The sequence below is a fragment of the Schistocerca americana genome, chromosome 2, assembly GCF_021461395.2.
Source record: "Schistocerca americana isolate TAMUIC-IGC-003095 chromosome 2, iqSchAmer2.1, whole genome shotgun sequence".
Classification (NCBI taxonomy): Eukaryota; Metazoa; Arthropoda; class Insecta; order Orthoptera; family Acrididae; genus Schistocerca; species Schistocerca americana.
The window spans coordinates 1,106,232,286-1,106,376,464 of record NC_060120.1 but is presented as its reverse complement, the minus strand read 5'-3'; positions in this window follow the sequence as shown (position 1 = coordinate 1,106,376,464).

The window sequence follows — 144,179 nt, the reverse complement described above, 5'->3', positions numbered from 1 at the left end:
CGTGACCACTTCTTGTCGTGACGTTACAGCCCATCCCCAAACTTAGAACCTCTCCTCTCGGGTCAGCGAACCCTGTATACATATCGGCATGCAAAGACCTTCTGTGGACCCAATCCACAGATACCAACTCTTCCTCATATATATTGGCAATGACACCGCAAGAGGGATAGTCAATACTACACCTGAGCCATGGCGCCAGACAGGTCTACTAATTCAATGGCGACACATCTCAGGTTATACGTGATCAAAGAATAAACACATACATGTAAGTTGCAGTAGTTGTTCGGAGATAACGAAGCCTGCACGGGATAGTTTAACGTGGAGAACTACAACAAACCAGTCTTCAGACAGAAGACCACAACACCAACACAACGCAGGTTTCATGGGTACTGGTAGAGAGTCTGGGGTAACCTGGACTCCGAGGTGGGCAGATGACACAAAACTGAATCTTTGATTCTGACTTGCAGTACGAATGCTTCAGCTACGCTGCCTCTACGTGGGCACTGGTTGGCGGTTAACAGGGCTGTGCAGTGGGCTAAAGGTGCTCTTCTCCGGAGGCTGAGATACTTTAAGAAGATGATTTTTCCGTGCTAGTTTCCGACGCGATAGGTGGCTCTGACGATGGGTTAGTGAATACGTTACCACTGACAAGCTGTTTGACCTTCGACAGAGAGAAGACCGTTTTTGACTACAGCCTGTTTAGCTTCCTAGGCACAGCCAACAACAAATCAAAGACCTCTGAAAATGAGAATAACAGCATTGTTCTTATATTTTTGCCATCGATAGATGGAGACGCGTTACAGGCAGCCAGCATGGAAATCGTAGATATCGGGGTTTCACCGCAAGCGGCGGCAACTACGACATGTGATCGCCGGTCACTGAGGCACTGCGGAAAAGCCGACATAACCGGCCGTGGAGCAAGTGGACGTGAGTTCTCTTCGGGCAGCCACTGCAGGTCTTCCCAAGTTACGCCAAGCCACCGTCTTCTCACCGCCATTGTCGCTGCACTCTGAAAGCGGTATTTCCCCCCTCAGATATGCTCAGCCGAGTGCGTTATCTCTGTATGCCGTGTTTCGGTTACAGCACTGCTCGACTTCAGTAGATAGATAGAACATGAATCTGTTTGAGTACACCTGTGCTACCGTGACTTATCTCATACGGAAAACTCTGAACTTGCTCGAGCTGTTATCAAGTGTCAGCAATTGCATACTGTGATATTTTCGAAATTTATGAAACTTCAACTAGAAATTCCTTTTACTTCGGTAATTTACCTACACTTTAAATTTTCCTCCTTATAAGGATCCGGCGATCTAAGGTGTACTGAAATTTCAGGGCCAGGAACAGTAAAGGGGTTTATTTATCTGCTGTTGCTTACAGCAATTTTGAGCCCAGTTGTGAAACCTGTCTCGTATGTCATTGTAGACTATTAATACTAGGTGTCATCGAAATACTGTTTTTACATAAGTGATAATTTTAGGTTACAAGTGAGCATTAAACACGTAGCAGAAATTAGATTCACCAATTAAGGTACACGTCTTCTATTATTAATTTACCCGCACTGAACGTGAATTCGCTGTTATTTAAGATCCTACCATATGCTGCGCTGTCTAGATATGAATCATGTGGCCTGTCATTCGAACAGTACCGTATGAGCCCTCGTTCCGCACCGAAGTAACCTGCACGAATCACTTCGATCGGCCGGCCGCAGTGGCCGAGCGCTTCTAGGCGCTTCAGTCCGGATCGCGCTGCTGCTACGATCGCAGGTTCGAATCCTGCATCGGGCTTGAATGTGTGTGATGTCCTTAGGTTACTTAGGTTTAAGTAGTTCTGAGTCTAGGGGACTGATAACCTCAGATGTTAAGTCCCATAGTGCTTAGAGACATTTGAATCACTTCCATCGGAGCGCATTTGTGCCGGGAGACGGAAGATGCATGAAGTGCTTCGTCTGAATATAGTTACTCCAATTTTCCTGAAAATTGTAACAAAAAGTACTTCAGAAATAAGCTTACTATCGAGAGGCTGTCTAGGATGACGGACAACAATATATGACCTGTAATTTATAAAATATCAGTAAATGAAAATTGAAGATATGTCTTGCTGGCTCTTGTGCTGGCAGCCAGTCAGATATTCGATTATCGAAATGATAAAATTTCTAGCGCAATTGGTACTCACTCTACCATCTGTTGACTGCCTCTTACTCCATTTCTTGCGTCAAACATCGGCAAATGCAATCTAAGCTAAACGATGAAGTAAAGATTGTGGTAAAATATGACGGTTCCAAACTCAGAATGACTACTAAATACTAAAAACAAAATCTTTGAGTAATAATAATAACAACAATAACAATAATTATCTCACAGCTGAAAGATGCATTTCGTCTTATATGTCTTAACACTCTGCGAAGTGAGACGGAGTATTACCCCCTGGCTGTGTCTCTTTCAGATGTCATGAAAGTGTTAAGGATTAAACAATCGTAGAGAGATTCTTAAAAAAAAACTACGCTCCAAAAGCACTCACGATGCAGTGAAAAACCATGTAAGACGCGTCTATCTCCTAAATATTCTTGCAGAAAGTTCAAGATCAGAATTATGAATTTCTTATGAATTATCTGGATTATCGTTTATTTAGCGTATGTCGTACATGGACTGGTATACTACATAAACATAACATGTATAAAAAAAAGTGATAAAATTTCGCAGTGTAGTCACGAAAATAAAGTAGGGCGTAGTAACGGTGTACACATAAATTTAAAGCTGAGACCATCAATCCGGTCCAGTGCAGAGTTTTACTTGGTCGACGCGCGTCCTGTGTCGTAAAATGTTCACCTGACGGCGGAATCACCTTTGCATTTTATGCTGCTACTAGGGTCCATACCTGTTCGTGTCCCAATACATTTTCAGTATTGTAACACCCACACAAGCCAAAAACTGAAAAGGCATTGCGATTTACGATGAAAACTGATCTACCAGCAAAACCTTCCTCTCATTTTTTCACTCTGATAATCAATCTAATAACAAATTTGTCAAGGAAGAAGTTCGTCACGGTACAAACTTAAATGAATACATTTAATAACAGTACCGCTCTAAAACATTGCCACTGTTTATCAGATCTAAAACGAAATCCACGTGATGTTAAACGCTTTTCTTCTGGGTTTTCCTACGGTTGCTCGAGAATTTAGCAAACAGTATTCACATTTGTATTCGATAGTACGCCATTTGTATTCAAATACCTTGGTAACGCACGTCATCGATCTGTCTCCTTTAAGTCTACGTTCACTCGTCCTCCGTCAGTTTTTATTAAGCGGAATTCCCCCATTCTTTAATATTTAGAACCACCTGTCCGCTGGTGATTTCCTGTGATCCGTATAGGAATTATCGGATGAAAAGCAACAGCTCGTCAGCAGAATTCTAAAATTATTCACTCAGCCAAGATTCTCTTCGCAAAAGATGAAAAAGCGTTTGTAATAATTAGTCAATAAGGTTAAGTTTCGTTAATGTTGCATCTTGTGTGTTTGTTGTGCAATGCTTTAAGATTGAAGTACAGTATTGGTGCAGATATGAAGTAATACAGACAAGTGAAGAAGTCATTGAGTCACACGAGATGGCTCTACGTTGGCGACACACTCATCCTGCACTTCCTCGTATCAGTCAGGATATATGGAGAATATGGAGAACACCAAAAGAAGAGCGACAACAGGTTCTGTTACTCGTTCATTTAGTATGCTCGAAAGCGTCACGGAGGTGCTCAGTCACGTCCAGCGGCAGACGCTGCTAGAGAGGCGTTCTGCATCACGGTGTGCTTTACCGTTGACGTTCCGAAAGAGTACGTTTCTGGAGGATCCAACTAATGTATTCCTTTCTTTTCGGTGTATCTCTCTAAAATACCATGGTGGTAAAATTAGAGAGATTCGAGGCCACACGGAGGCTTATCAGCAATCGTTCTTCTCGTAAACGATTCGTGACTGGAACAGGAAAAGGGTGAAGAGACAGTGGTACAGCAAAAAGGGGAAGTGACTGTGGCACCATCCACTACACACCGTAAGGAAACTTGCGGAGTGCAGTTGTAGATTTTCGTACCTCTTATAGTTCCTGAACACGGCCGTGTAAAAACTAGTACATTTCTTTCATTAATTGTCTTTTTTAAACACTATCTCGACTTCCCGTAATGCTAATAAATTCAGTTACGAACATGCGTTCTGGAATATCACCGCATGTCACATTGAAAAACAAAAAGTTTAAAAGGACGTTGGAACGTAAAATAAACTTTGATACTGGATTTAGAAAAAGTGTTCCTTTTGATATCATCGCGTAATGTTACCGACGGAACGCTCTAACACGTCTACAAAATTTCAGCTCGGAATCATTAGAAGAACAATTACCATAGTATTTCCATCTTTATACGTAAATTGGAGAGGAGAAGAAAGGAAAGAAAAGGGAGGGGATCACGGCTTTCAGCTGCATTGGGACACTTAGCGGAATCAGCAGTGACGTGTGAAAATGTGTACCTCACTGTGACTCGAACCAGGGACCTCTTACTAGGCAGTGAGTTAACCCCTGCGCCATACGGGACACAGTTTTACTGCAAATGCACGGACTATCTCGACACTCATCACGGCCGATCCATATTCCTATTGAGCGCCAACTATCCACATTCCCTGCCCATTTCCTCCATATTCGCGGGTCCATTGCCCACCTGGGTACATCAAATTATATGAATGCGTGGTGTCTGTTCTTTCGGCATGTCTAAGCTTCATTTGATAGAAGAAAGGTTTTAGTTTCCGACAGTGGTCGAAAGAGGTATTTGAGACTACGCGGGCTGTGTTCAGTGCCAAAGAGAAAGATGCGAACATTTATTCGTATGCCACACCTTAAAGAATATCCTCTGAAGTCACGAAATAACTTCATAAATTTGGCATTAGTCGAGGAGATAATTTTTTTCCTCTAGGCACATGCTGAACGAAAGAGAAGTGTTCCTGTTGTCTGATGCTACGGTATTTGTGAATAAGGTGGGAAGAAAATACTAAGAAGAAAATGATGATGTTATTATGAAATAATGGATCCATTAAACGTGCACTTGTCACGCGCGTAGCCCTCACTGCAGGCCGCTGATCATCACGTTCCGCCGGTCTCTGTCACGCTACGAGTCGCGCTGCTGGAGAGCGGCCGTGCTCCAGACACGAGTTGCTCGCTGTCCAGCTCCCTAGCAGCTGCAGAGGTCACGAGTATTTTTTTATTTATTTCTTTATTTTGGCTTTGGGTTACAAGGTCTACTCAGTCAACAACGATTATAAAGTACCAAAGAAACACAATCGCAAAAAAGCACAAAAGTGCGAAGTTGGCACACAAACACACTGTTAAAGTAAAACAAAAGCGCAATTAGACAAACACCAGACAGTCGGCGGCAGTGATGACAATGACGTTGGAACAGAAGTGCGAAGCCGGTCGGAGTGGCCGAGCGGTTCTAGGGGCTGCAGTCTGGAACCGCGCATCCGCTACGGTCGCAGGTTCGAATCCTGCCTGGGGCATGGATGTGTGTGATGTCCGTAGGTTAGTTAGGTTTACGTAGTTCTAAGTTCTAAGGGACTGATGACCTCAGCAGTTAAGTCCCATAGCGCTCAGAGCCATTTGAACCATTTGAAAGAACTGCGAACAGTACTATGCAGCAACATCATGACAAACATGTGTAGGACCCTGCCCACTCGTGTAATACAGGGTGCCTAGGTAGCTATTTCCTCGGATAGCTACAAAACTTACAAGCAAATGATATTAATGGAGCTTACTGACAATACTTAAATTTGCCTTTTTCCCAATGAAGAAATCGGCGATATGCAAATAATCAATGCCCTTTGATATATACCATTTCCATGCAAGCAATTGATGTAGATCACAAGTCTCAGCTAAACAGTTAGGATGACGGCTTATCTTGTAGTTAGTGCCTTTCTTCTACGGCCCGTCTACAAGTGCGGCCGCGGCTAGCGCGGAGCGGCGCTTATATTCTCTTCGGATAGAGGCCGCTGCTCCTGTCGTGGTGTGACCCTTGTCAGCGTACTTTTTGCTGATGTCGTCTCACAGCCTTCTCTGCTGTTACGTTCCATGAGGACGTGCCGGCGCTTGATGGTAGGTCGAAACAACATACACATGCTCTTTTAGTAAAAGACAAAACATGAAAGGGCAAACATTGTACGTCATATAATAGGTACAACAACACGCGAAGAACAAAATTGCAAATAACATCATACAACAAAGTGAGAAGTGTAGCACACAGACAGACGTGCTTAAAATAAAAGAAAACCCAAAATGACAAACACCAACGGCATGTAGAAAAGTAACATAAAACGCACAAGACAGCAATAATGAAATTCTTATATACACCCGGGTTCCCGGGTTCGATTCCCGGCGGGGTCAGGGATTTTCTCTGCCTCGTGATGGCTGGGTGTTGTGTGGTGTCCTTAGGTTAGTTAGGTTTAAGTAGTTCTAAGTTCTAGGGGACTGATGACCTAAGATGTTAAGTCCCATAGTGCTCAGAGCCATTTGAACCATTTCTTATATACAAATAGAGGTCTGTACGCAAATTAAAATACAAAACTGCACACCCAGTTACCAACCGGACCGATGCCATGTGAAAATCGAGACGTCGGCAAGCCATAAATTACATTTTCATGCCGGTAGCTTTCGAATAGCATGTGAGCAAGTAATATTTATCAAAACGGTGGAGTAAAATAGGGACATTGGTTGCGAGGGGGCAACCTCTCGCAACCAGTTTCTTATATAAGTATGATTGTGCACTTGTGTACTTGCAACAAGCCAGTACGATGTGATTAAGTTCCACTATTGCCGTTGTGTACTCACCGAAGTATCCAGACATGATAATCATCAAACGATACGGGTGAGCAGGGCAACACCGTGTCCCAGCCTCATGCGAATGACAGCAGTCACATGACATCTACGAAGCTGCACCACGGCGAACCATGGTCGACAGGAGATGTTCGGATGTATGGCCGCTAGGTGGCTGAGACACATGCCATTCATAGGTCCAAGCGTTCACAGTGATATGCAGCCTTCCGTGTCGTCGATGTGAGATGCGTTTAAGGGGCGTAACTGACCTCCTTGTAGAGTCGTAATTAGTGCGTGATCGCCCATTTGTCTATTAAAAGCTTTACTTCAGAATGTATGTGGGCTGCAATGTAAGTCGGTAGAGTATTATACGGTCAGTAACGGACGAGTTGTGTCCTGTAGACAGACGTCACGACCATCTGTTGCAGCTGCGCGTGTGAAAGCAGTGGAGTAGCGCTGGCAGGCCACTTACATTATACGAAACTAAAAATATTAATAACTAATAAAGGAATAACCTGAGGAACGTCATATTTGATGAGCATCCTTCCGTTGTATTTTGGAAGTTGGTAAGATTCCAAAAAAAAACGTAATTTTCCGACAGTCAAGAATGTAAATAAACACAGTGATGTAATAGTTCATCTTCAGTGACTATATACGATGCTCTGATAACACTTTTAGTGTTCATATGTAAATTTGGAAAGTTTTTGGTTTCACAAAACCTCTGTGACTATAATAATAATTTCAAGAATTCTAAGCAAATATGTGTATTGTGTGTTAGGGTGCGTGTGAATGAGAATGCGTGCGTGAGAGTATGTGGGACGTTCGGCAATATTAAAAATCATTGATGTGATTCTCTAATGGAACTGGCAAGTGTTCCAACTCTGTAACGTGGGAACGAATCCACTAGTGGTTCCCCTACTAGTGAATGTCGGATGTCCAAGTATGTATGCTTATGTATAAGACAGCCAGAGCATTCGTGACTACATAATAAATTTCCAGATATAGGTTAAGGGGCTCCGGAAAGGCTCAAAATCATGAAAAGTTCAATTTTTACTTTTTTGTGTTTTCTGAATCTGCAGACTATTACCTTTTAATAGATATATAATTTATTCAATTCCGAAGACTACAACTATTTTTAAATTTTTTTTGAAATGTGTTCTACATGGGCGTGACCCACTGTGGCGCTGTTAAACTGCGGTCAAATGGTGTTATTATTAACGTCCGTGTTCATCAGGTACATTTTAGTGATGTGAGATAAAGTATGTGTTGTGGCTAACCTGTGATGGTTCAATTTATATCACTGGTGTGATTGTCGATTGTTTCATGTTTATTTACTCTGTCGTTATCTCGAAAATATTCGTAATTAATTCTGTTTCTTGAGTCTCTGTTTTGTTGAATAATGAGTAAAAGTAAAGTTATTAGAAATCCTCTGAAGGCTTTTAAGAAAAGGAGAAATGTTGGAAAGCCAAAGGTATGTGTTATTACTGTAAACAATAAAGACGATAACCAAGTGAGTGAACCTAACCTCTCAAGTACACTTGCCCATAGCAGTCAAAGTGGGAAAGAAAATACTTCACAGAAGAAGCTTGGTTCAATCAGTGAAAACTATGAATGTTTTATGGGCGAATCGGATGTGAATGAAATATTTGATATGTCGGTTCTCAAAGGAATTTTTTCAAACTGTGTAAGATGTATTCATTGTAGTGAAGTTGGTCTGGAACTCTCCATAATAAAGCACGTAGGACTTGCTAGTGAAATACAACTGAAATGTGATAAGTGTTCATACATGACCACCTTTTGGAACAGTGTTGCAGTAACTGCAACTGAAGAAAATGGTAGCAAAATCTACGAAAACAACATTAGATTTGTTTATTCCTTGCGTTCAGTTGGTAAGGGTACTACTGCAGGTGCAATTTTCTGTGGCATCATGAATCTTCCAAATCCCCCAACCAAGTTTACGACCTATAATAAATTAATAGGGTCTAAAGTAGAAGATGTCTGTATAGAATCTATGAAGAACGCTGTAGAAGAGGCAGTAATGGAAAATAATGGTAACAGAGATTTGACTGCAGCGTTCGATGGTACCTGGCATAAACGGGGACACACATCTCTTCATGGTGTAGTATCTGCCACCAGTATGTATACAGGGAAAGTTTTAGATGTAGCAGTAATATCAAAGTATTGTAGATGTCCGCAAAAATATAAAGGTACACATGAAAATAATTGCAAAGCTAACTATAGTGGCAGTAGTGGAGGAATGGAAGTGGCTGGTGTTGCCAGTATATTCCAGCGTTCTGAGGCGTTTGATAAAGTGCGATATGTTAATTACCTTGGTGACGGTGATTCTAAAAGTTTCAAACATGTTCAAGGACTGAAGCCCTATGGTGATGATGTTGTAGTGCAGAAATTTGAGTGTATTGGACACGTACAGAAGCGAATGGGAACAAGACTTCGGCGACTGAAAGCTTCGTACAAAAAACAAAAACTCAGTGATGGTAAAGGGTTAGATGGGAAGGGAAGGTTAACTGACAGTGTAATTGACAAAATACAGGACTATTATGGAATGGCTATTAGGCAAAATACACAAAGTGTCGACGAAATGAAGAAGGCTGTTTGGGCTCTTTTTTTTCATACTTCTTCAACCGATGAAAATCCCCAACATAGCTTGTGTCCCAAAGAAGAAAACAGTTGGTGTAAATATAACAAAGGATTGCTAACTGGTGAAGTGTACACTCATAAGCATAGTCTGCCTCATGCAGTAATGGAGGTGATAAAACCTGTTTTCAGAGACTTAGCAGCACCTGAACTTTTGAAAAAGTGTATTCACGGAAAAACTCAAAACCCCAATGAAAGTGTAAATAGTGTTATATGGTCGAGAATCCCCAAGACTGTATTTGTTGGAATAGAAACACTTCACTTTGGTGTGTATGATGCTGTTGCGACTTTCAATGATGGCAACATTGTAAGGTGCAAGGTATTTAGAAATATGGGAAAGAAGATAGGTTCTAACATGGTACGAGCGATGCTTGCTTTAGACAAGGAACGCCTTCGGGCTGCAGACAGGGCTGTTAAGAGTCTAGAAATACAAGCAAGAGTAAACAGGAGGAGGAACAAGAGGAAGCTGGAGGAGGAGTTTGCAGAGGATTGAGATAATCCATCCTATGGACCTGGAATGCACTACAAAGTTAATCCAATCTTTGTCGCTCGATTCCCAAAACTTTTATTTTCTCGTACTAATTACATGTTTTCTAAGGATCTTCCAAACATATTTGTTTCAAACTTTCAGTAAATGTTACACAGTACCTTCTGCATAATTTAACACAGCCTTTTTCCAAAAAACTGTATATTTTTGAATATATAAATAAAAAATTGCAAAAAGTGTTGTGAATTTTCATTACAATTGAAAAAAAATCATCTTTAATAACTGAAGTAAAATTTTTTAAAATCCCTGTGTTATGTTGTAGCCCATATTCCAATAAATAATCCGTAAAAAGTTCAACTTCCTACCTCAAATACTTTGTGAGGAAAGATGTAATTTATAAGCGTTATTTTAACATTGCAAGTATAGGGCGTTCCGGAGTCCCTAGCTTATAGTTAATTTTGTTTTGTTTATTTAATTAGAGAGTTTTGTGTTACTTAATTTGATGACGTCAATGATCCTAGAGAAGTGGTTGGTGCTTGCTAGATTTTGGCGCGAGCCGCGCCCTAGAAGAGAGTTCTCATTGGCCGTAAGTGCTGACAGCCAATGAGAAGCGAGACGGTTGGCCGCCTAGAGAGGAGATATAGTTTTGAGTGTGGGAGAGTGAGAGGGGAGTCGCGAGCTAGCTTTGATTGGAGGCGGTTACGCTGGATGTGACTTTTCGCATTATATGTAAGATGAAGTCGTGGGATGACTTCCGCGTTATGGTCCAGTGTTAATGGTATCTGGTAGTGACCAGAAACTGTTTATGAAAACTTTAGAGTGTTGTGATAATTCGTTCCGACGAAAATCGCGATTGAACTTCGAATTATATAGCGAGGCGGTACTGAGTATATTCTTACTGAGTATTTTATGGCGAGTATAAACTTTAACTAAAGACAACCACTGAGTATCGTGTGCAGAAGTAATTGGCCGATCATTGACTGTGTTACAAGTAATTGGTTTCTCTCTGAAGATGGCTGAAAGATATACAGCCGAAATATTAGAAGAAGAAGCAGAATTTATGCGGCTGCATTCCCGAAATTTAATGGAGCAATTGGTTTCGGAATTTGGGAAGGTAAAAGTTCTGGCTGTTTTAGGTTTGATGATAACTGTGAGCAGAAACTTTAGTAATTTTCGTAAATGTGGGCTGATGATCTTGCTTAACGGCAACAAAGAACTATTGAAGGTTTAAATTTGAACTTTATGTTTAAAGTATGAGTGACATCCCCTTTCCGAATCATTTCTTTAAAGCACATAGAAAATTTTCAGCAAATTTTACTTATAGCGGCCTCCGGCGTATAGCTATCAGGTTACAGTTTCCTCAACACTGCTTTTCTGTGATCTCGCAAGTAGCTGCAGTCACGAGTTTTATGTGTGAACATCCACCGCTGTAAAGAGGTAGCGGAACAAAAATTACAAAAGAAATTGCATTGCAGCAGCAACGCATAATTCGTCGCAATTGGTGCATCGCACGCATGCACTTAAAAATCCGTCGCATCCTGTATTACTCCCTTTGGCAAGGCGGTCAACAGTTTCATTATGAAGGATGCCACGGTCTCCTTTAATCGAGAGTAATCGAGAAGTAATGCCGCCAAGACGTTCAAAACATACCATCTGGTCTGTTTATCAAACGCGGGATGTTGCAGTTCCTGCAGCACACTTTGAAAGTCCGTAAGTATCAGTACGAATTTGTATGACTGGTTACCATAACGAATAGCTTCCCTGATGGCCGATAGCTCCGGTTTGTAGACAGAAGATCCAGGTGAAGTGCCAACACTTGAGGGGCACCACTACAAGGGCAAAAGAAGGCGTATCTCACACCCACCTCAGATTCAGAACCGCCCGTACGGATATGAGTGTACTGCTGCCTTGTATGCTGCGCTGAGAAACTGCTCTAAGTCGAGGTCACGTGTCAGTAGCAAGCTTCATGCACCTGCTGATCGCATCTACAACACATGCTCAATTAGATCCGTTGCGACTCTGTGGGCAATAGAGATAGTAATTGCATCTGATAACATCTACGAACATTATTACACATAAAACGCACATGAAATAATTAAATGAGAAACTGTTAGTCTCTGAATTGTTTACACGAAGGGAAAACCGACACACAAGCGCAATAATCAAGAGATAAAACGTCGCAACGTGTTTCGTTTGCAACGTTCGCTGTCTAATCCGCATCTATATTAACGGACGTGGATTGTGTCCAATGTTCGGGTTTATGACGGTTGAACTTCGCTGCGTGCATTTTCAGTAAGGTCTCTGAACGTTTATGGCGGAGAGGCAGCCCATCCTCAAGATCCAAAACGAGAGGAGGTAGTGAGGGTGGACACTGGGATCTGGTGCTGAATCGACGTCCTGACTCATTCCGAGGGGGTTCCGTAGAAGCAGGTCGGCACTCAAGGCAAGCCAGTCCATTTCTGCAAAGTTTTAGCTTTATTAATTAATTTAATTATTTAACCTTATCTAATTTGGCTCTCTCTTGCATGAGACCAGGGTTTCACACATACAGGACCTTTTTCCCACCATAGTCACCCGAAAAAAGAAAAAAACAATTTTGATATGATAGTATTATATATACTAAAATGGTATCTGTTCTATCGGACATTACAAATGATTGAAGCGATTTCATAAATTCACTGTAGCTCCATTCATTGACATATGGTCACGACACACTGCAGATACGTAGAAAAACTCATAAAGTTTTGTTCGGCTGAAGCCGCACTTCAGGTTTCTGCCGCCAGAGCGCTCGAGAGCGCACTGAGACAAAATGGCGACAGGAGCCGAGAAAGCGTATGTCGTGCTTGAAATGCACTCACATCAGTCAGTCATAACAGTGCAACGACACTTCAGGACGAAGTTCAACATAGATCCACCAACTGCTAACTCCATTCGGCGATGGTATGCGCAGTTTAAAGCTTCTGGATGCCTCTGTAAGGGGAAATCAACGGGTCGGCCTCCAGTGAGCGAAGAAACGGTTGAACGCGTGCGGGCAAGTTTCACGCGTAGCCCGCGGAAGTCGACGAATAAAGCAAGCAGGGAGCTAAACGTACTACAGCCGACGGTTTGGAAAATCTTACGGAAAAGGCTAAAGCAGAAGCCTTACCGTTTACAATTGCTACAAGCCCTGACACCCGATGACAAAGTCAAACGCTTTGAATTTTCGGCGCGGTTGCAACAGCTCATGGAAGAGGATGCGTTCAGTGCGAAACTTGTTTTCAGTGATGAAGCAACATTTTTTCTTAATGAAGAAGTGAGCAGACAAAATGTGCGAATCTGGGCAGTAGAGAATCCTCACGCATTCGTGCAGCAAATTCCCAATTCACTAAAAGTTAACGTGTTTTGTGCAATCTCACGGTTTAAAGTTTACGGCCCCTTTTTCTTCTGCGAAGAAAACTTTACAGGACACGTGTATCTGGACATGCTGGAAAATTGGCTCATGCCACAACTGGAGACCGACAGCGCCGACTTCATCTTTCAACAGGATGGTGCTCCACCGCACTTCCATCATGATGTTCGGCATTTCTTAAACAGGAGATTGGAAAACCGATGGATCGGTCGTGGTGGAGATCATGATCAGCAATTCATGTCATGGCCTCCACGCTCTCCCGCCTTAACCCCATGCGATTTCTTTCTGTGGGGTTATGTGAAAGATTCAGTGTTTAAACCTCCTCTACCAAGAAACGTGCCAGAACTGCGAGCTCGCATCAACGATGCTTTCGAACTCATTGATGGGGACATGCTGCGCCGAGTGTGGGAGGAACTTGATTACCGGCTTGATGTCTGCCGAATCACTAAAGGGGCACATATCGAACATTTGTGAACGCCTAAAAAAACTTTTTGAGTTTTTGTATGTGTGTGCAAAGCATTGTGAAAATATCTCATATAATAAAGTTATTGTAGAGCTGTGAAATCGCTTCAATCATTTGTAATAACCCTGTATATATATAAGGCTCACCGGCCACTTGACCATCTTCTTCTCTGCGGATGCACAACAAGTGCCCGAACTCTTACGGGAATCGGCAACGCGCCGCGAGTAATGAGTATAATGGGCGGGGGCACTACGGATGTAGTGCGGGGCAATACGGTGAGAATGTGGGTTTCGCGGGAGGCGTGCCAGAGACAAGTCCCTGCAGTCGCACTATCCTCTGTGTCCTCGGTGGCTCAGATGGATAGAGCGTCTGCCATGTATGCAGGAGATCCCGGGTTCGAGTCCCGGGGCACACATTTTCATCTGTCCCCGTTGACGTAAGTCAACGCCTGTAAGCAGCTAAGGGTTGTCATTTGATTGTAATTAGATAGTATTATAGTGATCTGAGAGTGTATAACGAAAATGTGAGTAAATAATACTAGGATGTTGTACAGTAAAGTTAATTCTGGCAGTAATGGTGATAACAGTAATAATAATATAATCCTAATAACAATGACAACAAGAACAACGATGGCGGCAGAGACAGCAGAATTTATAGGTGTACAAAATAGAGGTTTTCTGATCGGCAAACCATTTCCTCACAAATGCTGCTTTATGACATGGGTGCATTCTCACACCGATACAAACAATGATGGTCTCTGAATTGTTCCTCAACATTACACAGTGTACAACACTGTGAACTGTGTTCATGTACCTCTGCATTTAGCGTTCTTCTAACCGCAATACGGGGACCGCACTCTAACCAAGAAGGAACATGCCCATTCCCTGTCACCGCCTCCCCTGTATTTCACTGTTGGCTCTACACATGATGGCAGGGACGTTCTCCACGGATTCACCAAGCCCAAGCCCTCCGATCGGATTGCCACAGAGATTCATGACTCCAAGCCACTCGTTTCCAACCATCCACTGTCCAGCGGCATCGGTCTCCGCACTACCTCTAACGTCACTAAGCACTGATTTCCGAATTGCGTGGCTTATGAGTAGCTCCTCGACCATTGTAGCCCATTCTTTTTAACTCCCTACGCCTAGTCATTGTGCTACCATCACTACATGTAGCACTTCGGAACGCGCTATAGATTCTTTCCGGTGATTTCATGCGATTTTTACTACAAGTCTCCGATAAGCTCGACGATAACGTCAGTCAGTGCACGACGTCTACCTAGATTCGATTTCCACAATCGCATCACCAACAACCGACCTGAGTAGCCATACAAGGGATTAAATGTCACTCTCAGATCTGTTACTTAGTCAACATCCAGTGACTAGTCCAAGTACGAAGTCACCGACCTCTCTGCGTGATTCATTCAGCTCTTATTGCCTCGCTGCCAGCAACACAACACCCCCTGCCTATTTTTAAACCTTCGTCTTCACCTCTAGTGACGTCTAGTGGTCAATTCAGCATCGCATAGGTGTATGAGCATTGTGTGTGTTTCGACATCTTTGGAATGACACCAACCAACCTGCACAACACTGCAGGAACTCTGCATTAACAATAGCGTACCATTTCTTCCAAGGGGCCGCAGTATATCACCTATAAATCGATACTTTGCATCTTCCTTAGTTTATTCTGCTGAAATTTAGGCAGTTCCACGTCTATTTTGCGAGCTGTGCGCCTGTGGGTAGGAGAGTTCATTTATTATCAGGTCTTCTACAGCAAACAATGCCAAGCTAGCTCCCTCCAGTGATTTTCTACTAGGAGCAAATGTTTAGAGGCCGTTGAACTCCTTTACAGGCTTCTAGCCCTAAGCCTCCCGTGTGGGTTGGTGAAAATAATTTCGAACAATTTCTACGAACTGAGCTCATGTACACTCCTGGAAATGGAAAAAAGAACAGATTGACACCGGTGTGTCAGACCCACCATACTTGCTCTGGACACTGCGAGAGGGCTGTACAAGCAATGATCACACGCACGGCACAGCGGACACACCAGGAACCGCGGTGTTGGCCGTCGAATGGCGCTAGCTGCGCAGCATTTGTGCACCGCCGCCGTCAGTGTCAGCCAGTTTGCCGTGGCATACGGAGCTCCATCGCAGTCTTTAACACTGGTAGCATGCCGCGACAGCGTGGACATGAACCGTATGTGCAGTTGACGGACTTTGAGCGAGGGCGTATAGTGGGCATGCGGGAGGCCGGGTGGACGTACCGCCGAATTGCTCAACACGTGGGGCGTGAGGTCTCCACAGTACATCGATGTTGTCGCCAGTGGTCCGCGGAAGGTGCACGTGCCCGTCGACCTGGGACCGGACCGCAGCGACGCACGGATGCACGCCAAGACCGTAGGATCCTACGCAGTGCCGAAGGGGACCGCACCGCCACTTCCCAGCATATTAGGGACACTGTTGCTCCTGGGGTATCGGCGAGGACCATTCGCAACCGTCTCCATGATGATGGGCTACGGTCCCGCACACCGTTAGGCCGTCTTCCGCTCACGCCCCAACATCGTGCAGCCCGCCTCCAGTGGTGTCGCGACAGGCGTGAATGGAGGGACGAATGGAGACGTGTCGTCTTCAGAGATGAGAGTCGCTTCTGCCTTGGTGCCAATTATGGTCGTATGCGTGTTTGGCGCCGTGCAGGTGAGCGCCACAATCAGGACTGCATACGACCGAGGCACACAGGGCCAACACCCGGCATCATGGTGTGGGGAGCGATCTCCTACACTGGCCGTACACCACTGGTGATCGTCGAGGGGACACTGAATAGTGCACGGTACATCCAAACCGTCATCGAACCCATCGTTCTACCATTCCTAGACCGGCAAGGGAACTTGCTGTTCCAACAGGACAATGCACGTCCGCATGTATCCCGTGCCACCCAATGTGCTCTAGAAGGTGTAAGTCAACTACCCTGGCCAGCAAGATCTCCGGATCTGTCCCCCATTGAGCATGTTTGGGACTGGATGAAGCGTCGTCTCACGCGGTCTGCACGTCCAGCACGAACGCTGGTCCAACTGAGGCGCCAGGTGGAAATGGCATGGCAAGCCGTTCCACAGGACTACATCCAGCATCTCTACGATCGTCTCCATGGGAGAATAGCAGCCTGCATTGCTGCGAAAGGTGGATATACACTGTACTAGTGCCGACATTGTGCATGCTCTGTTGCCTGTGTCTATGTGCCTGTGGTTCTGTCAGTGTGATCATGTGATGTATCTGACCCCAGGAATGTGTCAATAAAGTTTCCCCTTCCTGGGACAATGAATTCACGGTGTTCTTATTTCAATTTCCAGGAGTGTATATACACCGGTGTGCATAAATTAAGGACGAAAATAACTTTCGCATGAATCGTCACTACCAAGTATCACACCGTGACGAAACGTGGGTCACACACAGAAACAACTGTTGCACTATGACACGGAAGGTAAGTGAAGGCTCCGTAACGTGCTCGCACGCTGTCCACAGTGTTGGTACGGAGTTACTGCGCAGGGCGTCCTATTCCACCAGCGTGACTGACAGCCGGTGGGTAGCGGCTGGTGCTTGGGGACGAGCTGCAATACGTCCGTGCAACGCAAGCGATACATACTCGATGGAATTTAATTGGGGGGAGGGGGGGGGGGGGGAGGAGGCCAATCCGTACGCGCAATAGTCTCTCGTTCCAAGAGGTCCCTCCACCCGCGCGGTCGATACGGTCGCGCATTCCCATCCTTAAAAATCAAGTCAGGGCCGAACGCAACTCTGAAAATACTCATGTGAGGTAGGCGTACAGTGCCACGATAATGTTGGACGTACCGCGTTCAAAGATTTGAGGGTCAGTTCGTCCATGCAGCGTTATGTCACCCCATAAGATAACATCTCCTTTACCAAAACGATCATGTTCGACAAGGTTCCTGGGTGCTTTACGTTTTCTCACCTCTCACCAAATGAGAATCCTCCAGAATTATGATTGCTGTTTGACTGTCGTTATTAAATTTGTGTCGATTTGCACATTTCTGCTCAGAGTTTATGATAGGCTACCCCAGTAGGAGTAACTTCAATTGCTTGACTTAATGTGGGTCTTCCGTTATCCAGTCGACGCAAAAGAGAGAAAGCATTCCGTCAGTCATGGGTGAATTTTAGATTTTGCGGAATTTCTTTCCATCCGTTTCCTCATTCTATGTCAGCCACAGCTTCATCTGCTATTACGATGAGTGATATTCTCATGTAACTTTTTTCGGAATTATAATTTTACTTCTTCTAAAAATATTAAATGAGTTACGATCAGTATCCCAATAAAGATGATTTAAAAAAAGAAACGAAATGAGTATGGCTTACAATCAAGAAACCTTGGAATTTATCCAACAAGTACTTGAGAACTTTGGGTGCAAGTGCAAAGGAATTGTAAACAATAGGCTGAGAATGAGATTTACACAGGAGAGGAATTCGTGGGGCCTGCATCAAACCAGTCACATGACCGATGATAAATAGTTAATGACAATTCATAGAAGTCGGGAGTGCGACCAGCAGTATTCGTTCGAAGTAGTAGACGCTCTGCTAGGCAAATTTCTGCATAACACATACGAATGTACAAACGATATGATGCATATTGAAACAGGAAACGTTGGAGGAACGGTAAATTGTTATCGAAAGCCCTTTGGATTCAGGTATATGGTGTTCCAGTAAGACTGTAAAGACGTAGTGCACTCTATGAGGTACATCTCTTCTAGGAAATAAAGATATGCAGATGAGTAGAAAAAACGCCACTGCAATGTTCAGATACAGTATTACTAGAGGACTGGTTAACACAGTCACGTCGATTAAATACATATCAAAGCGATGAAACGAGCAATTAAGGTAGGTAGTACAGAATGCCCGCGATCGACATCGGTTTAATGGGAGAATTCTAAGAAAGTGTAGTTCGCCTATAAAGGAGATTGCGTATAGAACACAAGTTCACGTATTTTTGAAACCGCTCGACTGTTCGGAATCCCCGCCAGGTCGGATTAAAGGAGCACACTGAACCAGTTCAGAGGTTTGCTGCTACACTTGTTACAGGCCGTTTCGATCGACACGCGAGTGTTACGGAAGTGCCACGTGAATTCAAATGGCAATCCCAGGATGGAAGACATCGTACTTTCCGTGAAACATTGTTGAGAAAATTTAGAGAAGTAGCGTTTGTAGTTGTTTGTAGAACGATTCTGCAACCCAAAGAGAACAGAATCTGGGGCTCGTACGAAGACGTGCAGGCATTCGTTTTCTTTTGTTTTTTTTTTCTCGCTCTACAGGAAAGAGAACGACTAGTGTTGGTAGAAGATGTCCGCTGCCATGTACCGTATGGTGCCTTGCTTGTTATGTACGTATTAGGACGTATAATCGTTTTCACTCAATTCGTCCACAGTATGAATGGAAGAGCAACTGATTAATACTGGTACAAAATAAAAAATACCTTCGCTATGTACGAGTACGTTGCAAAGGCTTGAGGCCGGTAGACAGAGAATTTTCTACTAGGTACAGTATACAAAGTACCCTCCTCCACGCACGTTGCAAAGGCTTGAGGCAGTAAGAAATATACGGGTTCTGTTCAGCGGCGCTTTCAATCCCTGGCGTGCTAAAAATCGAGCCGGAAGCGACGTCGGGAGTGCGCTGGGCTGAAATTGGTGGTACGCCAAATATTCGGGGTGCCACAGAGCGCTGCCACTTTACCGTGCACCACACCAGCCAGCGTTATTGCGATGCAAATTCCAATTAATATTGAAAGGCTCAATAAACGTATGAATCCGCGGCCTGGCTTTGTTTTAATCCAGCGGAAGCTTTTCGCCACATATATTAAAAATTTGTAGCAGCTGCGGTGGACTCGTTATTATTAATGTATCGGGTGTTGTCTTTCAAAAATGTAAAAGGTTTTTTTTCCGTCGCAGCAAGTGCATTGGTACGGAGATGCGGCACAGATTGCGGCTCTTTCCTCATCACGGCAGTCAACCGACTGACCCGAAATAGCTCCTCTAATTTGGCGGAAGTGCGACCGTCATTCGTTTAATATTATGTCTGTTCACCGAAGCATCTGAAAAGAATTCCGGTTAGCAATTAACTACTGCATTCAAAGAAATATGACTGACGCCCGAAAACAGGGACTTACATGCATCGAGAATAGAAAATAGTGCATTGAGAATGGCTAGCCACTAGCCGAAATCTGGAAATTGCGTAATAAAATCTAAAAAAGGACGACTGATTGTTGCGCTCCATAATTTATAAATCAAGTTTTGTCTCGCGTAGTTCGCTAGTGCCGTATCAAACTCTGAGGATCGCTAGTGGCAGCTGTGTTTAAGATGGCTGCTTTCACTGAACCCGAGCGTGTCAGCTGTGTGTTTTGGTTTGAAGAATCGAACTCAGCGACAACAGTTCCGCGTGTTTTCCGTACCATGTACGCTAGAGATCCTCCTAGAAGGCTTACAATCTATGAGTGGCATAAATGTTTTGTAGAAACTGGGTGCTCGGTAAGACATGGGAAATCATCAGGTTGTCCGAGCACATCCGACGTCGTCGTTGAGCGAGTGAGACAACGTTTTGTCAACAGCCCTGCGAAATCGGATGTTTGGCGAGTGGGGGGAAACCGTTTGCACTTTAAACAGTACAGATTCACGATCGTGCAAGCAATAAAAACACTGATAATATTGCTCGCAAGAACTTCTGTGCGTATATGTTAAATCGATTACATGAATATTTCTTGAACAAAATCCTCTTTTCTGACAAATCGACTTTTCATTTAAGTGGCAAGATTAATACAAATTCCGGTACACTCGCTATGTGATCAAAAGTATCCGGACACCTCCAAGAGCACACGTGCTGCCACCTGCTGCCAGGTACTCCATATCAGCGACGTCAGTAGTCGTTAGACATCATGAGAGAGCAGAATGGGGCGCTCCGCGGAACTCACGGATTTCGAACGTGGTCAGGTGGTTGGGTGTCAATTATGTCATACGTCTGTACACGAAATTTCCTCACTCCTAAACATCGGTAGGTCCATTGTGATAGTGAAGTGTAAACGTGAAGGAACACGTACAGCACAAAAGCGTAGAGACCGACCTCGTCTGTTGACTGACACTGCAAGTACTATGACAGGCCGGAGGTGAGAAAACTTAAATTTCATGATCGAGCGGCTGCTCATAAACCACACATCACGCCGGTAAATGCCAAACGACCCCTCGCTTGCTGTAAGGAGTGTAAACGTTGGACGATTGAACAGTGGAAAAACGTTGTGTGGAGCGACGAATCACGGTACACAATGTGGCGATCAGATGGTCAGACGGCAGGGTGTGGGTATGGCGAATGCCCGGTGAACGTCATCTGCCAGCGTGTGTAGTGACAACAGTAAAACTCGCAGGCGGTGGTGTTATGGTGTGTTCGTGTTTTTAATGGAGGGGGCTTGCACCCCTTGTTGTTTTACGTGACACAATCACAGCACAGGCCTACATTGATGTTTTAAGCACCTTCTTGCTTCCCGCTGTTGAAGAGCAATTCGCGGATGGCGACTGCATCCTTCAAAACGATCGAGCACCTGTTCATATTGCACGTCCTGTGGCGCAGTTGTTACACTCCAAAAACATCACTGTAATGCACGGACCTGCACAGAGTCCTGACCTGAGTCCTATAGAGCACCTTTTAGAACGCCGACTTCGTACCACGCCTCACCGACCGACATCGATACCTCTTCTCAGTGCGGCACTCAGTGAAGAATGGGCTGCCATTCCCCAAGAAAACTTCCAGCACCTGATTGAACGTATACCTGCGAGGGTGGAAGCTGTCATCAAGGCTAAGCGTGCGCCAACACCATACTAAATTCCAGCACTACCGATGGAGGGCACCACGAACTTGTAAGTCATTTTGAGCCAGGTGTCCGGTTACTTCTGATCACATAGTGTATGCGTAGTATTTGAGGCAGTGAATATCCATATCAAACATTGCAACATCTTCGTGATAGCATTATATACTGAACGTGTGTTCTGCATTGAACAAGAACAAAGTGTACGGCTCCTTTCTTTCCGTGAGAGAACCATCAACGGGATAGTGTACCTGGATATGTTAGAACAATTTTTGATACCACAGATCGATGAGGATGACCGACAACGAAATGTTTACCTCATGTAAGATGGTGCACCGCCCCACTACCTGGCTGGTGTCTGGGATTTTCTCAGTGACCGCTTTCCACGTCAGTGGATTGGCCGTGATGCACCAATTGCACGGCCTCCACGTTCCCCAAACCTGACACCACTAGAATATTTTTTATGGGCGTTCATCAAGGATATAGTGCTTGTATCTCCTGTGCCGGCTTCTCGACCTGAGCTAGGATTTACGCCGCCACTGATCAAGTTACAACTGCAATGCTGCAGTAAGTTTGGGGAGAATTTACTTCAGATGGGATGTGTGCAGGATAACCAACGGAAGCCACATACAATTTCTGTGGTATAAGGTAAAAAAACTTAATGTGTTCCCCTACAAAATATCATAAAACCCAGATCTATATCTTCTTTCAGTAATTTTGTATGATTTTTAAATTTAAAAGTCCTTTTGGAAACACCTGTAAAAATAGCACACGCAAAGGGAAAGCACTGTATTTCTTTAGTGACTAAAGCTTCTACTAAAACAGTGAGTCTGCTCGAATATCGCCTAGATTGATGCCAAAATGGCAGGGGACATGAATACGGATTTTTTCTTTATTTTTTGCGTCTTGAGTGGTCCTTAAGCGTCGTTTTCAAACAGAAATTCGGATTAATGGCTGAGAGTCTAATCCAATGTTGATGTGAGGTGCCCTCCATCTGCTCTCTGTTTTACTAAACTTGGAAGGATGAGCAGTGCTGCTATATTGCAAGATACCTCGTGTGGGAGGGAGAAAGAGATGTGAATTTTATTTAAATTCTATGAAAGAAATGCAAGGAGTGCTGTTCAACATACAAGTGGTTTATTCAGTGAAACGGCATTAAACTGCATAAACAATAATTATTCAAATTTTATCAAATTCATCTAACAATCACTCACAAATTATTCAAATAATGATAAACTAAAAATAAAAAAACTGGGTCTCCAGATACTGTAGAAAGTATAAAAAAAGCAACAAATAGAATTGGATTGGCACCAAGAGCTCACAACAAGTGAATTATATAAGGTGCTTGCCCTGGTATTTGCCTTTTAACATGAGCATTGTATGACTTCATTCTAATTTAACATATAAATACATTACACGAGACGGGTTGAGCAAGAAATAAAAAAATATTGCTGAACATATGACTCTCTTAACGGGCAAACGATGAATACTGTGCCTGGCGTCTTTATGAGCATCTAACATATTGCACAGAAATTGAAGAAAGCGAAATAAGAATGCGCAGCTAGGAAAGCGGGCTTTTTCTGTATTACCACGTTCATAGCGTGGTCGGCGTGGCGGTGGAGTCGGCTGAATGTGTGCGGCTGCATCAAGGATCTGTCGGCGACGTAATTGATAGCGTCTAACATGCCCTACCCTGAAAATAGTGACCGAAACATGCTACTGGAAGTTATCATTACTGGACGACGGTATCTGCAAGTGCAAACCTACGTGAAACTGCATTAAACAAAGCTCAAAACTGTTCTAACAGTACTACCGTCATCGGACATGTATTAAATCAAAATGTGGTCCTGAGTTAAGCTCTTGATAACGCGCACAGTGAGTGAAGCTCGCCTACTTGGATCTAATAACTTTGATCTCTAGGCTGTTTGCGACGAATGCAAAGTGCATTGTCTCATGACAAGCGATAAGAGAATCTTTGATACTTATCGGAAGCAGTCAAGAGTGAACTCCTGCCTCCTCAGGGGCAATATTCGGAAAGCCCAATACCAGTGCTTTTCTCGCTCCTGGAAAGAGAGAGAGCCGCTCCCCACCAGCGTCTTGTCTCTGCCCTTCCGCACATTACGTAGCTCGTACTATTTTTCAAAGCGAACATTAGATTCTTACCAATGAAGAGGTCCCTTTCAAAATTTCCTCCCTCGTTGCCGTCGCATTCCGCGAGGAAAAGAGAGCGATACTCTGTGTGAGACAGAGTATACAAGTAAACCAAGACTTCTCCCTTTGAGTATTGCCGCTACGTTCCCAGGTGTTCTGCTCGCGGGAAACGGCCAAAATTCCCGGGACCACTTGAGATTCTTGGGCACCCAAGTCATGCTGTTGCTATTCAACTCGCCGCTCCGTCCGCGTTACCTAGAATCGTGACGAAGCTGTTTTTGGTTCTAAGTTTGTAGTTTCCGCCGCCTCGGGCAGACGTGCGAACGTCCACGGCTTCCCCATGCAGCGTCTTCGCCTTTCGCTAATCCTCTGGGGGCCTGCCCTCTGTGAAGCGTGCCGACATGGACGCGCGACCGCCGCTCGCCTTTGGGCACTACCTGTGTCCACCTGTTCGCCGGACTTCCCAGCTAGGAACGCATCAGAAGAATTACTTTCACGCACAAAAGTGTACCAAGTTTGCCAAGAGAAGAATCATAGTCCTTTACCGATGCTTCACAATAATTCACCTCCATCAGACCTCATATATTGCAATAAACTAATGACTGATTTTAAAAGCAATTATCTCCTTTAGTTATAAACAAGAAAAGCTTTGACGCTTTTCAATACGTGTTACACTGAGTGTAATGTTTTGTTACCGTCAGGAGACATTACTGAATAACAGCTTGTAATGTGACACTGGATTAGAATAATGACTCAGGCAATACAGGGTTCAGGGAAAATTTGAGTCACATTTCGTGTTAAGTAGTATTCCCTCCTGAGGCAAGTTTTCCGCGAATATTGTAACTGGTCAATGATATCCCGGATACTGGCCGTGGGACTGAGTTGGCGTCTGTGAGCAACACATGTGGTGATTTTACTCTAATTATTTGAGTACCCACCGACGGCGCGTACGTGCACGAAGTTACATTCTCATCCAACCCTGTCTTTGTTTGCTTCACTTCTTTTGTAAGGCAGTGTATACAGTTTTGTTCTGACCATAAAATTCTGCAACTAGAAACTCAACAGTATCTTCCACATAGCCTGAACATATTACACAATACTTAAATCTGTAGAGCTAATCTCCAAATGCTGCACAAAACCTAACTTTGTACTTACAACAACAAAAATAGGACAAAAGGTAGAACATTGTTTATTGCGGTTATAGAGCGCATTTCTTTAGCTAACTCTAAAAGGCGTCATTAGACTAATTGACCTTGCATTCCTAGGCATACTATTCTCATTATACAAGTCCCCCGTGCCCCTCCTTCATACCTTATATATGTGACAAAATGGTTCAAATGGCTCTGAGCACTATGGGACTTAACATCTGAAGTCATCAGTCCCTAGACTTAGAACTACTTAAATCTAACTAACATAAAGACATCACACATATCCGTGCCCGAGGCAGGATTCGAACCTGCGAACGTAGCAGCACCGCGGTTCCGGACTGGAGGGCCTAGAAACGCTCGGACGCTATATATGTGACCACCGTAGTGTTTCCCCACAAGAAAGGGTAAATTTGCAAAGATTCTGCTATATAATAAAGAAGCACTTCAACAAAATTAAGTCAAATAGATAAGGAAAATTACATTTTCAGCTTCGTTCCTAATACAACATTTGTTACGAACTCAGTCACCCAGGTGTACTGCAAAAAGATACTCAGTCACTGTCAGTTAACATATTGTGAAAATTTATGTGTAGTTTTTGTCTCTGATCGGTTAAAATGTCTAGTTTTATTACGAAATACTACGAAAAAAATTTGTCATACTTTCATATTAATACATTTATTTAAATCTATTCTTCTTATAAAATCTTACCAACTTGGTAAGAAGTGTTGTTGTTTACCAATTAATATCAACGATGGCTTTGGAAAAGAGACATAAATTCGTCACGTAATGGGAAAGGGGTTTTATTTGTTTTGATGTACGAGGTATTACAATGATACGTAATTATCGGACAAATTAATATTCGCTAATGCTTAATTACTCCGATAATGACATGAATTGTAGCTCGGACATTTTAAAAATAATTACTACTAAAGCACACGGCAGCTTATATTGAATGAAGCAATTTCCGTAATATTCGTCATATAATCTACTTTAGACCACCCGTCATTCGGGATTGCTTCCGTGTTAGAGGCAATCAGAATGGATTGAGAACGGACGTATCCGAATTTGAAAGTCAATTTTATAAATGCGTTACATATGTGTTCACTGAGTAAAACACAACGCACAGATAAAACATGATACGTACTGCATCCGACGACGGTTTAACAATATGACAACTAAATAAGGACTATGTACATCTGCCAGTACTGATGGTATTCATGACTTCCATCTCACATGTTAATCGTAAAGACGGGATAAAACGGCTCACTATCGCTACGCTAGGATATTTACCCGAAGCTAGATGTCTACTACCTAGGAGCATATATAGATCATATCTCTTGATGCCACAATCTTCAATCAACTATCAAAATTAACTAGTGCTATCATTTTGTTAGTGACGTTAACTTTAGGACAGAAGAAACAGACGCACTACGAATGAGTTGTGCAAACTGGTCGCAGATTAATATTCATAGAGGTATCAACGGAAAATGTAAAATTGTAAATTTTGGTCGTCGATGGGTGATTGTGCGCCGCTGCAAAAAAATTTCATCCCGCATTTGCCAAGGATAATAAGCAAGGGAAATGTTTATACCTGGGCATAAAGTCTTTGCGAATTTCCTTCCATACACGCAGTTGGACAATAACTATGTCTCACAGACAGGCGCGTGAACAATATTTGCAGGTTGCAGCAATTCAGAGAGCCGGCTTAGTAGGAGTGCTGCCGCTACTCGACGATGTGGGCAGGAATGGGTGAACTTTGGCCGACCACAGCGTCAAGAAGGAAGCGGTCGACCTAGAGCAACGACAGACGAGAAATTCTCAGACAGGCACCCAGATCCCCGGGTTCATTATTATCATCGATCCGACGTCCAACTCGTGCTTCGTTAAGAGGCGCTGACAGAAAGCGGGCTGAGCTCACAACGCCCCTTGCGCCTACTACCATTGACCTCCGTACACAAACAAACCCGTTCGCAACGGTGTCGGGCACATTCGACCTCGAGTAGTCCCGCTTCGAACTGAACCCCGATAACCAGTGAAGACGTGACTGGGGACGCCCCTGACAGTGGTGGAGCCACTCCCTGACTGTCGCACGCCATGTGGTCCGACACAAGGAATTGGATGACACTGGTTCTCGTGGCTGGACCCCTTTGGCTATCATTCCCGGCACTCTTACAGCACAGCAGTACGTCGACGATTTTCTACAAAGCATTTTATGGCCCTTCATGGCAAGCCATCCTGAGCGTACATGCCCGCCTACACATGGTGAGAGTTTCTATTGCTTCTCAGACCACAATCTATTCGTTATGAACTGTAAATTAAAACTGAAGAAACTGCAAAAAGGTGGGAATTTAAGGAGATGGGACTTGGATAAACTGAAAGAAACAGAGGTTATACAGAGTTTCAGGGAGAGCATAAGGGAACAATTGACAGGAATGGGGGAAAGAAATACAGTAGAAGAAGAATGGGAAGCTCTGAGGGATGACATAGTGAAGGCAGCAGAGTATCAAATAGGTAAAAAGACGAGGGCTAGTAGAAACCCTTGGGTAACAGAAGAAATATTGAATTTAATTGAAGAAAGGAGAAAATGTAAAAATGCAGTAAATGAAGCAGGCAAAAAGGAATACAAACGTCTCAAAAATGAGATCGACAGGAAGTGCAAAACGGCTAAGCAGGGATGGCTAGAGGACAAATGTAAGGATGTAGAGGTTTATTTCACTAGGAGTAAGATAGATACTGCCTACAGGAAAATTAAAGAGTCCTTTGGAGAAAGGACAACCACTTGCATAAATATCAAGAGCTTTGATGGAAACCCAGTTCTAAGCAAAGAAGGGAAAGCGGAAAGGTGGAAGGAGTATATAGAGGGTCTATACAAGGGCGATGTACTTGAGGACAATATTATGGAATTGGAAGAGGATGTAGTTGAAGATGAAATGGGAGATATGATACTGCGCGAAGAGTTTGACAGACCACTGAAAGACCTGAGTCGAAACAAGGCCCCCATAGTAGACAACATTCCATTAGAACTACTGACAGCCTTGGGAGAGCCAGTCCTGACAAAACTCTGCCATCTGGTGAGCAAGATGTATGAGACAGGTGAAATACCCTCAGACGTCAAGAAGAATATAATAATTCTAATCCCAAAAAATGCAGGTGTTGACAGATGTGAAAATTACCGAACTATCAGTTTAGTAAGTCACAGCTGCCAAATACTAACGCGAATTCTTTACAGACGAATGGAAAAACTGGTAGAAGCCGACCTCGGGGAAGATCATTTTGGATTCCGTAGAAATGTTGGAACACGTGAGGCAATACTGACCCTACGACTTATCTTAGAAGAAAGATTAAGGAAAGGCTAAACTACTTTTCTTGCATTTGTAGACTTACAGAAAACTTTTGACTATGTTGATTGGGATACTCTCTTTCAAATTCTGAAGGTGACAGGGGTAAAACACAGGGAGCGAAATGCTATTTACAATTTGTACAGAAAGCAGATGGAAGTTATAAGAGTCGAGTGGTATGAAAGGGAAGCAGTGGTTGGGAAGGGAGTGAGATAGGGTTGTAGCCTATCCCCGATGTTATTCAATCTGTACATTGAGCAAGCAATAAAGGAAACAAAAGAAATGTTCGGAGTAGGTATTAAAATCCATGGAGAAGAAATAAAGCTTTGAGGTCCGCCGATGACATCGTAATTCTGTCAGAGACAGCAAACGACTTGGAAGAGCAGTTGAACGGAATGGACAGTGTCTTGAAAGGAGGATATAAGATCAACATCAACAAAATCAAAACGAGGATAATGGAATTTAGTCGAATTAAGTCGGGGGATGCTGAGGGAATGTGGTGCTGCAGAAGAATGCTGAAGATTAGATGGGTAGATCACATAACTAATGAGGAGGTATTGAATAGAATTGGGGAGAAGAGGAGCTTGTGGCACAACTTGACTAGAAGAAGGGATCGGTTGATAGGACATGTTCTGAGACATCGAGGGATCACCAATTTAGTATTCGAGGGCAGCGTGGAGGGTAAGAATCGTAGAGGGAGACCAAGAGATGAATACACTCAGCAGATTCAGAAAGATGTAGGCTGCAGTAGGTACTGGGAGATGAAGAAGCGTGCACAGGATAGAGTAGCATGGAGAGCTGCATCAAACCAGTCTTAGGACTGAAGACCACAGCAACACAACAACTCTTCGTGCTTCCCAAACCATACCTTGGGTACCAAATTCGCCGGATCTCTCCCAAATTGAGAACGTTTAGAGAACTATGGGCAGGGGCTTCCTACTATTTTGGCACTTTGACGATCTAACGAGTCGATTGGACTGAGTTTGGTAGGATACGCCTCAGGACGAAACCAACAACTATAGCAATGAATGTGAAGTGAAGTAACTGCTTGCATAGGAGCAAGACGTGAACTAACGCGTTATTGACTTGTTCAATTTATGAAACTCACTTTCGTGAATAAATCATCCAATTTTTCTGAAATCGTAATCATATGCTTGCCTACACGTGGATATCACAGCTACAGCTTTCCGTCTAATTCGGATAATTCCTTCGTGGATCATCGTCTATTTTTGTCTTATGGTGTGCATAGGGATTAATTTCTTTGTGGGATGGGTACAGAAATCTGATGATGGGAAAACAGGTACCAGAGTCCCGGACTCATCATTATCATCTATCCGACGTGCATCTGGTGCATCACTGACTCCAAAGAACACGCATTTTATCCAGGAGAGAGGTAATCAACCTTCTTCCAAACTAAATCGATTTTGTGAAACCAGCAGGAGAACAAATCAAAGATGTTTAAAAATCATCAGTGGAAGGCGCTGCAGGACGTATGTTCCGTATCACAAAAAAGGATTACATTTAAATCTTCTGACAGGGAAGGTTTCTAGACGGGATAATAATTTTGCCTACTCTCAGGCAAATCTCACGTGATAGTTAAGATGGAGAAGTCCGAGAAATTAGCTTTGAACAAACCAACATAATTGCAATATTGGAAATGGTGGAGCGCGTAGGGGGGGGGGGGGGGGCGTATAGACGCTTCACAGCATGTACAATCTGCGTGGTGGCTTCAGGAATACGAACGTAGATATAAGCTGCTTTCAAGGGCTTCTCCACTCTTCAGCATTTTCCGTTTGTTTGTTCCGTCTCGTAAGCACTCACGACCATTTTAGTCTTCTTATTTCAATGATTCCCACGGTCCACGTTATACTCGGCCATTCGCGCTTTCTCCTTCTCCCCGGGGACCATTCCAGGATTTCTTTTGGGCACCATCCTTGCTCCATTTGCCGTACATGGCCATACGACTAAAGAGCTCTTCTCTAGTCCCTGCAAGACTAGTCGTTACAAATCCATTATTCCCTAATTTTCTCATTTCTTCTTCTCTCTTTTCTGGATATCCTGGCTCCCGAACCTGTTTCAGCCGTCCCTACTACTTATATTTCACTGCCGCTACCGCAGGGCCCATCCTTCTGTACTATATAATAGTACACTTTAAGTATTCTTTGCAGAATCCTCTTCTTTGTTTCTTTTTATAGCGACTTGCTCGACAGAACGCCAGCATCTTAACACATCTTGTCTGCTATATCATGCCTTTCATAGCTACTTCACAGCTTCCCGACGTACTGGTAGTCGATCCTAAGTATTTAAACTGCTTTACTACCTCAATAATTTCTTGTGGCTGTACTAGATCCCTACCATATTCTACAGCTACTAGATTGTTTTGTTCCAATTTATTCTAAGCCTCCCCTCTTTCGGATACTTCCATTAAATTCTTTACCGTAAACCCGATATCCTCTCCAGTTTGTGCTATCAATACTTGGTCATCGGCAAATAGTAACGAATATATAGTACCATGGTGGGAAGAACTGATTTCACAGCTCTTTTGCATGCTACTTGTAAGTGTAAACAAGTTCAGCGACATACAGCAGCACATTCTAACTTCCAGCGATGTTTCAAATCAATCATTCAGTTTTCTTCTAGCTTTACTTACTATGTAAGATTGCTTCTATATACTCCGCATAAAGAATATTTGCTGCGATGAAGGATATTTGCTGCTCCTCTGTAACCGTACACCCCATCACTCCCCATAGTGCGTTGATGAGCACAGAGTAATACGCTTTTTCTAAATCCGCGAATGTTCGGTGTAGTTCCTGACCGTTATAATACGCCTACTCACAGTAGGCGACACAAGTCTTGGGATACCTCCTAATACCGTGACGGACTTCCTTTCGCCGAGTGTAGTGCAGCAATTTAGAACAGCACGGATCTCAACAAGTCGTTGGAAGCTCCTACTGAAATATTGACCCATGCTGCCTCTATAACCGTCATTAACAGAAAATGTGCTGATGGTGCAGGATTTTGTACGCAAGCTAATCTCTAGATTATGTCAAATAAAAGTTCATTGGGATTCATATCGGCCGATCTGGGTGGCCGAATCACTCTCCCAAACTGTCCACAAAGTTCTTCAAGCAAATCGCGAACGATTACGGCCAAGTGACATGGCGGATTGTCAACCCATTAATTACTATCGTTGTTTGGGAACATGAAGTCCATGAATAACCATTTCCAACCAGTGATCAGTTAAGCTGAACCAGAGGACCCAGTCCATTGCGTGGAAACACAGCTCGCACCAATATGGAGTCACCACCATCTGGCACAATGCACTATTGAAAACTCGGTTCGATGGCTCCATAGGGTCTGCGCCGTACTTGACCCGTATCATTAGCCCTTACCAACTGAAATCGGGTCTCATCTGAACAAGTCATGGTTCTACAGTCGTATAGGGGCTAAAGACAACCGATATGGTCAAGAGCCCAGGAGATGCGCTGCAGGCGATGTCGTGCTGTCAGCAAAGGCACTCCGTCGGTTGTCTGCTGCCGTAGGCCATTACCGCCAAATTTTGCCTCACTATCCCAACGAATACGATCGTCATCCGTTCTGCACTGCTTTCTGCTCTTATTCCACGCAGTGTTGCTTGTCTCTTGGCACTGTCAACCCTACACAAACTCCTCTGCTCTCGGTCGTTAAGTGAAGTAAGTGGGCCACTGCGTTATGTGTGGTGAGAAGTATTGTATGGAATTTGGTGTTCTCGCACAGTCTTGAAACTATGGAGCTCGGAATATTAAATTCACTAATGATTTCCGAAGTGGAGTGTCCCATGCGTCTAGCCTCGAGTATCATTCCGCGTTCAGTGTCTGTTGGGTTCCCGTTGTGCGACCATAATCACGTCGGCAACTTTTAACATGAATCAGCTGAGTACAAATAGCAGATCCGCCAATGCACTGCCATTTCATGTCTTGTGCACGCGATACTACCGCGCCGGCCGGAGTGGCCGAGCGGTTCTAGGCGCTACAGTCTGTAACCGCGCCACCGCTACGGTCACAGGTTCGAATCCTGCCTCATGCATGGATGTATGTGATGTCCTTAGGTTAGTTAGGTTTAAGTAGTTCTAAGTTGTAGGGGACCGATGACCTCAGCAGTTAAGTCCCATAGTGCTCAGAGCCATTTTAACCATTTTGATACTACCGCCATCTGTATATGTGCATATCGCTATCCCGTGATTTTCGTCAGCTCAGTGTATTTGTTTATTTATTTATTTTCTCTTTATTTATTTATTTTGGATGACACGCATGTTGATACACAACAGCCTCGTGGTATGTCCTCTCCGCGCACCTTCAATCTGATTGAACAAATTAGGTATAAGTTTCGCCATTTGAGTGGGCACATATTTCACAATTCTGTCACAATTCTTTCCAGTCCACTTGACTTTCGTCCTGTCTTCAGTACTTCTTTTATTCCTTCCTCTATTGTAGGCTCTGCGCTATGTAAAGTAATATTTTGCTGTAGGCTTCTATTACCCTGTCACTTCTTTTTTCTACCAAAATTTCTTCCAGTTGCTTTCTCCGCTCTCCAGAAAATAAACACTATGTGGTCAAAAGTATCCGAATACCTGGCTGAAAATCACTTACAAGTTCGTGGCCGCCTCCATCGGTAATGATGGAATTCAGTATGGTGTTGGCCTACCCTTAGCCTTGATGAGAGTTTCCCCTCTCGCTGGCATACGTTCAATCAAGTGCTGGAAGGTTTCTTAGCTAATGGCAGCCCATTCTTCACGCTGTGCTGAACTGAGCAGAGTTATCGATGTCGGTCGGTGACGCCTGGCACGAAGTCGGCGTTCCAAAACACTCCAAAGGTGTTCTATAGGATTCATGTCAAAACTCTGTGCAGGCCAGTCCATTATAGGGATGTTAATGTCGTGTAACCACTCCACCACAGGACGTGCAAGGTGCTCGATCGTGTTCAAGGATGCAGCCGCCATCCCCGAATTGCTCTTGAACAGTGGGAAGCAAGAATATCAATGTAGGCCTGTGCTGTGATAGTGCCACCCAAAACAACAAGGGGTGTAAGCCGCCTCCATGAAAAACACCACACACCATAACACCTCCTCCTACAAATTTTACTGTTGGCACTACACACGTTGGCAGATGACTTTCGCCTGGCATTCGCCATACCCACACCGTGCCATCAGATCGCCACATTGTGTACCGTGATTCGTCACCCCACACAACATTTATCCACGGTTTAATCGTTCAATGTTTACTCTCCTTACACCAAGCGAGGCGTCGTTTGGCATTTACCGGCGTGATGTGTGGTTTATGAGCAGCCGCTCGACCATGAAATCCTAGTTTTCTCACCTCCTGTCTAACTGTCATAGTACTTGTACTGGATTCTGATGCAGTTTGGAATTCCTGTGTGATGGTCTGGATAGATGTCTGCCTATTACCCATTATGACCCTCTACAACTGTTGGCGGTATCTGTCAGCCAACAACCGGCCTGTACGCTTTCGTGTTGTACGTGTCCCTTCACGTTTCCACTTCATTATCACATCGGAAACAGTGGACCTAGCGATGTTAGGAGTTTGGAAATCTCGCGTACAGATGTATTGCACAAGTGACACCCAATCACCTGACCACGTTCGAAGTCCGTGAGCTTCGCAGAGCGCCCCATGCTGCTCTTTCAGGATGTCTAATGACTACTGAGGTCGCTGACATGGAGTACCTGGCAATAGGTGGCAGCACAATCCACCTAATATGAAAATCGTATGTTTCTGGGGGTTTCCGGATAGTTTTGATCACATATACGTTGTATTCTGGGTGGGGAATTGCTTGCCATTTTCGTCTTCCTGATCATCCTCAATGCCACCACTGATCACCCATGTCTAAGTCCGTCCCTGGTAGCTGAGTGGTCAACGCGACGGAATGTTATGCCAAACGCCCCGGTTCTATTCCCGTCTGGGTCGGAGAAGATTTTCTCAGCTCAGGGACTGGGTGTTGTGTTGTCTTTATCATCCTCGTTTCATCCCCATCGACGCGCAAGTCGCCGAAGTGGCGTCAACTACAAAGACTTGCACCAGGCGACCGGTCAACCCGACGGGAGGCCCTCACGGCATTTCCATTACCCATGTCCAAGGGAATTCTCCATTTCACCACAGACTCTTCCCCATGCCTCTTCCTGATACTTTCTTGACAATTTTCTAGCTGTCTTTTTGTATACTTTGTATTCATTCCAGTCTTCTTCACTCGCAGAGCTTAACCATATGTGATAGAGTTCCTTCTTTTTCGCAGCCACATCCAGCGTCTTCGAGATTATTCGTTTAGTTCTTACTATTCCCTCCCTTTCCCTTCTTAAGGCCTCCTTAATCGATTATTTCAGGAAACAGAGTAGTATGTAACTGGTTTGTTTTATTACTGTGTGAGTTTGTTGGTGTGTATGGAAAGTGCTTATTCTGGAAGTTTCGTATATATCTTTGTTGTGAAGTGAACCTAAGCAATTCAAATGGCGTTCTTACTTAAACACTATCTGACAAATTGAGTCTCCAAATCCAGCTGAAATTATGTAACTGTATTATAATTAACTTTTACCTGGAATCATTAGAAAACCTTAAACCGCAAACTGAATAAGGTGTTCTGTGAAACTCTGTATTATGCAGTGCAGTGAAAAGCGCTACAATGCTTGACGCCACAGTCCATGTCTTGCTCTTGCAACACTCAAAACTAATGCAGTAAAATTCCCGCAAAAAATTATAAACTGAACTTCGAAATAATAAGTGGTCAAGATGCTTCTGTAAATTTTACGTATGCGAACTGACGAAGTAAAGTTTCTAACACTATATGACATACACGCAAATATTGAACACTGTACACTGTACTGTAAGAATGAGAATGTCCGACAGAGGAAACAGATCTGGATTGAGCTGTAACTGAACTGACCCTGTCTATAATTTTGAAATGTAATGCATGGTTGTGTATAATCTTAGTTTCCTAACTAACGTTAATCTTACTTTCATAAGTTACCTTGTGTCAACAGAAACTCGGCGTTACTCGAAAGTAGTGAAAATTAAAATGCAGCGCAGCAGCAAACCAGCTAAAAAAAAACCTTCCCAAGTGCGATGAAAGGAGAAAAAAATACGCTGTGCAGACCATGATTTACTTTGAGTGACTGTGTTCCGCTAAGTGCAATGCGGCGACACTTAATTACAAAACACAATTTTCATGAGGTGATAGTGGAAGAAAGTAAACTTACTGGATGACTGAAGAGAGGCTAACGTTCAAAAACTCTATCGTAGCACTCTGATTGCTTAGCAATTACAGTCATCTTCACAAAACGCACTTCTTACAAAAATATCACTCTGACATATAATACGTTACTGACATCGTAAAAGAGTGGTGAATTTGTTGAGTCTGAGTGCCAGCTATATTAGCAGATGACTTTGTTTAATGATGTCTCCATGGTTAAACTAACTGTCCCAAATCAATAAAGAATGGGCTTGTAATCCTTAAGGAGATGGATGTCCTTTCCCATCAATGAAAATGGAATGATCCTAGCTTTCTTCGACTGCCGGGGGTGGAGTTGTATCTGAAGACACTGTTCATGAGGACAATGGTTTCCTTGGGATAAGCTTGAGGTGGCGACTTGTCCTGCAGTTAATTCTACGCATGTCGTGAGCAATGATCAGCTATTCAACTTAGGACCCCTTACATCTTTTATGAACTGGAGCGATTATACTTTTTGGAAGCGTTCGTCGACGAAAACACCGTAGACCGGAAGTACGTTTTGATTTTAATAGGCCCCTGTGAGGATTTATATATTTGAAGAGGGTCCATTATTAGTCCCTGAGCGACAGAAAGTGCTCGTTTTGGCTGATTCGGAGACTAAAATGGTGTAACTAACAGTCAGTACTGTTTATAGTAAATGTTGAAGTCTCCCATTTTATCTTCCCATTCTTCGCGTCTCCATTCTACTTGTCGGGACTAGAATTAAAGAAGCTCCTAACTGCTCTATGTTTGTACTGTTCCTGCTGCACACTGATTCTGTCACGACTGTTCAAGAAAGTGCTACAAAAGTTTGGGGACCTTGTGAATTATTAACATACTTTTCAAGAACTGCGACTAAGTTAACAAGTACGAACGAAATCAATGTCCCCCACGCTGCATAGAATGCACTAATAACACAATTTCGTTATATTATAGCAGACATTTAATTCCTCAGTACACAAAGTGGCCATAAAAACACTTTGCTAATCGAAAATTAACAAAATCACCAAACCTTTCTGATAGATTCGACTTAATGCAGAATGTTTTAAATCTGGACGACTCTATCAATGAAATTATCCGGTGGCTTGCTTTCTCTTTACATCTGACTGATAAGGTCAATGTCGCACATATGTACAGTAATAGCGGCTTTTACAGAACAACGAATCCTATAATCAAATACTAAACAGAAATAAATACACGAATATTGCCATATCTACTGCAGAACTGACTACAATGTAGCTAAATGTTCTCTATCGTAAATGAATATGTAAACAAGTGCTTCAGTTATGTTTTATGTGAATGTTATGCTTTGAGAAACTAAATAGCACTGCTTTGCTGTGTGTTGCAGATCTGTGTAATGAAAGTCGGATCGATGGAAATAATAAAATGTCATTTACTGTGTGGGCTAACAGCATGTAACCATATGATTCGCAACTAGAATTAAATTAATTGTAACACTGACTAGTAGTGGAAATGAGTGAATTTTAATACCGCTCCTGAGTGAGATCGCATTATAATATCAGTTAAATATAGCTTCCTGTTACGTTTCACAATAAACTCTAATTTTAAACTTTTAATCCTGTATCTTCGAGGAAACTAGGGATCGTCTTTAATTTCGTTCCAAACTCTCCCAGAATTATGTTAAAAACTGTTAACGTTATAATTTCTAAATATTTGTCCACGAAGCAGTATTTTTACACAATTCTGATAAAATGTTCGATCTCATATCTATCTGTGAGATATAGAGTGCTGTTGCTCTTCATGCATTTAGTGGTCGTCAGAGTAATGTTCGATGTCACCGTAATGAAAATGCACCCACTGTTCATTTAACCCAGTATACTTTAATGTAATAGAATGGCAGAATTTCAGAGACTTTACTTGTCTCATACAGATATGATTTTATGTATATAGACTGAAGAAGCGAGTGAAAATTTCACTCGCCCCATCGGTGTATATACGTAGAATCATATGTCTATGAGACCATTTAAGTCTCTGAAATTGTGTCATTTGATTTGTATAAGTACCTGCTCCTGGCTTTCAGGCTGGACTCCGCATTTACGTTCGACGCTAAGGTGCTATGGCAGAACATGGAGAGCCTGGGCCATTGTGTTTTGTGCGAGGGGGAAATTAGAGTAAGCTGGGGCGGCAGTGAGAATCTGGATTGAGGAGGGAGGCTAGCCAAGGTAATCCGTGTAGTTGTGTAAACCGCTGTGCCGAGGTCTCTTTGTGGCTAACGCACGTGTCTAATAAGCAGGGGCACCAGGTTCGATTCCCGGTCTTGATACAAATTTTCATCGCCGCTTGCGTCTACACACATAAAATTTAATCTAATCGTCCTTGTTAAGTTCGTTTTATGTATGACACAACATAAAAAATGGCGGCTAATAGTTGACTGCAGAGTCACTGATATTGCCTACCTCGTGATAGAAGTTCTCTGGGACCAGTAGCGCTCTGCAGTTCTCGCTGATCACTGAGATGCTACGAGACTGATATTGCGATCTCATTAAATAGCTAAATTAATGATGAAGTTCAAACAAGAGGCCATAGCTGCTCCAGTGCATCATTTCGTACGAAGAGACACTGCAAATAAAACTTTAAATGTTCTACAAGAGGTGATGGACGCAATTTGTTGGTTAATAAATTCAGCGGGCATTGATTTAGCATGTCCAACAATGACGCCTACTGTTCTGTGTACCTGTATGGCAGATCGCTGGTTCAGTATTTCAGTTAAAATTAATTGCTGTCAGGCTTGGCCTTCACACTTTTAAAACACAGTTTTGAACTAAATAATTCAGAGTTAGGTGCACTCTCAGAAAACTTCCACCCGTAAAACCACAGAATGGTAAAAATGTCACACCCTCTCTGCTGTCAAAATAACACGAAATGTAGTTGAGTTTGTTAATCGAAGATGTCATGATGATTTTGCGTCCTGCTGTTCTGATTAATTCGGGCTGCAGACTGAGGTATTTCAGCTTCATCTTCCCGTTGGCTTCTGCACTGATCTTCTAAAATCGTCTTGCCTGTGACTTCTTCTATCTTCTCTGACGTTTTCAGCAGTTTCAATTCCACTTCAGTAATGATTTTCGAAAAATAAAACGTCCTCCCTGAAGTATAGTAAATTCACCGTCTGTCCTGTTTTACCACTCTTCCCAGCCTACAGTGTCCGACATATGTAATGAGGCGTTCGCCCAACCCCACGAGGTCTCGGTTTCGCTACGTGTTGGAAGACAGTCACCACAGCACTGTTCGGGCATCAAACAAGTCGTGCAGTTTCCGAAATGCTCGTGCCGAGCCTCCGGGACATCACAATCTGCCGCGGTCAAACGTAGATAAATCGCGCGCCTTTTCGATTCTACAAACGGACAGCACGCTCACTGATACTAAATGCACCGTGAAAGCGTCTGACTAGCTGTCGTTCCTGGCCAGGTGATGCTGCTATGGCCTGGACGGGCTTATATCGACAGTAGGTAGGTAACCACGTTCTGCTAGCAAAGAAATCCCCAAGAATGGGACAAGAATTGGAACTCCTCGAGGAAGGCTAAGCCACGGTTACGACATCATTTATCACTTCTCACAATTTGAAATTCCTTTTTTAAGGAGGTAATCACAACTGAAAAATGACTTACTTGCCCCAAATAACTAAACAATTGTAAAAGAGTTAATGTCATTACAAGTTCAATTACTATGCTTCACGATCCTACTTTTTCTCCTTTAAAAAAAAAATGGGTTAGCACCAAAAATTTAAAATTCTTGTGTGAGCTAATGCTGAATGACAATTGAAACATTTACAGAATTGACTTACAAGGTGTCGGAGAAACATTCAATATTGAATAAGTTTTAAATCTAACAAAACCAAAAGGTTAAAAATACTTACAACTGAATTTAAAGCAATATCAAGCTAACAGTGGTCCCCGAAACGATTTCAAAACAACAATCTTTACGAATTGAGAGCTAACTAGCAAGAACACAATTAAATAACAAGTGTTTGAGTGAATGGCAGTAAAATGAAATGAAATGATCGTGTAGCTCCATCCGGGGAAGATCGGCCGCCGGATTGCAAGTTTTATTTCAGGTGACGCCACATTGGGCGACTTGTGCGTCGGTGGCGATGAAATTCTGATGGCAACACAACAGCCAGTCCACGAGTGAGAAAATCTCCAACCCAGCAGGGAATCGAACCCGAGCCCGCTGTATGGTAAGCAAATACATTAGCGCATTTTTTCAAAGGTAAGTAAGTGGATTTTTTGAACATCTCTTTTTTTACATAAATAGTGTAATAATAATAAACATAAACTGCTTCTTCCAGTACAAAACAGTAACGGACCACGTCCCTCTTCGTGGGTGCGTTCCTCGCCGATCTCGTTGTGGCTCAGTTTGGTGCCGGATGTGTCTTCACGTATGGTGGTGGGTCCTCTTCTCCACTTCCTGGTCGTTTCTAGATCAGAACACTTATATGCAATAATTACATTCTCCTACCCGGTCCACCCGAACTGAGTGGTAGATCAAGCAAGGAACTCCCTAACAAATTTGACTATCATGTTCTATATTTTAGATTTTGCATAATCAATTATTAATGTTCTTGTAGTAAGGCCTAAAAGTCTAGCACATTCTTACTGCGCTCTCGGAATAGGTAAAGTTCGGTCAGAGCTCAAATTCAAGTCACTGCGTTGGTCTTCGTTCGGGGAAAGAAATAGTAACCGTGGTTCTATTACTAGAGGCACTTCCCGAAGGAGAAAGGCACTCATTTTTTTGGGACAAACACCACACCGTCTCCGAAGGCCCACATATCAGGCGACGTTCGTGTGTGTCTGTAACATTGCGCTGTGGACACCGTAGCGTATCCGTCACGTGAAGTGTCACATATTTCCCGCTTAGTATCCAACAAAAGCAGGCGGACTCAAAGGCAGTAATACCACGAGACTGCACTGGCACTAACTTTCAAGCAGCTACAGATAAGCACCGAGGGTCCAGCGGTAAAGGTCGCAGAATGAAAGGCAAACTCAACAAAGCGAGCTGACGAAGCGGCGTGAAAGGTGCGGTCAGAGATAAGTGACGGCGTCAATTCCTCGCGCCGCCCGACAAACAGCGTGCCGCAGTCGCGCCGCGCCGAGCAGACGCACGCGACAACACACAGCCTCTCCGCTCACTCGACAAATACGAAGCAACTGCGCAAGCACCGATACTATGCGCAAACACCGATACTGCAGACCAATAACACTACATGCACACCCAATACGTTTCCACGAGAAAGTGAAATACCTCGTTTTTTGGATGGACCGGAAATTACTCTGGGGTGGCCACATTCAACACATGACCAACAGAGCAATCGCGAGTCTCAAACAGCTCTACCCTACGCTCAACAGACGTAGCACACTGAACAGAACGGTGTCGAAGTCCACGTACATGACACTTATTCGACCCCTGATGACATACGCAGCCCATGTCTGGGGATACGCTGCGCCCAAACGCCTGCGCCGTCTGCAGATCATACAAAACAAAGTACTCAAAATCATATGCAATGCTCCACGATACACACGCATCGCGGACCTTCACCAGGAATACCGACTTGAGACTCTCACGGAGGCAATCCTCAAACTCACCACAACACCATACAGAAACTCCAGACATTCGCAGAACCCGTTCATTCTGAATCCGGGGAACTACGACCACAACCATAGATGGAAATATAAAATACCAAAGGACATACTTGCAAGGACCTAACATCTATGGCCAAGTACACGCAAACACAACGGTACAAGTGAACCCCTGTTAATCAGCCACCATTACTGGATATCCAGTTGGAACACACTTCTCGAACAACTGGCACCACGGAGAGAAACCGTACCGTACACTACATGCAGACAAGCTACACCCCCCCCCCCCCCCACACACACACACATACAGTGAGATGAGCTATGGTCGATCTCCCACTAATATACAACGATTCTGATTATGCCAGGAATGCAGCGGCTGCAGCAAACCGGGATACATCACTATCGCCTGCCACGGTAACGATGCATGAAACCTACACTAAGAAACCGAACCATGCATAAACTATGGCAGCTAGTAGGCCACTAGTGCTCTTATTACCTATCCTACTGTCACAGAGGTTTTTTCCCACGGCACAAGCCTTGGAAATTTTTTACCTCTGATCTTCAAATTACTACCCTCATTCGCGTTTCGTCCACTATCTATCACCTGATGGTAGTCTGATGCGTAGTCTTACCCAGACGCATGGATAACACCACAGCCCAGCATCCTGTGATCCACCTATTACATAACTAACATGTTGACGGAAGTGACAGTAGAACTTTTGGTTTCGTCACCACGTTGGTGCGGGCGTGGAGGGACCCCATCTCTATTCCGCTCCCGCTACAGCCACCCCCCGCAGCCAAGGTGAGAAGTGTCGCCACGAAGCAGCGGCTAATGCAGCATAAACCGCCAGGAAAGCGGTGGTCTGATCCACTTTGCCCATGAATGGAATGCATCTTTCTAGGTTCCCCATAGACCAACCTTTCACGTAACGGTTCCCGCGTACCACGCCACACAGTATTTCAACACGGGCACCGCCTTGTGTCACGTCAGCCGTCTCTTCCCCTCTTCCCTTACCCCAGAGTAACCGGTCTTGCACTGTGATTCAAAGATCTCTGTAAAACTCGCAACGGCCCACAGTCCCGCCAACTCGCAACGCGCCGAACGGTGAAGCCACGCCACCAGGCCGCGAAGCAGACATCGATACGAACCAGCATGGCTCAGACACAATGTTCTGGCTGATCAATGTACAATAGCAGTAAGATATCACTCTCCCATCAGAAGTTATCACACATATAGACTAAAATAAACTAAATTTAGAAAAAAGAAAATACCACAGGGTTACAATTAAAGTACAGCTACTCACGGAGGCTCAGCGTGGACAGTAATTATTTTGTGGTAGCGAATGCGTTAATGTGGAACCGATTTACCCTGGAAAAAATTTAGTTCAAATTTTAGCCAGCAGGTGCAAATCTGAAGTTGTACAGAATTTCGCCGTGGTCTCCGGTGATAATATTGAACGAACTGTGCAAGCAATTAACAATAAAATTACTGTTATGCCTTTTTCAATTTGTCTGACCTCTTCTTGCCATGTCCCACTCCTAATCCAAAACATATGGAAACATTGCTGCAAGTCTTTCTTGCATTGACACCGCCATCTTGGCACCAGGTGACCAAAATAACTAACTTTTCCCCAGCATTAATTGGTTCCGTGTTAACTGTATACCAAATGTTTTGGCCATACAATAATTGAAGCCCACACTGAACATCTGTGAGCAGCTGACATTTAATTATATATATCCAGTATATATTTATTCAGTGTTTACAACATATCTCTTCAAAATATTAAGTTGGTGGGAAAGCTTTTACTTGTTCATCAAAGCAACTAAAATATGCCCATAACAGAGTACTCGTTGGGCTTTAGGCATTTGGCTTCGGCCGTGCGGATTCCTGTATGTCACCATTTCCATCCATATCTGCTCTTTGATTTCAAGGTTCCCCCCTCGGTGTGTTGGGAACTATAGTAGTTGTTGCTGTCCAGTGTATTACTTTTTCTATTGTCAAAGCGAAGAATGCTTCCACTGTCACGACTACTTCTTCTGTTTTTAGAGCGGTCGTAGATCGTAACGCGTTCGTTAGAGTCCTTGTCTAGGATTTCCATTCAACTGACTTAGTGGTACTACTGAATGGCAACGTTACGCTATTGGAACTTGGACGCGATCGTATGATAGGTCGTCGATCGTGGTGAGGTCTATGTCGGCCCGTAATTATTTTGTGATAGCGTTATCTAGCGTGTCCGGATGCTGCTGTTAATTGAATGGCAGTTACATGGGTTCCTGGCGTCCGTGAATTCCGATTTGTAGTTCATATACTAACAAGGGGAGGCCGCCAATTGTGAAATTCAGATTCGATTCATACTGTGCATAATAAAAGCTCATGGCCAGAGGTGTAATGTGCCAAAGCACCAAGATGCACTTCTCAGGCATTGTCGAGAAAATCGACAGTTAAAAGAAACCGTTGCGGTGAAATACTCTCTACGATTAATAATTTTCTACAGCGTCTAGGCGCAGCGGTAAGCGCTCGGGTTCGTAACCCGAAGGGCGCCGGATCGAATCTCGCGCCATGAAACTTTTTTTTATTATTAGTTTTTTGTAATTCAAATATATATATTAATGAACTGCTTATGCATGTTGGTGAAGGCGGATCGCTCTCCAATTGTACCGCCTCCATTTTTCCGTTTTTTTTAACAGGGTGTACCAAAGGTCTCCCGTCCGCACTGATTTTCGACGATGTTATAAGTTGCGCTAGGGACCGCATCTACCTTCTTTCGAAGTTAGCAGGGAACTACGCTGTTATGCGGCGACTCGTTTCGGCCCATTCAACATCTGTCCTTCAAGTGTAACGAGCGAGTAACGGAGTTTATATTTCATACCTGCCGCAGCAAATTTGTGTTCGTGGGGTCTCTATTCTAATTCGAACGTTTGACTTACGCTATACGTATTCGTTTCGGAATACCGTTTGTACGTCTTCCGTTAACTATACGTGGTTAACATTATGAAGACAATTAATAACATTTGTGAAATACAACTTTGTTTGCGGAAAACATAATGATGTTCGAAGTCGCCAGTTTTTCCACGACAAACGACTTTCAACAACTTATTATATGCATAATTGTTGCAACTGATTGCCGGGAATTATATATATATATATATATATATATATATATATATATATATGTGTGTGTGTGTGTGTGTGTGTGTGTGTGTGTGTATATATATAAATTACAAAAAACAAATACTAAAAAAAAGGGTTGCGTGGCGCGACATTCGATCCGGCGACGTTCGGATTACGAACCCGAGCGCTTACCGCTGCGCCACGACGCTGTCGGAAATTATTTATCGTAGAGAGAATCGAATCTGAATTTTACAATTGGCGGCCTCCCCTTGTAAGATCTGGAGATGGTTTCCGTTCCTATTGGCTCGGCGTGTGTTCCAGTTCGCGTGCTACGTTTTTAAGTCACCGCCGATAATGGTCCCGTTTGTGACTGCGGCAAGTGCCTCAAACACTCCCCTGAGCAGGTTGTTGAGAGGGCTGTGGTACGCCACGGTGAACGTGATATTACCACCGCCGGACACGGCTGTTTCCGCTATATTGCACCGTTGTACAGGTCTCCCTGTGATGGATAGGGGAATGTGGTAAGAAGCCCGCCATTCTTGTGCTTCTTCTGTTTGGCCCATCTGCCCTATTGGAGAGCATGCTGCGTAATATGAAGGACACATGTACACATTGTGAGCCGTGTTTAATTGCTTTATTTTCTTTTCTTTTATACCGTCAGCATTCGAGTTTGCTGCAGTGATGCATCTGTTACCTTTTGATGGGCTGTTTAATCGGGAGCGGGCATTGTACTTTTGAGAAGACTGGTGCGTGAAGAATTTCATGGTTCACCTTTCGATTATCATCTATGGCGACAAGCTGACGCCGGCCGAAGTGGCCGTGCGGTTAAAGGCGCTGCAGTCTGGAACCGCAGGACCGCTACGGTCGCAGGTTCGAATCCTGCCTCGGGCATGGATGTTTGTGATGTCCTTAGGTTAGTTAGGTTTAACTAGTTCTAAGTTCTAGGGGACTAATGACCTCAGCAGTTGAGTCCCATAGTGCTCAGAGCCATTTGAACCATTTTTGAACAAGCTGACACTTCATACTGTCACACCTGTTGACCACTCGCAAAGCCCCAGAAATGGTGGTCTTTATTGCTTCGTTTAGCTGCGTACGGCAAGGTAAGGCAACAGAGGAGGTGGCCTGTTGGTTCTGGCAATGTTGATGGCAGTAGTCCTTTCATTCTTTGTTGCTGATTTCCTCCCGAGTCACCGTTGGCGTGGCGTTCCTAGCACGTTATCTGCTCCGCTTATATGTATATATTCCGTACCGCGTCACGTTTCCACATCGCAGCCATTGAGCATTCGTTCCCGTGTTAAGCAGTGGTCATAATGTGTTTGCCCATCAGTATAAATCTCAGAGAAGCGCAGTAAAAAAACTGCACAAACCATACTTTCAAGACCAACTATTAAGTTATAAAAAAATGAAAAATGGGAGATCAAGATTACTCGTTCGGCCGACTACGGTGTCATCATATCAGTAAAGGTACATGCTCGGAGAGGCTAAGAATGAATGGGGCCTTTCAAGGAGTCGCTTCAGAGAGCGACGAACGGAAAAATGTAAATCTGATCTCGGCTTGTACGATGAGATTTCGATCACAATCATCCTAAGGCTAGTCCAATGTGTTAATCATTGTGCTTACTGGCTCACCACAAATTAACGCGTATCTGTTAGCTGTCAGTAACCTTAATGCATAAATTAAGTGGGCGGAAGACACGAAAATTTGTAACTCCTTTACCATGTCGTTTTATCCTGCCTAGATGTTGTTGACTGTTGATGGAGAACACAACCAGCCACAAACACTTAGAAAAATATTTTATGTTGTTACCGACTTGAAGCATCATGTCAATCTTGAGGTGACTAATTTTTCCAATTACAACACTCTAATGTAAATATCAGCGGTAAGCCAGCAACTCTCCAATTTCCAGTTTCGTTTTATTTTAGCGCTTTTATCTTTTCAGGACGATGAATAAAGTGTTGCAGTGCAAAGACCATACATATTCGAAATAGACCACGTGGCGAGCAAGCACATTATATCTCTCCCGTGAGACAACGTGTTTGGTTTCACTCACTGCAAAACTTAGCATCTAATGTTATCGCTCAACCTGATTTCAAATCGACGAGTTACTTCATCAATACTCCTGAACGACATTTGGATGAGCCTGAGGAGAATATTGCTGCATATTGAATTTCACACATAGCGGTAAAGACTGAAGCGATGTTACTTATAAAGTCCAGGAGACACACACAACTGAGAGAGAAATTCCAAGGTAAATACCTTGTTTAGGGAAATCGTGACTCGAGGAATAAAATGGCTAAGGCTAATGTGCACATAGCCAGAAACTGGAATGGTAGTTGTGTGAGAACGCATCCGGGAAACTGGAATATATAAAGATAACAACACACAAACTCATAGCTCTTTTTATACGAATTTGGTATCACAAATGGTAGGAGACAAAAGCCTCTGCTGTTTATTCTGCAGCATTGGCGAAAGGTTTACAAGACTGCAAATAGGAGCGTATGGTAACAGTGTTCCACAACAAACACGGCAGATGAACTATTACAAATTCAAATGATTCAGCTGAAGCTGTCCACATATTAACATGGTCTCTTTACAAGCTAGTGAGTTACTATTGAGAGGCAATATGAACAAATTGACAGATAACTATATAGTCCGAAATTTCTGGAATCACACCTATTTTTCGTCCTAAATCTACTTCTACATTAATACTCAGCAAGCCGGCGTGCAATATCATTTCAATTCTTCCTTGTTTCCTTTGTGAGTGACACCTGAGAAGAACGGCTATCGATGTGTACACACTTCATTTGCTTCTCATTTGCCACTTCACAACTCATGAAGTAATAAACTCTAATTCTCCTAATGTTGTATGCGGCTAGTCTTCCTCGTTTTTTTTCCACTACACACATAAATAAATCTGTAGTCAATACAACAGAAATATAATGTGCGTAATTGAAGAATCTAAATCAGATATCAGAAGAGGCATTTTGGAATATGATTAACATCGGCGTACGGTTCTCGCAATGTTAAATGAGACAGGTCTCGAAAGATCAAGGAATAAGTGCTTATTTTTTGTTTTATTGATTTATTTTTCTCATTCATTAGTTTTCTGACTGGTTTGATGCGGCCCGCCACTAATTCCTCTCTTGTGCCAACCTCTTCATCTGAGAATAGCACTTGCGAGCTACGTCCTCAATTATTTTCAGGATTTATTCCACTCTCTGTCTTTCTCTACGCTACAGTATTTATCCCCTACAGCTCCCTCTGGTACCATGGAAGCTATTTGCTGAGCTCTTTAACAGATACCCTGTCATCTTGTCCCTCCTGACTGCAGTGCTTTCCATATATTCCTTCTCTCGCCGATTCTGCGGTGAACCTCCTTATTTCTCACCTTATCAGTCCACCTAATTTTCAACATTCTTCTGTAGCACCACATCTCAAATCCTTCGTTTCTTTTCTGTTTCAGTTTGCCAACGGTCTATGTTTTTCCACCACACAATGCTACGTTCCAGACGTATGTTCTCCGGATTTTCTTCCTTACGTTAAGGCCTATGTCTGATACTAGTAGATTTCTCTTGGCCAGGAAAGCCCTTTTTCCCAGTGCTGCACGACCTTCTTGCTTCGTCCATCGTGGGCTATTCTGCTGCCTACGTTGTAGCGTTCATTCACGTCGTCTACTTCGCGATCCCCTAATCTGTTGCTAATTTCCTCACTGTTCTCATTTCAGTTGCTTATCATTAATTTCGTCTTCCTGCGTGTTACTCTCAATTCATATTCTTTGCTTACTACACTCTTCATTCCTTTCAATGGATTATGTAATTCTTCTTCACTTTCACTGGAGATAGCAATGTCATCGGCGTATGTTATCGTTGACATACTTCGACCTTAAATTTTAAGTTCACTCTTGAACCAGTGTTTCATTTCCATTATTGCTTCTTCGATGTAGGGATTAAACAGCAGAAGCGAAAGACTACATCCTTCTCTAAAACCCATTCTAATACGAGCAATTCGTTCTTGGTCTTTCACTCTCCTTACCCCTCTTGGCTCTTGTACATATTGCATATTAATCGTCTCTCCTCTCTGTTGTCTTGCACTATTTTTTTCCACGACCACAAATCTTATGATTTTTTTTTTATTCCAGTCTTTGATCAGAATATTAATTCCTTAGACGAAGACCGGCTTCAGTCCTTGATGACCATCCTCAGACCTTTTCTGCACCATGTCCTAAGGTGATAAGGCCGTAATGGCATCGTCAAAACATATAAATATAGTCAGCACAGCATCGTCACATAGATCTAAAATAAGATGTAGATCAAGCCACATCGTCCACACAGTCATTATTGCTACTTAATTGAGTGTAGAATAGGCCACATCTTCCACACAATCATTATTGCTACTCAATTGAGTAGCATTAATGACTGTGTGAACAATGTGGCCTATTCCACACCTTATTTTAGATCTATGTGACGATGCTGTGCTGACTATATTTTGCCGGCGGGGTGGCCGAGCAGGTCTAGGCACTACAGTCTGGAACCGCGCTACCGCTATGGTCGCAGGTTCGAATTCGTGCCTCGGGCATGGATGTGTGTGATTTCATTAGGTTAGTTAGGTTTAAGTAGTTCTAAGTTCCAGGGGATTGAAGACCTCAGAAGTTAAGTCCCATAGCGCTCAGAGCCATTTGAACCATTTTTACTATATTTATATGTTTTGACGATGCCATTATGGGCTTATTACTTTAGGACATGGTAAACAAAAGATCTGAGGATGATCGTCATGGACTGAAACAGGTCGTCGTCAAAAGAATTGATATTGTGATCAAAGACTGGAATAAAAAACATTTGACAGTATCGGATCATTGTTCGTATACGCGACTATGTCGCAGCTGATGATATCCTATGAACGTTTCTTGAATTTTCTTTAACCTAGCTTCCATTATCAACCACAACGGCACAACTGCTTGTCTGGTGCCTTTATCTTCCCTTAAACCTTTTTTCTAAAAGAGTAAACCGCCATTTTACTGCTTATTATTATAATTATCTTTTGTATTATCGAGATTTCCGGCTTTTACGCCATTACTGTGATGGTCTAACAACACTTAGCATTGTACTTGAACTGTGCTTCAACGCCATCGAAAACTTTTTATGATCCTCATCTAACAGATCCTCAATTATGTTTTGCATTCTTCTGTACATCATTCTTGTCAGAAATATGGATGCACGAGTTGTTAACTCTCACACTTGTCGGCTCCTGCTCTCTTCGGAATTATGTTGCTGAAGCTTTTCCGCAAGAATGATAATAATATCGCCAGTCCCACTCATTCTAGACACCAATGTGAAGAGTAGTTTTGTTGCCACTCCCCCGAATGATTTTTTAATTGCTAATGGAATTTTATTTACCCCTTTTCATTTTAAGTTATCCAAATACCTTTTAAATTTTGATTCCAATACTGGATTCTCTACATTTTCCAGACCCGCTTCTCCTGTTACATCAGACAAGTCTTCAATCTCATAGAGGCGTTTAGTATTTTCTTTCCACCTGTCTGATCCCTCCACTGCATTTAACAGCGGAATTCCGTTCGCACTCTTAGTGTTACAGATCTCGCTTTTAATTTCAACGAAGGCTATTGTGACTTTTCCGAATGCTAAGTCAGTCTTTGCGACAATACTTCCTTTCTCAATTTCCTCATATTTTTCATGCAGCCATTTCGCCTAAGTATGCTCACCAGTCCAGTACCTGATTCCGAAATCTGCCTGACTATAATGTAATATTACCGCTGTGTTCCTAGTGCTCCCAGCCTTTTCCAAGTATACTTCCTCCTCTCGTGATTCTTGAACAGAGTATTCGCTAGCAGTAGCTGAAATTTATTACGGAACCCAGTTAGGCTTTCTCCTCTCATTCAGTTCCCCAATTTCTCGCGCAAGCCTTTCTTCTAGTCCTTTCCCTCCAACCGCATTCCAGTCCATTATGACCATCAGATTTTCATCTCCCTTTACGTACTGAATACACGTTGAATGAACATTCACCGTCTCTTAATCTTCAGATTGATGTTGGCATGTAAGCCTGAACTATTGTTGTCGTCATTGGATTGGATTCTGATGAGAATAACCCTATCACTGAACTGTCCACAGTAACTCACTCTCAACCCTACCTTCGAGTTCATAATGAGTTATACTCCCATTATATCATTTTTTGCTGCTGTTGATATTATTCTAAACTCAACTAACCAGATATCTTTGTCTTATTTACATTTCGGTTCACCGATTCCTACTGAACTTCAGCATTTCCCTTTTCAGACTTTCTAGCTTCCTTGGCCCGTTAAACCTTCTGACATTCCACACCCCGACTCGTAGGACGTTATCCTTTCCCTGGTAATTCATTTTTTTTCTCATGATCAATTGCCTCTTGGCAGTTCACTCACAGAGATCCAAATAGGGACTACTCTGTGATCTTCTACCAACGGAGAATCATTATTATACTTTTTCAGTTACAGGCCACATGTCTTGTGGATACAAGTTATGTCTCTTTAATGTAGTGGTTTGCATTGCCTTCTGCATCCTCACACCGTTGATCATTGCTGATTTTTCCGCCTTTGTGGGCAGTTGCCAACCCCAAAAGCAAGAGAGTGCCTTGAACATCTGTCCTCTCTACCGCCCTCTTTGACAAGCCGTTGGCTGAATGAGGGTGACTTCTTATGCCGCATGTCTTCGTCTGCCAATGGTTACTACTTTTAATCAAAATTTAAGCGGAGGGTGGGCGGGTTCGAACCCAGGACCGTGGGCGTTTTGATTAAGCTAGCCCTAGACAACGTGTTTATTTCTAAGAGAGGTAGATGTGGAGAAACAGATGAACTGTAGTTCCGGGTACATTAAATAAAACTGCCCCAGAAAAATGTGAAGCAACCAGAAAACATGGTGCATTAGCGTTGTTTGTGTTTACGTTGTTACCTGGCCTGTTGGGGGTATAACGGACGTGAACAGCGTCAGATGTTGAGAGGTCATCACGAAGAACACGCAGATGTCGCGTACTTGTGCGAGGCACCGTTGACAGCACCTGACATCGTCTGATGGAGTCTCATGGTGGGTCTCCAGCAGGTCGGCTGGTCGAATCGCTCTACATTCAGTTTTGTGGGACCTTCGGATGGCAGTGACCCGATGTTTCACTGTATGGGAACGGGAGGGCAGCCATACTTCTGGTCGTGATTACCATTTATTTGTCTGTCACAACAAGGGAGGGTCGCTGCTATCAACAGGTGGACTATGGAATTTCCGTCCAATGTGTAGGCTGCCGTTAAGGAACCTGGATAGGTGGAATGAGTACATTGAAGGCCTGTATGAGGGGGAAGAATTGTGTGGTAGAACAAGAAATAGGAGTCGATTTGGAAGAGATAGGGGATACAGAAGCGTTTTAAACGGTGCACTAGCCGTAATAGGCAGCCTGGGTGGCTTACTGGTGGGACAACGATATCACGTACAACAAAGCGGGAATTACTTCAAAATGTTAGAAGCAGTCGCAATCAAGCCACAGCAGCCCATTACAAACAGTATTGTAAGGTCCTTAAAAATGTGATTAGAAAGCCAAAAAGCACGTGGTAAGCAAACAGAAAAGCTAATTCACAGGATAAAATTAAAACCATATGTTCAGCTGTGAAGGAAGTGCCTGGTCAATAGCACAATGTCGACGATATAGTCAGTTCATAGTAAAAATATTTCTGTTACTGATACGTCAGATACATTCGTATGTACAGTATGTAACTATCATTTTATGAGCATTGCTGGTGACTTAAATAAAATATTAGTTTCTATAGGAAATCATCTAACTCTCTTGGAGAATATCTTTCCGAGACTGATGCCTGAAATACTCCTCTGTGATACTGACAAGGGAGAGGTTGAGTCAAAAATGTCTCAAGTGTTATGGATTGGCAAGACAGCCAATCCACTAGGAGGAAGCCGAAAGGCACGCGTTTAAGCTCACACAGGCTGGCGTGAGGTCTGGAACAGTTAAAGTAATTGAGACTAGCAAATAAAGTACGTAGCTGCTGGAATACTTAACTTTAATTCATAATTGGTGAACATCGCTCTTGACAGTACATGTTTTACAGCATCAATAGTAACTTGTAATGGAGCCTTGCTAGGTCGTAGCAAATGACGTAGCTGAAGGCTATGCTAACTATCGTGTCGGCAAATGAGAGCGTAATTTGTCAGTGAACCATCGCTAGCAAAGTCGGTTGTACAACTGGGGCGAGTGCTAGGAAGACCCTCTAGACGTGCCGTGTGGCGGCGCTCGGTCTGCAATCACTGATAGTGGCGACACGCGGGTCCGACGTATACTAACGGACCGCGGCCGATTTAAAGGCTACCACCTAGCAAGTGTGGTGTCTGGCGGTGACACCACATCAAGACTAAGGGCTCTCATGGATATGATGAAGTGCCTAGCAGAATATTAAAGTACTGTGCTGCTCATATTAGCCCTGTATTTAGACACACTTGCAAATTTTCCTTTATGAATAATTAGTTTCCCGAAAGTTTAAAGTACTCAGTAGTAAATCCGCTTCATAAAGAGGGAGAAAGTGATGCTGTAGACAATTTTAGACCTATTTCTATGCCATCAGTGTTCGCTAAAGTTACTGAAAATGCTGTGTATATAAGAATAATTGATCATTTTATATCACATAATTTGCTATCAAATGTACAGCTCGGCTTTAGAAGCCGTTTAACAACTGAAAATGCTATATTCTCTTTTCTCTGTGAGATTCTTGATGGGTTAATCAAAAGGTTTTGAACGGTAGGCATATTTTTTTGATTTAACCAATGCGTTTGATTGTGTTGATCACAAAATATTGCTCCAGAACTTGGACCATTACAGGAGAGTAGCTCACAACTGGTTCATCTCTCAGTTTAAAAACAGACAGCAAAAGGTCTTTATTCACAATGTTGGTCTGAGTGGGATATGGTCAGATTGGGGCAGGGGGAGGGGTGTTCCCAGGGATCAGTGTTTGGGCCACTCCTGTTCCTTATTTATATAAGTGACATGTCCTCTAGTATTAAGGGTAACTCTAAAATATTTCTGTTTGCTGATGACACTAGATTGGTAGTACAGGATGTTGTGTGCAACATTGGCTCTGTTTCAAACAGTGCAGTTTATGACATTTGTTCATGGCTTGTAGAAAATAAACTAACGCTAAATCACAGTAAGACACTGTTTTTACGGTTTCCAGCTCACAATTCAACAAAACTAGACGTTTTAATTTCACAGAATGGGCATATGATCAGTGAACTCCATCTGATGAAATTTCTAGGTGTTCAGGTAGATAGTAAACTGTCGTGGAAAGACCACGTTCAAGAGCTTGTTCACAGAATGGCAGTCATTTTTACTATTCTAACGGTATCTGAAGTAAGTGATGGTTCGATACAACAGTTAGTCTACATTCCTTATTTTCATTCGCTTATGTCTTATGGTATTATATTTTGTCGTAACTCTGCCCATTCTAAAAGGATGTTTTTGGCTCAGAAACTGGCAGTTCGGGCAATAAGTGCTGTAAGTTCGCTAACATATTGTCGAACCCTTTTCACTAGTCTGGGTATTTTGACATTGCCCTCTGAATATATATTTTCTTACAGTCGTTTCTAGTTAAGAATATCAGCTTATTCCCAAGAATTAGCTGCTTTCACTCAATTAATACTAGGCAGAAATCCAATCTGCATTTGTATCTCACTTCCTTAACTCTTGTGGAGAAAGGTGTGCAGTGTACTGCTGCATCCATTTTCAATAAGCTACCACAAGAACTCAAAAATCTTAGCAGTAATCCACGCGCTTTCAAATATAAACTGAAGTTTTCTGATGGGGAACTCCTATTCTGTTGAGAAGTTCCTTGACGAATTACGCTAATTCATATGTTATATTGTTTACTGCGTTTACTTAAACTTAGGGCTTGACTCTGTTTGGGTTCAATAGCATTTTATTTGGCCTGTTATTACTTTTATGTTGTTATTTCATGTACTGACACCTTCCATGACCTTTGAGATTTGCTCCTCAATTTGGTCCTATCGAACTAACGTGTAAATAAATAAAATTAGAATTTAAAAGGGCGTTGGAGGACTTAAAATCAAATAATGGGGGACGTCGCAACAAAACGAGTATTCGCGTTACTGTGTAGAATGTATCAGCCTGGCAAGATAACATCTGACTTTCGAAAACAAATCTTCCACCAAACACTGCTTAAGCTGACAAATGCGAGAATTATGGCACAATCAACTTAAAAAACTCATGCGTCCAAATTTCTGACAAGAATAATACACAGAATAAAGCAAAAGATAACTGAGGATGTGTTATATGACGCTCAGTTTGACTTTATAAATAGAGAGAGGAAATTCTCACGTTGCGGATAGTAATGGAAGCAAGACTAAAGAAAATTCAAGACATGTTCACAGAATTTGGTGGCCTGGAAAACCGTTCAACAGTGTAAAATGGGCCTTAAGTTAGAAATTCTGATAAAATAGTGGTAAGCTGTAGGGAAAGACGGGTAATATACAATGTGTACAAGAGCCAAGAGGGAACAATAAGAGCGGACGACCGGATTATAAATGGTGTAAGACAGGGATGTAGCCTTTCGCCTCTGCTCTTCGGCCTATACATCCAAGAAGCAATGATAAAAATAAAAGAAAGTTTCAGATGTGGGATTAAAATTTAAGGTGAAAGGATATCAGTGATACGATTTGCTAATGACATTGCTATCCCGAGTGAAAAAGAAGAAGAATTACATGATCTGCATGAATGAAGTTGTCTAGTGAGTATAGAATATGGACTGAGAGTAAACTGAAAAAAGACGAAAGTCATGTGAAGTAGCAGAAATGAGAAAACGAAGAAACGTAACATCAATACTGATGATCACGAAGTAGATGAAGTTAAGGAATTCTGCTACCTAGGCAGCAAGTAGGACATCAAAAGCAGATTAGCACTGGCGAAAAACGCATTCCTGGCCAAGAGAAGTCCACTAGTATCAAATATGGTCCTTAATTTGAGTAATAATTTTCTTAGAATGTACGCCTGGAGCACAGAATTGTAGTGAAACATGGAAAACATGGAGTGCGGGAAAAACGGAGCAGAAGAGAATGGAAGCATTTGAGATGTGGTGCTACGGACGAATGTTGAAAATTAGGCGGACTGATACGGTAAAGAATGTGGAGTTCCTGCGCAGAATAGGAGGGGACAGGAATATGTGGAAAGGAGAAGGGGCAGGATGGTAGAATATTTGTAAAGACTTCAGGAAATGACTTCCATGACACTAGAGCGAGCTGTAGAGGGTAGAAACTGTAGAAGAAGACAGAGATTGGAATACATCTAGCAAGTAATTGATTATGTTGGTTTGTCGGTGGCAAGTTCTACTCTGAGATGAAGAGGTTGGTACAGGAGAGGAATTCGTGGCGGGCCGCATCAAACCACTCAGAAGACTGACGAAAAAAAAAAAAAAAACATATTCAGCTAGTACTGTCTTATTGTGTGAGTTATGGTCAGTATCGTGTGGAATTTAATGCCGCTAGTTTGCGAATTGCTCATTCGGCTTTATTTGTGATTAGTCGTATGTCAGTAGTGCGTACACCAAGCTATCTAGTTACTGCTTCGCTTTTCATATTTGTGTTGTTTAATTGCCGGGTGTCTTTGTCGTGAACCTTTAAGCATTATGTAACCTTTGTGCAGCTGTGAATAATTTCCTTTAGTTGCTCCATTGTTGTATTGCGTGTAGCATACCACTGGCCGTGTTTTCCAACATTGATCTTGTGTTGCCTGATATCACAACTAACAGGTCGTCAGCATACGCAACGATTCCGTCTGAGCTTGATCCCCCGCCATTAGATTCAAGAGCAACTCAGTTGTGATATCCCAGAAAACAGGTCCGCAGACAGAGGGTTGTGGACATCCTTTCGTAATACATTTTACAATCTTGGGTTGCCCTCTTGCCACTCAGCCACTCTGACCTTACACTAGTCTCGAAGACTATTGTACAGGGATCCGGGTACCTATAGTTCTCGAAATCGTACAAACATTACTGGCCACCAAATATTACCAAAGACGCCAGTAATATCAATAAGAATCGCAATTGCGTACTTCTGTAATGTCTGCTCTACAGTTTGGAAAGCCGGATAATCGCGTCGTCAACAGATTTCCCGATCTAAGGCCAACTTGGTTCTGACTAAGACGACAGAGTTCTCTGTGAGCTTGGAGGCGGTTACATAGAAGCCTGTAATAGACCTTCGCCAATGTATTTAACAAGCAAATTGGTCGATACGATTTTGGTTCTGATGGATCCCTGTCACGGTTTTTTTAGTAGTTAGTGTGTTGGCTGTTTTCCAGACTAGAGGTACCCGTTGCAGCCACAGGGCATCGTTTGTTAGATTTGTTAAATACGGCGTTGTCTGTGCTCAGACCTGGCCCAACGTCTCCGAGTGGATATGGTCTGTCCCTGGTGCTTCCTATTTTTTCAAATCAGCAATAGCTAAAGCGAACTCCTCTCGCACAAACGGGTCGATGACCGCTTCTGTTGTGTAATCCCTACATATTGCCCCCTAAGGTGCATGTGTGTGTGTGTGTGTGAGAGAGAGAGAGAGAGAGAGTGAGTGTTTGTGTGTGTCTGTGTGTGTTTGTGTGTGTGTGTGTTTATCTGCCTTTCCAAAGCAGATGCAACGTGTGAATTCCTAGCTGTCACATTACTGTCAAACACAAAGCATTATCTGCGGTGTCTTGTTATTTAATTTTGGCGCCCCTATTTCCACAGCAACTCGTTTATGTAATATCCTTGAAGTTCATATGGACGGTTCTTTGATCAGGGATTTATTGCAGCCGATCTTTCTGCCAAAACAAGTAGGTTACTTAATTTACTTACGGTTTTCGAGTGCGATCGTCTTGTAAATTGTTCTTGTGACTGCGGGTTTCAATCATGTTTGGACGGTAAGATTCCAGAAACAAAGAAGTTCAGTTGTAGTCGTAAATTTTACAGTAATCAACACGGGTGTGTTGGGCAGTGTCTCGAAAACGCACTTTTAAACATCTTACAGAAAATTGACAAGATGTTGGTGTTGTAAACGCTAAAAATAATGGTTACATGTTAATTAGTAAGTTCAAGCATCCAGAATGGCTTTTATCTGTCGCTAAATGTAAATACAGGGTGTACATAAAGTCCGGGAACACTTTCAATTATTTATTGCACAAGAACTAAACATTGTACAGATGTCATACACATTGCATTTTGAAGAGAAACTCTGAAAGTTTTTTTTTGTTTTTTTGAACCGGCAGGCGTCAATACGGTAATCGAAGCCTTACCATACCCCTCCCAGCATGGCATCGTCGACTGTGGCAGTCGCTTCCCGTATTCTCTCCCGGAGCTGTGCTACATCACGTGGGAGAGGCGGAACATACACCAGCTCTTTAACGTGTCCCCACAGCAAAGAGTCCATCGATGCGGCAGCTCCATCCATGTTCAAGTACCCACGAACTTCACGATGAAAATGAGGTGGAGCCCCATCCTGCTGAAAGATGCTGCAACATGCCCAAGTAGGAATATCCAGTGACAGTGGTCTCGGCGAAAAAGAATGGCCCGTACAGTTATCGACGTGGCTGCACAAAAAACATTTACCTTTGGGGAATCATAATCAAATTCAACCCATTCGTGTGGATGCTTTGTACCCCAGATTCGACAATCATGCCTGTTCTCTTTCCCATTAGTATGAAAAGTGGCTTCGTCGCTAAAAATTAAGCGATTAACAATGCCATCCCTATCCTCATTCAGTTGTTGCAACTGCGAACAAAAATCAAAAAGCTTGTCTTTTTCGTCGTCATTGAGTTTCTGCACTAGCTCCAATTTGAAAGGTTTCATAGACAGCTTCTGTCGTAGGACTTTCCACACTGTCATTGGAGCCATTTCGAGTTCACGGGGTGCACGACGCACCGATTTCCTTGGAGTCCTTATGGATGTCTCTCGTACGCGCTCCACATCACTTCACCCACACTGGGACGTCCGCTTCTCTTTGCCGGGCACAAGCAACCCATCGTAACGAATTTGCTGTGCCAGCGGTAAATGGCATCCTTGTTGGTGGCTTCTTGCCGTACTTAGTTCTAAACATCCGCTGAACAGCTACAGCAAACTTGTTTTGTTGAACTCAAACACATAGAAAGCTCTCTCCACACCTGAACTCGCCATATTTGTCACTAGCACTGTCTATAGGCAAATTACCAAACTACGGTCGCAGTACTGCAGTGCCATTTTCCTACAGGAAAATTGTCGTCCACCATAAGTGTCTCCATGAACTTATGCGTGATGTCGAGGTACTCCTGTGGCCAGCTCATTCCACATATCTGACCCAAAACAGAACATACCATGTCAACTCCGTGCCAGCGCGACTATCGAGAACGTCAGGGGCCAGTTACAACGTTGTGAGCCAGTTTGTCTCAGGAGAAGATGCAACGACTTTATGATGTCCTTCACAACAGAATCAGTGTGTTATTGGAGGACGGAGGGATATAACGGCATACTAACAAGTGGGCTCATAGTAATAAGTTCTTTGTAAATTTGGCTCAATTCTTTAAACATTGAAAAATCATCACATACCCTCCCAACCCATGCAGTTTCATTTCGATTCATCCTCCCTTTCTGGGTGTTTCACGTTTTTTGTAAAGCAGCGTACCACATCAACGGAATTTTCTTTAATAGAATAGAATCTTATAGGAATTTCTTCAACTCGACTCGGTGGATAGCAAACGTAAAAGGAATTGCAGTTCGGATAACTGCAATATACCAAGTTGTGTACTATTCGAAAGGTTCAGCCTCTAGTAATGCAGAGAAGCGCCTTCTATACTCTGTATATAAGCATATACACTGAAGCGCCAAAGAAACAGGTATCGCCATGCGTATTCAAATACAGAGATATGTAAACAGGCAGAATACGGAGCTGCGGTCTGCAGCGCCCATATAAGACAAGTGTCTGGCGCAGTTGTTAGATCGGTTACTGCTGCTGCAATGGCGGGTTATCAAGATTTAAGTGACTTTGAACACGGTGTTTGTGTTGCAGTCGGTGCACGGGCTATGGGACACAGCATCTCCGAGATAGCGATGAAGTGGGGATTTCCCGTACGACCATTTCACGAGTGTAACGTGAATATCAGGAATTCGGTAAAGCATCAAATCTCCGACTTCGCTACAGCCGAAAAAAGATATGCAAGAACGGTACCAATGACGAGTGAAGAGAATCGTTCAACGTGACAGAAGTGCAACCCTTCCGCACATTGCTGGAGATTTCAATGGTGGTCCATCAACAAGTGACAGCGGCCGAAACATCATCGATATGGAATTTCGGAACCGAAGGCCCACTCGTGTACCCTTGATGACTGCACAATACAAAGCTTTACGCCACGCCTGGGCCCGTCCACACCAACATTCGATTGTTAATGACTGGAAACATGATACCTGGTTGGACGAGTCTCGTTTCAAATCCATCTATCGGATGGACGTGTACGTGTGTGAGGACAACCTCATGAGTCCATGGACCCCGCGTGTCAGCAGGGTACTGTTCAAGCTGTCGGAGGCTCTGTAATGGTGTGGGGCGTGTGCAGTTGAAGTGAATTGGGACCCCTGATACGTTTAGACACGACTCTAACAAGTGATACGTACGTAAGAATCCTGTTTGATCGCCTGCATCCTTTCATATCCATTGTTCTTTCCGATGGATTTGGGCAATTCCAGAAGGATAATGCGACACACTACACGTCCAAAATTGCTACAGAGGAGCTCCAGGAACACTCTTCTGAATTTAAACACTTCCGCTGGCCACTAAACACCTCAGACATGAACATTATTGAGCATGTCTGGGATGCCTTGCAACGCGCTGTTCAGAAGAGATCTCCACCCCCTCGTACTCTTGCGGATTTATGGACAGTCCTGCAGGATTCATGGTGTCTGTTTCCCCGAGCACTACTTCAGATATTACTCGAGTCCATGCCACTTCGTGTTGCGGCATTTCTGCACGCTCGCTGGGGCGCTACACGATATTAGGCAGGTGTACCAGTTTCTTTGAGTCTTCAGTGCATTAGCTGGCTGGTTTCTCAAACGGAAATAGCATTTGGAGTTGGTAGTTGGTGAGAAGATTTGGTTAGGCCTCGTGTGAGAAGGAGATAACGTGAAGCAGTTCGACAGTGGCAAGATCGTTGCATATCGCGATTCTGTTAACCATTCGGTGATACTGTTGCTCGCACTGGTTGGGGTTGAAGATTGTCATGCAGTTATGGAATCGATGGGTCGAGGATAGCCACAGCATCATGCAGGGGCCCAAGGGCTCCACGCCATTGGTGGCCAAAAGGGCAGACACAAAGGGTAGCTACGAAGTGCGTGAAACATTTTAAAAAATCTGAGTACCTAAATAACTAACCATAATGAAACAATAGTAGGTGAATTACATTATCGCCAGGCGATTTTTGAACGTGGCGCCGGGAAGTTAGTTTTGAAAACCGCCGAAAGGAGCGCAACAGACATCGTAGCCATATAAAGGAAAGTATGACCATCCCGTTCCCCTGCCTTTGCTGCCGTCCACAGCTCAGAACTGGCTGAAACCGCGTCAAGTGACATTAGGAGCCAATATGGGCCCACGCCTTACGTGCGAAGCATAGGAAGTGTTGTGTATTTTCGAAGTCTCAGTCCTGTGCTTTTGGTTGAAGAGCTAATAGGAGCTGAAGAGCTAATAGTCAGAAGAGCTAACAGGATGGTTTGATAATAATTTAATTAGAAACTAGAAATCGTAGAGTTAAAACTGCCATGGCTAGCGCATATAACGAAAAATAGTGAGTGGTACTGTAGAAAATTATCATGACTAGTAAAAAAATTTGACCTGACTGACTATACAGTATGGTTTAAACTTTTATTTAGGATGCTCACAATAATAACTTGTACTTTGTTCCACACAACATAATGTAGAAAAAGAAAAAATTGTATATTGCTGGTACTGAACCTGAGACCTTTCATTCAGTAACCACTAATGATATCAGTAGACTATCATTACTGTTGGAAATCAGCAACTGATCTATAGTGTATTAATGCAAATACAGTTGGCACTGTATTGCTACAGCTTACTTGTATGCCTAGTTTTATTCCAACGCATTTTAAAAATATTTTATTCTCTTGTACTTTCGTACATCTGATAAAAACGTAAAGTATGCGTAATCATATAGGCACGTTTATCAATTCTATTTACTGAGATACCGCGCATTTATATTTGAACCAAAGCTTTATTCCCTATAAGAAAAGAGACATTGGGAGACTTTTCGTAGTACCGAGTAGCAGGAGCAAGAAGTAAATCAACATAGAGCTTTAAATAAGCGATGGATTTTTCCTTGCACTTGCGGACTAATATGGGTTCGTTTTTATCCTACTGACGATTGGATAGGGTCAATTTAACGTTAATTATGAAAACAGGTGCTCAAACCTGATACCGCAACAAGAACTGCGAAATCTGCTTTCGCCGTTAATAAAAGATAGCAGGGATAAAACTGTGTTTCATGCTCGCCACAACAGATTCTTTTAGATTCACTTAGCTTAAAATTGTTGGAATTTTTTGTTGATAAATACCCGACACGTTCCGTCTGAGGTCACTGATCAGTTTTAGCAGTGCATTAGACGTTTGAGTGTACTTCTTTAATGTACATGGCTAAATATGTTGCAGAAGCCAACGTATCACGAACGGCGCAATGGGCCAAATATCGTGGCCACTGCCAAGATGGGCGTACTTTCCCTACACAGACTGTTAAGTAGCTGAAAATGGCTGAGAAAACATTTTATGTGTTGGAATTTGCTCTTTACAATTTGTTAACGAGTGTGTGAAGAGCTTTAAGTGGCAAATTTCACGGGACACGATCAGTAAACAACAGCAATGTGAGGTGGTACAAGAAATTCGCGGAGGACGGTTCTTTGTGCGATGCAAAATGTTCGGCACTATCGGGAGGGTCTCACAGACAGTGTACCGTGTGGAATAGCAGTGAAGCATTATTAAACAACATCGCTGAAATGACACAAATAGATGAAAAGTATTACATGTAACAACTTGAGTGTACCATTGTAGTAAACAGATTAAAAACTGTGGTTTATGGCAGCTACATTGATTTTAGTGTGATGTATAACAAAAAACAGATTTTCTTTGTTCTTCGTAAAATATTAACAGTGCACAAATTATTAATTGGAATTAAAAGAAAATTGGCTGTAATTAGTGTTTGGAAACACATCCCCTTTCAAGAACTATGATGCTATTACAATGCTACTTTTCATTACTTTGCTCTGAGCGAAATAATCTCATTGTATTTTTCTTTCAAGTCAAGCAGCTGTCTCATATTCTATTGACAATATAGCTGAATTTCACACTATTTCACACTCCGCTGCACCTATACGTGCCCCTAATTAGTTTCTTATCAGTGTTGATTTGCTCAAATTGCGTTGACAAGATGATGCAGTTACAGGAATTTTGATAAATATCGTCAAAGCTATATCGACGTGTAGCTCGCTACCCACGCTAAAATAAGAAAAAAAAATGCCCTTCAAAATATCCAACGGGAAGTTGTGTCACTCATCTTCGTGAGCTCTTTCTTCTGGAATTTCAAAGACGCTATTTCATTAACAAGCTCACCTATATCGATATTTCTACCATATTTGGCAGCAAAATATGTTGCATGCTATTCTACATAAGATTCCAGCCCTCATTTAATTTTTCCTGATAGAAAAGTGCGATGAAAGGATATGTTCCATGTGACCTCTGTTTCCGATGTCACTTATTATTGTATTAAATACCGTCAAGCACTCTACTTTAAACAGCTTCAACTCAGTCCTCAGAAACCGTAAAAAATGGAAAGTCTTGGGTCAGATAGTGTATCTACTTCAGCACCTTCCCGCCATCACTTGGGGTCTTGTAGTACCGTTGTGAAACAGTTCCATTGTTTAGCATATCTACGTTGGCGATGACTGTGTGGATCAAGCGCACTGTCCACACATACACTATGTGAGATCTGTCCGTTATTGGTCATTTCTTTACGAGGGTACTTGGACGAAACGACTATTTGACAACAGCTTGCGTTTGCGGCCTGGGACCCAAAGGAAAGGCTTCTTCTCGAAGGCAGAATACAGGAACTCGTGGGGCAGGAGTACATACGTACCTCTCCCGGTTTATTCTTGAACCAGCTCTGCGGCTTTTTTTTCTGGTTAGTTTTTGCGTCCCCTCTGTGCGTGTGACATTGACGGCGGTCTACTTCACCATGGTCTCGGTAGGGCACTGTAGCCAACTGTGCTGAAAATTCTTCGTGAGCCGTTAAGGGAGAAGCCGCACAAATGACTGCTGCTGTGCGCCATAAGCGAAGTCGACCACGTAATGCCTGCAGTTCTACATCGATATGCAACAATTCCTCACTCTCGAGTGAGGTAGCCTCTTGTCGTCCGCAATTCCGAAAAAGTAAAACCTAACGCTACTGCAGGTGTGGTTCATTCCACAACTTGTAACTGGTAACAGGGAGACGACCATAATAGGCAGGGCAACCACAGCAATATAAATCATCTAGGGTATTAACACATCGTTTCACCTGTATTAATTCTTTAGTTTTAGATCACTACCAGTTTCATGGTAGTAGAAGCCACAGCTGCAGCTGAACTTTTGCATAACAAACAGTTGAGAAAGAATGAGAGCTCTGAGACATCCACTGATACGGTAATTTACTGAAATTATTTTAAGATTTTTGAGAAACTTTAAAAAATTTACATAACAATATTTAAATATTTCGACTCAGAAAATACCAATATTTTAATATTCTTACCTAATTATTTTTTTATTTTTAAAAGCTTTTTAAAAGTGTGAAACTAATTTTAGAAAATTATCAACTCATGTCTCAGGTTTCTTATTCTATTTTGGTTTGTTGTTATGCAGCTTTTCACGTGCAGATGTGGCTTTCAGTGACATGAAACTGTGGTGGTCTAAAAATAAAGGACTAAACACCGCGGTAGCGATTTATTAATACCCAAGATGGTAACAGGGAGTTCGCCTTTCTACAAGATGGCGGCTCTAATTATTTCCGCGCCCGCATCTCGTGGTCGTGCGGTAGCGTTCTCGCTTCCCACGCCCGGGTTCCCGGGTTCGATTCCCGGCGGGGTCAGGGATTTTCTCTGCCTCGTGATGGCTGGGTGTTGTGTGATGTCCTTAGGTTAGTTAGGTTTAGGTAGTTCTAAGTTCTCGGGGACTGATGACCATAGATGTTAAGTCCCATAGTGCTCAGAGCCTAATTATTTCCGCTATTACGTACGACATCACCTGAATGATAAGTAGACGCACTATTGGATATGCCGTTTTGCGGTCGATGATCTGGTGCTGTTCTAGAGGCCACCATGGTTGCCGGATTTACGTTCGAGCTCTACCACAGAAACTCACGGAATTGCGACACCGCTTCGCAGCAGCCTTTCTTACCGTCACTACTGAGTGCTGTGTAGACTATGGGCGGAACTGGACAATCGAATAGATGTGTGCCATGTGGCGAAGTGCGGACGGAGAGAACATTTACAAACATTGTTTAAAAAAAAATGAGAGACTGGCTATCGCTTACTGTACCACGGGTGACGTTTTTCTTTGCCATCTGTCTGTCTTTTTTCTGAAATGTTTAATGGTCTTCACAGATACAATGAAAGACAATGAAATAATATTCGGCGAAGCTCCAGCACTACCGCACGCTTCTTAGGTGGCCAGACGCAAAGCATAAAATGCTCTCGTTCTCACCTAATGTGGTATTTCAATTACAAACAGGAGTGATGAGAGTCTCCAACTTAAACACAGATCATTTTTCTCAGCGAGCTATGTGGAATGCAAGAGCATACTTCAGGGATTCCACGGTATTGTTGACTACTGGCGCCACTGAAGGTATTATTTACAGTTAATCGTCTAGTAATCTCTCAGCTCCTTCCTTATCCGAATCCGAGAAATACATTTCAGTTAGGAAACTGCCATCTGCTACGTTGATAACGAGTCGATCAACAACAGAATCCACGGAGCCACCCCGGGGCCGCATTTTCTCCTCTTCTTTCATTGTGTGGCATTGTATACCCCCCCCCCCCTTCCTTGCCGCCATGTGAAAAAGCTGCCAGCGTTAGTTACAGTTACAGCTTAACGGTCTTATTGTTTCTCGCGACAAATCCCATAAATTGGCTCCAGATCAGTTCTGTTGGGTTCATATTGTAATGATCTGGGCCAAATGTAAAACTGCAGCATTTGTACGTGTGCTCGATGCTGTGAAAATGATTGTTTTTTCACGTTTCTACGACACTTATCACTCTGCTTCGTGTGAGACTACATCTGTGGTATAAAACAATGGACATAGTCCGAAGAAAGAGCATTTCGGTTTTTGTTTTTGTCCTCAAGATCAAATTGTTATGTTTTCTTAATTTAAGCAAACTTTCATAAAATATCGATAATTAAGAATTCATATTTGAAATGAAAACAGGAATTTCGCTTGCAATATGTAATTAGGATTCGAGGCGCTAGAGTCTGGGACCGCTGCGGTCGCAGGTTCGAATCCTGCCTCGGGCATGGATGTGTGTGATGTCCTTTGGTTAGTTAGGTGTAAGTAGTTCTAAGTTCTAGGGGACTGATGACCGCAGGAGTTAAGTCCCATACCGCTCAGAGCCATTTGAACATTGTAATTAGGAACAAGAAGACGTGCATTATTTATAAAAAAAATGATGATTGATTTTTCAATTAGGAGTTGAAGGTTTTTGAGTTTGAACGAAAATAAAAGAATGATCACGGCGAGACTTGAACCAGCGATTCATAAACGGAAAATAATTCTCATTCTACTATGCTACCGGTTCTGGTCTACATCCACTCAGCTCTATCGAATAGTCACTCAGAAAACTTCAAAGCTGATGTTTTCTGTAAATTTATGGAAAACATTAACAACAACACATTTTTCGTCATTTCTTAATCTTGCTCCGCACTCGTCTTTCTCTACGGAGCAGGAAGCGGCCTCAGCCATTTTCATACTGCGTATTAACAGCACGACAGTCAGAGCACAACAGTGCAGAGACTGTGACTGTATACGATTTTTGAAATAACAACTACACAGGTAAAGAGTGTTTAAGGAAAACTTTGACGGCTGTTAATACATCAGAATAGCTTAAAGTTTCTGCTAACGCAACTTAGCAATAGGCAGGACCTACTACCAAGAGCGTAACAACACCAGTGTACGTGTGTTACGCCTTCTGATCAACCATAGCGTTTGTGTTTGTTCACTTCAGGTTTATTCTTATGGAGAACAGTGTAAAAGAACGTCACCAGATTGCCTTTGTCATCGTCATAGCGTTCCAGCATCTGGCGTAACAGTGCGGTGTGCCATTGGATTGATGACGTCAGTATTTCTGAGTCACATAGCAAGTTATTTGGACAGCAGCCTTTACATGTTTGACGTCTTGAGGCGGATGGCTGCATACTACAGGTATTATATTGGTGCATGACGTTATCTTCCAACAAGATAACGTAAGGACTCATGTACGGTTTGGTGTGCAAGAAAAAGAAAGAAATCTCTCTCAAATGGACTTTTCTTTGTATTTATGATCTTGTAATTTGAAAAATAAGTCCTTGCTCGATGCACAATGTCACTCGTGTAGTGTGTCCCACAGGAGACGCCCTGGCACTTTCATGAAGATCCTAAGTTGAAACCTGAAAGCTGTTTTAAATCATCTCCGTGTGACCCGTTAATTCAAATTGGTAAACGGTTGTTAGCTGCGGAAACGTACTCGGTAATCCGCTAAATAAGCTTTTTTATAAGTGGCTTTCATCTTGTATGGCTCTGAGCACTATGGGACTCAACTGCTGTGGTCACAAGTCCCCTAGAACTTAGAACTACTTAAACCTAACTAACCTAAGGACATCACACACATCCATGCCCGAGGCAGGATTCGAACCTGCGTCCGTAGCGGTCGTGCGGTTCCAGACTGTAGCGCCTTTAACCGCTCGGCTACACCGGCCGGCCCATCTTGTATGATCCTCCAAACTTACCTTTATGAGGATCGTCGCTATGACGTAGCATTCTAAAGGCTATGCACTGACGTGATCAGCCCACTGTCTTTACGTTACTGAGTGATCGTCACGTACGACAGGAACAGCTGTGGAACCCGTACCTTCATTATTTCTTTGATTATTGCAGTACCAGTTGCACAACGTCTCTAACCTAAGACATATGTTGGTTCAGCGATATAAGACGAACACAATCGTCAAGATATATTAGTTTAAACTCGAAAGAAGTCTTTCGTGTTAAGGGTGAAAGTAATTTTTGCTGAAAGAGTCTATTACGACACATTCAAATGGTTCAAATGGCTCTGAGCACTATGCGACTTAACTTCTGAGGTCATCAGTCGCCTAGAACTTAGAACTAATTAAACCTAACTAACCTAAGGACATCACACACATCCATGCCCGAGGCAGGATTCGAACCTGCGACCGCAGCGGTCGCTCGGTTCCAGACTGTAGCGCCTAGAACCGCACGGCCACTCCGGCCGGCTACGACACATTCTGCACACACAAAATTTTCCAGTAAGATTGGACCATAAATAAGAATACTAACGCTATCAAATCGTGCCTGGGGCGCAAAATAGTTGCAGGAACTTATTCGCTGTATTTTCGCAAGCTTGAATGCACTTTCGATCTCCGTTTGAACTCATAAAGTCAGTAACTGATTATCGACATGCGGTATTGTTTTGCGAGGTTGTCTGCATATTTGGTTTACCTTCACCGCAGTGAGAAGAGTCTTGTCGTCTCTGAAGTTTTGCATTTTTCTGCTTCATACTGATGTCATAAGTAGATTGATTATGACTGTGGTGGGGAAGGCATATGGTCGGCTTCGGTTTATGGGAGAATTTTGGGAAAGTGTGGTTGATCTGTAAAGGGGACCTCATGGAGGACACTTGTGCGACCCATTTTTGAGCACTGCTCGAGTGTTTGGGATCCCACCAGGTGATATTAAAGGAAGACAATGATACAGTTCGGAGATAGGCTGCTCAATTTGTTACTGGTAGTTCGATCAACAAGCAAGTATTACATACATGCTCCAGGAATCAAATGGGAGTTCCCGGAGGGAAGGTGAATTCTTTGCGAAGAAAGCTACTGTGAAAATGTAGCTTACTGGCTTTTTTTTGCCAGGTGCAGGACCATTCTACCGCGACCAACACACGTCTTCGTCAGGACCACGAACGTAAGAAAAGAGAAGTTAGGACTCGTACGGAGAGAGTCATTTTTCCTTTTCTCTATTTGTGAGTAGGACGTGGGGAGAGGGAGGTTGGCTAGCATTGGTACTGGCTACCAGACGCCACGCATTGTATGGTGCGGGGATGTCGATGCTTCTGCTGTCCTGACCTACCGCGATACAGTTGTTCTGGGTAGATTCATCTCCAGATCCTTTACCTACTGTGAACAACTGGCTATGGGGTGCCAAGAGATTATCACCAACAACTTACGAATTTTGGGCACAGAGTTGATACAATATGGAAATCGGTTACATGACCAGCCGGTTGGAGTCATTGTTAGTGTCAAGAGTGGTGATTCTGTGTACTACATTTCGCATCCTGTGTACTCTCTAATCATTTACTAATTTAATCATGTATTCCTCTAGTTATGCTGCATACTAGGGCCGCCATGGCGTGACAAACCGTACGCGCGCCGAGTGTGAGCTGAGGCTCAGCCTGTATCGGCTTTGCTCGGTCCTTCTCGAAAGTAACCTGGTACAGCACGTCATTTGGTATTAATCTGTGTGGCATTATTTGTTCGGTATGACTCTCTTCAGTTTGCCAGAATCGTGCTGTCAGCGCCGTTTACCCTTCACTGCTTGTGCGTGGTATGAAGAATGTTCACAGGTACCACAGCTGTTTGCACAAAAAGAGGCACTCTAGTGACCTGTGTCACAATCTTTTAATGGAAATGGCAGAAGAGAGGGATAAGAATAAATACGTATTATGCAGTTGCAAAATCGACGGATACTACGAAATTTGCTGTGCAACGACATTACGATACCATCTAGAGAGAATTTGTAGATTTAGTGGTCAACTAAACATTGACGAGATTCATTATTCTCTACAACAAGAAGGACTTTGAGCTAAATTTGCAGGCATGGAACAAGTGAAGAAATTGGTGGTACGGGTAACAAAATTTCTGAAGTTCCACACAATTTTCGACTGTCAGTTGAAACAATTTTCCATGGAAAAGAACAAATGGTACGGAGACTGTAAAGTGCGTTAGTTAAGACAAGGGGCAAGGCTGGAACGACTTTTCGACTGAAAACCCATTGTTAATGAATTTACGAGCGAAAATGGAGTACGGAAACGAAAATGGAATGGATTGCAGACATCACATTTTAGGTGGACTTTACTGCATATTGCTCGCAGTAAGGTTTCATTTGGATGCATTTAGGAAGAAAATCACCTCGTAGGAAGAAAATATTCTGACAAACTCAGTCAAGTCAGCTAAGCTCACTGGAGTTAAAGAAAACACGGGATCTGAAAAATTCTTGTGGTCTTCAAAGAATTACAAAAGTTTTTTGAACTCTTTAGGAAGCCTGCCAGTCTTATATCTGTTTCCGAGACCGTCTGTCGTTTCAGTTGAAGGCATCCCTCAGCTCGTACACACATATATGATTGATCGGCAATGTAGTCCACGTTTTAAAGTCGAATCCTTTTAATGAAAACTGTCCGGCATGTCTACATTGCCCTCGTCAGGTAGCGTGTCCACGTCTCCATAAAGAGCTCGCAAAAGCACTGCAAAATTTCGATCAACAGATATATATGTGTGAAGACCTTTTCCCGATTCTGAAGCCAAATACCTCACGATTACATGGCAACCTGAGTGCGAAAATCTATAAAATAGTTTGTGTCTGCCCGTATGTCAACAGTCTGTACCAGCCAAAAATTATAGTATATCTTCAGCGTGCTAAATATCATAAAATAATTGTGAGACTGTTTTGTCTCTTATCTATGTTTCTGAGAAATGTGAAATACAGAACCGAATCATTTGCCGTGCGACTGAATTGCCGTTTCAATTCAGTGCTTTTGCACTTTCTCCCTCTTCCCAAACGGTCCCCGGTTTGAATCCTGCCTCGGACATGGATGTGTGTGATGTCCTTAGGTTAGTTAGGTTTAAGTAGTTGTAAGTTCTGGGGGACTGATGACCTCAGATGTTAAGTCCCATAGTGCTCAGAGCCATTTGAACTATTAGAACCTCGTCCCAATGATCACACTCAGACAGCTTGCTCTGCTGGTGGAGGAAATGTGTGGCCAACGTGATCCCAATGGCACCCGTGTCAGGACATGACTCACCAGCCGAATTACTGGTCACCCCTTATGTGTATGAACAACAAGCAAAATTCCGTTACTTCCCATCGTCCATGGTACTGCAATTTTTATGGTAAATGAATGCAAAGCAGACGACAAATGACCAGAAACTTGGTGTACGAAGTGCGAAGTCCTCGTACAGCAGTGAGACACGCAACTGGAACGTGGCCACATGTGTGACGCAGCGGCGGCCAGCAAGTAACCGGGGGGCGGTCGGCTTTAATCCTCCGCGGGCAGCCGCTGGCGGGATTACATTGTCGCCCGTCTGCAGAATAGCAGCGGGCCCTCGCTACTACCCGGACAGCTAACGACATCCTCTGGGCAGACGCCCCGCTCAGTTTTTTCTAGATTCTCCTTGCCCGTCTTCTTTCGTACTTGAAGCGTCTTCACAAGGTTTGGCATGTAGAACATCTGCAACTGGGAAGCATGTTAATTAATTTAGAGAAATCCGCTTCAATTGCACTAATTATTTATTCAAACCAAAAACGATTGGATTCTGGATTCTAATATCCAATCTTCAGTTTAATCTCCAATCTTCAGTTGTATGAAACTGACATACAAAGAAAAGGAGGAACTAAATATAATGAAACATATATATAAAAACCAAAAGGGCATTCTGTCGAAAGAAGGCGACTTACTTGTTGTATTTGGTGACACATAACATGCGTGCGGGACAATCAGTGCAAGAATTCGAATTACTGTATGTTGGCGGAACTAGACGACAATGGAACGGAAATATGGACTGACGGATCAGAGAGCTTACAATACATCATTTAGGAACACAATAGAGTATGAACAAGGTATGGTATGCCAATTAGCCTAAATAATTCTAAAACGTGTGACAATATGTGACGCTTTTAGCAACAAGGCAATGATACGTAGGCAAGCTGAATGAACAAGGCATAAAGACAGTAATAACAGCGGTAAAAATTAATGGTAAGATAGACCATGCTAAGTAAATCGTCACATGTGTGGTACATTAGGGGCTCGAGTGACGAAAAATGAAATACGTAAAAACCGTCACAAATTTGGTACGTGCGTGAAGTAATGTAACCAGCGAAATAACAAATGGTTGAAATGGCTCTGAGCACTATTGGACTTAACCATCTTAGGTCATCAATCCCCTAGAACTTAGAACAACTTTAACCTAACTAACCTAAGGACATCACACAAATCCACGCCCGAGGCAGGATTCGAACCTGCGACCGTAGTGGCCGCGGGGTTCCAGACCGAAGCGCCTAGAACCACAACGCCACAGCGGCCAGCCCGCGAAATAACAACCAAAATTTATCAGGTAAGTCGCCTTCGTTTGGCAGTCCGGTCTTTTGGTTTTTACATCGTACTTCTTCCCTCTTCTCCTTTGTATGTTACAGTTTCATGCATCGAAAATCAAGCAAACACCGCCCGAACACGCCTTGATGACCCAAAGGTACTGACCGGCCGCCACGTCGTCCTCTTCCCTTCGGCGTCACGGATATGGATACTGAGGGGCATGCAGTCAGCACACCGCTCTCATGGCCGTTGTCAGTTAGCGTCACTGTTGCCGCTACCTCTCCGCCAAGTAGCTCCTCAATTCGCCTCACAAGGGTTATGCGCACCCCGCCGCCAAAAGCACCTGGCAGACAACGACAGTGATCCATCCAAGTGCTAGCCAAGCCCAACAGCGATTAACTTCGGTGATCTGATTGGAACCGTTGTTACGACTGCGGCAAGGCCGTTAGCAGAGGCCTTAAGATAGGATTTTAAAACCCTGAAAACGGGCATAGTTTGAATAGATAAGTGGTACAACTCAAGCATATATCTCTAAATTAACTACGAATCATCATCGTTTGTGTGTCCCACTAACTGACATAGTCAGCCACTAATACTTTGACAGCTGAATCTGCAGCTGAGTACATGACGACGCACTCTCTATTTCCAAGTGTTCTTTTGTTCCAGGATTTGAACAGGCACTGGGAGACTTAATATTATGCATTGACAACACTTACACCATACAAGGTCGTGTTGTTGTGGTCTTCAGTCCTGAGACTGGTTTGATGCAGCTCTCCATGCTACTCTATCCTCTGCAAGCTTCTTCCATCTCCCAGTACTTACTGCAACCTACATCCTTCTGAATCTGCTTAGTGTATTCATCTCTTGGTCTCCCTCTACGATTTTTACCCTCCATGGTGCCCTCCAATGCTAAATTTGTGATCCCTTGATGCCTCAAAACATGTCCTACCAACCGATCCCTTCTTCTAGTCAAATTGTGCCACAAACTTCTCTTCTCCCCAATCCTATTCAATACTTCCTCATTAGTTACGTTTTCTACCCACCTTATCTTCAGCATTCTTCTGTAGCACCACATTTCGAAAGCTTCTATTCTCTTCTTGTCCAAACTAGTTATCGTCCATGTTTCACTTCCATACATGGCTACACTCCATACAAATACTTTCAGAAACGACTTCCTGACACTTAAATCTAAACTCGATGTTAACAAATTTCTCTTCTTGAGAAACGCTTTCCTTGCCATTGCCAGTCTACATTTTATATCCTCTCTACTTCGACCATCATCAGTTATTTTACTCCCTAAATAGCAAAACTCCTTTACTGCTTTAAGTGTCTCATTTCCTCATCTAATTCCCTCAGCATCACCCGACTTAATTTGACTACATTCCATTATCCTCGTTTTGCTTTTGTTGATGTTCATCTTATATCCTCCTTTCAAGACACTGTCCATTCCGTTCAACTGCTCTTCCAAGTCCTTTGCTGTCTCTGACAGAATTACAATGTCATCGGCGAACCTCAAAGTTTTTACTTCTTCTCCATGAATTTTAATACCTACTCCGAATTTTTCTTTTGTTTCCTTTGCTGCTTGCTCAATATACAGATTGAATAACATCGGGGAGAGGCTACAACCCTGTCTCACTCCTTTCCCAACCACCTTTCGTGCCCCTCGACTCTTATAACTGCCATCTGGTTTCTGTACAAATTGTAAAGGTCGTGTCTAGTATATTTTCTCCCATACGTATAAAAAATTGTGATATGTTCCAAATTCTCTTAAAAGAAAACTAAAAGAGAAATTTACTCCTGAAGTGGTGTCTGGTTCATTTGGAAGCAAGTAGAAGAGCTCCTCTACATTCTTTGCAACAAAATTTTGTTTGTGGAAATGACGTCATGTGACACCTTAAGCCGCTCCTCAAGGTATTCGCTGTTATGCGACGTTTCGGTCAAAGATAATTATCCACCAATCAGTGGTGAATTCGGTGGGGAGGGGGGTGGGCGTCCGTTATGGGGCTGCAGCCTTCCACAGAATTATACCTGGTTTTTCTTAACCTCCTAAACAAAGAAAAGGATAATCCTTTGCAACATAGTTTTCAGTCTTAACAATGTCCAAATGAAATGATCGTGTGGCATTGTTGGCCGAAAGGCCCTGCCCGGGGAGGTTCGGCTGCCGGGTGCAAGAGCTATTTCGTGTGACGCCACATTGTGCGACTTGCGCGTCGATGAGATGATGAGGACAACGCCCACTCCACGGGCGGAGAAAATCTCCTACCCGCCCAGGAATCGAACCCGAGCCCGCTGGATGGTAGGCAAGCAGGCAACGAAGAAGGCCGTCACATCTTCCAAAATTTTCTCGCTATTGCAGTCCGTTCGTCGTAGCATGGAACTAGTAGAAGGCATCTTTTGCCTACACACTGTTCATTGTTAAGTTAGATGCAGATGTGAAGATTACACACTGAATTCTTCCGCACTAGGTGTTGCATCACCGCTGGTACAGCCAACGATGATACACAACCTCACGGTTCTCTGCCGAAACTACTCTCCCTTTGTACGTAACACACGGAAGTAACATGTCGTCCTCGTATCTCGGTACCGAGACTTTTATATTCAAACGTGTTGTTTATTTGGTAACGAATTTAAATGAAGACTGTTGCGACATAATTATTCATTTGATCTCTGGTGTTGGCAATACTGATGTGGCCAGAAGGCTGGCGACTTCTGCCAAACTGTACCGATCAAAATTCTTTGCACGGCGTACTGATTCTGTAAAGAATGCGACTGCATAACGGTATCTGAAATAAAACAACAACGGCATGAGCGACGAGAACAGTAATTAGAAAAAAAATTCAAGATTTTTAATGGTTTAGACTGCCTCAAAGTTTCATTCACAGAAGCGTAACAACAAAGTACGTTATATGTTGTAGGACTTATTTCCAGTAACATAGGAACACGTAGTGGAGGCGTGCTGCAGTCGTTGTCCAGTCGCTGTGCGTGCGTTTGTTTGTATGATTTGTATGATTTGTAGGATTAACGGAGTGTACAGGCTGCTCCCATCGAGCTGTCCCTCAGCCTCATAGTTCTCCTCGACTCATATAGGTAGAAGTTGGTAGGCTTCGCAATATCTTGTTTTCGACTGCTGCCAACTGTAGAGTCACTGTAAGTGCTACAACAGATTTAATTTCATATGATGTATTACATTAAACAAGGATCGCTTAGATTTTTCCTGTTAGCGTAAGAACCTAGCATAAGAGATTAAAAAAACACCTTCGTTTACTCTACAATATTTGGAGACATCACGTCGATACAAAATTTTTATGAGCTCACCCGCTTCCCCGTTTCCTGAACCAGACATCTTGATTCGCAACTGTTGTTAGCACGTCATGGATGTAGGGATATTTATGGTGTAATGCTGCCTGAAAATTGTAGCAAAAATACATGCAACAGATGCAGATTTTTGTTTACAAAAAGAGTTACATTCATACATTACAAAATTTCAGATTTATATGTCAATTGAATCCAATCCTAAGATAGTTTAAAAAATAATAATCATGAGATAAATAGAAGAGAAATAGCATTAATAAGTGAAAAGAAGAAACGAAAATCAAAACCCGCAGTTTTATTGTACATCGGGCAAATATCTCACAAGATAAGCTACATGTTTTGTAAGACGGGAGTAAAAATTGATGTTTAGGCTTGAAATACAATTCAGTCTATTAAAAGGCAAATATGTGAAACAACATCCCACTGTCATCTATATGGAGTTCACAAAGTGCGGTGATTGTGATAAAATATTACATCGGACAAATAGGTAGAAAAATGTGTACACGATACAAAGAACATTGGAACACTGTCAAAAGCAATACATCGACATTTGCTACCCATTTGATATATGAATATCATGTAGTTGACTGAACTGAAAGTACCTGATGTTATTTTATATGGAGCATATAAAGGTAGAGGCCAAATGTTCAAATGTGTGTCAGTTTCTAAGGGACCAAACTGCTGAGGGTATCGGTCCCTAGACTTACACACTAGTTAAGCTAACTTACACCAACGACAAGACATACATCTATGCCCGAAGGAGGACTCGAACCTCCGGCGGCCGGCGGGAGGGACCACGAAGTTCGTGACAAGCCGCCTCTAACCACGCCGCCACTCCTATAAAGGTAGATACATGGAAGAGGACTTTCTCACTTGATGATGAAGAACCAAATTCTATTTTGAATGAACAACTCGAACTAAAAAAACAAAAAGTATATTAAATGTTTTCAAGATACCTGCTTAGAAAGGAAATACTAGTCAGGAGCGCCGCTTCATTAGAACTACATGTACAGCACTTACGGATTAGCGTTGTTTTACACTAATGGTTGTTCATGATACTTTACCGTTTTATTTTGTGTATCCTTGTAGAGCTGTCTGTAATTGTCAGTTCATGCATCTACTTCTCCATCACTCAACATTATTTCCAAACATTGTATTTTTGTCATTGTCTTTTTATGACGTACGTAAATCTTCTATTAATATAAATCTATAAGTATTGCTTGTAATTTTACTAACCATTTCAAACATTCTTTTCACCTGCAGTTTTCCTGTGTCCACGACTTGGTAAACTCGTGATGAATAATAGTCTTTAATCTAAACCGGTCTCACGATAAATAATAAATTGAACTGCAGCTTGGTATATTACATGTTGTTATTTCAACAATTTATAAAAACTGTGAAACACAAACAACATACAATATTTTATGTTTTTTCTAACACAAGTTTTTGGCGTAAATCAGACACGGCTTGCGTATTTCCCATGCATCTGTTAAATTCGTCGACGCAGTTAGTCTTGCAAGGCGTTATTGGTTGCTTGCCACTGTTTTCCTTCGGTCGACGGGAAATGTTTCGAAAATTTCTCTGGTTACTCTCAAATGAAGTCAAACTTGAATTTCTTTCGGCATACAAAATTTCTTCGACAAATCAGCGGTATTTCGATAAGTGAACCCGCCTTGTCTTAGAAGGTCCAAGAGGGAGAGCGTTGTGCTAGGTTATTTAAGACATCGGTAGGTGGTACAGATGGACTCGCCGTTTATTCTAAGAAAACTTTAGGCTAACATTTGTCACCATCCAACTTACCGTGACGGGGTACTTCGTATATTGGTTGTTAGTGGCCATGTCACTTCAGACTCTGTCCACCCCTGTAGCTGAGTGGTCAATGTGACGGATTGCCGTCCTACGGGCCAAGGTTCGATTCCCGGCTGGGTCGGGGATTTTCCACGCTCAGGGACTGGGTGTTGTGCTGTCTTAATCATCATTTCATCCCCATCTGGCGCGCAGGTCGCCCAATGAGGCGTCCAAAGTAGTAAGACCTGCACCAAGGCGGCTGGACCTGCCCTGCAAGGGGCCTCCCGGCCAATGACGCCAAACGCTCATTTCCATTTCCACTTCAGACTCTGAACGTCTATCAGGTGAGTTAGCCCATTTCGAAGTCTACTTTCGCCAGCACGTCTATGGCGAAAGATCAGGCCCGCGTTGCGCCATCATCCGTACGTGAATCGAGTGAGTGACGAAAAAACCGAGATGGCACCAAAGTTTACGGCGTTTTTGCCTTACGCAGGCGGTATTTCCGATAGGAATGATCGTATTGTGTGGGAACCTCTAAGCGTACGGAACTTTTAGTGTCTATAAACCATTATCTTGATTTGAATATGGCGTGTATCTACCGTATCCCGTGCAGGTCTGATATGTCATCCATAGATCAGACCATCAGAATCGTAGAGGACTATTTAGGATGAGCGTCACAAACGCTTACAACAGCCGAGAAAATCTGTTATGGTAGAACATTGCCTTTGTACCGATCATCCTACGGAATACAGCAATACGAAGTTTCTTGCATGAACTTGCAGCTGTTGAGATAGTGTCATCAAGGAAGGAGCTGAATTAAATTAGCAAGTGACTTTGTAGAGAGGTTTTTGATTATATTTTGCTTAGAATCCTGCTCTTTCCTCGTCACACAACAGACGGGCAAGAGTTCATGTTACTTACTCTACATCTAAATACATACTCCGTAAGCCACCATGTGGTGCTTGGCAGAGAGTACTTTGTACAACAACTAGTCATTTCTTTTCCTGTTCTTCTCGCAAATAGTGCGGGGGATAAACTGATGTGTATGTGCCTCTGTACGAGACTAATTTCTCAAATGTTATCCTTGGGGTACTTGGTACTTTACGTTTGCGGCGGTAAGATCATTCTGCAGTCAGCTTCAAATTACGGTTCTATAATTTTTTTTCTCAATAGTGTTCCCCGAAAGAGACGTCGCCTGCCGTCCAAAACACTCAAGCAGTACTCAAGAATGGGTCGCACTAGCGGTCTATGCACTGTCACCCACACTTTCCTAAAATTCTCCCAAGAAACTGAAGTCGACCATTCGCCTTCCCTATTACAATCCTTACATGCTCATTTCACTTCAGGTCACTTTACAATGTTACGCCTAGATAATTAGTGACGGTACTGAGTCAAGCAGCATACTGCAAATGCTTTATTCTAACATTACGGGATTGTTTTTTCCTACTAATGTGCGTCAACTTACAGTTAGACCGAGCTGTCACTCATCAGATTAACTAGAAATTTTGTCAAAGCCATCTTGTGTCTTCCTGCAGTCACTCAATTTAGACATCTTCCCGTACATCACAGCACCGTCAGCACACAGCCGCTGACTGCCGCCCACCTTGTCCGTCATATCAGCTATGTACGAATACAGAGAACAACAGCGGTCCTATCACTGTGACCTGGGGCACTCATGACGGTGCCCTTGTCTCTGAAGAACACTCGCCGACGACGGCAACAACCCAATCCGTATGCTCATACCTTCGTTAACAGTCTGTAGGTTGGCACTGTGTCAAACGCTTTTCGGAAATGTAGGAACATGGAATCTGTCTGTTACCCTTCATCGTTGGTTCGCAGGATATCATGTGAGAAAGGGGCGCTTCCTAAATCAGTACTGATTTGTGGACAAAAGCTTTTTGATCTGAAGGAAATTTATTGTATCGAACAGAATATGCTCAAGAATTCAGTAGCAAACCGAAGTTGATAATGTTGGTCTGTAGTTATGCGGGTCCATTCCCATATCCTTCCTATACACAGGAGTTGCCTGCGCCTTTGTGCTGGACGAGAGATTCGTGATAAATGTAAGTTAATTAAGGAGCTAAGTCCGTAGTTTAGTTGTACATGGCTCCACGTTCAGAGACCGTGAATAGTTACAATTAAAAGAAAATCAGCCTTCGGTCACTATTTTTAACAAATTAACCTGGTTTAGATACTGCTAGGAGTGTCTTCCTCAGAATATAAAACAAAGAATGGTCTATATTCTATAACATGGTCACAGAATTATGACTAAAAATGTATGGTAGACACCATTCTTTTTTTATATTCTGAGGAAGACACTCCTAGCAGTGTCGAAACCAGGTTAATTTGTTAAAAATAGTGACCGAGGGCTGATTTTCTTTCAGTTGCCGTAGTTTACTGTTTCTAAAACGGAACTGGGATTCCATCCGGAGCTGGCGACTTACTTGTTTTCAAGCCTTTCTGTTGATTCTCTTCACCATGGTCGCCCATACCTATTCCCTCCATGCGGGAGTATGTGCGATGGTCGAACGACCGAATGTTGCATTTGTGAATTGAATATGACACAGTGTGAACCTGTCCAAATATTCGCAGTTATCGAAGACGTCACCCGTCTGTATTGTTCTAAGTTCTCTACATCCACATCTACATCTACGTTATTACCACTCAGTTCACGATTAAGTGCATCGAAGAGGGTTTATCTAATCACCTTCAAGCTATTTCTCTATCGTTCTACTCTTGAAGGCCGCGCGGGAAAAATGAGCACTTATATCTTTCTGTGTGAGCTCTGATGTCTGCTATTTTATGATGATGAACAATATTCCCTATGTAGATGGGCGCCAACAGAATATTTTCGAAATCGGAGGAGAAATTCTTCACGAGAACATCATCCAGAAACGGAAAACACCTTTGTTTCAGTATTACCACCCATGTCCGTCGTCTTCCAATTTATGTTATTTGTAATTGTAATCCTTATGTATCTGCTGGAGTTTAAAGCCTTTATATTTGTGTAATTTATAATGTTTTGCGGATTTCTTTTGGTAATCATGTGGATGCTTTTATACTTCCCACTATTCAGTTACCACTTTTCGCGCCACACAGATATTATATCTAAATATTTTTAATTGCTTTTGATCATATGATGACTTTACAACACGATAAATGACAGCATCATCTGCATATGATCTAAGAGGGCTGCTCAAATTGTCTCCGATGTCCTTTATGTAGATCAGGAACAGCAGAGGCCCTGTGACACTTCCTTGAGGAACGTCAGATAATACTACTGTTTTTGTCTATGACTTTCCATCACTCACTACGAACTGTGACCTTTCTCAAATGAAATCACGAGTTCAGTCGCACGTCTGAGGCGATACTCCTTAGGCACGGAATTTGATTACAAACCTCATGTATGGTACAGTGTCAAAAGTCTTCTGGCAATCTAAAAATATGGAATCAATTTGAGAGCCCGTGTCAATAGCACACATTACTTCGTGAGAATAAAGAGATAGTCGTTTTTCACAAGAATGATATTTCCTGAATCCGTGATGAATACTTGCCAAAAAAAGTCGTTTTCTTCGATGCCTTCGTAATGTTAGGGTACACTATATGTTCCAAAGTCCTGCTGCAAATCGTCGTAAGTAATATGAATCCGTATTTCAGCAGATTACTCCTATTTCTTTTCTTGGCTACTGGTGTGACTTTCGCAACTTTCTAGTCTTTAGTTCCATACCTTTCGACGAATGAGTGGTTGCACATGATTGCTAAGAATGGAGCTATTGCATCAGCATGCCCTGAAAGGAACCTGACTGATAATCAATCTGGACCTGAGAGCTCGCCTTTATTAAGTGATTTAAGCTTCTTCGCTACACCGAGGATATCTACTTCTAACAATAAGCTACTGATCTTGGCAGTTGTTCTTGGATTGAATGCTAGAATATTGCCTCATCTACTTTGGAGAAGAAGTTTCAGAAAACCATGTTTAGTATCTCTGTTTTAGTGGGACTGTTATTAGTGACATCAATATTATTATTGCGCACTGAAATTATTAATTACATTTTGCCGCTAGTGTACTATATATATGATCAGAATGTCTTTGGGTTGTCTTCGGGAAATCGAGAGTTTCGTTGTGGAATCTATTAAAAGCATCTCGCATTGAAGTTCAGGTTACTTTCGAGCTTCTGTAAGAACTAGCAAATCTCGGGGATTTTGCATTCTTTTAAATGTAACATGGTTTTTATCTTTGCTTCTGCTACATTGTTCTGTGTGTGTGTGTGTGTGTGTGTGTGTGTGTGTGTGTGTGTTGGGGCTTATGGGCGCTCAACGTCGAGGTCATCAGCGACGACATTGTTCTGAACCGTTTTGTGTATCATGGGAGATCAGGACAATCGCTTATTAATTTCTTTGGCGTACATCTCTCAAATGCCGTAGCTACTATTTCTTTGAATTCCAACCACATGTCGTCTACACTTAAATGGTCAGATCGGAAGGAGCGCAAAGGCGTGAAGCGAATTTTTATTTCCTCTTATTGTTAAATACATGTACTTTGCGTTTATTTTTGGTGGGTTTGGACGCTTCGGTACTCAGTGTCGCTATAACAGCCTTGCGGTCACTAATCTCTGTATCCGTCGCTATGTTCCCTAGTTGCTCATGAAAATGCGTTGCTAAGAGGTCAAGCATATTTTCGCAAGTTTTTACACTTCGAGTGGGCTCCTGAGCTAATCGTTCGAAATAATTCGAGAAAGCATTGACTATAATTTCAGATGACGTTGTGTGCCTACCACTAACATTAAAAAATCTACTTTTCCCAACATATCGAGGGTAGATTGAAGTCATCACCAGCTATAATTGTATGAGTCGGGTACGTATTTGAAAAAGTCTCAAGTTTACTTTGAACCGTTCAGCGACTGTATTATGAGTCAGGGAGTTGGTAAAATGAACCAGTTATTAACTTTTTCTGGTTGTCGAGTATAACCTTTACCCGTACTAACTCACAGGATATCTACTTCAGTTTTACTACAAATTAAACTACTTCTTACAGCAATAAAGACTCTACCACCAACTGTATTTCTGAACACGGTTAGGTCCTTTGTAAAAATTATGGTTGAACGTATTTCCAGCTTTCCGTACCAATAACGATTTTAGCTTCAGTGTTTTCTACAAGCACTTGGAGCTCAGGTTCTTTCCCAACAGAGCAACGACAATTTACAACTATAATACCGATAATTTCTAGGTCTATCTTCCTGTGTTTGCCCTGCATCCTTTTAAACTGACTGCTTAATTTTCACTGCATTTATCCGGAACAACCAAAATGTTTGGAATATTGCCTTATGTAAAATATGGGTCAGTAATTTTCTATGCCACTTACAAGAATTAGTTTATGCTAGCTTTTCACGCTTTTGATAAACATGTTGGTTCCGTAACCTAGTCCTATTGATTTGCTATAAGAAACAACCACACTTGGTTTGAATTTCGGATCACCTGGCTTCCAATCTGATTTCGAAGTTACAAGAAATATATGGCTACAAGATTTCTGATCCACTTTGAAATTAAATGACCTTGAAGAGATCAAGCCCTGGAGCCGGTTGCTTACATGTCCAGGGTATTACGAGGGACGGCATTTTTGTAATATTTTCCACAGAAAGCGTATATTCCCTGAGGGCATGTACAGGTGGAGACTCCTTTTAATGTTGTCGTGTAGTCAGTGTGTATTGGCTAGCACTATTTTGTTGACCGTTAGAGCGTTGATAGAACCAGATGTGTTGTCCGCCGAGGTGTGAAGACTTGATTTTGTAATGCAGTTGCTGCAGCTTGGATCATATCAAATGAGGTAATATGCAGCTAGGAAAACGCATGAGCTAATACTGCAGGAAACGGAATGTCGTGTTTAGTTGGTTTTAATATTGTAGCTTGTGTCTTCAGTATTAGAGCATTATCCTTCTAAGTGCATCGTAATATGCATGAGTTCAGGACAGCATCACATCACTCTTAGCACCTTTTTTCTTAAACTACTGAATTTAAGAGGAAGTTTCGTCAAAAGTGTTCTCTTCGCAGGCTTTGTATTTTATAACAATATTATAATAACTATTAACGACAGTGATCGTCAATGTAGACATGCTTATATTTTCTAATTCTGTTAGTGTTAGTTGTTCCTGGTTAATACACACATAAATCACAACTGTTTTCAAGATATTCCTTACTGAGGCTCCACATCGCATTTGCCCATTCACAAGTTTTTAAGCACGATTATATGGACACTCCTTGCTGCTTGCATGATCCGATTATCAACGGATGGTTTAATTTGTGATATGGTATTATCTACGTTTGCATGCTGCTGCACTGGAGAGCAAGTGAGTGGGATTTTTTTTCGGCAGAAACATTGTACAAAGATGTAACCGTATGATTGGTATTCTTGCACTGGTGAGATGGACTCTACGTTTTTAGAGCTATTTAAAATACATGACACAATGTTTGTTGAGAGTAATTCTTTGTTATACACAAACAGCAAGGTCTGAAAGTACTTTTGCCCATTCTAAGAATGACTTAGCATGCAAAACTGATACTGTGTAATGTATATTTCTATTTGAAGTTTGTGAGAAGAAGAACAGTACAGTTTATCGGTTAGATAAAAATATTTGTAGTGTATAAAATTCTGGAGTGACATGCAGTGTGAAAGACAAGGCGCTGCTTAGGGACAGCTTTTCTATATTTTATATGTTATTTGTTTTCCTTTTGTTGTGTGTTTAAAATTATTGGCTGATTCCTTAGCCAATATATTTTCATTCTTACTGCCATTTTTCTGAAGATGCGTTTCCACTGAACACTGTTTTTGGCTAGTGGTAGTGTAATATTAGACAATGATTTGCGGTAGATGTTCATACTGAATGTTCAGTCATGAGTTACCGAAGTTCAAATTTTTCTCTTCTTTTGTACATATTTTTGTGCAGCTAATTTGTGGTTACTTGTATTAATTTTTGTGTAGCATTTATTCCTCTGTATGGTTTGGATATTAGTGATTCTCATTCGTGATTCGTGAGGTAAAGTACCAAGGACTATTACATACAAAATTGAAATTAGTGGACAAGGTGAAGTTGCTTATAACGATTTGTTAGAAGGGACGAGTGAAGAGAGGTCAGATTAGTTACTTTAGCGAGACCGGTATGACAACAGCAGACAGGCGTGATGAAAAAATTCATATTCTGGCATCAAAAAATGAAGAATGTATCACGTGATCTAATATTTGAAAATAGTCCTGGAGGATGTAATTTGTCATAGAACTCTAGATTAATAGCTGAAATTTCGAGTCTTGCATAAATGCAAATTGTTCCAGCTTGTAGTACTGGTGCTCAACCTGGGGGCAAGGATCCATGGCAATCTATGTCGGCAATGTTTGCAAGAGAGGAAGAGAATTTTAAAAAAATGGAAGAAAGTAGCAAATGACAAGAAGAAACTTATAAATACCTCTCAAGAACCGCGCATGAGATCGGAAGATTTGCTTACGGTACCTGGTAACAGTTAATCTTGCTGATTCCCCGATACAATTTCATGAAGAGGCGTTCGAGCAGTCAACATAATCCCTGCCCACACCATTAGGGATCCTCCTCTATTCGGTCTGTTTCCACAGTGTTTGGGACCGTAATCGTGTCTCACGTGCCCCCTAGTTGCGAATCCGTCGAGAATCACTTTCCACACCAAACCAGGACTCACCTGTGAGAAGAACACTGACCCACCGTTCGACAGCGCAGGTGGCGTGCTGACGCCTGCACTCTAGACCTTCCCTTCTGTGAAGACACGCCAGAAGTAAACAGACAACAGGTCTACAACAATATAGGCCACTCTGGTGAAGTCTTCTGTACACCGTTTGTCTCGATACAACGCGTTCAGAGGGTGCTGAGAGGTAAGATGCCAGTTTCGGTTCAGATTTGAGGCGGTATCGTCGTGCCCTTATGCCCAATTAAAGGTCCACTCTTTCTGATGTCACACGCGGTCAGCCCTGTCCCGACCTCCTTGATACAGGTTCGGTCTCTATAAACTGACGTCTCATCCGAGAAACAACAGAACGATTCAGTTTTCGGCTGTCCTGCTTCCATTCTTCCTACGGCCGTCCACAGTACAAAGTTTGCAGACGTCTTCTCTGTGCCGTACTGCACCGACTGTGACTGTGTACACAGCGGTTGAGGATGTGGGACTACCCGGCAAACACTACTTCGCTTTTAAGTGCCCTGGCGTAGTTGTCCGTTGATCGGAATGCCATTTTCCGTGCAGAACACGATTGTAACAAAATCGGTTGACAGTTTGTGTGATTATATTGTGAATTAGACACAGGATGGGAAAATAGCAGTTTGTTGCTTCTATTCTAGATCTATGTCGAAGTAACAATGTTCTGAGCTACCCAAAATGTGTAGCGTGAGTTTCAAATATGGTGAAGTTCAGTGTCTTGGGGGACCAGTCAAACGCAGTTGTCGCATCTACACTGAAAATAGTCAAACAAACGTATGCAGGCAGCTGTCTGTAATTTTAAAAGAATTCGCGGTACTCGGCGCGAAAATCTAAAGTCCCCAACACAAACAGCAACTGACCACACAATAACTTCAAATTTCTCCTGACAGGAAAATATTTCCACGTTCCTCTCGCTGAGTTTCGAACCCGGTCCTCTCTCTAGCATTACGTTCTCCAGACCAAACTCTCAGCCCGAATGCCTCGGCCGAAAATTCCCGGAAAAATATGGACGTCTCCATTCGTAACCTCTGTTGAAAACTATTCAAATATTTGAATTTTCGTTTTCCGAATACTCTAAAATTATTAGTTCTACCTCACTTCTACGTATGATACATCAGAATAGTTGTACATTTTGCCAGCTCTTCAGTGCTGCATTCAGGTTTATAACTGGGAAAATAGTTTTCATATTATTAGTGATTTAGTCCTTGGTACGGTTACTTTGCCCCTTTCATCTACCAAAAATTAATAATAAAATAAAAGAACATAATATATACATCCAAAACTACTCCTATCACTAACTGGTTGGTTGGCTGATTTGGGGGAGAGGATCAAATAGCGAAGTCATCTATCCCAACGGATTATGGAAAGATGGGGAAGGAAGTCGGCCGTGCCCTTTCAAAGGAACCATCGCGGAATGTGCCTGATGCGATTTAGGGAAATCACGGAAAACGTAAATCAGGATGGCCGGACGCGGGTCTGAACCGTCGTCTTCACAAATTCGAGTCCAGTGTGCTAACCACGGTTCCACCTCGTTCGGTTTACTGTTAATTCCTGCAGCTACTATTGCTGTTCAATACTTTTCGGCGAAACTCACGTTTCTATGGCGCGGAAATCATATTCCAGCTCATTATTCAAAATGCGTATCTTTTACAAAAATTATGGAAGTGTGACTTCATATCACTCATCTTCCTCTATCCACTGACATTTTGTTGATTGAAATCGTATCACCCGTTCTCCAAATATGAACGTAGTTTTTATTTTTATGTTCACCATCTTCAAACTGAAATATCTCACAAACTACCACCGACTGACGGCGCGTGAGCGCCAGTAAAAACTATGTCCTATTCTGTCAAGCAGCCGTCAAAGCGAGCCGCGACCGACTCGGTGTGAACACAGCAGGTACACACAGAGTCGCGTCTGCTTAACACTCCGCTGGTCGCGTCACATGATGGAGGTCGCGTTGTATATGCGAGATACAGGACGAACGTTGCACCATTACCTTCAGTTATCCCCAGTTGTTGGAGAGAATAAGTAAACAAAACGCAGAACAAACCATGTATGTTTTAAATATTAGCTACAGAACATTAACTTATGAAAAGTAGAAATAGAACTTTTACATATTAACATTTACAAACTTTATTCAGTATACAGTATTTGTATCTAAAATATAGTAATGAAACAGGTAGGAAATTAATGCAAAATAACGTCCCTTTCAGAGATAGTAAAATATAAACGGAAGATGCTTCATCAGCCATCGTTTTCGGTGTCTTCATCAACGTCACATCCATCGGGACAAAACTTTGCTGCACAGTGTTGCAGGCATAAATATTGACTACACCTTTTGCACTTGTACTGAGTGAGTCTCGAAGTCTTGTTCGCCCAACATATTTGACATCACTTTAGCGTTTTGGCACCCGCGGCAGTTGTGCTACTGAGTGTCACAGGTGTTTCATTTTTGGGAAGATGTTCCCGAAGCCGTAATGAAATGGTCCGAGGCAAGCAGGGCAGCAGCGAACGCTTTAGCATCTGGCCTCTTATTAGTTCTTTCCCAGATTACGGAGGAAGATTCGGCCGGCCGGCACTTCGATTCCGTTTCCTCGACATATGATCTGGCTGTTTACGCCAGCAACATTCAACCTTGCGTAAAAAATAACCACTGGCCAACGTCTTGTGCCTCTTTGAACATTGTACACAGAACACATTTTATCGACCACGTCCACACCTATTTTATGGCGATTATGATGGACACTCACTTCCGGTTTCTTTTTGTCTACATCTGCATCTACATCTACATCTATACTCCGCAAGCCACGTGACGGTGTGAGGGGGAAGGTACTTTGAGTACCTCTATCGGTTCTTCCTTCTATTCCAGTCTCGTATTGTCCGTAGAAAGAAAGATTGTCGATATGCTTCTGTGTTGGCTCTAATCTCTCTGATTTTATCCTCATGGTCTCTTCGCGAGATATACGTAGGAGGGAGCAATATACTGCTTGACTCCTCGGTGAAGGTATGTTCTCAAACTTCAACAAAATCCCGTACCGAGCTACTGAGCGTCTCTCCTGCAGAGTCTTCCACTGGAGTTTATCTATCATCTCAGTAACGCTTTCGCGATTGCTAAATGATCCTGTAACGAAGCGCGCTGTTCTCCGTTCGATCTTCTCTATCTCTTCTGTCAACCGTATCTGGTACGGATCCCACACCGGTGAGCAGTATTCAAGCAGTGGGCGAACAAGTGTACTGTAACCTACTTCCTTTGTTTTCGGACTGCATTTCCTTAGGATTCTTCCAATGAATCTCGGTCTGGCATCTGCTTTACCGACGATCAATTTTATATGATCGTTCCATTTTAAATCACTCCTAATGCCTGCTCCCAGATAATTTTTGGAATTAACTGCATCCAGTTGCTGACCTGCTACATTGTAGCTAAATGATAAAGGATCTTTATTTCTATGTACTCGCAGCACATTACACTTGTCTACATTGAAATTCAATTGCCATTCCCTGCACCGTGCGTCAGTTCGTTGCAGATCCTCCTGCATTTCAGTACAATTTTCCATTGTTACGACCTCTCGATATACCACAGCATCATCCTCAAAAAGCCTTAGTGAACTTCCGATGTCATCCACAAGGTCATTTATGTATATTGTGAATAGCAACGGGCCTACGACACTCCCCTGCGGCACACCTGAAATCATTCTTACTTCGGAAGACTTCTCTCCATTGAGAATGACATGCTGCGTTTTGTTATCTAGGAACTCTTCAATCCAATCACACAATTGGTCTGATAGTCCATATGCGCTTACTTTGTTCTTTAAACGACTGTGGGGAACTGTATCGAACGCCTTGTGGAAGTCAACAGACACGGCATCTACCTGGGAACCCGTGTCTATGGCCCTCTGAGTCTCGTGGACGAATAGCGCGAGCTGGGTTTCACACGACCGTGTTTTTCGAAACCCATGCTGATTCCTACAGAGTAGATTTCTAGTCTCCAGAAAAGTCGTTATACTCGAACATAATACGTGTTCCAAAATTCTCCAACTGATCGACGTTAGAGATATAGGTCTCTAGTTCAGCACATCTGTTCGACGTCTGTTGAAGTAATCCTAACCAAGTTTTCCTAATCAGATTTACCGTTTGAAATTCTACTTCATCGTTGTTCAAAACGAACAAAGTAACTTCCAGACTTTTAACTCAAACACCCAAAAATCGCCTATTTAAAGCAGTATAATTATGGCACATTCCGAAAAATAACTTGCTTCACACGCTTCAGTTAGGCTGAAGTTCTTAAGTATTTCAACAGTTAAACATAACGAAGTCCTAACTGAACCTGCTTCCTATCACCTGAAACCCCCTAACGAGCTATGATCCGTACTCACCGAAGAGTGCCCCTTTCTCTTTCGAGGTTACCTAGCTCTCCATGCAGCGGAAGCTACCAGAGGGGTAGCCCTCTGTCACCAACCTCACGCACAAAAACAGCCTTCGACTAAGATGGGTAAACCTCTCTGTTCAGGTGTTGGAAACAAGTTGGTCATCCTGTGCTCTCCTTCGAACGAGAAGCAACATCGTCTGCTCCCAGCAGACGATGACCAACTCAGCGTTTCCCACAAAACAAAACCGAAACCCCACATTAAAACACACACATAATATTCAATAGGCCTTATTTGAGTGCTCAGTCTTTCTGGAAGAGTTCATGAATTTAGCTAAAATCAGGTAGTAAAGTGAATAAGTTGTACGAATTCGACAAGCGTCTTATGAATCGACTTCACGGAGATGTTTCAATATCATCTGGCTGTTTACGCTAGTAACATTCAATATCGCGTAAAAAATAACCATTGGCCAATGTCTTGTGCCTCTTTGAACAATGTCCAACGAACACATTTTATCGACTACGTCCACACCTATTTTATGACGATTATAATAGATAGTCACTTGCGGTTTCTTTTTCTCCAAGGTTTCTTCATCAATCGCTCCGTCCATATGCATGCTGTAAATCACAACGACGGTATTTTATCTGCGAGTAAAAGACTACAAATGACAGACATCACTATGTAAACGACTTACATCAGCCATCAAATTCGGAAAGCAGACACAATGCACTTACGTGATAATATAGTCGCGTGGTATCTCTGCTATACAAAACGACCTGACACCCATGAAACTGAAGCGGACAGGGTCACCACACGGCTGGCACTTGTCCCGCAATAGGTAGAGGAATAGGAGGGGGGAACTGGGTCCGCATACGGTCGGGCTGCCGGGTGCGAGAGTACGTATCTGAGAGATCACACGCGACCACTGGAGTGTTAGTCTCTAACGTTCCGTAGGGGATTGCACTGGCTCTTAAGCTTAGCATGCCGTTGTTGGTATGATAAAGAAGTGTTTAAAGGTCTATTATAAGAGCTTTAATTCGACAACGATGATCGCCCAACTAGGAATAATAATAGTTACAATCACAGGCCAAACTACCGCCATAGCATGTCCAGTCATACAACGAGCATTAAAGACTGCAGTTTAATAACGGTGGAGATGTCTGAGGGAGGTTCATGGGACCAGAGAAGGAAAAGAAAGTCACTTCAGTCGTAAGACCCATGGGGAAAGATTCGAGCCAAACTGGCAAGAGTATGGAAGGTTTAGCCTTCAGGAAAGAGCTGAACTACTTCAAATTAGGACACCAAACTCACGCAACAGTAAAAGGCGAGACGGCTCGCCACACCACTATCAGTTTGTATACAGGGAAGATTTTAGCACAGACAGGTCCAAAAAAAAAAAAAAAGTTTGAATATTTTCACTGTTAATTATTCTTTGCACTTTTGTCAGCGTCACCATAGTACATTCTTCTCGCAACATTACTGTTGTGAGTTTTTTTTTTTTTTTCTATGTCTGTAGAGTTTCTTCAATCAGTAGGTCCTGTGTCAGTTACAATTTTGTGTGACCGCGTATAATTAATGAGACATTGTCACCTGATGACAACGTGAACTATTGACAATAAATCACACAGTAACAATCGTCAGGTCTCTGGGAGGAAGCTTCTCGGACAACATCAAGTGAAATGAATACACAAACGTAACTACAGTAACAGGAGACTCTAGGCTGAGATTCATTTTTACGTTACTAAGGAACTGTAATTCATGTTCTAAAGAACCCCAGTTCGACTGAAGATTGAGTACTGCTCGCCAGTTTGGAACCTCTGCAGGACAGGGTTAGTGGGGAGATGCAAGGAAGAGGGCCTCCTTTGGGAGCGCTTCCGTTTATTAAGCGCGAGAGCACTGCGGAGGCAGCTCATCAAAAGCAGGTGGCAGACGCTACAAGAGAGCCGCTGCTGGTAAAATTACTGGAGCATTCATACCAAGACGTGTTAGGTGTCGTATTACTTCCTTCAACATGTATTTCGAGAAAAAGAGAACGACGAAAAAAATCAGAGGAGTTGTAAGCTTACCGGCGGTCGTTCATCGCACGTAACATTCTCATGTAATGCAACGGAATAAGTAAGGGAGTGTGGGGGATAGAGGTTTGGACGGTGGGAGAGAATATTACATCAGCTCTTCTAGGCCATACTGGCCAGAACCATCGCTGTGAATGAAATAAAAGTAAGTAAATCATATTCTAATACATCAGGGTACTAGAGCGAGTCGGGAAATGCATAAATTTAAGGAGAAAGGCAGAGACTGCCATATACTGAGCAAAGAATTGAGAACGTACGGTGAAAGTGCTTCTCCAGCACTTAGAGGTTTGCACAGGAGATGATGTCGTTGGTGAGTTACGTCACAGCACACTGAAGAGTGGACTCACAAATAAAAGCAAAGTAGCGTTTTCCCGTCAAAGGCAAAAGTTCCCAGTTCGTTTCCCAATCCAGCATGTGATTTTCATTATCCAGGATGTTAAGTAACGTAGAGGAGTTCCGTAAACAAGAGGAATCGACTCTTATAATATAAAAGTTGGAGGCAGTTTTCACATCTATTTATTTTATTCGTACACGACTAGTTTATGCCATTTTCGAGTGCTTTTCTGAACATAAGAGGGCGCACTACATTACGTTAAAGTAACGCAAGGTTTGAATGTAACTTTTTTGAACATTATTAGGCAGATAGTTAATTGCACACAAAAAAGTGCCATGTGCATTAAAATGGCAGCATTTTGAAATTTTTGGGTTCTGATCGTTTCGATTCACACACGGTGTCTCGTTGCTTTGAGAGCTTGACATTTTCATAAGTCGCAGAATTTACGGAAATATTACGTTGATCGAAGAATAAAGCTAAGCAAGCACTATCAGTTTGAAATAACTATAACTATATATTTATGTCTGTATCTGAAGAAGGTTAGTAAATGATGAAAAATAAAAATAATGTGCAAACTAAGAAATAAAATATAAATATTAATATATATATTAAGGCAAGATTCAACTTTAAATTTCATTTACAGTAATAGCAAAATGTAACAGTTCCTATAAAACTTTTTGTTCTGTCGGTGAATTTTTGCAGTTTATATTTGCTTGACCTTTTAAATGACTGAAAAGACTTTACTTTCTTGGTATAACGCAGCATGTGAATATTTTTGTTAATGTGTTTGGACGTATGTTTGTTCTTTGGGAGTTGTAGCGCAAAGGCACTTGCCTTGACTGAAAAGACTTCACTTTCTTGGTATAACGCAGCATGTGAATATTTTTGTTAATGTGTTTGGACGTATGTTTGTTCTTTGGGAGGTAGCGCAAAGGCACTTGTCTTGTCTCAAAAGACTTCACTAGATACGTTTGCATAATAGAGCAGAACTCCGAATTAAGCCTTCGGATTTCTCTCTTTTAGCAGTAATTTCGTTTGTGTCCGTTTTCTGCTTAACTTTCTGTTTCTGCGCTGTTACGGAAATGTTCTAAGAATATACCAAAAAGTTCCCCAGATGGTTTTGTTCAAGCAAACACGACAGTTTACTACACAAGGCACTATAATTATCCACCTAGTGCACAAGAAACACTTCTTGACATGTCGGATAAAGCCAGTTTACCTCCCAGCTCTAGCAGACCTAGTTTGTATTGACTGCATTACATTCCCTGCGTTCAGTTCATTGTTCCAACATTGGGACTCCTAATCCTCCAGTAAAGCCAGTTGCCTCCACACACACGCCCGCATTCACGAAGTAACGCATGCGGAGACGCAGATTTGATACTGTTTCATCTGTAAAAGCTGCACTGAAGTGTTCCGGTGTGTCAGACGCTATGCTGTTTGTTCATTCGTGTAAGGAGTCACACGGATACCCAGCATAAATGGCAGTCGCCCTGCGAGGTGTACGACAAGTAAGACAGTAATTGGCAATTAGCTGTTAAAGGACCCCTCTCGACGTGTCTCCTTTCCGGAAGGAATACATCGAGCGACAGCAGAAGCACTTCCAGTTGCCTTCCCCGCGGCAGAACTCTGTAACACGAAGCGCCATTCGATCTCGTTGCACGTACAAAGGAGGCCCCCAGCGCCAATTAGCCTACACCGAGATCAGTAATACAGAGTCCGGACTCATTTCTCGGCATCAGGTGGCCAACTCTTTTCTTAATTAACACGTCATGAGGTATCACAAGCAGGAAATTTTACTACAATATTGGAAGTCTAAAGATATGGGCACAACTTTCAGATACCCGAGAAATAAATATGTCCACATGCAAATCAACGTCTGTTACAATGTGCGATACGCGAGAAAGAAGCCCAGTTTTGAACCATTCTGCACATCCCTCTCTATTACTTTCCGGTGGCCATCGAACTTTTAGTCCTACTGGATAGCGGGAACAGCTCTCCTCCAAACTGCAGCGTGGGCGGACACCTCAGTGTCAATGCTGCTTCATTCGCTGTTAACCGCAGCAACACCATGTAATGCGTAACAACATGATCAAGGTAGGCTCCCTCGCTGCCTACATAGAAGTCTCTCGGTCTGTCTCTCTCTCTTTCTTTCTCTTTCTCTCTCTCTTCTCCGATGCATCTCAATTTAACGAGCATTTCAATGTGGAACATAGAAGAACCATTTTATGCTAAATGTCTCTGAAACATGCGTTGGTAGACCCAAGCTATTCCCATGCTCTGCTACACATGCAGGATGTTTCTCCATAGATTCGGCAGTCGCATCTTCTCTTTTGTTTCAGCAGATATCTGCCATTGACTTTCTGTAGTTGGTAGCTGGAGTCAGTCCAAATAAATAGCTCTCATCACTTCTTTCGTGTGGCGCCCACTGCCGGTTTGTACACCGATACAGACGATATCGTTTTTAAAGCGGAATTTTACGCGCCTATTCGATAGAGAGCTCCCAGATTACTATAGTGCTAAATTTGTTTTATCGAAATGTACTGTCAGAGACAGTAAAACTGGAACAACAGCCAGAACGGCAGTGACAGAAGTGCCCTGGACAACGCTGACTGCTACCGCCAATCACTGGGTCACTGCTGAAGTTCTTTTTATTTTTCGTGTTTTACTAACCCTGTTAATACGTGTCGATAAAAACATTTTCGCGCTACACTAATCTATCGAATAGGCACGTAAAATACCGATTAAAAACTAATTTTTGCTGTAACGGTAAACAAAACGACGCGACGCTTTCTGTTGACACTGGGCGACGCATGAAACAAGTGACGGACAGTTTTTGTATGGACTGATTCCAGCTACTCAATGCGAAAACGAAATTTCAAATATCTGCCGAAAAACCAGAGAAAATGCGCCCGGTGATTCTCAGCGGAGACACCTGGTACTCAATCTTGCTAAATAAGCTTTGACCCGAAAGACACGATTAAAATACCTCTTCTATAACTGTAATCAGTGCCCTATAGTAATCCAACTACTTTTAAACGACCTTCAGATTCGAGCACTGAAGTAGAAAGCCAGCACCGCGAACGACCACTATACCGTCTCCAGCCAGTTCCTACCGTCTCCTACGCAAACATAACTAAAAAAAAGTAGGTAACAGTCTAAAGTTGAAAGGTAGAAAGTCACATGCACAAAATACCACAATTTTCGCCGGAACGAATGCAATTTACGGTCTTTTACAAGATCTCGCTGAAGTTTTAAGATTCCCCCCGCCCTTCGCTCTCACACTTTACTAAACCTCCTCAAGTGCCTCTCTTCAGTTAATGAGGCGTAGCAAATGAGCAGGAGGCGAACATCGTGACTTATCGTGCTTTTCCATCCGAGATTTGTAGGGATTTATAGAGACAACCCGTCCTCGGGTTACATTGGTGAGTCGTCGTATAAGATTTCTCCGTACACGTTTCGCCGCAAAACTCTCGCAGCTGATGTTCGTCTCAGAAGCAATATCAAAGCCATCGGATCGTCCAGGACGTGCAGTTCTAAATACTCCGTTTGTTAGGGTTGAGGCGGGCGGAGATAGTACTTGAAGTAGTGTTTGTGGATGCCTTTATGATTTATATACGAAAACACCGTAATGTGATAATAATGAAGCAATATTGATTGGCGATTACATGGAGTGCTGCGTGCACAACGACCATATATGTTACATTGAAAGGAAGGTAAACAGCGGCTTCAGTTATTGTGATCGCTTCTCAGTTTTGGTTATTGATAACTCGATGCCAGTGTCTGAGTTTAATTTGTACGTATAAGACTGAAGATGATCACTATGTGATCGAAAATCTATTCTGCCATCAATATTACGGCCAACGCTGGCCTTCCTTTGAATGAGGCAATATATCAGCTACTAACTCAAAACTTGGTCTTTGACAGAACTAGTCGGATAGGCCATTTACCGGCGCGGCGACTGGCGATGATGGTGCGCAGTCTGTACCTCGTACTTAGAATCGTGAAACATCGTGGCTGTTCGTACAGCTTCATTACCTTAAACATTGTTCATTTGTTTACTGAAACGACTGCTTTCTTGCAACGTAATATGGTTGTAAGCAAGTGCTTATGACCAGTAGGCTGCTCCTAGTGATTATAGGGGGATCAGTGCCTTTTAATAGTAATTAATTATGAAACGAAATCACTTGATTCGCGCCACACTGCCCGTGGTTTCTGTGCGTATCGTGCGCTGTTGTAACTGCCTTTCTCACAGCTGGCCACTGCGACACAACCCACCTTCTACCGGCAGCACCAGATGGCCCAGCGGCTACTTCAGCTAGCGTGCGAACTGAAATATTCCGCATCTTTGGTTGACTGGATGGTTGATTTGGGAGTGGGGACCAAATACCGAGGTCATCGGTCCCACCGGATTGCGGAAGATTGGGGAAGGAAATCGGCCGTGCACTATCAAAGGAACTATCGCGTTATTTGCCCGAAGTGATTTAAGAAATCACAGAAAATCTAAATTGGGTAGGCTGGATGCGGGTCTGAACCGTCATCCTCCCGAATGCGAGTCCAGTGTGCTAACCACTGTGCCACCTCGCTCGGCACGTGTTACTCTTTGCTGTGCGTTCTGCAGTACTGCTGCCTCAGCTTACTGAATGCTACTGATATCTGTAAATCTGCAAAATAGCGAAATATTTTGTAATTTGTTTGCCGGCCGGTGTGGCCGTGCGCTTCTAGGCGCTTCAGTCTGGAACCGCGTGACCGCTACTGTCGCAGGTTCGAATCCTGCCTCGGGCATGGATGTGTGTGATGTCCTTAGGTTAGTTAGGTTTAAGTAGTTCTAAGTTCTAGGGGACTGATGACCACAGATGTTGAGTCCCATAGTGTTCAGAGCCATTTGAAACATTTTTGTAATTTGTGATAAATTCCTTTGGGACCAAACTTACACACTACTTAATCTAAGTTTTAACTTTTGCTAACACACACACACCCATGCCCGTGAGGGGACTCGTAACTCCGATGGGGTCAGCAGCACGAACCCTGCCAAGGAGACCACGTGGCTTCCCAGCGCGGCTGGAAAATAAGGAAATAAAATGTAACCTGAAAATAAGTGGTGGTATCTTACACATTCCTCTTTGTAATTTTTTCTCAAAAAATTTGTTTGTTTGTTTTTTGTTTGCAAACAAAAATACTAGGATCAGCGTCTCACCGTTCTCAGGTTCTCTACAATTTAGTACGCTTTATTTACTTTCTCCGTCAAATTATTTACAATGTTTTGTCGAGGAAACTTTTAAACAAAGAATCTAGTTCCTCAAAAGGTATTATTAAATTTGTAGTTACATTTTCTTAGCTTTCTCATTAACTGCATTGAAAGAATCTCTGAATTTTACCAACCAAACTCGCGTAACAATAAAGATCATTACTCTTTTAATTTGGGAAGTACTGAACACAAATAACATAGGAAACATAACAGTTCAAATACAATATCAAAGCCCAAAAATATCTATTTCTGAGTATAGATTATGTATATAAGGCGTGATAAGATCATCAGCAAAATATTTCTGCAAGATCAGCAAGAACATTTCGCTCACATTTTCCAACGGCTAACTGGCCGTCCCAAAGGAATCCCTGGGAGCATTTTTGCCACAATTTACACTACACCGCCTGTTTGTCATCAAACAACATTTATCTGATGTGTCTACATTCTGATGTGAGATCTCCATTCACCTAGCTGATTTTCACTCTTTAAGACGCTACCATTTACACAAAAATCGGAATATCATTGTTCACTGAGGATCATTCAGGCTCTACTTCAAACGCGACATTTTTGAAACTTGAGCAGGTCTGCCCCACAGCACCCACGGCTCCTACCCTACCCTCTCTGCGACTACCGGCTGACTCATCATTTTGCGTGCTACGGAAACGGCTCCACGAAGTTATTTTGGCATGCAGACCTTTCGGCCAATGGGGCTCGAGAGCAGCGTGTGCGCACTTCAGTTAGCCGTTTCCTCATATTACGTATTTGCCGTAAGATAATGCTTCCTGCCGCCGGCCGGGGTGGTCGAGAGGTTCTAGGCGCTACAGACTGGAACCGCACGACTGCTACGGTCGCAGGTTCGAATCCTGAATCGGGCATGGCTGTGTGTAATGTTCTTAGGTTAGTTAGGTTTAAGTAGTTGTAAGTTCTAGGGGACTGATGACCTCAGAAGTTAAGTCCCATAGTGCTCAGAGCCATTTGAACTATTTGAACTGCTTCCTGCCAATGCTGCGGGAAGCTCCCTTCGTAGAGAGCATTAGGAAACACTGGTCATCCTGTGGGTATCACTCGGCACAGAAACAGCAGGAACGATCCTGCCCCGTATCCTTTAGCTGGAGGAAGGGAAATCTGTCAGGTGCTGATTACGCTGTCTCACACATCTGCGCGAGACCGATGACCTCGCTGTTTGGCCCCCTCCTCCATATCAACCAACCAACGTGAATACACGGCGCCTCCATGTCCTTCAGAATAATCATGCAACATTTGACGATGTTCACGCCCCGTAATACCCCACCACGCCTTGCAACAGCACTAAAAATGAGCTACACTATTACATTTTGGTGGCAGTTCTACCTGTCACACACGATTGCATCTATGTTACAATTATATACCCGCCAATGAGTGTACTTACATGAAGTTACGTTGACATTCGACCACGTCTACTGCGTGCTACACTTCTTTTGTCAGCCATAGTACGTGAAATTTTGTACATGTATACTTTATATAAGTTTAGTGCCATGTGCAGAGACAAATTTTTGTTTTTCTAAAGTCAGTGAACGACTGAGGTTACTGCTGAGTGTTGTAGGAGTAGCTAAGAAGCTGTGATGAGAGGCGGTGTGTGGCACTTTCTGAAGGACAGTATAAAGGATCTAAGGGCAATTATTTTGTATAGAAGAGCGCACAGAGTACAACACCAAGCGATACCACTCACGCGAAAATTCTACAGACAAGCCGAAGAAAATAGGGCGTGCAGAGAAGTGTCTAATGGTTCATGTCAACCTTTATGCTTACGACAAAACTTTATAGCTGAGGATATCAAAATTTAATTATCTGCTTGGAAGGAGTATAAAGAGACATTGAAATTCCCAAGATTTCATTATAAGATTTTATGGCAAAGAGACTGAGATGATAGATTGCTTGGAATGTGTGAACTGAATAACAGGCAGATATAGAGAAACGAAAGTTATCGTTTTCTAGTATAAATACACTCCTGGAAATGGAAAAAAGAACACATTGACACCGGTGTGTCAGACCCACCATACTTGCTCCGGACACTGCGAGAGGGCTGTACAAGCAATGATCACACGCACGGCACAGCGGACACACCAGGAACCGCGGTGTTGGCCGTCGAATGGCGCTAGCTGCGCAGCATTTGTGCACCGTCGCCGTCAGTGTAAGCCAGTTTGCCGTGGCATACGGAGCTCCATCCCAGTCTTTAACACTGGTAGCATGCCGCGACAGCGTGGACGTGAACCGTATGTGCAGTTGACGGACTTTGAGCGAGAGCGTATAGTGGGCATGCGGGAGACCGGGTGGACGTACCGCCGAATTGCTCAACACGTGGGGCGTGAGGTCTCCACAGTACATCGATGTTGTCGCCAGTGGTCGGCGGAAGGTGCACGTGCCCGTCGACCTGGGACCGGACCGCAGCGACGCACGGATGCGCGCCAAGACCGTAGGATCCTACGCAGTGCCGTAGGGGACCGCACCGCCACTTCCCAGCAAATTAGGGACACTGTTGCTCCTGGGGTATCGGCGAGGACCATTCGCAACCGTCTCCATGAAGCTGGGCTACGGTCCCGCACACCGTTAGGCCGTCTTCCGCTCACGCCCCAACATCGTGCAGCCCGCCTCCAGTGGTGTCGCGACAGGCGTGAGTGGAGGGACGAATGGAGACGTGTCGTCTTCAGCGATGAGAGTCGCTTCTGCCTTGGTGCCAATGATGGTCGTATGCGTGTTTGGCGCCGTGCAGGTGAGCGCCACAATCAGGACTGCATACGACCGAGGCACACAGGGCCAACACCCGGCATCATGGTGTGGGGAGCGATCTCCTACACTGGCCGTACACCACTGGTGATCGTCGAGGGGACACTGAATAGTGCACGGTACATCCAAACCGTCATCGAACCCATCGTTCTACCATTCCTAGACCGGCAAGGGAACTTGCTGTTCCAACAGGACAATGCACGTCCGCATGTATCCCGTGCCACCCAACGTGCTCTAGAAGGTGTAAGTCAACTACCATGGCCAGCAAGATCTCCGGATCTGTCCCCCATTGACCTTGTTTGGGACTGGATGAAGCGTCGTCTCACGTGGTCTGCACGTCCAGCACGAACGCTGGTCCAACTGAGGCGCCAGGTGGAAATGGCATGGCAAGCCGTTCCACAGGACTACATCCAGCATCTCTACGATCGTCTCCATGGGAGAATAGCAGCCTGCATTGCTGCGAAAGGTGGATATACACTGTACTAGTGCCGACATTGTGCATGCTCTGTTGCCTGTGTCTATGTGCCTGTGGTTCTGTCAGTGTGATCATGTGATGTATCTGACCCCAGGAATGTGTCAATAAAGTTTCCCCTTCCTGGGACAATGAATTCACGGTGTTCTTATTTCAATTTCCAGGAGTGTAGTCCTGCAAAAGCGGAAATAATAAGCCACGATATTAAGGGCATAGCACACTGATTTCACTGAGTTGCTTTTTAACGAGCGATCGTACCTAAGTGAAAATAAATATATCGGGCGTCCAATTATTCGCAACTGAAAACCAATTTCTCAGTGCATATGTTGTGTCAGGTTGGTATGGTTGATTCATCCAAATAATATAAATCTCAATCATATAGGTAAGCGATTGCGAATGTTAGGGCTACCAACCGAACATTCTAACCAGGAATGGTTGAATAAATTTCTTCAGAACTGTAAACTTTCCAGTATCCCAGTGAACAAAAGTAATAAATTAAATAATAAATAAAAACGCACATTCTCTATACTGGAAATAGCAGAGTCGAACTAAAAGCAGCAGTCCCTGACAGAGATGGCAGCATCGCTCGTCACCCACATACTTCATTAGGAACAAACAGGCGCCGGGTTCACTGACTGTCGCAGAACAATAAGGTGACACAGATTAACAATAGCCTCCATCACTTAAGACTAAATATACGTATATTCCTTCAAATCAGTATTTGAACAAATATTTAATTTTAAAGGCTACAGGTTTCTGTTTCCTTTAATGTCTGTTCCAGAAAAGAAAATTTGCTTCACGTCAATGAACTACTTTTGAGTGAGTGTAGGAATGTGTATACGTCTTATTCTACACTGAAGCGCCAAAGAAACTGGTACAGGCATGCGTAATAAAATCAAGAACCAGAACACGGCATTGAGGTCGGCAACGCCTGTATAAGACAACAAGTGCCTGGCGCAGTTGTTAGATCGGTTACTGCTGCTACAATGGCGGGTTATCCAGATTTAAGTAAGTTTTAACGTGGTGCTATAGTCGACGCACGAGCGATGGAACACAGCACCTCTGAGGTTGCGATGAACTAGGAATTTTCCGGTACGAACATTTCACGAGTGTATCTTGAATATCAGGAATCCGGTAAAACATCAAATCTCCGACATCGCTGTCGCCGGAGAAAGATCCTGCAAGGACGGGACCAACGACGACTGAAGAGAATCGTTCAACGTGACAAAAGTGCAACCCTCCAGCACATTGCTCCACATTTCAGTGCTGGGCCATCAACAAATGTTAGAGTGAGAATCATTCAATGAAACATGATCGATATGGGCTTTCGCAGCCGAACGCCCAATCGTCTACCCTCGATAACTGCATAACACAAAGCTTTACGCCACGCCTCGGCCAGTCTGCACCCACATTGGACTGTTGATGACTGGAAACATCTTGCCTGGTCGGACGAGTCGCGTTTCAAGTCGCATCGAGCACATGGACGCGTAAGGATATGGAGACAACCTCATGAATTCATGGACCTGCATGTCTGCAGGGAACTGTTCAAGCTGGTAGAGGCTGTGCAGCTGGAGTGATTTAGGATCCTTGATACGTCTAGATAGGACTCTGACGGGTGACACGCACAAAAGCATCCTGTCTAATCACCTGCATCCGTTCATATCCATTATACATTCCGACGGACTTGGGCAATTCCAGTAGGACAATGTGACACGCCACACGTGGCTCCAGGAACACTCTTCTGAAATTAAACACTTCCGGTGGCCACCAAACTCCCCAGACATGAACATTATTGAGCATATCTGGGATGGGATACTGTACAAAAGAGATTTTTACCACTTGGTACTCTTGCGTACCCTTGGCGGACGAAGACTTCCGGCATAAGAAGTCAGCCTCATTCTGCCAACGGCCTTGTCAAAGAGGGCGGAGGAGCGGATAGAGGTTCAGGGCACTCTCTTGTCCTAGGGGTGGGAAATTGCCCCTACAGGCGGAAGAATCAGCAATGATCAACGACATGAGGATGCAGAAGGCGATGGAAACCACTGCATTAAAGACACGTAACGTGTATCCACAGGACATGTGGCCTGTAACTGAAGAAGTGTCATGATGATCTCCCCATTGGCAAAGGATTCCGGAATAGTCCCCCATTCGGATCTCCGGGAGGGGACTGCCAAGGGGGAGGTTACCATGAGAAAAAGATTGAATAATCAACGAAAGGATAACGTTCTACGAGTCGGGGCGTGGAATGTCAGAAGCTTGAACGTGGTAGGGAAACTAGAAAATCTGAAAAGGGAAATGCAAAGGCTCAATCTAGATATAGTAGGGGTCAGTGAAGTGAAGTGGAAGGAAGACAAGGATTTCTGGTCAGATGAGTATCGGGTAATATCAACAGCAGCAGAAAATGGTATAACAGGTGTAGGATTCGTTATGAATAGGAAGGTAGGGCAGAGGGTGTGTTACTGTGAATAGTTCAGTGACCGGGTTGTTCTAAACAGAATCGACAGCAGACCAACACCGACAACGATAGTTCAGGTATACATGGCGACGTCGCAATGAACAGATAGAGAAAGTGTATGAGAAGAAAGGGTAATGCAGTATGTAAAGGGGGACGAAAATCTGATAGTCATGGGCGACTGGAATGCAGTTGTAGGGGAAGGAGTAGAAGAAAAGGTTACAGGAGAATGTGGGCTTGGGACAAGGAATGAAAGAGGAGAAAGACTAATTGAGTTCTGTAACAAGTTTCAGCTAGTAATAGCGAATACCCTGTTCAAGAATCACAAGAGGAGGAGGTATACTTGGAAACGGCCGGGAGATACGGGAAGATTTCAATTAGATTACATCATGGTCATACAGAGATTCCGAAATCAGATACTGGATTGTAAGGCGTACCTAGGAGCAGATATAGACTCAGATCACAATATACACTCCTGGAAATTGAAATAAGAACACCGTGAATTCATTGTCTCAGGAAGGGGAAACTTTATTGATACATTCCTGGGGTCAGATACATCACATGATCACACTAACAGAACCACAGGCACATAGACACAGGCAACAGAGCATGCACAATGTCGGCACTAGTACAGTGTATATCCACCTTTCGCAGCAATGCAGGCTGCTATTCTCCCATGGAGACGATCGTAGAGATGCTGGATGTAGTCCTGTGGAACGGCTTGCCATGCCATTTCCACCTGGCGCCTCAGTTGGACCAGCGTTCGTGCTGGACGTGCAGACCGCGTGAGACGACGCTTCATCCAGTCCCAAACATGCTCAATGGGGGACAGATCCCGAGATCTTGCTGGCCAGGGTAGTTGACTTACACCTTCTAGAGCACGTTGGGTGGCAGGGGATACATGCGGACGTGCGTTGTCCTGTTGGAACAGCAAGTTCCCTTGCCGGTATAGGAATGGTAGAACGATGGGTTCGATGACGGTTTGGATGTACCGTGCACTATTCAGTGTCCCCTCGACGATCACCAGTGGTGTACGGCCAGTGTAGGAGATCGCTCCCCACACCATGATGCCGGGTGTTGGCCCTGTGTGCCTCGGTCGTATGCAGTCCTGATTGTGGCGCTCACCTGCACGGCGCCAAACACGCATACGACCATCATTGGCACCAAGGCAGAAGCGTCTCTCATCGGTGAAGACGACACGTCTCCATTCGTCCCTCCATTCACGCCTGTCGCGACACCACTGGAGGCGGGCTGCACGATGTTGGGGCGTGAGCGGAAGACGGCCTAACGGTGTGCGGGACCGTAGCCCAGCTTCATGGAGACGGTTGCGAATGGTCCTCGCCGATACCCCAGGAGCAACAGTGTCCCTAATTTGCTGGGAAGTGGCGGTGCGGTCCCCTACGGCACTGCGTAGGATCCTACGGTCTTGGCGTGCATCCGTGCGTCGCTGCGGTCCGGTCCCAGGTCGACGGGCACGTGCACCTTTCGCCGACCACTGGCGACAACATCGATGTACTGTGGAGACCTCACGCCCCACGTGTTGAGCAATTCGGCGGTACGTCCACCCGGCCTCCCGCATGCCCATTATACGCCCTCGCTCAAAGTCCGTCAACTGCACATACGGTTCACGTCCACGCTGTCGCGGCATGCTACCAGTGTTAAAGACTGCGATGGAGCTCCGTATGCCACGGCAAACTGGCTGACACTGACGGCTGCTCAGCTAGCGCCATTCGACGGCCAACACCGCGGTTCCTGGTGTGTCCGCTGTGCCGTGCGTGTGATCATTGCTTGTACAGCCCTCTCGCAGTGTCCGGAGCAAGTATGGTGGGGCTGACACACCGGTGTCAATGTGTTCTTTTTTCCATTTCCAGGAGTGTAGTAGTGATGAAGAGTAGGCTGAAGTTCAAGACATTAGTCAGGAAGAATCAATGCGCAAAGAAGTGGGATAGGGAAGTACTAAGGAATGACGAGATACGTTTGAAGTTCTCTAACGCTATAGATACAGCAATAAGGAATAGCGCAGTAGGCAGTACAGTTGAAGAGGAATGGACATCTTTAAAAAGGGCCATCACAGAAGTTGGGAAGGAAAACATAGGTACAAAGAAGGTAGCTGCCAAGAAACCATGGGTAACAGAAGAAATACTTCAGTTGATTGATGAAAGGAGGAAGTACAAACATGTTCCGGGAAAATCAGGAATACAGAAATACAAGTCGCTGAGGAATGAAATAAATAGGAAGTGCAGGGAAGCTATGACGAAATGGCTGCAGGAAAAATGTGAAGACATCGAAAAAGATATGATTGTCGGAAGGACAGACTCAGCATAGAGGAAAGTCAAAACAACCTTTGGTGACATTAAAAGCAACGGTAGTAACATTAAGAGTGCAACGCGAATTCCTCTGTTAAATGCAGAGGAGAGAGCAGATAGGTGGAAAGAATACATTGAAAGCCTCTATGAGGCTGAAGATTTGTCTCATGTGACAGAAGAAGAAACATGAGTCGATTTATAAGAGATAGGGGATCCAGTATTAGAATCGGAATTTAAAAGAGCTTTGGAGGACTTACGGTCAAATAAGGCAGAAGGGATAGATGATATTCCATCAGAATTTCTAAAATCATTGGGGGAAGTGGCAACAAAACGACTATTCGCGTTGGTGTGTAGAATATATGAGTCTGGCGATATACCATCTGACTTTCGGAAATGCATCATCCACACAATTCCGAAGACGGCAAGAGCTGGCAAGTGCGAGAATTATCGCACAATCAGCTTAACAGCTCATGCATCGAAGCTGCTTACAAGAATAATATACAGAAGAATGGAAAAGAAAATTGAGAAGGCGCTAGGTGAAGATCGGTTTGGCCTTAGGAAAAGTAAAGGGACGAGAGAGGCAATTCTGACGTTACGGCTAATAATGGAAGCAATGCTAAAGAAAATTCAAGACACTTTCATAGGATTTGTCGACCTGGAAAAAGCGTTCGACAATATAAAATGGTGCAAGCTGTTCGAGATTCTGAAAAAAGTGGGGGTACGCTATAGGGAGAGACGGGTCATATACAATATGTACAACACCCAAGAGGGAATAATAAGAGTGGACGATCAAGAACGAAGTCCTCGTATTAAGAAGGGTGTAAGACAAGGCTGTAGGCTTTCGCCCCTACTCTTCAATCTGTACATCGAGGAAGCAATCATGGAAATAAAAGAAAGGTTCAGGAGTGGAATTAAAATACAAGGTGAAAGGATATCAATGATACGATTCGCTGATGACATTGCTATCCTGAGTGAAAGTGAAGAAGAATTAAATGATCTGCTGAACGGAATGAACAGTCTAATGAGTTCACAGTATGGTTTGAGAGTAAATTGGAGAAAGACGAAGGTAATGAGAAGTAGTAGAAATGAGAACTGCGAGAAACTTAACATCAGGACTGATGGTCACGAAGTCAATGATGTTAAGGAATTCTGCTACCTAGGCAGTAAAATAACCAATGACGGACGGAGCAAGGAGGCCAAGAGAAGTCTACTAATATCAAATACCGGCCTTAATTTGAGGAAGATATTTCTGAGGATGTCCGTCTGGAGTACAGCATTGTATGGTAGTGAAACATGGACTGTGGGAAAACCAGAACAGAAGAGAATCGAACCATTTGAGTTGTGGTGCTACAGACGAATGTTGAAAATTAGGTGGACTGATTTGGTAAGGAATGAGGAGGTTCTACGCAGAATCGGAGAGGAAAGGAATATTTGGAAAACACTGATAAGGAGACGGGACAGGACAATAGGACATCTGCTAAGACATGAGGGAATGACTTCCATGGTACTAGAGGGAGCGGTAAAGGGCAAAAACTGTAGAGGAAGACAGAGATTGGAATACGTCAAGCAAATAACTGAGGACGTAGGTTGCAAGTGCTACTCTCAGATGAAGAGGTTAGCACAGGAAAGGAATTCGTGGCGGGCCGCATCAAACCAGTCAGTAAACTGGTGACCAAAAAAAAAAAAAAAAAGACCTTGTGTATTTATAGAGAGCCCTGCAGGATTCATAGTGTCAGTTACCTACAGCACTACTTCAGACATTAGTCGAGTCCATGCCACGTTGTGGTGCTGTACTTCTCAGTGCTGAAGTCTTTTTCGTCAAAGTCTAATTTCTGCATAAAGATACACTCCAGATAATTTCAGAAAGTATTTAGTAACAGTTACGTAATCTTCAATATTAGTATATTCCTCATTTTTGGGAACGTGTCCCCATCGCCAGCGTGCATGTAATATTCACTACTGTCGTCAGTTATGTTGCTTCGTAGTTAAGAACGTTTAAGTTTCTGATTCAATTTCCTCAGCAACAACGGACTTAATTTCAGTATTCCGTCATCTTTATTTTGCCTGCCCTGCTAGCCGCGCGGTCTGACGCGCTGCTTCCCTGCTTCCCGAGCGGGAAGGCGAGCCAGTCCCCAGCACGAATCAGCCCGGCGTATTAGTGTCGAGGTCCGGTGTGCTGGCCAGCCTGTGGATGGTTTTTGAGGCCGTTTTCCATCTACCTCGGCGAATGCGCGCTGATTCCCCATATTCCGCCTCAGTTACTCTGTGTCGGCTTTTGCTGCGCAAACACTGTCTCACGTACGCGTACACCATAACTGCTCTACCACGCCAACTTTTGGGGCTACACTCGTCTGGTATGAGACGTTACCGGAAAGGGTCCACTGGTGGCCGAACCACACAATAACCCTGGGTTCGGTGTGGGTGGCGATGGGGTGGATGGATTGCTGTGGCCTGTTGTGGGGTTGTGAACCACTGAGGGCTACGGCAGGACGAAGCCTCTCCGTCCTTTCTAGGTCCCCGGTTTAGTACACAATACATACATTTAATTAAGTTTTGTTGTTGTTGCTCTTGTGACGTCTTTTAAGGACATTGTTCGTCCTGTTAAACTAATCTTCCAAGTTATGTACCATCTCAGGCAGAATCATAAATTAATCAGCAAACCTTACAGCTTTTGGTCTTCTCGATGAATTTTAATTCCGTTTCCAAATATTTCCTAATTTTCTTTATCACTTGACCTGTGCACAGGTATAACTACGTGGTGGATATGTTGTTGCGCTGTCTCGTATCTTCCCGACTACGGAAACCCTTACATGCGTTTCAAGTCCTACAACTGCATATTGGTTCTTGTAAAAGTTGCAGATAAACTTTCACTCCCCGTACTTCATTTCTACTATCTCCAGAATTTCAAAAAATGTATCCCTGTCAGTACGGTCAAAAACTGACCGCAAATGCTATGATCGTAAATATGTCTTTCCTCAGTTTGTCTTCTAAGATAAGCCATCACACCAGTATTGCCCCGCTTGCTCCCTCAGTATTCCCCTCTGTATTCCCACAGTTTATATTCCAGATCTGATATTTGAAAACGCAAAGCTATCAGCTTCAGCAATGATTCAGACTCTTACTTAACAGAGGAGAGCAAAGGACAAATGAATTTTCTGATCTACGTAAGGCAGACCACATAATTTTCAAAGTTATATATTGTACGTATGGAAAAATATATCGCAATGAACATGAACTTCGACGCAAACCACGAACAAAAACAAAACATATACATTAACCGCGCACGTGCAATCCATTTAATGGGAGGTGACGTCATCACGTTATGTAGGTTATAATACTCTAATAAGGTTAGTTTTCTGCCCATGGTGTTTTTATTGGTACTTACGTTATTGCTTTTAGCGTTTTGATGCCGAGATTGTGTTTTAACGTCTCATGGCAGGACAACTGTTATTTATGGTCCAGAACACGTTCCAGGAAAGAAATGCTGTGAAATATAACGCCGCATTTAGGTCGTTAGGACTAAACGGTACCAACAGGCTGCCGTGTATCTTCTGCCTGCTGGCGTAATGTGGATGCGGTATTGAAGAGTGTGACATCGGTACGCCGCTCCCCGAACCGTTGTCAGTTTTCCAGACGTTGCAGCCACAGTACTGCCCAACCAGCTAACTCCCCAGTTGGCCAGGCGACACTGAATACACCCCTTTCCAGTTATCCTACCACCGAAAATCCGGTATTGGTACTGAACCAGGGTCCCTAGCGTGGCACGCTCTCCTCTTAACTACTAACGTGTTAGAAATTTATAACGTTACACCAAGAAACATCACAGGGTGCGCACACACACACATAGAGGTCTGAAAACGGTCTCGTTGCCAAAATTTATGTTGACTGCGAGGCGTGGATCCGACAAGAATCTCTAATCTGTGCTACGTGTCCTCATGCCGCGAGGTACTGCAGAGAGGCATGGAAAGAATATCAGGCTGCTGGGACGCAATGTATAATGCTCCTATATGCTGCTACTTGTGTACACATTGACAATCTTTATGACAAATCCTTACAGCATTGGGATTCATGGGGGCCATCTTCAGATTGAACCATCTCACCAAAATTAAAGAGATGTGCAGGTGCTATAGCATTTTTTGACAGTAATTTAGTAACACAATTTTTATTCAGGAGAGTGTGAATTAAGTGCCACAAATTGAAGAACAAGGATTGCAATATATATTGTTTATTGAACAGAAACAGCAGCCAGTCACGCACTAAGACCGTTTTCAGTTGTCCATTGCAGCCATTTCAGTTCTAAAAATTAGAGAAAAAACTAGCACCCAAACCTAAGTGAAATTTAACATTCTAGCCTTTTGGCGCTGCTCTCACCTATAAAGTTTTTCAAAATTTTGTTACCTCCTTCTGTTCTCTCCGGCGTATAGCTGAATCGCGTGTACAGAATGCACCCGAGCTTCACCGACAAAATTTCGGAGGTTGAAGGACATTGTCTGAGTATTTTAGTACCCAGCGTCTCCGGTGATCCATTACAGTTGCGTCTCTTTCGACTTTTACTCCTATTTGTCTCTGTGTCTGTGGTACATCAGGCAAACACTTAAAATGTTGGCGGTGCGCACTGAGTGTCTCGTTTGGAAACACGGCTGTTCCATTCACTCACGGTACCTGCCGTTGACAAAAGCCACGCCCACTTCCTCTTCACCGTCCGCAGTTACTGGTGTGGTTGTTGCCGGCATTGTTGCTCAGCGTTCTTCGTCAGGTGATTAGCCACACCTGTAATAAAATAAAAAAAAAAACGTTGTTGCCTTTTGGCCTCGGTTTTCCGGGTTAGTTTCTCGACCGTGTTGGAGATTTCCTTCGCTCAAGAAGTGGGTGTTGTTTTGTCCTTAAAATCATCTCATCATGAACGAAGTGCAAGTCGCCGAGAATGTGTGATATAGGAAGGTTTGTACTATTTAGGTGAACTACTACACAAACTGGCCAATAATGCCATGCAATTTTTATCCTCATCACCCTCAAGACTGAGTACAGTATTGCCCCGTTCTCCTTCGTGTTTTGTTTTCCTGGCAGCATTGCTTTAGGTTAGCAGCGATACATAGAAATGTCGATTACACTCATGAAAAGGCGGGTTAACTGATTGCAATCGGAGAACGGCCATAAGATTCTATAATGAACTACTTTCCCATCGACGTGAATCACATTACAGTCCTTTTGCATCTGAGGAGTGTAGTTTTGGTGACTGCATATTCCCGGCTTTTTCAATAGTACGAAGACATTTTCACAGAACGACAGGTAATTGGGTTAACCAATCGAATAAATTATATTCACATTACCTGGATTATTCTTGTAACGAGTCACCGATGACGATGGGTCCCTGATTACGAAATATAAGAAAATCCGTGAACAGCTTCCGAAATTTGACCGTGGGCTTCGGGTTCACGCAGTAAGTGTATATTATTCTTATGTACCGTTATGCATCTGCTACATATCGAGATAGAATTTTTGACATCGCCTTTGGAAAATGGAAATCTGTTTAATACGACACCGTCAGTGAAAGTCAGGTGCATACTACGATAAGCATTTTTGGAATGACAATACATGTATGTAGACGCCTTAAGGGCTGCTCGGTTGCTGTGATTACTTCGTGGTTGATAAAATCTTCTCGGGTTGACAGCCGAGTCAATGTGTTGTTTTCCAGGAATGTTACAGCAAGTTTCTTACTTGCCATCTTCAGGCGAAGTGTCGGGTTCATGTCTCGTCTGGATCTTTATAGCCGCTGGACCACGGGCTTCTCTGCATCCTCGGCGCCGGTCGGGCCAATCACGAGCGAGCGCAATCGGCGCGGTGGCGCGTGGTCGGGGAGGGGAGGGAGAGCCGCGGGCCTCGGGTCCTGGCGTCTCGTCTCGGTGCGGCCTGTTTACTCCATCCGCCGCCACCGACCTGCCTCTCTCGCCTCATTCTTGAAAATTTTGTGTTCCACACGCTATTGAGTTGGAAGCCACTATCCCGATTGACCAGGTTATCACAGACTCGTATCTCCACTGCCTCTTTCATAATAGAGTCCCAGAAACCTTTAGCTCTACAGAGCCTCTTGGTTTCTTCAAATTGAAACGTTTGTCCTTCACTGAGGCTGTGCTCCACTACCGCGGATTTTCCTTTTTGTCCGAGGTGGACGCTTCTCAGATGTGCAGAGATGCGTTGTGTTATGCAACGCTTGTCTATCCGATATATTGTTTCCCACATTCACAGGAAATCCTGTAGACACTCGGTATTCTTAGACCCCAGTTATCCTTCATTGAGCCCAGCATATTTCTGATAAATACCATCTTCCATCCTCCAGCAGAAAATACGTATTAGCTCCGACGGACTGTTTCATAAGTTCTGCGCACCATGTCTTTAAAGTATTCTGCTGGGCTAGAGAAATCACACGGGTCAAAGTTTCGCAGCAGTATAATGTTATGTTTTACCCGATCTTGTGTGGCCTGCGAGCAGTAGGCTGTCACAAATGTTGGGTAGAAATCAATGTCGCTTTGTCAGTCTCCCACTACTCAGCGCATTCTTGCTGCTGGTTCATTATCCAAATAACAGCAGAGAAACTGATTGTAGATCACACTTCTTACTTGTCATTACGCTTGTTTATTTTCTTGTTTTCGTGTTGTGTTTCAGTATCACGTAATGTAGTTGAAAGACTGCTAATTATTGGTTCAACTTTATTTTTAATTTCTTCCCTAAGTGATTTACTGTTTTCTTCCTCGAATTTCCTTTCCTCATTCTGAGATTTGTCTAATTTCTCATTCATTTCATATAGTGTTTCTTCAAGCATCAGGCGATCTGATTCTAGAAAATTCGTCAGATTCGCGCAGAGTGGTTCTATATAATCGTTCGCTGAAGATAATGTGAATTGTTTTCGTTCAAAAGGCATTGCTGTAAAACCTGATTCTGATGTGTCTGTTAATAGTTGTACAATTTTGTGGGAGTGTGGCGATTTGCGTAAACTTCGTTAGACTGTGGCGACTTATCGCAAACCCACTGAAATTCAAAATTTTAGTGTTAATTACTCATCGTTTGTTCTGTTCATTATTAGTCATTAACCGACTAAGTGTTATCACTTCTGTGTCTAAGCTGGTCGCAGTTTGTTTTCCAAAAATGAACAGCATAGAGACAGAAGCGTTGACACTTTCTACAGAACATGACTATCATTTTGCAGGACAATTCTCCAGCACGTACAGTTCAAGCTGTTACTGATTTGTTTGACAGCCGGCCGGTGTGGCAGAGCGGCTCTAGACGCTTCACTCTGGAAGCGCGCGACCGCTACGGTTGCAGGTTCGAATCCTGCCTTGGGCATGGCTGTGTGATATCCTTAGGTTAGTTAGGTTTAAGTAGTTCTAAGTTCTAGGGGACTGATGACCTCAGATATTAAGTCCCATAGTGCTCAGACCCATTTGAACCATTTGTTTGACTGATGGAGCTGCTAAATGCTATACCACCTACTGCACTCCCCTGACTTAAGCCCTCGTAAGTACAACTCGATTTGTAAACTGAAGGAAACACTTCACGGCTTCTGAACTGCTACAAATTCGTCAGGAAATAGCCCGCGCCGCGCCGCTCGAACAGTCAACACAATTGGCACTGCTAAGACTATCGTACGAATTCCACACCTCTGGCAACGGGTTATACACAATAATGGTGACGACTTTGAAGGCCAGTAAGACTTTGAAATACATATCTATTTTGTACGAGCTGTAAATAAATAGTTGCCACTATTAAAAGTTCCAACCCCCGTATAACCATACGTCACGTCAAAGTTATGGAATACTGAGGTACAAACCGTAGAGGAACACACTTCTGTCATACGTACAAAATGAGTGTCCAGAACGTATCAAACGACCCAATGTAGAAAACAACTTATTTCAGAACGAGTACAGAGTATATCAAAAACTCCCACAAGATAATATCCAGGGCGAACAACATCCATATGTGACTGAGTCCATATATCACCTTCTGCCATAAAACAGATATCAAATGAGAACTACTATCGAACTCACGTAAATGTCAGAAACTAGTAATATACGTCACATAACATAGAGTACCCGTAGATATACGGTATGTTACCAATATTACCAAAGGTAAAAGCCTTCGTATGTATCCAATGATGTACTGAAGAATTAGATACGTAACAATGTCTGCGTAATCCACTAATTTTATCCAGACAAAGCCGCTAACAACCACAAAACACAAAAAAATATGTATGACTTATCCATATTCCCTGAATCGAAGACGGTCAGATATGGCCTAGAACATGAAGATAAAACTTATGTCGTAAGACAAAAGCCTGAATATCGGTATGGGACTAGCAGGCTGCAATGCATAACTGACACCAATAGTAACAGACGACTGCTTCATCGATATTGCCTTTTAAGAAACAAAATAAAGAAAATGTTTAGTTCGTTTCTTGTACATGTTGTTGTAGCCTTCAGTCCTGAGACTGGTTTGATGCAGCTCTCCATGCTACTCTATCCTGTGCAAGCTGCTTCATCTCCCAATAGGTAGTGCAACCTACATCCTTCTGAATCTGCTTAGTGTATTCATCTCTTGGTCTCCCTCTACGATTTTTACCCTCCACGCTGCCCTCCAATACTAAATTGGTGCCTCAGAACATGTCCTACCAACCGATCCCTTCTTCTAGTAAAGTTGTGCTACAAACTCCTCTTCTCTCCAATTCTTTTCAATACCTCCTCATGAGTTATGTGATCGACCCATCTACTCTTCAGCATTCTTCTGTAGCACCACATTTCGAAAGCTTCTATTCTCTTCTTGTGCAAACTATTAATCGTCCATTTTCACTTCCGTACATGGCTACACTCCATACAAATACTTTCACAAACGGCTTCCTAACACTTAAATCTATACTCAGTGTTAACAAATTTCTCTTCTTCAGAAACGCTTTCCTTGCCATTGCCAGTCAACATTTTATATCCTCTCTACTTCGACCATCATCAGTTATTTTGCTCCCCAAATAGCAAAACAGCTTTACTGCTTTAAGTGTCTCATTTCCTAATCTAATTCCCTTAGCATCACCCGACTTAATTCGACTACATTCCATTATTCTCGTTTTGCTTTGGTTGATGTTCATCTTGTATCATCCTTTCAAGACACTGTCCATTCCGTTCAACTGCTCTTCCAAGTCCTTTGCTGTCTCTGACAGAATTACAATGTCATCGGCGAACCTTAAAGTTTTTATGTCTTCTCCATGGATTTTAACACCTACTCCGAATTTTTCTTTTGTTTCCTTTACTGCTTGGTCAATATACAGATTGCATAACATCGGGGAGAGGCTACCACCCTGTCTCATTCCCTTCCCAACCACTGCATCCCTTTCATGTCCCTCTACTCTTATAACTGCCATCTGGTTTCTGTACAAATTGTAAATAGCCTTTCGCTCCCTGTATTTTACCCCTGCCACCTTTAGAATTTGAAAGAGAGTATTCCAGTCAACACTGTCAAAAGCTTTCTCCAAGTCTACAAATGCTAGAAACGTAGGTTTGCCTTTCCTTAATCTATTTTCTAAGATAAGTCGTAGGGTCAGTATTGCCTCACGTGTTCCAATATTTCTACGGAATCCAAACTCCTCTTCCCCTAGGTCGGCTTCTACCACTCTTTCCATTCGTCTGTAAAGAATTCGCGTTAGTATTTTGCAGCTGTGACTTATTAAACTGATAATTCGGTAATTTTCACACCTGTCAACACCTGCTTTCTTTGGGATTGGAATTATTATATTCTTCTTGAACTCTGAGGGTATTTCACCTGTCTCATAGATTTTGCTCACCAGATGGTAGAGTTTTGTCAGGACTGGCTCTCCCAAAGCTATCAGTAGTTCCAATGGAATGTTGTCAACTCCCGGGGCCTTGTTTCGACTCAGGTCTTTCAGTGCTCTGTCAAACTCTTCACGGAGTTTCTTGTACATAACTGAGAGATAACTAACGTCGAAGCACTACATTAAAAAGTCGCTTTACAAATAAATGAATGCCTGAAGCAGGTCGAATAATTCTCTGTGGCTAGAGACAATTATGTTTGGTTTTATGAACCTCACCCACATGTTTCGGTACGTGCAGTATGTGGCGCAGAGAAGCGCGCCTACAGTCCCATTCCGTTTGTGCATCCCCGTCGACTTTTCCAATTTAATTTGCTGTCTCCAGCCGATGCGTTTGCAGTGTGCAGATCCCCCGCTCCAAAGTGGCTGGTTCAGAGGGGGAGGTCGCGGGGCCGCGGGGCACAAATTGAATCCCGCCCGGAGCAATCTGGCAGCCGCTGCCGCTGCTGCTGCGCCTCGCATCAGCAGGTAACGCTGCCGGCGGCACACGGAATACATTATTAGACCAGCCCGCCATCGACTTGCTGGCTTCACTGGCCAGTTCCGGGGGTCAGGATGATGCAGCATCTGCCCGACGCGACATCTGCGGCCTCAAGCCTCTGTAGAGCAAAATAATTTGTGAATTAATTTGCGACTTGGCGCCTGAGTGCGGGCAACTTGCCTCCCCCTCGCCTGTAAATGCCTGTCGCTTTCTACTGTTTCCTCTCCAGCCGAGCCCTCACTATCGGCGTATCTGAACGAGACTTCGTCAATAAGTATCTCAAAAATCTATTTCTTGAATTAAGAAATTCTCTGTAGTTTTCTGGACAAGAAAAAGCATACTTCGAGGAAATCGTATTGAAGTAAAACGCAAAGTTAGTGAATTTAAAAGCGTCTGTAAACATGGCGACGCCCCGATGTCACGCAGACATACGAGGGTTGGAACTTAAATAATAGCAACTATTTATTCACAACCGATACAAAGGAGTTACATGTTTGCACCTGTTACGGTCCTTCAAAGTAGTCACCAGCATTGTGTAGAACCAGTTGCCAGCGATGTGGAAGGCATAGTATACCGTCAGCAGAGCCTGTTCTGTTGATGATGCGAATGGAGCGGTCTACTGCCTGTCTAATCTCTGGAACAGTTCTGAAGCGAACGCCACGAAGTGGTTCCTTCATCTTCGGAATCAAATCAAAGTCACAAGGAGTGAAGTACGGGGAGTATGGTTGATGGTACAGTACTTCCCAGTCCCATCGACCAAACAGAACAGCCACTGCTTCCGCTGTATGCGCCACCGCACTGTCGTGCAGAATGATGGGTGGGTTGCGCAGAAAGTGCCTGCTGGATGGGTCGGTTTCGATGTCTACTGAGCACTATTAGGACGGTGCTTTTGCCAGTATTCTGAATGAGAAGATTTCCTGTTCCGGAGATGCGGATGGGGACCGGGAAGCATTGCGTCAGATAATCATAAACCACGCAAGGATGTCGGTAGAAGCAGCAGGCACAATGAAGGGTTTCAATTACAGCTTCAGGGTACATGGGCACAAACCGTTTTCCGTGAAGCCGTACCCTACCCCACTTGCGTACAAGGCGAGTGTAGAAAAGGAATTAAAAAAGATGTTAGAGCAAGGTATTGTTGAGACGACACGATGCTCATACATTTCGCCCTTACTGGTGGTGACAAAGCGGGATAATCCTGTCCGTTTAGTGTTATATTCCCATCAAATAAATACTGTAATAATGCCGGAAACGGACAGACCAGAAAGCCTGGACGAGCTTCTCTAACGCTTCCATGGTGTTAAAATATTATCATCTATCGACCTCCAATCGAGCTTTTGGCAGATAGACCTCGATCAGTCATGCAGGCAATATACTGCTTTCTTGTGTTATGGGAATTGTCACCAGCTCCACCGCCTTCCTTTCGGGCTAAACATATCTTCTGGTGCGTTCATCAGAAGATTGAACAGGATATTACCAGATGATTTAGAAGCACGAGTTACAATATGTGTCGACATTTTAATCGCTGAAAAGATTTTTGGACGTCTTTGCAGAGGCTGGAGTAACCGTCAAACTAGAAAAATCGCAATTCGGACGCAAATATATTAAATTTTTAGGACATGTTGTCTCTGCCGATGCGATCCGCACTCGCCTAGATAAGATCGTGGCTATAGCCGAATGTGCAACTCCCACAACAAGAAGACAAATGAGGGCATTTTTAGGGCTCTGTAACTTTTACAAAAGATTTATCTAAATGGGGCAAGCATTCTCGCCACATCTGTGTTCACTGACAACTAAAAACGCAATCTGGATATGGGAGCAACAGGCAGACAACGAATGTAATAGCTTAAAGAGAGCATTAGTCAACGCACCCCTAATTTCACATCCCGACCTGAATTAAGATTTTTACTTAATGACGGACAGCTCGATTAATCGTCTGGGGACAGTGGTGTTTCAAACAGGTGGAGAAGACGGATCCACGAAATGGAAAACCATTTCGTTCGCCAGCCGTGTGCTCACTCGCAGCGAGCGAAATTATTCGGTAACAGAGCTCGAGGCGCTGTCGATCGTATGGGCCTTCAAAAAGTTTCGTTATTACTTGTTCGGCTGAACGACGAGAGTTTTCACTGATCACCTGGCCTTACAAATTTTTATGAGCGCGAAAATTGGGCAGGGAAGGCTAGGCAGGTGGACCCTTCTGGTCCAAGAGTCTGTTCACTATAGAATACATTCCGGGAGAAATGAATGTAATTGCGGACGCACTGTCACGTGTTCCGATAGGGCTCAGACACACAGAGGAATGTGATTTAGGGGCGAATAATTTTAGTATCTTGTACATCAAGGGAGTTGCATTTCAAAACCATATCAATGTCTCGCTGAGTGACATTAGTCACGAGCAGAATAAGAACGAATTGTTGTGTGACATTAAAACGAAATGGCATGAGAGGAACAATGCCGAGCTTCGGCAGCATTACCTGGTGGGGAATGGTATTCTGTTTAAGAGACGAGGAGTTAACGACGCGCGGTGGCTATTAGGTATTCCCGGCGAACTAGTGAACAAGTTGGTGTGGTATGTTCACTTGAGCTACGGTCACTCTGGTGCACGGAACTGCTTTACAAACCTGCGGGAAACCTGATGCTTCAATAACATGCTGAAGCGAATTCATAGTGTCATTAGAGTTTGTAGGCCCTGTCAGCGAGCAAAACCGCCCACTGTGTCATATGCCGCACCACTACATCCCACTGTTCCTAGCAGGCTCAGGGCACTCGCGGCTGTCGACCCTCTAGGGCCTCTCGTTCGTTCTCAGAGAGGCTATGCGTACGTGTTAGTGGCTGCCGAACTCACCTTCAAATTCGTGTGCCTGAGACCATTGCGACGAGCCACGGGAAGAACAGTGGCGGCAGCCTTTGCTGACCACTTCCTAAACGAACTTGCTCCCGTGAAGAGCGACATCTTAGTCAACGGACCGCAGTTTAGATCAAGACTTTGATAACGTTTATTAAGGAGAAGGAAAATTATGCCAATGTTTATATCCTTATTTCACGCAGTCTCCAATCTGAGTGAGTGAACGGTTAAGGAAATAAACAAATGGTGTCGTTTATATTGTAGTCGCAATCATCGGTCGTGGGACACGCATCTATGTACCTTCCAAGACCTCCTAAATGAGTTGCCCAATGCCTCGTCTAAGTTGCCACCTGTACTAGTGCTGAAAAATACTGAACCACCGAGTAAGATTAAAGACCAGCCGGCCGGAGTGGCCGAGCGGTTCTAGGCGCTACAGCCTGGAACCGCGCGACCGCTACGGTCGCAGTTTCGAATCCTGCCTCGGGCATGGATGTGTGTGATGTCCTTAGGTTGGTTAGGTTTAAGTACTTCTAAGTTCTAGGGGACTGATGGCCAAAGAAGTTAAGTCCCATAGTGCTCAGAGCCATTTGAACCAATTTTTTGCCATGGCCAACAGAGGTGAGGTTACGGCACAGAGCTGTGGTAACCTCGCACAGCATTAAAAAGGCGGCTGATGCCAGGGTGAGAGCATATAAAAGGAGAACTAGAAAAATAAAATTCACACTGGGGTAGAAAGTGCTCGGGAGCGCCCACGAGTTGTCGAATAAACGGACAGAAGTGTGCAAAAAGTTTTTCAATCTGTGCAATGGACCCTACGGAGTGACGCATATTTCACATCCGAATGTTGTGGAAATAGGACTACGCACCCGAAAATCAAAAGGGGTTGCGCCACATATCGAATGTGAACCCGTTTTTGGAATAGGGCTATTCCAGAATGAGTTATTGTAGCTTAATGAAGGGCTATTTTCTTTGAGGAGACGTAATAATGGACTTGTGTTAAGCAGTCTTTAGCAAGAGGATATTTGTATATTATTTCAGTTGTGTTGTGTCAAGCAATGACGTATACAGAGATAATGTGTACAAAATGGAATTGTGTCTGTATTTTGTTGTTTTAATATGAAGTATATGTTCAAGGTAGCTCTCCTGCAAGCCGGTTGTGTGGCAGCAAATAATTCTGCATGTACTAAGAAAAGAGGACAGGAGACTGCTGATCATGGTGACATGAAGTATCGAATTTAAACTAATTTTTGCTAGTATACTAATCAGCAGTTACTCGTAAATTAGTAAATGAATGAAGTATCTTTTAAAAAATGTTAATGAGTTTAATGTAATTGTATGTTGTAATAACAATGATTTTTTTTTTTCAGACATGAGATTTTGTGTATGTAATCTTATCAGTGAAATAATGTATGACATTTATGTATGTTCAATGGGGTGCCAGTCAATGATTTCAGTCGATATCGTGAACTAGTGTTACCAACTTCCGACAGAGAGACACCACACCACAAATCTGGATAGTGGTGGTATTCTGTATTGAGCATATAGTGCATGCGCCTTAAATTAGCGCATGAGTTCCAGTGTGATAAGAAGTAGCTTTTGAATTTATTCTATGTGGGATGTAGTTAAAAGTAGCTAACAGACATTCGAATGTCACTAACCGATTTTCCTTGTGCTGTCTTTATTCCTACTCCAAAAATATGATCACACTCCCTTTTCAAGAAGCTCGAATAATCTTTCTGGTACCATAATTTAAATTGACTGACGTAATCGTTACCTTTGAAAGTGTAATTGAAGGAGTAAATCCACAAGATATCAAAGAGAACAGTTGTAAATTCCTTTATTATTCACAGATTATTAATTTCTTTTGAATGTTTTCTATTTATTAAATTAGCCAAATAAGTTTTCTTTGATGTATGAGCACAACGCTCCTACACAATTTACATTGAGTAATTCACTTTATTTGCTATGATACAGTAGCGTTTAAACAGATCACTGCATCAAACATTGGTTACAATTTTGCATAGTGATTACTGAATGCCTGTATAAGAAAATTGTTCTAACATTAAATTTTTATACTTGCGCAAATTTTTTTTTTTTTTTTAATTTCTTGCCTTTGGTGCAAGTAAGCATTAGAGATTTAGTCAGTCTTAATTGTATGTCATTCTATTTTATTTTAGATAAATACCCAATATGGGTCAAATTTTTAGTCTAATATTAATTACATAAGTACCTTTTTTTAATGAAATCTTACTGGGCCAGTAAACAGCGGGGACGGGAGATAGCGGTGCTCGGAAAACACATTCGCTCGGGCGAGCTGACGAGACACCGCCGCAGCAGAAGGAAGGGTGGGCAGCTACCCCTGCCTTCCCCTCTCCCACGCCACACGGGCCGATGGGTCTGCCAGACGCGGTCTCTGTGTCCGCGGCAGGCGCTAACGGGACCAACCAGCCGGGTCGGGAGTCCGTACACACACAGCAGATGACAGGAGCTGATGAAACCGATCAAACTGGAGGTAGAGACGGTCTGGTCAATTGTCAAACCATAGCCACGTGGGCATCTGGGTTGACTACATTTCTAACAAGGTGTGGAAGAGGGCGTGCCTTAGAAACTGACAGTTGCACCGGCACGCTGCGTTATTGAAGGACGGAGAAAATGTGGAATGGTCAGTGTCCTCTGCTGCCTAGGACGGTGCGCAGAGGAGCCAATAAGCGCCATCCTTGCGCGAGGACATCCTACCAACCACGAATGGTAGCTCAACCACAAAAACGAGTGTGACAAGAAGAGTTGGCTCCGCAGTTTCGCGTGGCATCGTGGGAGGTGCCATCCACCACAATGTCACCTGATACAGATTGTGAGCAGTTGCTGCTAGACAATTCTGGTGGCACTACGTACTGGTGGATGCTCTGTGCTGCAGAGGGTGGCACAAAGAAGAGCCAGTCAGTGTCGTTCTCGCACCAGAGTATTCACATGACCAAAACAGCGTCGAGTCACGAGGATGGAAAAAAAAAAAAAGATTTAGGCCACTTTTTCTGGAATGGGCTGTTCCACGTCGCTGAGACGGCAGTAGCCACAAGAGATTTATTTGACATTCTGAGTTGCGTCGACAAATTGCATCATAACGTTTCTCAGAGACGACAGTAGCTGGGCGAGTTCTCACTGATGTTTCTGAGTACGGAGAACAATAAAGTCGTCGGCAAAATGGACAGTGGGATACATCAGGTGAAATATAAATTATCACTTACACTACTTAATTATTTAGAAAAGTCTTTGCTCTTCTCGCCAAAAAGTGGTGCAAAACTCACAACAGATTTCTGAATCTTCACAAGACAATAATAATTTGATCAAATATAAAATATCTTTTTTTAAAAAGATATACACCACAACCGATTGCCTCATTTGAGCAATTTCAGTCTTGCATTTAGTTAGTACTTCGGATTTGAGACCGAACACTTTTTCGTCAGCTTAGTTACTACTAGAGGTTCTATCTGGCCTTGAATTTTTATTATTTCTGACTCAAATCTTTCATTAATGTCATTTATTTGTCCTTGTATATTGGCAATATTACTATTGATAACATTTATTTCACCTTTTAAATCCCTGATTCCATTACTTACAACTGGCGTGTACCTTTTCGATCAGTTTACCGATCTTAATTCCTTGCACTTCAATCCGCTTTATTTGATTTTGCTCAAGTGCTGTGAGCAGAAACCTGTTACTACAGTGAGAAGAAACCTGTTGCTTTTTTTTTCAATTTCGTTGTTTATATTGCTACTTTGTGCTTTAATTTGCTGACCCTGTGCTTGCGAGTTGATTATTAATTTGTTGAGCTCGTGCTGAAATTTGTTGACCTTGTGTTGCAATCTGTGTGGCCAACATCTTTAATAGTTATGTCATATCTAGTCATTTTACGCTTTCTTGTCGTGATACGTTCACATATTCAAATCCTACTTCACGCGATTCACTTACATGGCTTTTAACCTTTGCCAAATTAAACATATCCCTTGGTTCGTTGATATATCCATTGTCTTTGCTCTCTTCCTCTTCCTTGCCTTGTTTCATTTGTGATATGTTCATTGCACGAATCTCATCATTTACATGTGTGTGATATTCTATGTAAGCCTGCCGTCGTCTTGTGGCGTCATCTGTTGTTATATCTGTCGAACTACTGCCACCTAATGCATTCTGTACTCTCTCGCCCTGTCCGTGTTGGTCTAATTTAGTGCTTATGACCATCTCTTATGTTCTGTTACAATTTCGTATCTTTAGCTTTCTGTTCTAGGGAAGTTTTACCAACAATTTCTCCTAATGTGTTAGAGGTTTCTTGCTTAATATTTTTGTTTTGAACTAACTCTGGCAGTAAATTTCAATAACGTCCTGTCACGCTGCGCCATGTATAACACTAATTCTGGCGTTCGCGTGCGTGTGCTGTACTGTTTCCCAGTAACAGAACTTCTGACCTGTCACAAGGAAGCCAAGTGAAACACAACTGCAGGCTAATAAATTTCAATTATGGTTTAAAATGCACCGTATAGTGTTACTCTCTGGGAGGAATTTTGAATTTGACCGTGTTATACCTAATAGACAGAGGGAATCAAATATGAATTTCTTAATGGTAGTAGTTGTTACATAACAGAAAGATTAAAATTTAGTAAGAAATAATAGTAGCAGAATTCCTGTAAATGAAACAAACTACGGTCGCCAACCTAATTAGGCATAATAATGTGAAAACATTATCCTCAATAGATTTTTCTTTACTCTTGTAAAAGGGGACTTTCATAAATACTTTCTTTTGAAAGTGCAATGAACACCTATTACAACGAGACGTACTGCACAGTTAGTAGCAGTAATTATCAACAGTATAGATGTGAAAGGTTTTATCTCTGTTAACTACAATCATTACTTCAGCCTTTTACTAACTGATCACAAAAAAATATTCCCGAAGACAACACAAAACTAAGTAGCACCTGAAAAGAGTTCAACTTTAACTAACACACATATACATATCATAAAAGCAATAAGCTAACACTGTGCACATCCATTTTATATAGACTCTTTTATATAAATACTTCAGATTTCCTTAGCTAGAAAAACTCTATCCAGTTTGGCTTTTTCCTAATAGGGAAGATTGAAATGGGGGAGCCACAAACTGCCCCTACTTTTATGAGCAGCCTATACTCACTTTTCAGAGACTATTTTCATTATAATAACAGCTGAATTACTTCCCTACTTAAGATCATTTATTATGTAATATTTTAAAACAATTTTCACTGACAATATTTTCCACAAACTTCAGAAATGACTTCAAGTTAAAGTCAAACTGCAATTAGCATCAGAAACCAGTGCTTTATAACACCACTTGTGGTGCAAGTGGTTTTAAATTAACCTCAATTTTGTTAATCAGTACTATAGCTTTGACTCTTTTCAACTGTAGGTAGTCATAGCAAATCAATACTATTTATGAGTTATATGATGTATTTACTACTTGTGAAGCAAGTAGTTTTCACAGACAACCTTTATGCTCCTGACCATTAAAGCAATGGCACTTGTAGAAGCAAAGAAAAGTAAATTGTAACCTTCTATAAATCTGACATCAAGTGCCCCTCTTTGTCTTGGCAACAATTAATTTAATTAGCAACTTATTAGTGCTTTATCATTGAATTTTAGACTCATGTAAATAAATCTTACAACACCCCATTCCTTATACAGAGGACACTCAGACTTTATCAAGTTGAGGATAGGATCCTACTTGGTTATATGCACAGAACAGACTCAAAGTTAAAACACAACTTTGGCAATATTTGAATTATTATTGCCAATTGATTCACACAAACACTCTGGTGTATACTTTTATACAGTTCTAACCGCTTGAATCTGGTGAAGTGGTGGCGCAATATTGCTGGCGAGCACGTGCCGGCTACCTGGTCCCTCGTTTGGCAGTAATGTGCTCTATTTAGTTCTTCTTGCTGACATGAATATTATTTTTAGAGGTATTTAGAACGCGAAAGCACCATTTTACAGCAGAAATCACACCCGAGGCTATTCCATCTCAAATTGGTTGCTGGACGCCTCACGTGGCACCTTCGCTGTTGACTGCATGACTGCTGGTTACTGACTCCTGTTGTGCTGTCTCGCTTCCCGCTCAGTCTGACCGCCACTTCCACCTTTTCTTTGCGCGCCAAACCACTTCCGTAGTGGTGGGGAATCTCTATGTCTTTGATATTATGCAATACAAAATTCCTAAGTATGAACCAATTTTTACATTGCAGTTTCTCATACATAAACAAATATATTTAATAAAGTTTCATTATTTAAACACAGAGTTATAATTCCGCAAAACATATTTCGCTAAACTCTACTTCCTTACAGTAATGCAAAGACATGAAGCAGAAAAGAGTAAATACTTTATACTTCCATAATAAACTACTCACTATCGATTATGGTGTTGCAATGTGAGAAACTTTATTGTACATAATACTGTGGCTTATCGAGTACCTGTACCATACACACAGAATGAACTGACAGATCAGCTCCTACGTTCCAGTGTCGTACCCTGCGAATCGAGTCAAAGAGTCCGTGTGCACAGTTTGATCGACTTACCGATGTCTCTGCTGTTCCTTGCGACAACGCAGCTCTTTCAGCCATGAAGCCGAGACGGAACTATGACTCATCCAACACTGTTGTGCGCTGATGTAGATAAACTTTAGCTTTGTGTTTACACAGCAAGTACAGACAGAGAATGGCATTGTAGCTAACGCCCACGGATGGCAGAACATCCACAGATATTCGGAAGTGTCTCCCTCAAACTCGGAAACCCAACAAAGTGGAACCGAAAGAATTCAGACCTTGTAACACATATCACTCAACCTACAGCGTGGCAGGTTCAGATTCTCATTCTTAACATACCCTGTCAAGCCACGGACACCTGGGATCCTGGATCCAACAACAACGTACACGACCTACCCTTTATATATACGAACAGATAAATGTCTGCCACTGATTTTACATTGGCGTGTCCCATAGTCCTGCGTGAGTTTCACAGTGGTCACACCGCCTCTTGTAGCGTTTAACACAGGGGCACGAATGCTACGCTGATTCCACCATCTGTGAGCTTGGTGGCATTTTTGGACAGAGTACACCACTTGTTTACACCTCTGACACTGTGGTTCAGTGTGCCCCAGAGCACAACACCTGTAACATGCCACATCCATATTAAACACCATGCGCTTCTCCCTTGGTCTAATTACAGAATCTATATCAGTCAGAGTTACCGAAAGTGCGACTCTTTCGTCCACGGTTCACAGAAATTCCATCCGTACTTTCTGTCACGTTTCGGACTGCATGGTCCGCAAGAAGGCACCATGTTCCCGATGTTCTGCCTCCTGCAAAATGGGTCCACTGGTACGATCATCATTCGTTAACTCATATATAATAATATTCATTTGGTTGATATGATCAAAATAACCTATTGATTCTCCCTGTACACGATAATACCACGAGGTATTCTTCTTCTTTAAACAATCCACGAACCTTCGCTGAAAGTCTGCGAAAGACTGAGCGCCCCGCAATTTCTCGTTGCACATCACATACGTACTGGCATCACCTACCAATTTTGAACATACTATACTTAACACTTGTTCATCACTCCAGTTCCCTAACTTCGTGGCTACATGTAAGTTATCCACGAATTCAAATATTCCTTCCCCAGATTTACCAGAAAATGTGGCACGAATGGGGCGGTACCAGCATCAAGGATAGGTGAAGCCATGCCCGAAGAGAACCCTTCCCTTCTTTTACCCTTCAAACGATTCACTTCTGTACGCAGAACTTCATTGTCAGCTAAAATCCTCGGTTGTTGCTCTCTCAGGGACAGACATTTCGCTGAGAACTACCACCACAACCGTGTAATACATCCAAAACAGAAAAGACAACCACAGCAAGACAGGCTCAAAATAAAACGTTGGCACCACACATCCTTCTCTTATAGTCTCCGTTGGACGACCATTTCCAGTTCCAGCAGGTATTCTGACGGCAGTACTGTAACGGGGTTCATTGCAAGGTAGGTTGGTTCAAATGGCTCTGAGCACTATGGGAATTAACATCTGAGGTCATCAGTCCCCTAGACCTTAGAACTACTTAAACCTAAGTAACCTAAGGACATCACACACACCCATGCCCCAAGAAGGATTCGAACCTGCGACCGTCGCAGTCTTGCGGTTCCGGACTGAAGCGCCTAGAACCGCAAGGCCACCGCGGCCGGCCTGCGAGGTAGGAGTGGAGAACTTGTGCTGTGCTGGAATGGGGATGGAGCGGACGAAGAAGGCAGCGAACACTTTAGAACACTTTATTGATGAACACGGAAAGACAAGGCTCAGTACCTCTGGAAAAGACAGACCGCAGACGAAGGTAGGTGACCATCGTGCCGACGCAGGCGTTTCCCGTGGACGGTAGCGCCGGCCCGGCCACCGAAGCATTCTGGTGAATGGCGGCTGGTGGCAACGGGATGGCGCAGCGGCAGCAAGGCGGCCTGCCTGTGCCCGGGCTGGACACTCAGTTAGCGGCCTTTCGTTCGCGGACCGGCGGAGGCAGTGTATAGATGCGGCGACGCCGGACACAAGCCGTACGTCATCGGATGGATCTGCTGTGACAACTTACTGCAGGTGGAATCCTGGTATTTTAAGTCCCGTTTCCATGTGCTGACAGTTGCGCAAGGCCCACTGTACCAAAGCCGCGTCGAAACGCTTGGAGCGGGATCGATGGCCTGGCGTGACGTAATCAGTACGTCGGTCGATCATGCGGCGAACGTCCACGTAAAGGTTCCCGTAAACGATCAAACGTTTTCTCAAACTTAACTACGCTTGCCGAAAATTTGACAGTGTGCTGTGCAGTTTGACATATTGCATGGGGGCTTAATTATATAGAATGCAAATATTTTTAATTTTAGTAGCTGACTGTCCGGTTACGCAGTCTCGTAACCGGTTGGCCCTGAATGGTATTAGTACGCAATCTGACTGCATAGAATAACAACAAGAAATGAAAGAAAACTTCCGTTAACACGATTAATTAATTAAGTCCCCAGCAACTATAAAAGCCACGAAACAAAAACTACGAACGACAAAGCACAAGTGTAACCGTTCTATGTGTGGAAGTGTTATTCAACGTACACATCTGGCACGGTTCTTCCATAAAAAGACAAGATATTTTAAATACCATTTACACTGAATTAATTAAATAAAACTGAAATACTATACTTGCACATAGAAACCAGAATTACGCCCTAATACATGAACACAGGCCAGATGCTTTATTGACTGAACCTGCGACCAAGATGCATTATTGTTTAAGACATTTGAAATAAAAATAAAAAAAAATTTATTACCTTCATATATATTGAGGAAACACACACTCTGATCATTACAACATACGCAATCGAACAGCATCGGCTGTCTAGCCCATCAGAACAACTGCATACAACATGCTCACAACTAGTCACGGCTACATCGGAACTCCTACCGCCCACTTCTCAATAAGCACTCTCCACGACGACTTTTCGACAAGCACTCTCCACTACGACTTCTCAGCAAGCACTGTCCACTACCACATCTCAACAAGCACTGCCAGTGGAGGCGGCTGAATAATACTCTTTGGCACAATCTCTGGCGCTGTGACTCAGTGTAGCCACCTTTCAAATGCCCCTCCTCCACGGCTAGAATTTGATGGTATTTTTGCCAGCATTGGTGGTGAAAATACCACCGAATTCGTCCAAAAAATACAGACAAAAATTAAAAAGTAATATCAATAAGTAAATATCACATAACTAAATAAATTTTGGCTTTGCACTGACCCTTCAATAACCTAACATATAAAATACAGTAAGGAATACAAATGCTTGCATACATGTGATTTTACATAATAGTTTACATAAGTATCATGTGGTTAAACAATTCAATCAATAGCGTCAACAATGACGAATAGGTGCAGGTAAGAGTGTCATAACATCTCATAAACAGTAAACACACAAAAAATCAGTTTATACAAATATTCACATAAAATCCTTTCAATAGTTCAATAAACAAATAGAACTCCTCAGAGTAGTTGACAGTTCCAACAGTACCACCCAGCAATGATCAACAGGTGCAAATAGCAGTCTCATAACATTTCATCAGCAGTATTTAAACAGCTTCAACAGTGGCACCCAAAAATGGCGAGCAGGCGCAGACACCAACAAGTGACATTATCTCAGTAGAAGCAGTCCATTAATGGCACCCAGTAATGTTGAACAGGTGCAGACACCAACAAGTGACATCATTTCAGCAGAAGCAGTCCATCAGTGGCACCCAGCATTGTTGAGCGGGTGCAGACACCAACAAGTGACATCGTTTCAGTATGTTGAACATGTGCAGACACCAACAAGTGACATTATTTCAGTAGAAGCAGTTCATCAGTAGCACCCAGTAATGTTGAACAGGTGCAGACACCAACAAGTGACATTATTTCAGTAGAAGCAGTTCATCAGTGGCACCCAGTAATGTTGAACAGGAGCAGACAGCAACAAGTGACATCATTTCAGTAGAAGCAGTCCATTAGTGGCACCCAGTAATGTTGAGCAGGTGCAGACACCAACAAGTCACATTATTTCAGTAGAAGCAGTCCATCAGTGGCACCCAGCAATGTTGAGCAGGTGCAGACACCAACAAGTGACATCATTTCAGTAGAAGCAGTTCCATCAGTGGCACCCAGTAATGTTGACCCGTGCAGACAGCAACAAGTGATATCATCTCAGAAGAAGCAGTTCCATCAGTGGCACCCAGTAATGTTGACAGGTGCAGACAGCAACAAGTGACATCATCTCAGTAGAAGCAGTTCCATCAGTGGCACCCAGCAATGTTGAACAAGTGCAGGTAACAGTCCATAATCTTCACTATCACTAATTAGACAGTTCATCAGAGTTTATCAGCAGAAATTAAACGTTTCCAAGTGGCACCCAGCAATATTGAATAGGTGCAAGCACGAACAACAGTTTGAATGCACACACAATTGCTTTTACAAAATTATTATCAATGCTCTTACACTAAACATACAAATTATAATAAATGCACAAATGATATCAGATAATTGTCATATTAAATATTACAAATACACAAATATCAGTAAACCTATAATATTTATGGGTGTCAGTGCAAGCCACAACAAACAAGTAAAATTATATTTAGGAGATAGGTCGGTACCAATTATTTCGGATTAGGAAAGGAAAACACACAAAACACACTCACTCACCTTTCATCCACATTTAAGTACTACCGTGTAATTGAATAGTGTTAACTGTGTAAATGCAATTCTGTCCAAAATTTTATGTTCAACTTGTGTATCAAGTAGTAGTGGCAGCAATGTATAACAGTCAATAATAGTTAGTCAACGTCGTAGTCATCATGTCAAGACCAATGTTTGAAAAGCCAAATCAAAATGTACGGTTGCTGAACAACTGTCAGTGTGCCAAGATATGCAAATGCTTTCTCTCTCCAAAAAAAAAAGCATATACTGCTTAGTGATTTAACAAAGTGGGTGTGTAGACAATCTAACTTCTACTTGAGTGTTCTAGTCTGCCATCTTCATCCTCCTTGTTCCATATAAACCAACAAAAAAATATGCTGCTCACTTACTTTACCTCTTATCCACCAAAACTCCAATAATCATCAGCATCAATACGTCGATACATATAAACCTTTTCGCCAATATCATTCAACTTCCATAACAACTCTTTCCTCTAGTCAGTCTCCTTCAACAAGTACAGATAAAATTCTAGTACAAACTTCAATTCATCATCCCATACAATCCGAAGACACAATGTCTACACACAACCTCTGTGTAATGCATCTGACCCAAATCTTCTACTCATTATGAATTATAAAACACATTTTGGTTACCTTGTCCATCATTAAATAAAAGAAATGCATATATGACCTCAAACAGCCTTTAGTTCGAATAACTTTCAGTAAGTAAGTACGAGTACGGAGTGTTAATGATCGTGATATTTCACAGTGTGTACACCACTGCAAGAATCATGGCAAAACAGAAGCAAACATGAAGTATTTTTTGTGTGAAGTGTCACTTGCTATTTCAATTGCTCACGAAGAATGCAGTGTAATAACTGTCAATGGTCTAAACCTAGTGTTGGTATGTCATGTCGTTAGCTTCCTTCCTATTAGCATAAATTTATACAGCTTCCATAAAACCTCCAGCTCATGTGACTTCAATGAAGTTTCTTGTACCAATGTCGTTCGTAGAATTATAGCAGTTCATTTTCTTATCTTAAAATATAAGGCACTGAGCGTAAGCAAAACATGCAATAGCGAGTAAATATACCAGTGGAGAACAGAATGTCAACAAGTGGATGCAGCACAATCCCTACAACGAAGCTCTGCCAAGCAAACAATCTATAATTAATACCATAGTGTGACCTAAACTCTATGTTCGTGCACAGTATATCAGCATTTCTATATACCAAATTAAATAGTAGTTATGACAACAAACAGAAATGTGTAAATATGCAATCCATACGCAAGCAGCAATTATGTATCTTACATAATAAACAGGTCATTAGCATCATATCAGCATAAGCAAATAAATGTTCATATGTAATCTTAATAAGTAAACACGAAGGCGCAAGCAGATAAATCACAAAGTATAACTTACATACATAACCACAGTCAGCACAATTAATCAGGCGACAATTATAATTTAAATAAATAAGCACAGCAGACAAATAATAAAAAAATGTGACATCAGTGAAAAAGCAGTGCAGCCAAGCGATGCATAATATACATAATTAACAACTCTGTTCATTAATCAATCGCCGGCCGAAGTGGCCGTACGGTTAGAGGCGCTGCAGTCTGGAACCGCAAGACCGCTACGGTCGCAGGTTCGAATCCTGCCTCGGGCATGGATGTTTGTGATGTCCTTAGGTTAGTTAGGTTTAACTAGTTCTTAGTTCTAGGGGACTAATGACCTCAGCAGTTGAGTCCCATAGTGCTCAGAGCCATTTGGAGCCATTAATCAATCATTGTCAAAATCAGTTAACACAAAGTATAAATCACGTAATCGCGAGCAGCAAATTACGTCTAAAGTACGTACCTAAGGGGAAATATGTTACCTGAAAAATAAACTCAATTAATAGCTACCTTTTTAGTTTATTAGTTTCTTCTTCAAAATTACATTCTTCCTGAAAATTTCTCGATAGCAAGTCCTCTTAACGTTGGACACACACAGAATTTACCTGAAGGTCTTAAATATTTTATACAACCGTATCCTGAAAAATACTGAATGTTAATAACATAATTTATCAAGTCACTATAGCTTTATACTGAATTTAATCGGAGAAATTAGACTGTGTATTTGTTTACGGCTGTCAGTGCATTCGCACTGAGCGCTCGATCAGCTGTAGGTACGCGTGACGTAGGAAGTAATTGTTTGCGGTCAACGACTGCCTTGTGCGCCGCGCAGACTTGACTGTTGGTTTGAGTATGTGCCGCCGCCGGAACACGGCGCGGTATCCTTGTATTCTCTGCATGTTTACGTATAACTGTTGGTTTCTCAGAAGTGTGTCATTCCACAAAAATTTTAACGTTCGATATATGATGTACTCCCTTAGAGCGCCGAGATTTAAGAGTTTCTACTTCGACAGTGTTATCATGAATAATTTTGCGAACCCTGTATGGACCGTTATAAAGCAGAAAAAAATTTGCGACACAAGCCTTTTGCTTTGTGAGACAAACGGTGAGACTTAATTAACACCTTTTGACCAACTGACAAGGTTTTTAAACGACCAGGACACTTAGCTAATTTCTCTCTTCTAGCAGCCGCAGACGCAATATTTTGTAGAGCCAGGTTGACAACTTCAGAATGCCGCAGTTTCCGTGAAGGCGGAAAACGAACAATTTCAGAAATGCGATTTGTTGGTGCTTTGTTTTTTTAATATCAATATAGACAGTAAAGAAGTCGAATCATTAGGGAGTTCATTCAGAATGTTTTGAAAAATATGAAGATACTGATCCCACGTTCTGTGATTCTGATGACAATAAAGCCGACACAATTTCTTGATTTCCTTCATCCATCTCTCTGAAGCGTTAGATTGAGGGTGAAAAAGTGAAATGAAAATTGGTTTAATCTTACGACGCCGTAGAGTACAAAGCCAAATTTTGGAGCGAAATTGTGATCCATTATCTGATATAACCTTATCAACATGACCCACTTCTTTAAGAAAATGTTTGATGAAAGCATTATATACTGAACGAGCTGTTGTTTTGCGTAAAGGTGTAAAACACACATATTTTTATGTCAGTTCCACTGCTACCAAAATGTACGCAAAACCATTAGTAGAACGATCCACTGGACCGAACAAATCGACTGCAGCCATGCCCTTTAATTTCCCTGGAATGATAGGAAATAATGGTGCTCTGTGAGAAATAGTTGGCGGCTTAGCCTTTTGACATAATTTGCATTTGGCAAGAACAGATCGGCAATAGTTTTCTGCACTACAACGCCGTTATCTTCTATCTCTTGAAATAAGTGTGCACCTAGGCCTTTGTATGATGAGTTCGTCGCGAAACAAAAATCTGTAGATAAATCCGGATGTGAAAGAAGTGGAGCAGCAACTAAAGCATCACGAAGTTGTTCAAATTCTGACAGCTTCCTCATCCCAAAACCAATTAGAATTCTTTCCAGACAGTTCACATAAACGACGTGTGGCCAAATCGTCCAATCTAACAAAGCGTCTAAGAAAATTACAGACACCAAGGAAACTACGAACATCACGTTTTGTAGCAAGAACAGCATAATTACGAATAGCGTCTAGTTTCTCTGGATCAGGAAGAATACCTTCTGTGGAAATAAGATGACCAAGAAATTTCACCTGAGAACGACCAAATTCAGATTTTTCCAAGTTCACTGTAATGCCAACTCTTGCAAAAATACGTAATAACGAATCCAAAATTTTGTTGTGCTCACTCCAAGAACGTTTAGCAATAAGAATATCGTCAACATATGAAGTAATATTTTCACGAAGATAAACAGGAAAAATTTCGTTAAAACTACGAATAATGCTGCTGAAGATACAGTAAGTCCAAATGGTAATTTCCGAAATCACTTTTGGGTAAAATAGTCATATCCGGTTATTCTTTACCGACACTCTAGATAGATTGATAGTTGAAGAATTGTTTTGATAGATACAAAGAATAGTAAAAGAGTAGGCAGCCGTGCAGAAAACTAAAAGGGAAATAGCACTGCTACAGCTCGGAGCCCTGTGCACGCTATGGCACATATTCACTTAGTTTGGTGAATCCCCTGAGGACTCTGATTATTCGCGTCATTTCGCGGATCAATTTCTACGATTTGCACTTGTCTCTCGGAATTTCTGTCACGCGGAGGATGCGAATCAGGTCCCTCCTGTCTGTTAGATGTAAATTCTTGATTGTGTCTGTTATTAAAATTTCTATTTTCCTGGCTATCTGAATGACTACTTCTTGTGTAATTTCGACTGTCACTTCTGAAATTATTGTTATATCTACTAGCCTGGTTATTTCTGTAGTAAGAATTCCTATTATTGCATGAATAATTTCTGTCTTGATGATACCGATTACTGTTTCCATATGATTGATCATTCCGGTAGGGATTTCCGTTATTATAACTGTCTGTATAATTTCTGTTAGACCGTCTGTTATTGCCATAAGGCTGGTATCTATTGTCTTGTCTGTTACGTCTGTCATTTTCAAAATTACCACTATAACGTCCGTTCCGATCACTAGCCCTTTTCTCTGAAAATCTGTTGTAATTACTGTTACTGAAAAAATTACAAGAAGTCCCGTCGTAGTTGTCATACTCAAGTTCTTGTAGCAACGTCTTTAAAGTCTCAATGTCATCTTTACATCTTCCGGCTAAAGCAATTTGTCTTATCGATTGTGGCAGCTTAGTTAGACAAATGCGAATTAATTCAGTCGGGCTATAAGGGTTGGAAAGGAACTGATTCTTTCGAATCATGTCTTCAAAGTATTCTGCTGGCGTGCGGAACTCAGACTGTTTAAAATTACGCTGCATAATAGGACTATGTTTGACTCTGTCTTGCGTATTTTCGGACCAATATGCCGATAGAAATGCATGATAAAAATCATTTAGAATATTACAATCTCTAATAAGTGCGCGCATGCGCGTCGCCGGTTCGTTTTCTAAATATCCACACATAAATTCCAGTTTGTGACTTAGTGGCCAATTTGGTGGAAGTGCGTACATAAATTGATCTAACCATGAACATGGATGTATGTCATTCTTAGAATTGCGAAAGATCTTAAATTTCCGAACAGTTAAGAAGTGTTTATATTCCAAGTTTTCTCCTCGTGGCGACAAAGACCTACCGCGTCTGTCCCAGTCCGAATGTCGATTGTTGTCAAGTTCGCGCGCCTGGCGCTCTGTTGTTGCTTCTCGTAAATGAAATAAATTATTTTCTTCAAACCCCTCTGCTATCTGTGATTCTAAATTTCTTCTACTGTCTTTTTCTACGATTTCGCCTTCAGTTTGCTTGACTTGCTTTCGTAATGCCTCAAATTCCCTTTTAACGCGTTCATTAAATTTTCCCTGATTTTCAACATGTTTATTTATGTTCTGGTACTCTTCTGTTTCTGCAAATGGCAATGGAGCTGTATCATCTGAATCTCTGTCCCCATTTAAACCAATACTTGTCAATTTATCTGGAATCTCCTCAACTCTTTCCGATAAGTCACCTATTTTTGCTTTCTGTTTATTTACGTCTTCCGTAAGTGTCGCGACTCGGGTTTCAGTATTGACACATTTAGTGGTTAACTGTTCATACTGTTGTGTTAGGTTATTTATTCTGTCATTTGGTACGGATTCCTCGATTCTTTCAAGTATTTCTTCCTCATCGTGTGCACGTTGTAAATTTAACTCTGAAAATTTTTGTACTATCACGCGATCTCTTTCTTCCTGTTCTCTATCCTGTTCCTTTTGTCTGATTTCTATTGAAATTAATCTATTATTGTGAGCATTCAAAATCGGTTGTACTTCTTCTCTAATTTCTTTCTTTAATTCATCTTTCATGTTTTTGAAACATGTCCCTATGCGTGAGTCTAACAGTGTTTCCATTGTTCCCATATCTGTTGTAATTGTTCCTATTTGTGATCCCACTGTTTTTAATTCAGATCTTACCTGTGTTTCCATTGTTCCCATCCGTAATCCCAGTGAGTCTAACCGTATTTCCATTGTTCCCATATCTGTTTTAATTTCAGATCGTAACTGTGACCCCACTGTTTTTAATTCAGATCCCAAATTAAATATTGCACTCATCAACTGCTCCATATTAACTGGTTCGAAATTCTTTTCACCCCTAACATTTCCCGCAAAACCAACTTCTTCCGTCAAAGCTGTAAAGCTATCTGTGTTCGATACTATTCCATAATCTTCTGTCGTTAATCTCGTATTCTGAAAATTTTTTGATGTGAAAAATTTTGAACTGGTTCCGGCCTATTTTCCAGACTTATTAAATTGTTTTCTACTTCATTATTCATCATACTGTTGTCCTGTGTTGGCGAGTTCGCCATGTCAACAATTTCGTCATTCTGACTATCCATCATTTTCGCCTTTTTCATCGATCGCGTAATCATTTAAAAAATATACAAAACTCGTCCCTATACGAAAATTACACCCAATGACACTTTATCTCCAACAGTACCATTCACAGGAAAAGCTTTCCGACAAACACGATTAACGAACAATTGAAATCTTCATCATTGCACAAAATTATCAAACCCATGTACAAGACATCAAGAATTAAATTCTGCCAAAATACCATTAAAAGAATGACAAGACAACTACAAATGTTCAGTTACCAAATCTACACATGCAATATATACTACAACTACTAAACTACAAATTACTTCAACAGTACTACTGTCTGCTAGTTTTACTATCAGAAGAATTTCAAGGGACGATCCGAAGCAGCGGTCGCCACGTGCATGGGGGCTTAATTATATAGAATGCAAATATTTTTAATTTTAGTAGCTGACTGTCCGGTTACGCAGTCTCGTAACCGGTTGGCCCTGAATGGTACTAGTACGCGATCTGACTGCATAGAATAACAACAAGAAATGAAAGAAAACTTCCATTAACACAATTAATTAATTAAGTCCCCAGCAACTATAAAAGCTACGAAACAAAAACTACGAACGACAAAGCACAAGTGTAACTGTTCTACGTGTGGAAGTGTGATTCAACGTACACATCTGGCACGGTTCTTCCTCAAAAAGACAAGATATTTTAAATACCATTTACACTGAATTAATTAAATAAAACTGAAATACTATACTTGCACATAGAAACCAGAATTACGCTCTAATACATGAACACAAGCCAGATGCTTTGTTGACTGAACCTGTGACGAAGAGGCATTATTATTTAAGACATTTGAAATAAAAATCCAAAAAAATGTATTACCTTCATATATATTGAGGAAACATACACTCTGATCATTACAACATACGCAATCGAACAGCATCGGCTGTCTAGCCCATCAGAACAACTGCATACAACATGCTCACAACTAGTCACGGCTACATCGGAACTCCTACTGCCCACTTCTCAATAAGCACTCTCCACGACGACTTTTCGACAAGCACTCTCCACCATGACTTCTCAGCAAGCACTGTCCACTACCACATCTCAACAAGCACTGCCAGTGGAGGCGGCTGAATAATACTCTTTGGCGCAATCTCTGGCGCTGTGACTCAGTGTAGCCACCTTTCAATATTTGTCAAACATATATCGTGTTTGACGTGTTTGAGATAAATTTTTAGTGACAGAAGGTTTGACAAGACGGCAGACGTCATTTATGTTGACGTTTCGTCACATATTCTTAGCGACAAATTGTTTTAATACGATTTATCTCATTGTATCGTGTGTTTCCATTACTATGAAAACTGCGATCAAGTATAAAAACAAAAAAGCATTGACAGTTACCAAAGTGATCGAGGTACCGCATCTTTCCCAGCCATATACTACGCTTGATGAGATTACAAAAAAAAAGTCTGTATTTTAGGAATACAGTGACACAAAAGCGGAGTGAAATGAAATATGAAATAAAAGAAATCGAAGTTCTCGGGTTCTTCCATGGACGATGTGGGCCATATGTTCCCACGTTGTTGTATTTTAATGATGTATCATTACAGCACCAAGTAGAAGAGAAGAAATTTTGGCAGACTTGTGTCTCTGTTGTTGATAATTCTTCCGGGTTATATGGCCGTGGTCCATGGAATTCTTCCATTCCTAACGTTTGGTCCAATACTACGTTGGACATCTTCAGAGGTATGGTAGGACTCAGCAGGACCAGCCATACCTCTGAAGATGTCCAACGTAGTATTGGACGAAACGTTAGGAATAGAAGAATTCCATGGACCACGGCCATATAACCCGGAAGAATTATCAACAACAGTACCATCCGGTCATGAAAGCCTCCATTGTACACTTGTGTCTCCATTTTCAATGTGAGAGTGCAGTAATGTTAAACAAGTTGTTAAATGTTTCACTGTCCATACCCAGAAAGTTGATGTAACCACCACGTTCTTAGTGAAATATTTTCGCAAATACGTTTCCAGTTGCATATCTCTCATATTAAACCATTCCCTGGACGAGCGCCTTGTTTTCTTCTTTTTTAAACAGAGTGCCAGAGTGCTTTATACGCATCTATAGCCATCCCCACAAGTGACAAAATACAGCATACACGAAAAGAATCTGCTTCAAAAGTAAGGTGAAACTGACAAGCTCTCTTAGTACGTGTACAGACGTGTTTGATTCATCCGTGGTTAGACAAGAGCGAACTTGAGAGCAAGTTTGCTCTTCGAGGAGAGACTTAATAAGTTTTAGAATTTTTCATTGTCCATTCTAAGAAAGTTGATATAATCATAGAGTTCTGAGAGCAATATTTCCTTTAACATACTTCTGTGAGCAAATGTGTCGTTTCAAGCCGTTCCCTGGACAAGAATCTCTGTAACTTCTTCTTCTTTAAACACAGAGACAAAGTGAATGTAAGAACTGCGTTGACCGCGTTTTGTGGCCGCACTCGCTACGCTCAAAATACACGCAAACACGAATATTGTTTGCTTGAAATTGAGGTTAAACTGACAAACATGTATGGATTTCACAAACGTGTGTGGATTTGCTTGGCAAATCCGTGACTAGATAAGACGGATTTCGTCAAACACGTTTGATCGTTTACGGGGGCGTTAAAATGCCTCAAGCGGAAGCTCCGGCTGGAGAAGCCGTGTCTGCCGACGGTTCAGAGATGGAGGAGCACTGACACTTAGCTGCTGCCTTGTTTCGTTTGCTGCGTTGCGATCCCAACCGTCTGTGCTTCAGCTGTTACAGTGCTGTGACAGGGCCCTCGACGGAAGCCTGCGAGAGTTCCCGATAAAAACAACGATGCATCAGCGGTAGAAGTTGTGGATTTATGCACGACAAGAGCTACAGCGATGCTACGACATCTTCTGCGCTCCATCATGCTGTTTAACGCTAAGCACAGTTTCATCATCGGAAATTCGCACCAGCAGCATCTGGAGCTCCATCCCTTGGTATTAGAAACAGCGACGTAGTTGATCCATGGCGGCTCGGGTTTGATCTATCGAATGTACCGCGTATAATATTATCGCTGTATCGCGGAGGAAAGAGAGAAGTGGCGCCCCCTCGTGGGGGAAGTCGGCGAGGCACCTGTGACAGTCGAGTAGTTGGGTTTTGGAGGGCGAGCAGAAACAGTGAGATAGACGGTAGTGCGCGGAGCGTGAAGCCGTGTCTGCCGACGCCGTGTGTGGTGGCAAGAGGGAAGTTTGCCACGTTACCTGATTGTGTTTGGGCGTTGCAGCGGACTTGATGGGTAGAGGCGCTGATGCTGTCGGGAACATGCTGCTTCCTTGTTTATGATGGATTTACCGTTTGCTTCTAGTGACTACATTCTCGTCTCTATGGCTCTGTGACTGATGTGATGCCATTGCGAGTACAGTTGGTTTGGATAGAAGCAGCATTTTGTTCTCAGTGTTCATCGTTCTGGCGATTACTGAGTGTGCTTGCCGTTGTGGTGTATTTATTGAGCAGTGTGCTTTGGACGCTTGACCTTACTATTAGGAGTCCATTGCGTAAGGCCGCGTTTGTGCTTTGAGGACTTGTGTTCTGCATTTAAAAACTTAGTTGTTGTCAGTCACTGAATTGCTCAAATGCATTCTTCTCTGCTTAAGTGTTATTGTTTTACGCCCCTCTGAATGGGAAAATGATAAAGGACCTTACTATTACTGACCTTCTTGTGTGCCACTGACTTGGTTGTGTTTTTCAGCCACGTAATTTGTGCGTTTATTGTAACGAACCGATGTCTGTTTCTGATTAATGTTTCCCTGTGACATTGAGTGATAATCTTGTAACGAGCATTGTTGTAGATATTTTTATCAGTGTGTTGCACGACATATCCTATTTGTGCCTTGCAAGTGGAGAGCGGAGGCGGTTTATTGGCCATGATAATGTGTTGGTAGATCCATTTCACGAGTCCAGGCCAGTCACCCGGAGATTTAGAAGTTGTATATTGTGTTAATACTCCTTATTTTGAGCGTAGTGCGCTCATGCAGGAAGTTTATGTGGATTTGCGCAGATTGCGCGGTATGTTTAGATGACTCTGAATTCATTGTGTTAAGTGGTATCCTCTGAGGTCCTGGAAGTAGTGGATAGACAGCTGTTTTGGACACGTTGTATATGCAAATAATTTATGTCCTTATTACGTTGGTGAGTTGCTTGCCCCTTGTGTCATAGGTGGTGCTAATTTCATTAATTTCGCCACCGGTCTTCGCAGAGGTTGCGGGAGGAACCGACCCGCTGTGGTAAGCAGTTAAGTAGTCGCGCCCGCCCACCGTAGCGGGCGTTGTTTACTAGCCCGACCCCTTCCTGTACTTGGTGGCGGGAGCGTGTTGACTGGTTTCTTATGGCTTGCAGTCTGGGAAACCGTGCCTTTGGTGTACACGTGGAAGACTTATGTTTTGCTTCCAGTACCTCGGAGTGGCTCTATGTGGGTAATGAGAACGACTTATGTTGTAGGTGGCTCAGGCCAAAAGTGGTTCATTTGCTAAACAGAAGGTGTATATGCATTTCTTTCCTATAATTCTGTAAACATGTTTAGGTGGTTGTGTTCTTTCTTAAGACAATTGAATTGTTTTTCAGAGGTTACTATCTATGGCCATTAACTTATGCAAACATTTAATAGCAAGGAAGCGTATGGAATTCTGGTTTCAAGTTGTGCTGATTTTGTGGGGAAATTGCCTTGAACAGACATTTAGTCCGCAGCTCGTGGTCGTGCGGTAGCGTTCTCGCTTCCCGCGCCCAGGTTCCCGGGTTCGATTCCCGGCGGGGTCAGGTATTTTCTATGCCTCGTGATGACTGGGTGTTGTGTGCTGTCCTTAGGTTAGTTAGGTTTAAGTAGTTCTAAGTTCTAGGGGACTGATGACCATAGATGTTAAGTCCCATAGTGCTCAGAGCCATTTGAACCATTTTTTTGAACAGACATTTAATTAATTAGTAAACAACTGAATGCAATTTTTGAGTTGAAGTTTATTGTGTTCCTAAACATATTAACGATTATTTTTAATAGTTCACTTATGCAGTTAGGCGATTTACAAGGCCTGTTGTGTTGTTTCCTTTTAAAAGTATTATCAATGTTATTAATATAGAAGTGTGTTGTAAAAAAAAATAGTGAATCAAGTGCCCCAAATCGCTTAGGTCCACACCCTTGGCTGGTATTAAAAAACCGTAATTCACGTCTCACGTAAGTTACCGACACACGTGTGCTTCATGTTTCTGTCTTCCTTACCGTAGTTCTAAAATCGCTACTGGCTGTTGGGTCTTATCCTAAAGCGCTCCAACAGTTGGTGAAACTCGGCGAGTCGTGAAATAAATTGTAGTAGCTTGGTGACAGGACTAACACTTGAATATCTATGCTTTGGTGACAGGAACAGCTGTAATTGGGGAAGACCTTGGTTCTTCGTCCCACCGAGCTTCAAAGCAAATGGTTTTCTGTCAAAAGATAAATCTCTTCTCATTAGACTATCGGTAGTAAACCTTTCGTTAACGAAAGTGTTTTACCTTCTCTAGCTGTGTTACACACAGAGTACATGGCTTGCTGTTTTTTTGTTTTTTGTTTTTTTTTCTTCTTCTTCTCCAAACGACTACCAGTTACCAGCTATACACGCTGACCAGCGAGTCCTGTGACGTCATTCCGAACTCACCCTGTGTCCGTAAACCAGACTCTTGACTTTCCGCCGCTGCCAAGTCTTTACGTGAATCTGTTGTCGAACCCAAGTGGTCTTGACACGCTCAGGAAGGAGAGCGAATACACGAGATCCCAGATACAGCAGCGGACTCGTGAAATTCCACCAACATACGCAACCATTTTGATAGAAATCTCCGCCAGTAAATTATAAACTACTATTCATTTATAGGCAGTATTTAGTGCAATTTGACATGTCCGACGTGCCTTAACGACAGATGCAAGTTATGTACCAATATAATCACTGATGGTTTATCGGTGAATATTGTTGTGTTTACACGTACATGTAGGCCTGTACAAGAAAAGATTTTCCAAAGACTACTGCAAATTTATTTCAATAATTAATACCTAAACAGATTCAGAAGGATGTAGGTTTCAGTAGGTACTTGGAGATGAAGAAGCTTGCACAGGATAGAGTAGCATGGAGAGATGCATCACACCAGTCTCTGGACTGAAAACCACAACAACAACTGTTAATCTATATTAAGAGAATGTCTAACATTACGTTTACATATACACACTTTCCAGGCAGTACCGTGTGTGTTACGACGGTACCAGAAAACGTAATATGAGGATGAAGTGGGATGTCGAAATGGTGATTAGTTTTTAAAATAAGTTGCAGAAATGAATGGTAAGCTACACAACTCGCTCTTAGTCCATAAATGCTAGTTGCCATGACGAAATGAACACAAACATAACACGCTTTTTATAGCAGGAATAAGTCAGTGACGTTACTCTGTACCCAATTTTCGTTTGATACAACACGTATATTTTCTCATGGTGGAGGTAGAATAAAGATGAATACAATTATTTCGTTTGCGCTGGACGAGAGGTCTGTTGCATGGACTCCAGCGCGAAACTTATTCCAGGTGTCAATTCTCCTCTAATGGAACATGTTTGCCATCGATTATTTTCCATCGATACTTTTCGTCTTACACTCCCGGCAATCTCACAAAACACAGTTCGTCAAAGGCCACATGATCGCGATAATTGGTCTCGTCACCTTGTCATCGCTACTTTAGAACTGCAAGACCGTGTACTCACCTCCTGTACTAACATTAAGTCACGACTAGCCTTACACTCCTACGTGCTTCAGTAACACAGAACGAATCGACGGGTATGAGGCGACCGCAGCGCTACGGTTATCACAGGGGAAACTCCCAATCGCACACCCTTCCCCCGCCTCAGATTTAGAGGAAAGATTGCCCAGTGGACAGCCCGTTAAATACTGAACACAGTTCAGTCATGAAAACAGGAAGAAGGTGTTCTGAATTGTGAAACGAAAGATTCAAAATCGAAACAGCGAACGGTCCAAGTATAAGAAGTGCAACATCGAGCGAAGTGGAAGATCGGCGGCGTAGTCGTTAAGTGATCACGATGTTGGCCTGAAAAGCGGCTGAGCAGTGTTTGAATCTCCCTCATCTCACTTATTTTCATTTTTTTTTCACAAAATTACGGGCTGTCCGTCGGGTCATTGACATGTTTGTTCTCTTTGTTACTATACATTGTTTACAGAGTAGGAATCACGTGGTAAGAACACGTTACCGTCGCAAGGAAATGTGATGAACGGTGAAAGCACGCTACGGCAGCGAGGTGAGGGGGGGGGGGGGGGGGAGTTGAATAAGTTTGCTCATTCGTCGTTCACTGCAACACTGCAAATAGTTCCACATACCTAAGTACGGCGGCAGATCACCAGCACGTTTCTCTGCATACGTATGTACAGCGCTGATGACGTCAAAGCAGCGTAGAAGAAAACGCTGTCAATACTTACACTGCAAAGTCCACGTAAACTCTGGTAGCAAGTTATCCTGTAAAGTCTTATAATACTTTTCGGGCGGAAAGTGGTTGCTTCGTTCTGTCAGTAAAATGTCAAAATTCTGAAACGAGTCTTTTATTCCATTTCAGCTTTAAAAAAAAATACCTGCCATCAGCCCACATGTAATTAGCGAACAACATCACAGTACTCAGTTCACAGTTCAAGCAAACCAGTATACACACAAAGTGGTCAGAAATGCACTTAAGTCCAACCTGAAGATTTACACGATTTCACAGTCAATACTCCGCTACTATATCTGTGTTTCGCATTCCGTCCTTTTCAGTGGATTTCTGTTAAAGGATTGGCTTGCCAAATATTCCATATACAGATACGAAACAGGTCAAGTGGAATTTTAACAAACGCCGAAAGTTAACACGTGTTTGTGTATCCAACAAAAGAATTCTAGAACTTCCTAACTTCACAAAACTGTCCGTAAATGCTATTGCTTCTACAGAAACACAATCTGGACTCGAATTTCCCATAACTTCTTCATTTTACACATTATGCAGATGGAAACGTTCAACATTACCTGCCCATTCAATAGCTACACAGCGACTCCCCTGATGCTGATTCTACCACCGCATATCTATGTAGCAGTGCGCGGGTTCAGCGTAACTCTGATTGCCCGATCATTTTGGTTGGCCAATCAGGAGAATTATTCGAGATAATTCTCGCACCAAAACTGGCCTGCACCAATCACTATTCACAGATGCATTTACGTCATTCCAACATCCAAGTACTAATATAAGATTTAATAAAACCATATGAAAGGGAAATTAGCCTTGGAATAAATTTATGATATGATTTTACTTTCATCTGTTATTCTAAATGCCTCCTTACAAAAGCAAATACACTTGGACATATGTCATCAGCAAAGTCGGCACAAACATCCTCCCCACGCTATGATTACTCAATGTATTACATAAATTTAATTTTGAAATTTAACGTATGTAACACATACACGCTCTCACTCACTCTCATTAACTCCCACAGTAATATTAGACACAAATCATATTCTGTCTGATTTTTATATTGTGAAAACCTAACGTAGTTAGTTTTAAAATGAAAATCTTAATTAAATAATTCAGCC